Source organism: Eubalaena glacialis, chromosome 13, assembly GCF_028564815.1.
Source record: "Eubalaena glacialis isolate mEubGla1 chromosome 13, mEubGla1.1.hap2.+ XY, whole genome shotgun sequence".
In the NCBI taxonomy this organism is placed as follows: Eukaryota; Metazoa; Chordata; class Mammalia; order Artiodactyla; family Balaenidae; genus Eubalaena; species Eubalaena glacialis.
In genome coordinates this window covers 86,294,534-86,435,075 of record NC_083728.1, presented here as the reverse complement: position 1 = coordinate 86,435,075, position 140,542 = coordinate 86,294,534, and the positions used below count along the sequence as shown (strand labels likewise).

General features: G+C 50.6%; 5 protein-coding genes across 9 annotated transcripts; 2 read left to right on the top strand and 3 right to left on the bottom strand.

The window, feature by feature from the left end:
- Positions 1 to 5,456: 5,456 nt before the first annotated feature.
- Positions 5,457 to 9,138, bottom strand: UPK3B (uroplakin 3B). Its single transcript, XM_061208927.1, has 6 exons — positions 9,057 to 9,138; positions 8,757 to 8,906; positions 8,286 to 8,523; positions 6,990 to 7,069; positions 6,088 to 6,217; positions 5,457 to 5,616 (listed from the first exon to the last, which is right to left on the bottom strand). The coding sequence occupies exons 1-6, from the start codon at positions 9,136 to 9,138 to the stop codon at positions 5,457 to 5,459; spliced, it is 840 nt and encodes a 279-aa protein (XP_061064910.1).
- Positions 9,139 to 12,224: 3,086 nt separating this feature from the next.
- On the bottom strand, positions 12,225 to 45,574 carry DTX2 (deltex E3 ubiquitin ligase 2). 5 transcript variants are annotated; one of them, XM_061208924.1, is made up of 11 exons: positions 45,472 to 45,574; positions 44,107 to 44,193; positions 33,280 to 33,636; positions 30,735 to 31,371; positions 24,394 to 24,494; positions 19,348 to 19,488; positions 16,864 to 16,937; positions 15,570 to 15,728; positions 14,723 to 14,884; positions 13,408 to 13,497; positions 12,225 to 12,759 (listed from the first exon to the last, which is right to left on the bottom strand). In XM_061208924.1, exons 3-11 carry the CDS (start codon positions 33,545 to 33,547, stop codon positions 12,532 to 12,534), a joined length of 1,860 nt encoding a protein of 619 aa, XP_061064907.1. In that variant the 5' UTR covers positions 33,548 to 33,636; positions 44,107 to 44,193; positions 45,472 to 45,574; the 3' UTR covers positions 12,225 to 12,531. The 5 variants fall into 5 exon arrangements, with proteins under 5 accessions (XP_061064907.1, XP_061064906.1, XP_061064905.1 ...); XM_061208923.1 differs by lacking the exon at positions 44,107 to 44,193; XM_061208922.1 differs by lacking the exons at positions 44,107 to 44,193; positions 45,472 to 45,574 and adding an exon at positions 43,414 to 43,476.
- A 10,256-nt stretch (positions 45,575 to 55,830) lies between these two features.
- On the bottom strand, positions 55,831 to 63,252 carry ZP3 (zona pellucida glycoprotein 3). The gene is made up of 8 exons (XM_061209028.1): positions 62,944 to 63,252; positions 60,846 to 60,964; positions 60,032 to 60,135; positions 59,778 to 59,955; positions 59,565 to 59,682; positions 56,655 to 56,746; positions 56,391 to 56,518; positions 55,831 to 56,055 (listed from the first exon to the last, which is right to left on the bottom strand). The coding sequence occupies exons 1-8, from the start codon at positions 63,250 to 63,252 to the stop codon at positions 55,838 to 55,840; spliced, it is 1,266 nt and encodes a 421-aa protein (XP_061065011.1). The 3' UTR covers positions 55,831 to 55,837.
- An 18,726-nt stretch (positions 63,253 to 81,978) lies between these two features.
- SSC4D (scavenger receptor cysteine rich family member with 4 domains) lies at positions 81,979 to 91,040 on the top strand. Its single transcript, XM_061208945.1, has 10 exons — positions 81,979 to 82,144; positions 83,582 to 83,617; positions 83,891 to 84,196; positions 84,962 to 85,039; positions 85,825 to 86,139; positions 87,288 to 87,365; positions 87,937 to 88,011; positions 88,127 to 88,438; positions 89,320 to 89,388; positions 90,017 to 91,040. The coding sequence occupies exons 1-10, from the start codon at positions 81,979 to 81,981 to the stop codon at positions 90,331 to 90,333; spliced, it is 1,752 nt and encodes a 583-aa protein (XP_061064928.1). The 3' UTR covers positions 90,334 to 91,040.
- Positions 91,041 to 111,489: 20,449 nt separating this feature from the next.
- Positions 111,490 to 138,199, top strand: YWHAG (tyrosine 3-monooxygenase/tryptophan 5-monooxygenase activation protein gamma). The gene is made up of 2 exons (XM_061208329.1): positions 111,490 to 111,783; positions 134,810 to 138,199. The coding sequence occupies exons 1-2, from the start codon at positions 111,697 to 111,699 to the stop codon at positions 135,464 to 135,466; spliced, it is 744 nt and encodes a 247-aa protein (XP_061064312.1). The 5' UTR covers positions 111,490 to 111,696; the 3' UTR covers positions 135,467 to 138,199.
- Positions 138,200 to 140,542: the final 2,343 nt, after the last annotated feature.

Sequence of the window (140,542 nt, the reverse complement as noted above, 5' to 3'; positions counted from 1 at the left end):
CCCTCTACCACTGGCCTGGCGGCTTCCTAGGCTGGGCTGGCCAGGAGCTGGATGTGCCCTCTACGCCCTCCAGCTTCCTCCTGCGGACAGTAGGGAGAGGCCGAGCTCTGCAGAGGGTTCTTGAGTCGCCATCCTGAAGAGGCAGCAATGAACAGCCCCTAAGGCTGTGACACTGGCCCTGGGGCCCTTCCTGGAAGGCAGATCATCACAAACCCCAGCAAGGCTCTGAAAAACCGCCAGCATGAAATGAAATTGTGCTCCTCGTGCTTCCCCATAGATGAGTGCCATTCTGACTGCCCAGCTCCTGCAACACCCTTATTATGTCAGGGACATGGCTTTCTTGCTGCCATGTCCCCCGGCCAGCGCTAGCCATATGATGTCTTTGTAAGAATCCCAAAAAGGTGTCTCTTCTCTGCACGGACTCAGCCCCCTCACCCCACCCAGGAACCCCACCTGTGGCGAAGCCTGAGTCTGCACCTCCCACTGTAGCAGCCAGAGGGTGGGACGTGCCCGGCTCCGGGGCAGCCAGGGTACCCACTGGTCATGCACCCGCACCAGACAAAGAAGCAGATGCCCTGGCCAGCCGATTGCGGTCGGTGTGAAGACGCCTTTTATAAAGCATTCAGGCAACAAATATTTATTAAGCAACTACTGGGAGCCGGGCATTGTGCTAGCTGTAGGAGTGCCAGGGTGAGCAAAGCAGACGTGATCCCTGCCCTCCTGGAGTTTACAGTTTAGTGGAGGAGACGCAAAAGCTCACCGTTTTAAATGTCTAATTACAAAATGGAAAGAAAATGTGCTGAGAAAGAAAAGAACACGGCTCTAGGAGAGCTGAGAGAGTCAGGAAGGGCTTCTTTGAAGAAGCGACAGTGAAGCTGAGGAATGATCTAGAGGAAGGGGAGCGAAGTGGAGGAATGGCCTACATTGAGGGAAAAGCAAGTGCAAAGGCCCTGTGGCACGGGGGCTAACGGAGGGTGTGTGTGGCATGAATTCAGGCAGCAAGGGATGGATCATGGGGCCTCAGGACTGAGGTGATGAATCTGGATTCTGTTCTTGCAGCAGGAAATCTGAGAGTTGTGAGCAAGGGTGTGACACCATTAGGTGTATAATCTGGTCCCTCTGGATGCTGGGAGGAGAATGGGGGTGGGGATCACGAACGCTGGTATGGGGAGACCAGCAAAGGGGCAGCTGCTGACACCCCGGCAAGAGACCAGGGTGGCCGGCCTGGGGACTGAAGGGATGATGGAGTGAAACGGGTGGTTCAGAGATACAGAGGAATAAAGTGAACCCAGAGGGTGAGAGGGAGGGAGGGGTGCTGCCCTGTTGCCTGGTTTCCACCTGCTGTCATCCTGATTCCTTTGATTTCTGGCCTGATGAGTCATTTGCGAGTCATTGCCCCCACAACCATTGCTTTTTTTTCCTTTTTAACAATGAACTTGTTTTTAACCACTGAGCCATTATGTTATGGGCCAATGGATTTGGAGGCACTTCCCCAAATACAGCCCTGGAGAAAATTTAAAACATCATTTAATGAAAAATTCTCCACAAAGTAGTTCTCACTATGCGCCCTGCTCAAGGCTGTCACGAGCTGACCCTCGCCGGGCTGGCGTCTGGCTCATGACCCTCTCTGAGGCAGAGACCCTGCCTGGCACGGCTCCCCGGGGTCCAGCGTGACGGTGCCTGTGTTGGCGATGACCGGTCCCGCCAGCCACCCCTTCTCCGTGTGGACTCTGTGGCGCCTGGGCACGCCTGCCAGCACAGCCCTGGGGCAGCATGCCCACAGCTGGGCAGGCTCACAGGGTGGCCTCCCGCTGACCAGCGTTGGCTTCCATCTTTGTAAAATATTAACAATTTGTGGACTTCCCTGGTGGCGCAGTGGTTAAGAATCTGCCTGCCAATGCAGAGGACACGGGTTCAAGCCCTGGTCTGGGAAGATCCCACATGCCGCGGAGCAACTAAGCCCGTGAGCCACAACTACTGAGCCTGTGCGTGTAGAGCCTGTGCTCCACAACAAGAGAAGCCACGACAATGAGAAGCCCGCGCACTGCGATGAAGAGTAGCCCCCGCTCACTGCAACTAGAGAAAGCCTGCGCACAGAAACGAAGACCCAACACAGCCAAAAATAAATAAATTAATTAATTAATAAAAAAAGAAAAAAGAATCTGCCTGCCAGCGCAGGAACACGGGTTCGAGCCCTGGTCTGGGATGATCCCACATGCCGCGGAACAACAAACAAATAAACAAATAAAATTAATTAAAAAACAAACAAAAAACAACTTGTCAGTGTATTTGTGGATTCACCGACCTAAGATGACGTTCCCAGAACCCCCTTTTCTGGGGATCTGCTCTAAAGCTGGGGTGATAGAACCACTTTCAGAACATAAAGGGCCCCATTTTGCATTCATACCCATCCCCACATCAGAAACCCAAGCACAGGGACTTCCTTGGTGGCACAGTGGTTAAGAATCCACCTGCCAACACCAGGGACACGGGTTCGAGCCCTGGTCCGGGAAGATCCCACATGCCGCGGAGTGACTAAGCCCGCGCGCCACAACTACTGAGCCCGAGTGCCACAACTACTGAAGCCCGCACACCTAAAGCCCGTGCTCTGCAGCAAGAAAAGACACCGCAATGAGAAGCCTGCGCACCGCCACGAACAGTAGCCCCTGCTGGTCGCAACTAGAGAAAGCCTAGGTACAGCAACGAAGACCCAACGCAGCCAAAAATAAATAAATAAATAAATAATAAATTTATTTTAAAAAAACAAAAAACAAACCCGAGCACAGCCTCTCCTTTTGGCTTATCCCCCAAGTCTAAGAAGTGCCTGATTCCTCCAGCCACCTCCTGAATATTTCTAGAATCCAACTCTTCCCCTCCAACCTGCTTCGTCTGCCCCAGCTGGGTCAGGGCTGATTCCATCTGCCTGGAGGTCACCCTCCCTCTTACTGGCCTCCTGGCCCCCAGTCCCTGCTGCCACGGCCCCGGGCACCATCCGTGCCACCGCAGGGCAAGACCATTTACACCTGATCTCCCTGAGTCGAACCCTCTCTTCCTCTCTCCTTCTTTCCTCTGACTTGACTGACTTACATTTGCCTCCTGAGACTCATCTCAGCCCTAGGAAGTCCCCTTGACCATCAGGTGGGGTCAGTTGCCTCCCCTGGGCTCCCCTGCCCAGTCTTCACTCACCATGTTGCAACGTCTGTTCAGAGCCTGTCTCCACGGTTAAGCCCCAGTGGCCCCAATGGGGTGACAGCAGCTCCTCAGAGGGTTCGAAGATGCTGTTCAGAAGTGAGGGGCAGCCCCAGGCATGCACAGGACGTCGCAGCTCCTGGGACCCGCACAGATTCTGGCACTAAGAACAAGCCACAAAAGAACCCTGGGACATGAAAGAGCCTGGGGCAATTCCTGCTCCTGGCTGATCCTCCAGCTTTGGGCAGATTTGTTCATTTTTTTACTCAGCAAACACCAGTGGACCCCTCTTCCTCCCCACTATATCCCTCCTGGGCAGGCCCCAAGCTGGGCATCCTGGGCCTCAAAGGCCTCCCTGTCTGGTGTTGGAGCCAGGCCTGGGCAGGACAGTGTGAGACTGGCTCCTCTGGGGGTAGCTGGTGCGGGGGAGGGCACTTTTAACTGTCCTCCAATTCCAAGAATCCAAGAAGGTCCTGGGCTCTACAGTAGCAGAATTTCAAAAGTGGCTGCCTGAAGGGGCTGGTTCCCGTGGCCAGGTGTCACCCAGGACACCAGGGCCTGAGCTCCTGACTGCATCTGAATCTGCTTCTGTCTGCACCTAGAGCGGGTCTTGTGGCTGGTGGGGATGCAGGCAGGGTGGGAGAGAGACCACAAGGGACCAGGGGTGCATGGGTTTTCAAAGTAGACCCCCCTAAAGCGTTTGCCTGGGAGGGAGCACTGCTAAATCCACCTGCGTTAGTTAGTGGGAGGCTTTCTGGCCCTGCCCCCCACTGTGGGTGGGTTTCCCCGGGCCCGTCAGGAGATGGGGCACCCTCAATGTATAGTTAGGGCTGGCAATCAAGGGCATAGGCTCAGGGCAGCCCCGGGTCTGGTGTCGGGGCCAGGCTGGACAGAGCAAGGCCAGGCTGGGCCCCGCGTGTAAATTCTCCTCTTCCAGAACCAGCACAGGCACTGCTAGGATGGAGGAGCCAGACTGCATTTATTCATCTCCAAAAAGCAGGGACCCCCCCGCTGGCCACCCTCCTCGGGAGGCCTGCCTGCTGGGAGCCGCGGTCAGACTAGAGGGGCCGGGAGCGGGTCCAGGGACACGGGGTGCAGTGACAGTGGACAGGGTGCGGCGGGGAGGGTACTGAGCCTCAGTTTTTCCATCCAGAAAACGGTGGCGGCTGTGCGGACTGGACGACACATCGTAGATCCTCAAGCGAGAGCGTGACTGCTCATCCCTCTGGCTTGGCCGAGGTGGGAACCTGGAGCCCTGACCTCCAGAAACCCCCCTGAGTGGCGGTAGCTCTACGACATCGCGTCACGCGGCGTGACCCGCTGCAGTTCGTAAGAGTGCGCACGCGCAGGACCCTGCGGCTGCGGTGAACTGACGCCCCCTTGTGGCCATAGTGGGAACCACCGGCCTTGCGGGCGGGCGGACGGACGCTGCTGAGTTAAAAGTGTATCCTCCTGGGTGATGGGGGCTCGCGGACCCCAGAGAGTCCATTGGGGTGATCGTCTGAGGAGTGTGAGCCCGAGGGTATGTGACAATGTGAGGGAGTGATAGCCTCCCAATAGTGACAGGTCACATCAGGACACGTGGTCATCTGAGGCTCAGAGCAGTGAGTGAGCTCCCAAGAACAGCACCGGGCTCTGCGTGAGGGCCCATGTCTGACACTGTGCAGGGCATGCAGCAGGAGCTCAATAAATGTTTGTGGCGTGACAGTGAGTGGATAAGTGTGTGAGCCATCTGCGTGTGCAAGGGGGTTAGGAGTGGTGGCCGGAAAGTCATAACGTGTGTCTACACTGTCAGACCTTACAGCTGGTGAGTGCCACCCTCAGAAAAGGCCCCCGTCCAGGGACAATGGAAGAACCTCTAAAGGCTCCACTGCAGCCCCAGCCGCTGGTGGATGGGACAGAGGGACAGAGGGAGGCCTCATATACCCCAGGATGGGCCCAGCCCAGCTCCCTGCACAGGGCAGACAAGGCCCCCTGCAGGCCTCCTCCTGGGGCCTGGAAGCTTCCTGTCAGGGCGGTCTCTCCACGTCACCTTCCAGCCTCGCTCGAGGCAGGCAGAACAGAAGCAGATGGCGGCGGAGGCTGGATGCCCAGCCTGACCACAGCCCTCCCCTGAGTGCAACTTCACTGCCTGGAGCGGGGGAACTGGGAAAGCCCAAGGCAGGGCTGCTAGTGGTGGGATTTCAGGCAGGGTGGGGAGGTGCGATGGGGGAGGGGCACGCGGGTGCAGGTCCCCCACGGCCCCAGCCCTAGCCGTATGGGCCAGGCTAGGGGCTGAGGCTGGGGAGGGGTTCCAGGCCAGGCTCGCAGCCCACGGGCAGCGTGGCAGCCTCGCTGGGTGGGATGTGGTGGGTCATGTAGCGCGTCCCCATGAAGGAGCCGATTCGCAGCTGCTCTGGGGCCTCCTCCGGCCACCACAGGCTGGAGCTGGACGGGGAGAGGAAGAGGCGCAGCTGTCTCCCTGCTGGGTGGAGTGGGCTGCCGAGCTCCCCACTCCCAGAGCCCTCCCCCTGCAGCCTCTGATCTCCCTTTCCTCCCTTGTAGAGCCAGCTGGAGGTCTGACTCCTCCAGGTGGCCACCCTGACTACCTGGGTGTCAGTTCGCTGAAATGATAGAGGGCTCATTGGAGAGAAAACAAGGTCAGGGAGGAGAAGGGCCCGGGCAGAACGAGGTGGCCCCTTCTCTGACCCTGTTGTCAGAGGAGCTGCTGGACCACCTCCCTGACCTCCCAGGTGAGAGATATTTGGGGGGGGGGGTGGGGAATTCCCTGCACATCCCTGGAAGGGGCACTGCCCACCTCAGAACCACAGGGCTCATGGAGGGCTTCCAGGTGCTGGGACCAGTGAGAGGGAAGGGGTTCAGGGTGAGAGAGGGGCCCTCGAGGGTGTCACCACTCACAAGCGCACGCTGGAGGCTGCCAGGAAGGCCAGGAGCAGGAGGCCGGCCAGAGAGGAGAGGATGGAGGTGATGACGATCATGTCACCACTTCGCCGCCCTGGCCACATGTCAATGGAGCCTGGGGACTTCCCTGCACACACAGTGGCTCTCAGAGGCTGCCCCTGGACCCCAGGGCGGTCACCTCCCCACCATGCTCACACCCAAGGCTGACTGCCTTACATCCCCAGCCAGGCTCCTGAGCCCATCCATCTGTCCCTCTCAGCTGGGCATCTGTACTCTGCCAGCCTGGACTACCACCCATCGCTCCAGCCTCTGCCTTGGTCTCACCTTCTGGGCTGTTCCCACCAATGTGCCTGCCCACTGCCCTGCCTGTGGCAGGCAGAGTGGCAGCAGAGCTCAGGACTGCCCTGCTCCTGGAGCCTGGCATTCAAGACCCTCACATGACAAGACCCACCAACACCACCAGCCCGGCCTCTCAACCCATCTCCCGGGCGCCCACACGTGGGACACTCCAGCCTTTCACGTTTAGTTTCCTTAGGGCTCTGCTGAGGGAGGCCTCCCGGGACCCATGGCCCTGACCGACTCCAGCCTCCTTCTTGCCCTGGCCCTTCCCCTCCACCCGGCAGTGCTGGGCACAGGGTTGGCTCCCTGAAGGAGGGGAAGACTGCTTCTATGACGGGGCTGGGGCCCGGGGCACCCGAGGGTTGGCAAACATTTCGGGGTGGACAGAGCCGGTACCCCAGCCTTCAGCACGAGGTTCTGTATGGGGGTGGGTGGGCTGCCTCTGAGCCCCCAGTCCCACAGCAGCAGGGGGAGGGGCCGGCTGAGCATGACCATGGTGGAGAGGGCGGCCAGTCCACACGGGGCAGACTGGAGCCGGAGCGCCCCTCCCCCAGCGCTACCTTGGCGGAGAGTGATGGGGTCGGACCACCTCGTCTGGGCCTGGGGTGAGCCCTTGGAGTCCATCAGGAGGAACTTCACCCTGGGGAGAGGAGGAAGGGTGAGGCTCTGAGCCTCGACCGCCCTGGGCAAGGCACCCACCTTGGCCAGGCCCCAAGCAGCTGTTGCTGGCTGGCCAGGCTGTGGGCCTTTCCATGTGTAGGGAAAGGGTGGGGCCCATCAGCACCGGCCGAAGCCTGACCCTGCTCTAAGAACCCCCTGAGACCTCTCTGGCCACAGTGACCTCTGCCAGCAGCCCCAAACCATCTGAACCGTCGCTCTCCACACACCCTATCTGGTTTAGGTGGCCCCGATTACTAAGTGTCACATGCAGGGTGCCTCAGGGTGGCTCAGCGGGGCGCGTGGGGGGGCCTGGCCTCCCAGAGAACTGCTGGCTGTGAGGAGTCTGTGAGGCCTTGGAAGGCCCCCCTATAAGAGCAGGCACCCCAGGCAAAGGCCAGGGAGGGAGGGCTGTGATCAGGGCGCACTCGGAGCCCAGGATCACGGGAGGGGGCAGGCTGAGCTCGGGGGCACCGGGAGCCCTGCGAAGCCTCGGTTGTATCTTTGTCCGCGGTGGGGGGCGGAGCTCTGGAACGTTTTCGAGCCGCGAGGAATGGAGGCAGGCTGGCACTGACGGGAGGGCTCCGGTGGCCGTAGAGATGAGGCGGCAGGTGTAACTGGAAGCCGCGCCAGGGAGTGGCCACGGGGAGGGGGAGAGGGACCTGGCCGGGCTGGGTGAGAGGGCGAGGGAGGCGTGGGTGGAGCCTACGCCCCGCCCCACCTTCCCTGCGCCCCCTGCCGGTTCCCCCAGCCGCACTGGGTCTCCCTGAGGACCTTTGGCCTTGTCCCCTCGTCTGACACCTGCTCTCCCACCCCGGCTCCACCCTCAGCCCCAGGCTTAGTCTCCCGCCAGATCTACCTGTGGGAGGGACGGTGGGCCCTGCAGCATTCCCTTCCCCCATTGTGGGGCCTGCAGACTCCTCCCCACCCCCCCACCCCACCAGCTCTGCGATGCCCACCTCCTCCTCGTGGGCCTCCTGGAAGGGCCACATTCTTTCTGCCCCCCCCAACTGGTCGGACCCCACAGAGGAAGAAACCCAGGCTTGTGAAGGGGAGGGGCTTGCTCTGCCTGCAGCCAGGAAGGGGCAGGGCCAGGACAGAGGCCTGGGGAGAGGCTGGGGTGGGGGGGCAGCCCTGGTCCCCAAAACCCCTCCTCTCCCAGCACAGCCCTCTTCCAAGGTCCAGGTTGGGTGACCCACCTGTAAGGTCCAGGGCCAGGGAGGGGGGCGTTGCAGTAGCGTGGCTGCTGGAGATCAGCAAGGCAGCCGGCGTCATTGCCCACCCTAAGCACCAGGGCGCCCCCCCTGCCACCCACTGGGTCCTCACAGGGCAGCTGGTCCAGGGTCAGGGGCAGCGTCATGTAGTGGCCATCCGTCAGCAGCCTCGGGAAGGCTGGGATCTCAGCCAGTGTCTGGGGGTTCTGGAAGTCCCTGGAGGCTGCAGGAGTGAGGGACAGATTGGGGCTGGAGGGGAGGAGCAGACCGGACCTCGCCATAGCCCCTGGCTGGGTCCAAGGCCTCCAGCCCTGGCCCTCCATGCCTCACATGAGACTTTGTCACCCCTCAGAGCGCCCTCTGGATAAAGCCCAAACTCCCAATCCACACCCAGTTGTGAGGGGCTCCCAGGGCCCCTGCAGCTCTCCTCAGCCCCAGACCTGCACCAGGACATACCGTTGCTGAAGGCCACCACCAGCCAGACGGTGCTGGCAACACTGGCATGCCCTTCCAGGACACAGCGCGGCTGCTCCAGGGAAAACGTGGCGGCTGTGACCTTCCCTTCCAGGTCCCAGGCTGTTATCCGCGGCGTGTAGGGGACGAGCTCTGCAGCCGTGGAGATAGGGGTGAGGGTCCAGGGCCCACTGCCCCTGGGGCTGCCTCTCCCAATCGGAGAGGGCGGGCTCGCAGGGTCCCAGCAGGTGCCCCAGCCCCTTGGATCTGGCCAGGGGCACCCATCCCGGGACCCCCACTCACCCAGGCTCACGCAGGGCTGGGGCCACACCAGCACCACGAGGAGCAGCAGCCAAGGGTGCAGCTGCCTCCAGGGGAGCCCCATGATGGCCTGCAGAGCACCCACGCATCCACAGCCTGGGGCTCCGGCCTCGCCCCCTCCCCCAACAGCGTGGGCCTGGAGGAGCTGGTTAGTCAGGCTGCCCTGCTGGCCGAGGGCTTGAAAGACCTGAAAATGTAAGTGCACCCTCACTCCTCCTCCCAGCCCAGCCCACCACGGGGAGGGTGCTGGGCAGGGCTCCGGTGTGGGGCAGGCCAGGGCCAGTTAGGAGGGCAGGAGCAGGGCCGCTGGAGGTCAGGGAGAGAGGTCATTGGACCCCCAAGATGCAGGCCAGGTCACCCCAGAGGCCCATGTCTGAATTTGGGTCCCACCCAGCCTCCCAGCCCTGGGGAGGAGGGCTGGTCTCTGGAAACATGGGCTCAGGGCCACATGCCAGATAGTCCTGCACCCCAGGTGCCAGGAGCCTCCCTCTGGCCTTCCATCCCCACCCAGGGAAGGAAGTGGGCAGCCCCAACCTGTCTGGCTCCAGCCCCATCACCGCCCCTGGCCATGCCACCATCGCTGCACCCTGCCCTTCCTCCCCGAGGCCACATCCTCCCTCACTCCTCAGTTCCATTGTCCAAAGGAATCACATGGACTCAGAGAAAGGATTGTAGAGCCCTTGACAGCTGGCAAGTCCCCTACTTCAGCGGTCCCCAACCTTTTTGGCACCAGGGACCGGTTTCGTGGAAGACAATTTTTCCACAGACGGGTACCGGTCTGCGGCCTGGGGGTTGGGGACCCCTGCCCTACTTACATTACTCCCATGGGTTCTCACTATATATGTATGTTTTTAATTTTAATTATTTATTTTTTAAATATTTAAATTTTTTTTTTTTTGGCTGTGCCACACGGCCTGTGGGATCTTAGTTCCCCGCCCGAGCAGGGACTGAACCCAGGCCCTCGGCAGTGAAAGCGTGGAGTTCTAACCACTGGACTGCCAGGCAATTCCCTATATGTTTTAAAAATTGAGATATAATTCACATACCATAAGATGTTGTTTTAAAATGTACAGTTCAGTGGTTTTGGTTTTCTGGGGCTTTTGGTATTTTGGGGGGGGGGTTGTTTTTGTTTTGCTTAAACAAGGAGGGATTTATTTTTATTTACAAGAATCCTGGATAACAGCTGCTGGCATGGGCTTGATCAAATGACGATAGGGTCAATGTCTCTGAGATTCTCTTGGCCTTTTTCTCATTGTAGCAAGATGGCTGCTGTGGCTCCAGGCATCATATCCTCAATCAAAGTAGGAAGAAGGGAGGGGCAGGGAGGTGTTATCCAATCTATCTCTTTTATCAGAAAATCATAAGCTTTCCTAGAAGCCCCTGTAGACCTCCTCTTAAACTTCACTGGCCATAAATCACCAGATTCCAGAACCTTTTCACCACCCCAAAAGGAAACACTGTACCCATTAAAATAGTCACTCCCAATTCCCCCTCCCCCTGACAACCACTAAAGTACTTTCTGTCTCTCTGGATTTGCCTCTTCTGGATAGTTCATATAAAGTGAATCACACAGTGCATCCTTTTCTGTCTGGCTTCTTTCACTTGGCATAATGTTTTCAAGGCTCATCCATGTTGTATGTGTTAACAGTTCATTCTTTTTTCTGGCTGAATAGCATTCCGTTGCATGGATACATCACATTTTGTTTATCCGTGCATCAGCTGATGGACATTTGGGTTGCTCCCACTTTTTGGCTATTATGTTACTGTGGACATGTTTTCAGTTCTTAGATATTTACCTGGTAGTTTTAATTGCAGAGTCATATCGTTAACTGCTTTTTGAGGCACTGCCCAGCTGTTTTCCAAAGTGGCTACATTTTACATTCCCACCGGCTGTGGATGAGGGTTCCAATTTCTCCACATCCTCACCAATATTTATTCCCTGCTTTTTTTTTATAATAACCACCCTAATGGGTATGAAGTGGTATCATTTGCGTTTCCCTAATGACATTGAGCATTTTTCATGTGCTTGTCAGCCATCTGCATATCTTTTTCAGAGAAATGTCTATTCAAGTCCTTTGCCCATTTTTTAAAAATTGGGGATCTGTCTTTTTATTGTTGAGTTGTAAGAATTCTTGATATTTTTTGGATACGAGACCCCTATCAGGCGTAAGATTTGCGAACATTTTCTCCGATTCTGACTCTCACTGTGCTGTAATGGTGGGAGCGGAGCATGGGGGCGGCACTCAGGTGCCCACCCAACTCCTGTGCCCTGTGAGCAGTGGAGCGAGTCTCACCGTGGAACCAAACAGGATTGGGGTCCAGCTTCTCTATGGAGACCTCCCTGCCCTCCCCAGCCAACTTCTCCACGAGGCAGTGGGCACAGTGCCCAGGGCCCACGATACTGCTAGGGGTCCACAAAAATGCTTTAATTTCTTTTAAAATCAGAAAAAAAAAAAGGAACTTCTAGATGAAAGAAAATGCTCTAACATATATTCATCTTTGTACCAGCGCGTCCTAACGTAGAATTCCAGTCCTCTTCTTATGAAGAGAAGGGCTTGTGAAAGCAAACCGCCTCCCCCACATCCGTCACCGTCACTCGGGTGTGTGTCTCTTCAGCCCCAGGCCACACTCACCCCCGCCAGGCAGACAGCAAGCCTGCGAGTACTGGATCCTCCTTCTAAGAAGGCTGGGAAGGATGAGAGCTCTGAGGATGGGGTCAGAGCAATCCTGTCCGGGATTCCAGTCCCGGCTCTACCGCTAGTCACTGTACCCTTGAACCTCAGTTTCCTCACCTGTAAAATGAAGACAGCAGCACCTGCGCCATGTGAGCAGTGCTTAGAAAGCCAGAACCCTGGGGAAGGAAACGGGAGGGGCCCTGGCGGAGCTGCTGGACTGCGCACTGCAAGGAGAACGGGGGCGGGGCCCGGGGAGCAGCTCAGGGCAGTGCCCGGCTCCTGGCCTCACTGCAGCCTCGGTTTCTTCATTTAGGGGGTTGGATGGGCAGCCTGTAAGGCCCCTTCCTGTTCTGACGCAGCAGGACGTGTGTGCTGGCCTTCACACATCAGATCTTACACACACACACATACACACGTGCACACACACGCAGCCTCTCCACTGAGAAACCCACCAGGGCCCGCTGACTTTGGCTATAGGGCATTTATTGCAAACAGAACATCTGAGGTATGAGAAGCTGACCCAGACCCAGGCTCGCCCCTGGCTGGGGGTGCAGCAGGCAGTCTCTCCTCACCCCCTGCCAGGCCCCCGGCACCGAGGGCCCAACGCGGCCCACCGAGGACGGAGGGGCCCACGCACTGAGGTAGCTGCATCCGAAGCCCTCCCAAGTATGACTCCCAGGCTCGCCCAGTTCCCCCGCAGACCCGGGCCTGGTGGGGACGGGGCACGGGGCCAGGCAGGCAGGAGTGGCCTGGGCTCGGGGGGAGCACGCCTGCGCCCCCAGTCACTGCTGCCCCAGGCAGTCCTCAGTCACCCCCTGGGCGGCCAGCTCGGCCAGCACGTTCTCCAGGTAGTTGGGGTCGGGGTAGCCGTGGCCTGTCACGTTGCGGTCCATCTCTGTCTTGTGGTGAATCTCGTTCCACACCACCGTGTCGGTCTCCCCCGTGGTGCTGGACGTCCCTACTGTGAAGATAAGTCGCCTCTTCCAGGCCACCTTCAGCAGCTCCAGGACCTGCCCAAGGGGGAGGGGATGGTGGGGAGGCAGGAAGAGGGGGAAGGCGAGGGAATGGCGGGGAGGGGGGAAGAAGAAGGCCGTGAACAAGCGCTCAGAACAAACCCCAGCTCCCGGGGCTGGCCTGGAGAGCAGACACCCACCCGACACCCCCTCACCTCCCTAAGCCTCTTCGCACCCTCGGAGCTGTCCCCACCCCAAAGCCACCACACCGGCTGTTCTGTCTGCCTGGCACGCTCTTCCCCGGCCTTCGGAGAGCTGGGAAGTCCCAACTCAGGTCTCAGTGCAGAGGTGGCTCTGCAGGCCGCCCCCCCCACCCAGGGCAGAGCGGCCCCAGCGCCTCCCCATCCCGTCCTCCCACTGGAGCACCTGTGAGGTCAGCTCGTCTCTCCCTGGACCCCGGGCACCTGGGACGCCTAACCCACAGCAGGTCCCCGGGAAGGGGTGGCCCACACCCCAGCCGGCCCCCAGGCCTCGTCCCCCTCTCCCTGTCGCAGTAAGAAGGTGAGCAGAGACAGATCTGGTGTGGCCGCCGAGCTGGGCCCTCCCCACCCCACCGCCTCCCACTGCACACAGACAGCTGGGCCCAGAGCTGCCAGCCAGGGGGAAGGGGGGGGCCACTCCCAGGGGCGTCGGCCGGGCCTTCACCTTGCGGCCCTGGGCGTTGTCTGGAAGGTAGCACTGGCGGGGAAACCCTCTGGCGGTGAACGGCTTTCCAGGGTTGGGGTGTTCCGGGCCCTGCAGGAGGCACACAGACGCCGGGAGTGGGAGCCGAGGGGCCCTCTGGCTGCAGAGGGGCTCGGACACGGGAGCCCAGCCTCACCCCTTCGCCTTCCAGGTGGGGCTACTGCTGCGCTCAAGTGACCAAATCAACTGCCATCTCACATCTCGCTCTGAAGACCCGCCGTGAACACGGCACCCACCCACGACTGCTCTCCCTGATCCCGGGCCGCTCAGCCTGGCATCAGACACTCCGGCTAACTCCCTCCACTTCCCCGAAGAGCCCGGACCCCTTAGAGGCTGGGATGGAAGCGCCTGCTTCGCTGGTGGCCCTCTGGGCACTGGGCTCTCTGGACCGGAGGGCAGGGCCCGCCGCCTGACACCCTCACTCGGGCACACAGCCCCTCCACTCTCGCTCTAGAAGTGGCCGGAGCGGGGCCCGAGACAGTGGCGGCAGGCTGGACAGAGGCTGGGGGCTGGAACCGCACACAGCCCTTGCTCTGCCCTCGGCCACACGGTGACACGCCGTGTACAGCTCCCAAGTCCCCTCCCGCTCTGTGGCTCTACTGCTGTCTGGAGTGTTTCTAAATTTCACTTTGAGCCACGGAGAACTGTAGGGAAACCAGCGGAAGCACATAATTAGACAAAACCGAGTGACATCCCGTCAGACTCCTGGCCCCCACTAACCTGTATCTTCCCAACCTGCCCAGGCTCTGAGATCCCCCCCCTGCCGGTCCAAGGCAGAGACCTCAGGGGCCAGGGCTCCCGTCTGGGTCCCCACTGAGCTTGGGTTCCTGTCCCTGCACGCCCCACGCAGGCCTGGATCAGGCCACTGAGAGGGTCCCTCAAGAGCAGTCAGGCCAGCCAGCCCTCCCCACCCTGTGCTCTGCCCCTGTGGGCTCACCAGCCAGCCAGCCCAATAAAAGCGCTCTTCCTGCTTAGACGCTTGCTGGCCTTCCGCCCAGTACAAGTCCAGCGAAGATGCCTCTGCCTCCAGGAAACCCTCCCTGGCTCAGGAAAGGGCTAGGGCCACCTCTTTGCTTCCACAACCCTAGGAGCTGGCTCTAGCCCCCAGCACCACTGCCTCCTGGTCGCTGATAGCCTGACTTGGCAGCCTAGGCACCCTCACAGTGACCCGGGGTGCGCAGACTGCTAGGAGGGGGTGGGAGAGGAAGGACAGCACCCGAGAAGGGCTGATTCCAGAAAGATCCGAGGAGGCTCCTCTTGTGCCGGGGCCCCTTACCTGAATGCCATGGGGAATGTTGTAGACTATGAGGATTGTCCCACAGTCCTCGTGGCCGGGGAGGGACACCTGGAACGTGAACACCTCCATCTTCCCCCGGGGCTGGGTTCCAGTTTTCTCCCCATAGATGGTTTTGCAGGAAGGACACTGCAAGCTTCCATCCTGGGACAAGGCAGAATGCCGTGGACTGAGCCGGGGCCCCTGAGAGGGCACCCAGGCCAGCCACCCCGCTGGCTAGATGGGAAAGAGGCCCACAGGGACACGGGTTTGGCCCCGAGTCACACAGTGGGTCCCAGGCGCAGTGTCCAACTCCCAGGCAGCCTCCTCGCAAAGACTTGATTCCAGAAGCTTCCTTGGAAAGATAAGTTTTACCCCAGAAACTCATGCAATTTTCATTAAAGGGACAAGGTACCCAGAGACTGGCATCAGGTAAGAAAATGAGGTTTATGAGCAAAAGCTCGCACAGCCGAGTCATGTTTAAGATGAAAAGGAAAACCCTGTGAACGATGGACTGATGAGCTGGCACCTTGGCTGGTCCACGATGGCACGGGGACACTGCGCAAAGGCCAGGCCCCAAGGCCCACCACGGGCCTTCGTTCTCTCCGTCCCCCTGACCTGTCCACTCCGGCTAAACTACACCAAAGGCAGGGCAGCCAGGCATCACCTGCCACCCCCAGTCCCATCCTGCTGCAGGGCCAGGGCTGCAGACATCTCAAGGCTGCCTCCGAGCGGGCCCTGGGCCCCTCACACAGCAGCCCCAGGCACCTGCTTAAGTGCAACATGACGGGGACGGGCTGCGGGAAGGAGACCCCGACCCCCACTCCTGGCCCTGGCGGGCCATGGGTACCTTGTTCCCGTTGCAGTACATGGCCAGCAGGCAGAGCAGGTGGAAGGCGTGGCTGCACTTGGCCAAGCGGCCCACAGCCACCGGCCCGAAGGTCTTGCTGTCGGTCACGTCGCTGTAGCCGGACGCCATGGACAGCTTCTCCATACAGATGATGCAGTCCTGGAGGGAGACCCAACCCAGGGAACGCTCACCCACGGCCCCTGTGCAACAGGGGGCGAGTCCTGTAGGACCGGCCTTCATCTGCTGAAGTGCCTGACCCCAGTCTAACTCAATCCGACAGCTGTTTGTTCCGGAGACTGGGAGCACAGAGGGCTCACCGTCACCACAGCAGAGGGGACAGCAGGCAGCACCAAGCATGGGGGCGGGTGTAACAACTGAAGCACGGGCGGAGACGGCGGCCGGAGCAGCCAGGCAGAGAGGTAAGTACAGGCGGGGCCCTCAGCGCTGGGCTTTACAAGGGAAAGGGAACTTGTCAGACGCACAAGCATGGGAAAGGGCACTCGGGTAGAGAGAAGAGAACGTTCTGAAGCAGGAGCCAGCGTTTCCACTGGGAGGGGCGGTGCACCTGCAGGGCATGGGGCGACCAGGGTGCAGGAGACAAGAGGAGGTCGGAGGAGGACCAGATCCCGGGAGGCCCTGACGGTCACGTTCCGGGTTGGGGCTTCGTCTTACACGTTGCGGGCCCAGCTGAGGGGCTGTGAGCAGCGGGTACTAAATCATCGTGGCCACGTGTCGGCTATGTAGATGGCAGCTTGGAGGGGGGGTGGCGGGGGGGCAAAGCAGCCCAGCTGTGCTGGGTGAGCACAAGGGCAGAGACAGACAGACAGCTGTGAAGGGGGAGGGCAGAGCAGGCTGGAGGGAGGGGCCGACGTGAGGATGACTTTCAGGTTTCTGTCCAAACCTTTACCCACCAGATGCTTCCTATGCACTCAGTTTGCAGGCGAAAGAGACAAGAGAGTCCTCGGCTCTGGACTGGCACGAATGACCTTGACCCCACCCCTCCAGATTCTCCAGCACTCTCCATTCAAATCGGAGAAAAGTGATGCCATAGCCCCGAAGCGAGGCTCAGCAGAGAGAGGTCCAGGTGCAGCCGTGACGGGGGTCTGGCAGGCCGGGTTAACCACAGGAACCCTGACCGGCCCTCCCAACAGCCAGGGGGGCAGGACGGCTCTCTGGACGAGGCCAGAGGCTCCTCAGGAAGCACCTTCCATCAGGGGACAGGCTGGCGTCCTCGTCTAAGCCACCCCTCGTTTCCCAACAAAACCAAAAGCAGCGTGGTTCCCGTGACACACACCTCATCCAGGGCCGTCTTCAGCTCTTCTGTGTAGTTTTTTATCACCTGCTCTGGCTCTGGCTTTGGAGGCCCTCCTAGAAGAGAGAAGAACATAAGTGGTGTCCCGAGGAGAACGAACTGGAGATGCTGGAACGAGAGAGAAAGGACGACAGGGAGCGGTCCAAGTTGCTGGGAGGGATGTTAGGGCGGCTCAGATGGGAAGGTTAGCGTGCAGGAGAGGAGAGACCTGGGCCAGGCGCAGACCGCTCCAGAGCTCTCCAGAGCTCCCACCCGCTGGGGGCCCGGCCCCAGGAGCCCTCGAGGAGACGGAAGAGGGGCAGAGACAGCAGCTGGCCACAGCCCTCAGGAGCCACGACGGGGCCTCGGCCACGGCCCTGCACACCTTCACTCAGAAAACCTGTCCCAGGCCTCAGAGGACATGCGGAAGAGTCAAACAGCAGCTTCTAAAACAGACACTCTGGAGCACATTCTGGCCGTGTTATTTTACTCAGCTTTCATCATTCGTGTAAGAAAGTCTCGGTAAGAGAAGTAAGTTTTCTGAGTCAAGTGTGTAGTGCGTGCCTACCCCATGGGGGCATCTGTGCGCACACCAACTGCAGATGACGGCCACATGGCCACAGCAAACCACAGTCTTCTTGGGCTTGTCCCTGGACTGTGGGGTGTCAGCGACACGCCTCCTCGATTCCTAAGCTGCCCACAGTTCTGTCCCCGCCCCCTCCTCTCGAAACCTCCCACTCCTCTGTGTGCACCAGTGCAGGAAGCCCGGAGGGGAGGCCCTGCACCAAATAGGCCCCACCCCAAGGAGAAGAAACGCCCCCAGCTAGAGAGAGAATCAGCATGGCAGGGGTTCTCCAGGCAGAGGCAGCCGCAGCATCACAGAGGGACAGCAAAGCGGAGCAGAGGGGCGGGACCAGGGAGACCAGCGCAGCCTGGGGAGAGTGATCCCGGCAGGGCTTGTCATCCTGTCTCAAGGTCGGGGGAGCTCCTGGTCCTAGACCCTGAGACCAGAGGGGCTCTGGTGTGAACCCAAGCTCACGGCCATCAGCCTGTGGCTGCAAAGACTTACAAGCCTGAGCTCCCTCTAGACCAGAGAAGGCCAGGTGACAGTTATGAGGGGAGGAGAGCGGCAGGGACCTGGTGATGTCAGCTTGGATTCTGGCTCTTGGGCTGGGACCAAATCAGGTCACCTCTGAGTCTCGGTTCTCTCATCTAAAAAGTGGACCTAATACCAACCAAAGCCGTGATCACTGTAAAGGCATTAGCTGCTATGACCTGGAAAACAGCTAGAGGCAGAGGAAGACCACGCACCCCATACACACGCACACACACCCCCATACACACAGACTTCTAGGACCCTGACTCTGGTCACTGGGGAGAAAGCCAGGCAAAAGCACAATCCCCACCGGCACCGGGTGGCCATCCTGCTGGCTGGGACTCTATTCAGACTGAGGGGGGAGGCCTTCTAGAAAAGCCTGGTCTAGAAGGCCACGTCGACTAGGGACAGGCCAGTCTCCAGCTGGACCCTGGGATCCCTCCGGTGAGGCCTGGTTCAGCACCCCTTCCTCTCCTGCCTGCCCGTGCCCAGGCAGCCTTTCAGAACTGGAGGTAACTCTCCAGGAGCCACTTCTCTCAAAGAGGGCCAGCCAGGTGACCGCCTACCCCACGAAAGGGACATCCGAGCCCAGGAAGGCCAGAGCGTGTGCTGAGAGCCTTGTTTTCCCTGGGCAAACCCGAGTGCCTCAGGACGCTGCCGCCCTCTGAGGCAGAGTAAGAAGGGGGAGCAGGGCAGGAGCGACTGCTGGGGGTGGGGTGGGGCTGGGTAGGGTTAGCCCCGCCCCTACCTGGCCTCCCTCCTCCCCTGTTGGGCGGGGGTTAGACAGGCAGTGAACAGGATCAGAGCAACCACTGTACTACTACTACTACTACTACTACTACTACTACTACTACTACTACTACGACGTGCCAGGCGCTTCCCGAGCGTATTTACTTCCTATTCCTCCTACAACCAACCTGCCGTGTAGGAGGCGCTCCGCTCATGAACGGGACGCTTGTGTGAGCTCACAAAGCCCGTGAGCGCTGGAAACCCAGGACTGGCGGAGCCAGAGCCATGCTCCCTCTCACACCATCCAGAAGGTCACCGGAGCGGTCACACTTCTCTGGCCCAACGATGAAAGCAGAGCCACCATCGGCTTTAGAAATGGCAGGTTTAGAACTTACTACCCACAGGCCCCTCCACTTGAGTTTTGTTAAAACTCACAGCACCTTCCAACGGTTCTGAAACCCCTTCCTCCCTGGCCGTCACACGGCCAGGGCAGTGGTCATCGGGGGACCCCTCTGAAGTAGCCCCACATGGGCTGGCCCTTCGAAGGAAGCGGCGGAGGGCCGTGGTGGTCAGAGAAGAGCGATCGGTGCAGAAGAGTCAGAGGCAGCAAGACTCGGAGGAGGCTTAGCAGAGGCCAGAGAGTATTTGTGAGCAGGAACTACCTTTCATGGACATTTTCCTCAATCTCTTAACTGAGCTGTGACTTTTAGAGGCCAGACAGGAGGCGGGAGGGCTGGCGGGCTGGGGTGCGCGGCTAAGACACACAGGGAGTCCAATGGCTGACATCAGAATACTCGTCATGCCTACACGGGGTGCGAGATCAGACATGCAGAGAGGGGAGAAACGTTAGAAGGGGTCGCTCAGCACGTGACCTCCACAAACCCCAGCTGTGTCCAGCTGGCACTGTCAACGGCCATCAGGACCTGCCGATCTCCCCGGGGAATCCGGCTGCTCGAGGCTGCCAGGGCCTACCGGGGCTGACAGGGCTAAGCTCTGGGTCAGGAACCAGTGACATGCCTGGCTGGTGGGAGCCCTGGCCCCAAGCTCCAAAGGGGTCTGTACAAGCAACCCATCAGCCCGTGCCTGGAGCATGCAGGGGGCGAGTCTGTTGCATCGGGAGGGCAGAGGGCAGAACGCCACCCCAGGAAGCCTCCTGAGCAGTTCTGGTGGGCGCCTCTCTGTGCCAGGCATGAGGAAGGAGAGCAGAGGGGCGACACAGAAGGGCGCAGCCAAGCTATGGAAACGCAGACGGGCTCTGCGCTCTGAGCTCACGGTCCTCCCTCTGTGCTCCCTCGGCCGCGCCCCCTCGGCTCCTGGTCACCTTGCCCCCAGTGGGGCGCTGCGTGTTTTGCACGCCACACCTGGCCCGTCTAGGTGCCTTCAGCGCCATCGCTGGGGCAGGCAAGCGGGAATGCTGCCCCGGGCCTGCTCCCCCACCGAGGCGTCCCCATGGCCCCTGTGACCGCTCCCCTGGAGCAGTTAAGGTCCCAGGCCGTGGCTTCCTTCTCTGGTCCCCTTTGCCCTGGGTGGGAGCACAGGGGCAGCCCACAGCAGGAGGGAGCCGCAGCAGGCAGCCGCGCTGAGTGGACTGTCCAATCTTGTCACTCCTTCCTGATGCCTGCAGGAGGGATGCCTCACTCCTCAGCCTGGCGCTCCACAGGCATCCTAGCCGGACCCTCACCCGCGCTCCCCAAGGACCTGGAACACAGCACGTCCTCCTGCTGGAGTCCCCGTTCCTGCCACACTCTCAGCCACCCTGCTGTCCACAGCACCCTCTACCCAATCCTCCCCATCCCTAGTCAGGCTCAAAAGCACCTCCTCCCCCAGGGAAGGGAGCTCTGGGCTTCCCCTCGGGCACCTCCCTTAGGGGAGCTTTCTAGGCGCTCAGAATCTGGCAAGCGGTCTGGGCACAGCGGACAAGCCAGGTGGACCTGCTGCCCACTCCAGAGGCGATCCAGAGCGGTGAGGAGAGATCTGGCCTCGGGATCCACTGGGCCCCACTGTGGCCTCCACCAGAGAACGAAGGCTCTCAATGGGGCAAATGCGCCCAGTTAGGGACAGAAGCAGAGGCCGGCAGCCTGGGCAGCACAGGGTGCGTTGTGGTGGTCACCCCGCAGGAGACACCAAAGTGCACATCAGAAGACCAAGGCTGGCCACTGGGTGCCCGCTCATCAGGTAATTCGATGCCACCAGCATCCCAAGGTTGTTCCTGGGCTCAAATTGTGGGTTCCCTTGGAACTAAACATCGGGTGGGCCAAATGACAAGCAGGCACAGGGGGCAGATAGATGGGAAAAAAGAGAACAATTCCTTAGGAGAACCCTGGAGCTTTGTACTTGCCCCAACATGCACCAGTTCCCGCCCATCAAGCAGACCCCTCTTCACTGGCTGCCCCTCCCTGACTGGCAGCCCCTCCCTGACTGCCCATCTAAAACAGCCACGTCCCCCTCCTACTCCGTCTCCTTCACTCTGCTCCAAGAGGTGCCTGGTCCCTGCCTGCTGGGGAGCAGACATCCCTGAGGCCAGCATGTCAGCCCCGCAAGAGGCCAGCGTGAACAACGCTCCTGCCCTTTTCAACGCAGGACCTGCTCCTCCGAATTCAAGCCACAGACAGCGAAGACTTAACTTAGACGCCCACAGACCAGCAGCCCATGCCCTGCAGGTCTGCCTTCTTGTGAAAAAGTGTGAAAATCACCCCAGAGCTAACACTTCACAAAAGCGGCGTCCAGTGGACAGGATTGGGCGGTGGGGAGGGGGGGGGGACCAAGAGTGGCCATCACATCTTCCCCAATAGCAAGGGCTCAGGGACAGCCCCCCCAAATTCCCCAAATCACCGTAACAGCTCGGATAGCCATGGCTTTTCCTGCTCTCATCTTGATCTGCCGGCGCCCCTGGCAGGTCCTGCACATGGGCAGGTGTGCAGACACCCCCTTTCTGATGTCCAGCGTTGGCCTTTCGTCTAGTGACCAGGGCTCAGGTCCAAGCCTACCCTCCGCTGGCCCTGGCCTTACCAAGCTGGGCTCAAGGCCAGTACCACTCCCCACTGGCTGACCAGTCTTGGGCAGGTCTTGGTAGCGTAAAATGCAGACACTCCTCCTCCCTCGCAGGGTGGGAGCCTGGCCCCAGCCTCGGGGGCCCACTCCTCCCCACCCCCCCTGAAGGAGAGGCCCTGGCCGGGCCGCAGGCAGCAAAGCCATTACCTGAGGCACCTGGCCGACACGGAGGTGGATCCTCCACCAGCGAGAGGGGCGCACAGCCCTTCAGCAGTACATCTGCGGGCTGGAGACCTACCTGCAGACCCCTGTGCCCAGGTGCTCACCTCAATGTGGCGAGCGTATTCCCAAATCCATAATCGAATCCGTAACTGCAGCCCAGCTGACAGGTCTCTCCAGACCCTGCTTCTCGGGGGTGGGCGCAGGATCCCTGGTTCCCTGGTGCCCCACACAGCGGCCCCAGCTTCAGGTATGAGCCAGAGCCACGTGTTCAGGCGGGGCGGCGTCTGGCCACCGGCTCATCTACTCTTTCCTCACTGGGATCCAGTTCCTGAACCTTTGGGGTCTGTTTCCCTGACAAGTAAGTGGAGATTAAAATACCTGCCTGCCTCCAGGATCGCTGTGAGAGCCCAGGCGGCAGGGGACACAGAGGATGTGGCCTGCAGAGGGTCCAGCCTCGAGAGCTCCTCAGCACCCAGACCACTTCTGAGCTGTGTGCAGAGGTGATCACGGCACTGGTATTAAAGCCTCAGTGACCGCAGAGCTGAACGGAGCTGGGCGCGGGCAGGTTGGGCCCATTCCCCCACAACCTCTCCCCAACAAGACCAGCACCACACACACGCACGCACACACACACACACAGGCCTGAATCACCTGTGGCATCGGATGCCACGAGAAGACCTAAACTGGGCAGGGACTTTCTAGTCACCACATTTTTGCTCACTGTTCTCTCTGCCCCAGCAAAGGGCTGATGGCTGAGCAGGTGAGAGACTGAAAGCCTCCCCTCCTGGGGCTTTCCCGGCCCCACTCTCCTGTCTTCACCGCCTCTCTGACTGGTCCTTCCATGTCCTTCAAGGGCTCTTCTTCCAGGCATCCCGCCAGGTCTCCGTAAGCTCACTCCCGGGGGGGCACAGGCCGCCCCACTCCACCCCACGCTGCTCTTCTGAACTGCTCGTCCAAACCTCCCTGCCTCTGGGACAGCTCCGCCTGTCGACAGCCACAGCCATCGCCCCACCCGTCGCCCCACCCGTCGCCCCACCCATCGCCCCATCGCCTCACAGCGAAGAGCCCAGACTCTGAGGCCAAGAATGCCTGGGGCTGAATCCCAGCTCTGCCAAGGGCTGGCTGGCTGGCCCTGGGAGGTTTTCGGAGTTCTCTGAGCCTCAGTTTCCTTAAACGTAAAATGGGAATCAAAGTTCCTCCCCCACAGAGTTGCTATTGGGATGAAATGAGTTACCACACATGCAAAACCCCTAGTCCTTCCTCCTTAATTATGATGATTTATTATCTCTGTCAGCAGCTGTACACCAGGCCTCATTCTATTCCTTCCCTCTCATAACCAATCCAACCACCAAGTCAGAAGCCCTTACCTCCATCTACTGCCACGGCCCTAGTGAGTGGCTGGCCCGCCTGAGGCATGAAGTCCAGGACCACAGGGTCTCCCTGCCTCTAGGCCTGGTCTCCTCCAATCCCCCCTGTGCTACCACAGTGACTCACCCAACACACAGTCTGGTTAGCTCACTCCTCTGCCTCCATCTTTAAATGATGGAGGTTCACCAGACTCCTCAGTGTATCTTCATGTACGATTTTACATTTCCCATAAGTTAAAAAAAACTTTCAGTGGCTTCCTAATACCCGCAAGAGGAATTTTAAAAACAGTTTGGGGCTTCCCGGGTGGCACAGTGGTTAAGAATCTGCCTGCCAATGCAGGGGACACGGGTTCGAGCCCTGGCCCGGGAAGATCCCACATGCCGCGGAGCAACTAAGCCCGTGCACCACAACTACTGAGCCTGTGCTCCAGAGCCCGCGAACCACAACTACTGAGCCCATGTGCCACAACTACTGAAGCCCGCACCTAGAGCCCGTGCTCCGCAACAAGAGAAGCCACCGCAGTGAGAAGCCCACGCACCGCAACGAAGAGTAGCCCCCGCTCACCACATCTAGAGAAAGCCCGCGCGCGGCAACAAAGACCCAACGCAGCCAAAATAAATAAATTAATTAATTAAAAAAAAAAAACAGTTCAAAGGTGTAAGGTTAACAAAAGATCTAGTCAGAAACAAAAGCACTTACTCAAAATGTTAACTCCAGCCAAAATAGTTCTATGAGTTCCGCAGGGGGCCCCTTTAGGGAAATGCCTAAAGCATTTCGGGACAGAAAAGTAACTCCTGAACCATAATTCAAGGTGATGTGAAAACGTAAAAGATGGGGAAAGGTCACAGCAGGGCACCCACCGTCAGCAGGCATGACACCCCCGCCCGCCCCAACACCGAGACAAACGAACAGGCACCCAGGCTCACCCGCTGGGGGATACACCATCACTGAAAAAAGGCACCGCCCCCCAAGGAGCCTCTCTGGGTTTCCATGAGAACACACAGGGTAACAAGACCCCTGCCCCCCAATCTCCTCCCCCTACCCCATGCATTCTCCCCTGCCCCCAAGTCCTGGCCCTGCCAGACACAGTCTGTTCTGGAACCTGGACCAGGGAGCAGCCTGCCTACCTGCGAGAGCTTGCTGGACCCTGCTGGGCTTCGGCACCTGCACGGGCACCGTGGCGGGGATGCTCCTGGGGCTGCTCACTGGACCGCCGGGCAGGGAGGCACTTGGGGAGAAGAGAGGGCAGAGCTTAATGTGCGGAGCCGACTTAGCAGAAACAGGAGCCGGAGAAACACCGAGTGAGGAAGACACGGGTGCTGCCAAGGCCCCTTTGTGGTTTCACTTCCCGCAGCTGCCTCTGTGCAGTGAGGGCTTCTGGTGTTTTCTTTTTTTTAAAGAAAAGATCCCGATGAAGAGTATCTGGAAGGAGGAACAAAGAGATCTGACGTTCACTACTCTCAGACCCAAACTAACCAAGAAAGAGAATCTGAATACTTAAGATATTAAGCCAGAGGCCGGCCCGCCATCCTTCCCCTGTGAAAATCAAGCGACAAAAGTCAAACTCCAAGTTGGGCCTTGGGGAGGGGAAGGAACGCTAGGCAGGGACGGGGCAGCGACACGAAAGAACACTGCTGGGGATGAGGCTTATCTTTTTACAAGGTATTGAGAATGAAGCTTTGGCTGTCAAGAAACGTTCTCCTGGACAATCAGAGACTCTGAAGACAAACCTAAAAGAATTATGAACTCACCAGCTTCATCAAAAGGAGGGCTCTGTGGTTCCCCGCAGAGCGGAAGTCCAGCAGAAACCACTCTGAGTGGTCGAGACCAATACCACCAGTAATAGGACCAACCAACGTCAGGAACCCCAAGAGAAGATGCTCCGAGAAGGAAATAACACCCCTTTTGGGGTTCCTGCCAAAATGGCATAACCTCAGTCCAATCATGAGAAAACATCTGACGAACCCAAATTAAGGGCCATTTGACAAAAGTAACTCTTCCAAAGTGTCAAGGTTATGGAAGATGAAGAAAGACTGAGGAACTGTTTTACCCACAAGAGGAGGAACAGGTGGAGGAGGAGGAGAAATGACAACTGGATGCAAAGTGGGATCGTGGGACAGAAAGAGAACAGCAGAGGAAAAACTGATGAAAGTGGGAAAGTCTTTAGCTAACAGTCCTGCACCAGTGGTGAGCCTCTGGTTCTGACAACCGCACCATGTTTACGAAAGACGTTAACGCAAGAAGTCAAGGAAGGGGGATGGGGAAACTCTGTACTATTTCTGTGACTTTTCTGTAAATCCAAAATTAGTTCAAAATAAAGGGAATTATTTTTTCAATGAAGGTCTTGCTTCCCACAGTGACTAATTCCAGGTCTCTCACTTGGTTTTAAGCCGTTATATTTTTAAATGGTAATAAATCCACGCCATTATGGTTTCAGGGAGCCCTGCCCTGGGGACAGTTGGCGTAGATGGCCCGACATGCCTGCTACCTCCTCCCCCTCCCGGTGACTGCGTCCTCCAATCCAGCACTGCTCGTGTTCAAGGTGATGCAGTGGGAAGGGTTATGAAACCCTTCCACGCAGTCCCTCCAGTGGAGCTCCCCAAGGACAGGCCCTGGGCATGTTCCTCTCTGTTCCACTGGGCCCAGCCTGGATCCAGGATCTGGGAAGGTGCTCAGGAAACGATGGACGCCTCCAGTCTGCTGTGCTGCTACCCTTACAACGGTCGGCAAACTAGCAACCACCTGGTTACGGCAAATGCTTCTGGAAGCTGCCCAGATCCTTCCCTACTGCCGGCCTTGGGTCACGGGTCCCACTGGTGGACACAATAGGGAGCTGCTGGTTCTGATCCAAATCAGAAAATTTCACACTGGCTGGTACTGGTTTTCATTTCTGGACTATTCTCCCCAAACAGAATAACCTGTGCGGCCACGCTTCCTGCCACCCTTATCTACCCTCAGCCCCAAGAGGACAATGGAACTGGATCAGGGCGCTCTGATAATGCGGGGGGGCGGGGGGGGGGGGGGCGGGGAGGGGCTAGGCGTGCAGGACACTAGGGCTAAGGTTTTAGCCCCGCTAAACTCTGTTTAATTTGAAGCCACGCCCCACCCCCTTCCTGAGCCTGTTTCTTCAATTCTCAGGTTCTAGAAGCGAAGAATTTGAGAAGATACAGCCCTTGGAGGCATCTTCATCTCCCAAGCCAACCCGACAGGGAGCACTAAGCTTGAGCCCATAACCGGGAAGCTGGAAAGCCAAAGCCTGGCTCTGCCACTGCACTGGGCTACTCAGTGGGCTGGGCATCACTGGCCCAGCGGGGGTCCGAGAAGCGGGCTCCTCCCTTGCTGGGGAGAGGCACGTATCTGAGGGGGAAGGCCTAGGTTCTAGAGCAGAAAGCAGACAGGCGCTAAGGCTTCCAATGAGCAGCTCACCCTGGAACTGGGACCAGGAACCACGACTAAGTTCAATCTGCCTAGGGGTCTCACGATGTTGTCACTTCCCCCGTGACTTTCCCCAGCTCCTCCCCCATACATTTCTCTGCTGTGATCAGAAGGGACAGAGCAGTAAAAGGATCCAGTGGGTCCCAAGATGGGGACTCTCAGGGGTGGACAGAACCTCAGAGGTCGCTGATCTCCCTGCACCGTCCTCTAAAGGGCTCAGACTGGCAGAATGTTCCCCGATGTGGGGGCACCATATGCCCAAGAAGTGCCCTTCCGAGAGTTCCCTCCCACCTGCCTCATGCACCCCTCCTGCCTGCTGGGTTCCTGGCTCTACCTACTAGGCCCTCCCTGCCTTGCCTGTCTGGGACCATCTCCAGGAGCTTCCAAGTGAAGCTGGGAACACGAGACAGGAAGATTTCTAGTCTTCTCCGCAGACAGGACTGGACAGTCCCAAACAGGGGGCAGAGCGAGAAGGCCGGACAGTGAGGCACACAGAGCCTTCCTCCAGCTCCCCACGGGCTGCCACCCAGCGGGGAACCTCTGAGCATGCGCAGTACAAGCAGCACACGGTGTGGAGCCTGGCGACCCCCTTCCAGCCCCCGCAGCGCTTAAAAGCTGGGTGCCTTGGTGCATGTCGAGTCCCCTTTCTGAGCTTTACTTTCTCTCCCTGTAAGATGCGAATAATTCCCAAAGACCCCCAGGGTGTCTGCGAGGCTCGATCTGCAGCACGATCCAAATGCCCACTGTTTCCCAGGTCTCAGCAGAGCAAGGCAGCTCTGGGAGAGCTGCAGGGCCCTCACCAAATCCTGAAAACCACAGCCCTATCAGAGCAAAAGGAAACTTCAGAAACTGACCCGGCCAATTCCGTAACCTTCAGAGAGGAAAAGAGAGACGCAGAAAGAGAACAAAGTGGAGCCGAGGGCCTACAGCGAGTCAGGGGCAAGGACCCACTGGAACCCAGGACCCCAATCCCACAAGTCTGAAGAGCCTGGCCGATACTGGGAGGGAGCGGGGTGCTTTCAGAGGCTGGGAGAACAGCAGCAGCAAGAACAGAGCTGACGAAAGCAAACTTTCTGCTTAGGGGTCTCACGATGAGAGCCGTTTTCCTAGGCCGGGTTAGTGCAGGGACAAAGCACCCCGAGGCCTAGCCACACCAAAGCTGCAATAGAGGGCTGGTCCTAATCACCACCCCGAGTCATCAGAATGCTAAACCAGCCGGCACACCCTCTATTAAAGAATGTGTGTGTGACACATTTTGGAAAGTTTTCCATCCAACATCACTGAAACACAAGTTTTGGTGCTTAAAGGGATAAACTTCAGCTACTAGGAAATTTACCTAAACCCAGCGGCTCAGTGACAAATCATGTATCTTCTAGATGGATTACTGCCTACTCGGAAAGGCTCCTGGGGCACCAGGCAAATCAGTCAGCCAAGGTTTTACCCAGATTGAGCAAGAAGTGATTTGAAACTATGTGGGTTACAAAAAAAAAAACACCCACAAGGGTTCCACAAATTTTGATTTCACTCACTCACATGTCCTTCCCAGCAGCTACCAGTAAACACTTTCTCCTCCACACACGCGGTAACCTTCACCTGATGCTGCGGACATTCACTTGGCTTTGAGAACTATACCACAGCCGCTAGAAGACTAAGGTGCCAGGTGTTTTCAAATCCTTCCGGCCCTGCTGGGTTAAGAGGTCAGGGATTTATTAAACCCCCTCTGGCTCTACAACAGCCATTAGAGAAGGGTTAACTGCAGAGGACCACACTACAAATTAGACAGGAAAACACTGGCCCCTGCGAGTGAATGTCACCCCTCCCAGCTCCTGAGGAGCTGCAGGAGGTCCAGGTGAACACCCCCTTCAGGCGGCAGGCCCCCCTTTGAGGCTGTTTCACCTGCCAGAGCCTGCCGGCCCGGCTCCCTCCTGGTTTACTACGCAGGGCAGCAGGGTAAGCAGCAACATGCACGACCCAGCAGCAAAGGTAAGGCCATCTGGCCCGGCAGCCTTCCATTCTGTAATTGGCCTGGACAGTACTGGCGGGACCCACCTCAGCAGCCTCTTGGGCCCTCAGGCTGGGGAGGGGAGACCCCAGAGAAATATCAGGGGAGACTGATGGGTGCCCCATACCAGAAGAAAGCAACAAAGCCCATGAAGTCGCCTGGCTCAATCCCAGAATCCCAGCTCTAGAACCATCTAGAAACTTGCTGCAGTTAATTTGTAAGAACATAAGCCCCAGGAGGCTAGGCAAAGCCGACCTAGTCATAAAAGCAGTTCCAGCCTTGCTGATAACCCTTCTGGGCTGGCAAACGTGACATGTTTTTCTCTAAAACAGACTGACTCACATACTGGAAGGGGCCTCACAGAGCACTGGGAGGGACTGGGTTGGCACGGAGCCCAGCTTGCTTATGTCTCTGTGCAAAAGCCCACAGAGAAGGCCCAGGCCATACCTCCCTGTGCTCCCAATTCCCAGAGAGATCTCAGATCCACGTGCCCCAACTCCTGGAGGACACGCAGGAAGACACCCGGACCCAAGGGGCCCATCCCCTCCTCTGTGTACTGGCGGCTTCTGCACGCACCCCTCAGGACGCCCTCTGCCTTCCTCTCACTCTGCCTTTCAGACAGCTTCAAGAACTCCACGTGGGGAGTTCCCTGGTGGCCTAGTGGTCAGGATTTAGAGCTTTCACTGTAGAGGCCCGGGTTTGATCCCTGGTCGGGGAACCATCCCACATGCCACGCGGCGTGGCCAAAATACAAAAAAATAATAATTAAAAAAAATTTTTTTTCAAAAAAAAAAAAACTCCACATGCCCCACAAGGGGCCTGGGTTTGATCCCAGCTCTGCCACTTCCTGGCTGTGCTGCCAACCTCGTCAGCCTCAATGTTCTCCCCTGTAAGCTGGGGACACCCCCTACCATATGGCCATTGGGAGGATTCACGAAATCACCCACACAGCCTGCTGAACAGGGCCCGGCTGTAACATGTGCTTGGTGAGTGACAGCTGTCACTGTCTTATCGAAGCTGGAAGGGTCCTCTGAAACCTAACTAGAAAAAATACTAGAGGCCTGAGAAGCTGCCAAGGAGGTCTCGGCCACACTGGGACGCTTCGGCCCTCCCCGTGGTCAGGGGGTCCGGTGGGTGGGCTTGGGTGAGTGAGGTGGCACCAAGATGCTGACTCCCAGGGAAACAGGGCGGCCACAGGCCCACACATCCAGTCACCACCCGCCCAGGTCACCCTCCCTCAGAAATCAGCCCCCATCCCGGCTAACACTCTGAGTACTCAAAATGTTCTCCAGGCCCCAGACCCTCAATAATAATCAATGATGAGGCCCCTGGTCAGTGACAGGTCTCTGAGCATCCCAGATGCACCCACCACTGGCCACTCAGGGGTTTCCCCACTTTAAAGTGCCACCTGGTCTGGACGGGGCCCATTTCATCACCTTTCTCAGGGTGCCCTATGAGGCATGGACTGTACCAGCACAGCAGCTGCCCTATGTCACCTGCTGCCACCCCCAACACGCTCAGCACTTTGCTCTCTCCTCAACCAACTTTTAAGCACCAAAACTGGGCTCACAGCCTTCCCTGGATGAGACCGTGGGCTTAGGGAGAGGGCTGAACCTTCCATGTCTGTGACTTCAGGGCCGGGCACACAGACGGAGTCAGAGAAATGTCCTCAGGTACCCGGCCCCAGCTACGTGGCACACAGGCACAGCCAAAAAAATCTTTAACTGCTCAGAGAGCTCGATTCTCCTGAGTCAATGAAAGGATCACTGGTTTTAACCCATGTGGCAACTACCAGCACTCAAGTGCCAGAAGTCACGTAGGCTCCCCGGGACACAAGGCTGTGGACAGCGTGGCACCTCGGCACCACGTGACACATGCAAAGGAGATGACGTAGCAGGGACAGCCGAGGAGGCAGGTGCCGAGTCTGCAGGCATTTGGGGGGAGTCTTCCCAGCTAAAGAAGAGCAGAAACCCAAGCCCGCTGACAAGGCACGCGGGTGGACAAAACGACCGTCCGCGTAACACAAGATACCTGGCTGCGCCGGCAGCGGACGGTCCTGGGGGCTGGTGCTGAGGTCCCAGGTGGGAGAGGCTGGAGCGGTAGAGGGGCTGGTTCCCCAGGGAGGGCAGCGCCCCAGCCCAGAGGTTGGCGGTGCTCAGCCTGGGCGCAGACCTGGCCCCAGAGAGTGAGGGCTTGTTGTACGGAGCAAAGGCCTGGTGGGCCCCCAAAACAACGGCGGTCCTGTGGGGTGGCTGGGGGACTGGGTAGGCGGGAAGGCTGGTCATGGAGTGGCGGTAGCGGCCTGACACGGGGCCGGCTGCACCGCCGCCGAGGCACTGATGGCAAGAGCAGGCCACTCCCGTGTGGCCCGGTGGAGCGATGACAGTGGTCACTGGGTACGGGGGCCCTGCCTGGCGCCGCACGCTCCGGCAGAAGCTGGAAGTCTTGTTGGTCTGCGTGTGGGTGGCGTAGTTGACGGTGTAGTTGTACCCCAGGGGAGCCAAGTCCACGAGCTGGTTGCCCCTGGCCACCTGCTGCTCCAGGTGGTCGCAGACGCTGGCTTCATACGCCGTCCAGGAGCCGTCGTCACTCAGCCACTCCCAGACGATGCCCCGGCCCGGGGCCGAGTGCTGGGGAAATAGGTGCCTCCGCACAGCCCGCATGGTGCCTGTTTTAAAAGGAGCATTGCACATATAAAGTTCATCTGCTAGCCACTCACCACCTCCCAAAAAAAGGGAGTTTAAAAATTCTTTTTTTCCTACAACCAAAATAAAACATGATCACGGTGTATATATGGGTCATGTTGCTGTCTGACCTAAAGGCTGGCATTGATTATTCTCTCCAAATTTGGGGTGAAGGGTAGAGAGCTCTCTCTATGCAAAGAAACTGTGGATCAAAGGGATCAAGTGGCAGAGAGGGACCAGCGCTTCTCAGCAGGAGTGAGGGATGCTGGACGCTTAGGTCAAAGACCAGCTGTGGCTCAAAATATTCCTAAGGATGAAACCTATGTAGCCTGACTTAAAAAACTGAAAACAAAATGTCTGAAGAAAATTAAATCATCCATAATCCAACCACCAAGAGGAAAGCACACGACGTATATTGTATATTGTAACATATTCCTTCCGGTCTAGTCTCCTAGGCATGTATATTTAGGTGTAGCTGACAATCATACTGAAAAATTTTCCTGTTTTCATGTATTATGCCATAAGTATTTCTTATGTCTCTAAAACTTTGTAAAACTCTTTATTAACTGTTACACGGTTCTCTTACATGGATGTACACAGATTCCCTTGGACTTCCCAGGTAGCAACTATTAGGAAACACCTGTGGTTAGCTTATATTAATAAACCAAACCTGACGATTCAGGAGAGAAAGAAAAAAATCAATTTGGGCCATGCTTCCAACAGTACTTTTCAAAAGGTGATCACTGCGATTACCTTCTACCTGGTCTCCCGACCTCAGCAGCCAGTGGGATACTCTTAACCCCCAAATCAGATTACGTCACTCCTCTGCCCAAATCTTCCCAGGGTTCCTCCTTTCAGAAGAAAAGTTGAAGCTCCTCAAGGGATGGAAAAGCCCTGCACGACCTGCCCCTCCCTCCTGACCTGTCTGCAGCACTTCCTGGTGACCAGGCCACCTAAGCTCAAACTTCAAAACGGCCTCTCCCTGCGCTTTACACATCCATTCCCTGATAAACACTCATTGCTACCTAACTCATACACAGTTCACGAATCATTTATCTTGTGCGCTGCCTTTCTCAGTGACTGCAAACATCATGAAGGCAGGGACTTTTATCTGCATCCACTGCCTGGAAGCCTGAGTCCTCACACCCTCGAGGAGGCTGCTACAGGGATTAGAGCAGGAGTCTTCAGGCTCGGCACTAGTGACATTCTGGGCTAATAATTCTTTGATGTGGGGCTGTCCTGTACATTGTAGGATGTTTAGCAGCATCCCTGGCCTCTACCCACTAGATGCTGGTAGCATCCCGCCCCATAGTCCTGACCATCAAAAATGTCTCCAAACGTTGCCCCCAGCTGAGAACCACTGATTTACAGGGATAGTGCACAGCTCTGGGAAGAAGTTGGTGGCCCCCTTCTCAGTAATACTGAGCAAAAGACACACACACACACACACACACACACACACACACACGAAAGAAACATGAGTGCACAGGAGAGTGAAGTAACTTGCCCATGTGACACAGCTATCATACAGGAGCTGGAACCCATCACCAGGCCCTCTTAACTAGCATGGTGTGCCACCCCCATGCCGGCCGGCCTGCTTGCCTGCCTGCTGCCAGCGAGACCCTCGAATCTCTGCGGGCGGAAGCAGGCATTTCTGGTTTGGGAGACAAGGGGGAAAGGGGCTGGAACGGCCTCTGCACTGTGTTCCCAAGGCACCCTGTACCACTAAGGAACATCTCACACTGCTATCACTCCCAGCACCCGCCTTCTGACTGTGTGCATTTCAGGGGCAGAATAACGTTGAGAGTCAATTCTGTGACCCCCAACACCTAGCACGACGCCCAGCCCGAAACAGGCACTTGGACACATACTCGAGGCAGGACGTGCCTTACCAGTGTCCTGGCGGAACTGTGTCCAGCTGGGGAGGTCGATGATATAAGGAGCCAGTGAGGGGTCAGCTTGGCCTAAGGGGATGCTGTGGGCCAGGCTCCCCAGCCCAAAGCGCTGGCCCTTCTGCTGGACAAACTGCTGCTCGATGTAGTTGCAAACAGTGGCGCTGTAGGGGTGCCAGGTGCCCAGCCCGTCCTGCCATTCCCACACGGCCACTGCCACCGGGCTGGTGTACCCCTGAGCCAGGGAAGGGCTTGGGGCCATGGCCATCTTCCCCAGGACTCCCTCTGTTTTCCCCAACGGCTTCAGACCACTCTGGGCTCGAGTCTCAGGTTCATTGCCCAGCGCTTCCAGGAGACCTGAAACAAGACAGACACGCAGTTACCGACGAACACGGTGGCCCTGCCAGAGTCAGTCTCAGTGCGGGGAAAAAAAATCATGCTTTTCCACAGTCACTTTTTTCCCTAATACCTTAAGGGCATCGTGAACCAAGTACCTAATCCTGTCTCTTTGCTCAGGCAGCCAGGAAGAATTCGGAGTCAATCAAGCAGCCTCCTTACCTCTGCAAATGTCCAGGAAGACACAGTGGGTGAATTCTGGGTGCTCATCATCAGCCCTGCTTCTGTCCTTTTACCAATAATTTCCCTCTGGCCCAACTACTAAGTGTATCCTTTTATACTATATGTATTTTCATGAGTCACCCCAATCCTTTATGGACTGAGGCCATCATGACCCCTTATACCTTTGTGAGGACGCCACACAGGTTTCCAAAGCAGGTTTGTTTGTGAGACACATATTAACACCTGCTATGCTACAGATGAAAAAAAAACTATGCCTCAGAAAGGACCAGGGGCTCAAGGACAGCCAGAGAGGTGACTCTAAGCATGGGTGGGTCCTAGCTCTGCCCAGGGCTCCAGGCTGCCCTGGTTTCCCGCACCATTAACCACAGAGGGCAGACCCTAGATAGACATTAAAATCCTATGGATGCTGAAGCCCTCCCTCTCTGGCCTCTCTGCACCCCACTCCCTGGGCCTGGGCCTTGCTGACCAGCGGTCAGGTCCAAAGACTTTACACCCATCTCCCAAGACAGTCTTCTCCCAGTCACTCCCGCCCAGTTGCATCACTCAGGGTTTTCCCAGGCCATCCGTCACATGAACTTCTCCTCCACGGCACCGACCAGAACCCTAACGCCCACATACACATATGGCGGTCCCTGTCTTTCTGCCCCCTCAGAAGGCAGACACCCAGCGAGTCGGCCTTGTCCACAGCCACCTCGCCAGCCCCAGCACAGGCCATGTCATGTAGCATGTGTTATACACGGATTAGCTCAAAGCACGACTGAATGGAGGCAGATGAAGATTCTATGTGCCTGCAGCTGTTTGAAGAAGAAAGGGGGTCTGTGGAAGCTCCTAGGGTGAGAGAGGAATGGGGCCAAACACACTGACAAGGCGGTATTTCTCCCACTTTATGGACAGGAAAACAAAGAAGTCAAGGTCTTATTGAAGGTCACACATACACTGCTAAGTGGTAGCACAGAGTGCAAACCCAGATCAACTGGCTCTAATGCCCATTTTCTTAGCGAGGAAAGCTCAGCATGAGCTCTACCTTGGGCTCCGCCCTAGATAAACATTAAAATCCTATGGATGCTTAAGCCCTCTCTAGCCTCTCAGCCTCTCTGCACCCCACCTGCTTAGAGAGGGGGGAGGGAGAAAAGGGAAAGCGGTGGTGGGGAGGAGAGGAAGGGAGAGAGGAGCCAGCGTCTCAAGCTGTGAGCACCCTCGGCTGTTACGTCCACATAGGGCCCTGGTGCCAACAGGGTTCCCAGTCACATCATCTGCTCCGATACCCACACAATCCCCTTAAGTACAGACATCGAATTTTGTCCCTATTTTGCAGACGAGAAAACCGAGGCCCCGGTGGTTTTGGTGACTCGCTTACATGGCCACTAATGAGGCTGGGACCCTGGGCTTTCGCTGCTGTCCCCGAGATTGCACTCCAGCAGGGTTTCAGTGAGAAGGCCGAGACCACCTGCCCCACAAGCAAGGCAGAGCTGGAGCAGCACGTGACAGCGAAGAGGCACGGGCTCTGGCGTCCACACGCCGCGTACTCACTGCACTCTACTCACTGTGTCACCTGGTGAAGGTACCTAAGCCCTCCAAGCCCGATTTCGCTTGGAAGTGGACATATCAACCTCTATTCTAAGTGCTTTTCTAGGGGATTCAGATGGATAGGTGTGTATAAAGCACCCAGAACAGCGCCAGGCACACAGCCGATATCAGCAAATCTTGGCCTCCCTCCCCTTCCCCACCCCCCACCACCCCAGCACCTCCCACCCCTCAAGTCTGGGGGAGGAGTGGCGGCCCAGGGCGGCACTGAGCTACACGGCCTGAGAACACGGGCGATGAGTCAGGCCTGCAATAACTCTGAGCACACATAGGCGGCCAGGGCCGCCCCTGAGCTGCCAACCGCTCCAACAGAAGCACACATCCCGCCCTGGAGGATTAGACCCGGGATGCCCTCGAGATGGCTGGCAAGCTTATTAGCTCAGCGTCTGTAATTAGAGGCCTCTGGACCCACATCCAGGTACAAATCACAGGACTGGCTTCAGGGCCAATTACTCCTGAGCCCAGACTTTCCCCCGGCACCTCCTGGCAGCCGTCACTCATCTCTCGGGCAGCAGGGGCCTCCCATGTACCAGCACACGTGGTATGTTCCAGCGTGTCCACACATCCCCAGATGAACCAACTCGGAGAACTCTGCCAAGCAGCCTGAGAACTACACTCGAGAATTTCAGCTAAGCTTTTCATGACCGTGTTCGGCCTACAGACCACAGGCACACGACGGTCCAGGCTCTGTCAGGGTACTAGAGACCCAGAGATGAGAAAGACACAGCTCACGGCCCCTCCATGACCGGCCACTGTCCCCACTAATACCAAGGCCTCCACCTTTTGTCCACCTGCATCAAATTCTAGCAAGTGCCAGAATATTCGGAGCCATTTCCCACCTCCCAGACATTGATCCTGCTGGTGCCCAAGTCCAGACTTCCATCCTCTCTGCGCCTAAGCCCCCAGCAAACATGCCCATCTTTCCAGACTCAGCCACAGCACCCCGCTCTGAGCCACACCTTCAACAGAAAGTGCTGACCCCATCCTCCTGTGCGTCCTCACTGCATTCTCCATTTATCCAAACACACTGCATTTATTGGTTTCAGTATCTGTCCCCCCTCTCACCACCCCCCAGAACAGGAACTCCCTGAGGGCAGAGCTGGGGTTGACCCAAAGCTGGGAATGCAGCTCTTCAAATGCCCAGTATCCCAGAGGGTCTAAAACACACACGCCAAAAGAGAGGCGCACCTTCTGCTCCAGGGGCCTGGGGCACATTTGGGGCGATGCCCAGAACGCCCACTGATGTTCCCCTCGAACGCAGCAATCATGCACACGCAGCGGCCGTGTCAATGCACCCATTCTCTGTTACAGGCTCAGCCATCCCCAAGCTTCAGTTCAAAAACCTAATTTGGGCTTCCCTGGTGGAGCAGTGGTTGAGAATCTGCCTGCCAATGCAGGGGACACGGGTTCGAGCCCTGGTCTGGGAAGATCCCACATGCCGCGGAGCAACTGGGCCCGTGAGCCACAACTACTGAGCCTGCGCGTCTGGAGCCTGTGCTCCGCAACAAGACAGGCCGCGATAGTGAGACGCCCCCACTCGCCGCAACTAGAGAAAGCCCTCGCACAGAAACGAAGACCCAACACAGCCATAAATAAATAAATAAATAAATAAATTTATTAAAAAAAAAAAAAATCTGATGCTTGAATCCCATCCCTAAATATACTTATTTAAAAAAAACAAAACAAAACCAAAAAAACCTAATTTGTTTCGGCTCCTAATGATGGGGCTATTTAGGGTGTTCTTAATTATGAAAATTGTTATTATTCTAATTGGCCATGGGAAAACAGCCTTAGTCTGGGGGCAACCTAAACACTTCATGATAATGGAATAAGGGAATTCTTAAATAAATTATGGTACACCCCAATGATGGAATACGAGTCTTGAAAAATGTTTTTAAAAGGCTTTCAGACCTAGAATAATGCTGCTGACAAATTAAAAATACCGGATATGTAACCATATACACTATATGCTCTCAAGCGGGTGGGTGTGCCATTTACTGAGCACCTACTATGTGGCACGCACTCTGTCTGGTGCTCTCGCCATCCAGCTCTCTCAACCCTCAACTGCCCTTGAAGGTAGAGATTATCCCCATTTTACAGACGTGAGAACCGAGGCCAAAAGCAATTAAGAATTTACTCAAGGTCAGATGGCCAGTCTGTGACACCAGGTTCTTATATAAGCTAATTTTTAAAAGGCGGGAAGGAACAACTCTGACATTTTACTAGGAGTGATGGAGTTATGGGATATTTATTCTTTACCTCTTTCTGTACTGGCAAATGTTCTACAATGATCATATTACTTATTATGATCGGACCGAAGTTATCTTTAAAAAAATGTATCAACAACTTTGACCACGAGAAAAACCATCCTGCCTTCTCTTGCATTCTCTTGTCAGATTTAGCCACAAACGCCTGTGCACAGCCCCACGGCTCCAAGGCACAGAGGGACGCTGCTGTCCTACCAGAGAGGGGTTTCACACAAAGGAGAAAAGGTGCATGTGGCCAAGAGTCTTTCTATTCCCAGCGGATTTACAAAAGCTTTAGAACAAGACCTGAGCTGATGCAGGAATCTGAGTGAAACTCATCCTGCCTGATTGTGGGCCTCTGGGTAGGGGAAACCACACAAATGGATCCCCTTACAGTTGCGGCCTCCGGGAAGAAGGCCCCGAGCGTGGTTTTTAAACTGCTGCCCAGACTGGGCGACTGTCAATTTGCCAACATGTGAGGACCCGTTTCCTCCCCCCAAAGCCCACCGAAATACAGAGTGGCCTGGCCCAAGCCTGAGCTGGGCAGTTCACTCTTGGCTCCACGCTCGGTGACCTTGGGACAGTCACCTCCCCTTTCCTGGGCTCCACTGCTCAGGCGGTTGGATGGGTTTTCCAGCCTCTTATAAGCAGCAGAACCCTTTTCCAAATGTGACCGTACGCTGCCCATCGATATGTAAAACGCAGAAAAGTGGGGTGCTCTTATTGACACAGGGGCTGCCCTCCATTCCTACTTCCTGAGAGGTCCAGGAAGCTGTTGTGCGGGACAGAGGCGTTCTGAGGGGCACGGAGTGGAGACCAGTGAGACCAGGTGGACTTCAAACCCTATTTCCATGCTGTGTCTCTTTCGGGTGCTTTCCAAGAAGCATGGGCCTGCAACTCCACACCCCACCAGCTGACATGGTGCGCATGACCTGTAAGCAGAGCGTGACCTTCAAAGACTTGTTACGGAGCAGCCGGCCACCCGGGCACTGTCAGAAAGCCTTCCCACGGAGATGGGAAAGTCGAATACTGCACACAAACACACCAAAGAAATGTTCTGCTTTGCTAGACATGTTGTTTTTAATACAAATTTAAAACAATGACCTATTATTTTTTTGCCTGTCAAAGCAATAAAAATAATTTCAATACTCAGTGCTGGCGAGAGTACACTGAGATGTCATACTACTGGGACGGATAAACCCTTTCCAGAAAACAGTTTGGTAATATGTATCAAGAGGTTTAAAAATGTTCACTTGCTTTGACCCAATCATTAAAAAATCTATCAAAGGAGATGAGAGAACAACTTCAACATAAAGATATTCCCCACAGCACTATTTTCACTCGGTAAAAGAGAAGCAGAGAGAAAACTCAGTAGAAACGTACCAAAATGCTAACAACGGCTGCCTTTGAGTGCAGAAACTATTAGAGACCTTTTGTTCAACTTCCTTATATATCTGAACTTTTCACATTTTCTAAAGTGGGAAACTATTACTTTTGTTTTCAGAAACAAATCTCTACAATGTCCACCACTTTCAAAAGATCGTAAATATGAAACAAACCCCACCACTGTCACTTACCATCATTACTTCAGATGGCTGCTCCCGTCCCAGTGGAGTTTCACTAACAGGCCTGTCAAAGTACCACGGCACCTCCTTGCCAAGAGACACATGTCCCACCCCTGAGTTCCAAGAAAGTGCAAAAAACACACCATCCAGGTGCCCAAACTATTACAACAGGGGAGCGCTGCAAGGTAGGGCTTTTGTCTAGAAAAGAGATGGCTTAAGCCGGTGCCACCCAGACCTGACTAGGCTTCTGAGAGATGGAAGGAACTACACATGATTCGTTCCTTGCACGTGGGGCCTCTAGAAGGGAAATGACAACTCCTCTCCTGGCTGGTGCCTGCCTAGGGCCCTCCAGGGGCAGGTCAGAGCAGAACGTCCCAAATGGGGTTCAGAAAGCCACACAGTGGCCAGGGGGCAGGCCCCGGCGACCAACAATTCCCCAGTGGGCAACCTCCTCCACCAGCACCAAGAACCTGCTGCTCCTTCTTTGCCAGGAGCAACCTGACCACCCACAGGTCGTCAGAGCCTACCCTGGGGCCAGAATGGGGAAGCAGCGGAAGCAGTGGCAGGCACAGTGGCCATAATCACACCAGTGGCCACCAACCAAGAGCTTACTATGGACCAGGCACCGTGCTAAGTATCTTATGTGTTCTCATTTAATCCTCACATTCCGGAGCAAAGGGTATCATCTCCATTTTATAGATGAGAAAAGTGAGGCAAAAGATAAACAACTTGCCTGAGAAGCCAGAGGTATAAGCAAACCCAGATCAGTTTGCAGAGGGATATATTGATATGGACAAATCGGCCTGCCAGATGTGTCTGCTTGACCTACTACACAGTTTTTAGTTTTACAAATTGAGCCAATGTTTAAAAACTGGAATATCCACCATTAAAAAAAAATAAAAAATCCAGATTTCCAGCTTCTCTTGAAAACCAGAAAACCTGGCAACATTTGCAGGCCTGACCCAGATTCACTGTGCAGCCAGCAACAATGAGCTGCACCACCGCGGTGGCTGGTACTACTCTCCAGGTTACCACAGTTACCGCAACTCCCCAGGGCAGAGCCGGCAAACTTTTCCTATAAAGGGCCGGAAGGTACATATTTTAGGCTTTGTAGGACACTGGGTGTCTGTTGCAACTACACAACTCCACCACTGTAGTGTGAAAACAGCCATAGGCCACACATAAACTAACCGGCGTGGTTGTGTCCCAATAAAACTTTATTAACAAAAAGAGGCTGTGGGCTGGATTTGGCCCACGAGCCACGGTTTGCTGACCTCACTGTGGTCCCACTGACCTATAGGTGAGAAATACTTCTTTGAACCCGTTTCTCTATTGAAAAGCGGGAGAGTGCTTATGCCTCTGGCCAGCCTCCCCTATGACATGCCTGCCCTCCGTAGACATGTCAGTCTCTGCCCAGCACCTGAGGGTGAAATACAGCATCCAACAGCATGGCAGCCAGCATGTGGTGAGGGCCACCCCCAGGGAACCCCAAACTGCTTCCCAGAGCCACACCTTTCCTTGCATCAGGCAGCTGGGCCCTGGCCTACCTCTCTTCTCTCCACCCTCCCCCGTGACCCTCTCATCTGCTCCCATGGCTTCAATAATCCCATGCACGCAGAGCATCCAGATCTTTCTTCAGATGTCCTGCCTGAGTCCCTTAAGCCCTCTGCTCCAGCCATCAGCAACTCCAGTGAGAGCCCAGAACCGGCCAGGCTGTTTCATGCCCCTCACCCCCCACCAAGAGCACCCATCCCACATGTCCACTTACTCAATTCTTAATTCCCAGCCTGAGACTCTCTGCCCGGTGGAATCTGTCCTACATCCACTCCTGCCCTGCACGGAGAAGTGGCCTCTTCTAACCACCAATGTCCGTGTGACATCTGAGTGCAATTATCTACTTGTCCCCTCCACTAGGGCACGGACTCCTAAAAGGCAAGGATTATGGTCAGGAAAAGATTTTTCCAATGAGGCACAGAACGCTGACTATACATGAAAAGATACATTTCACTGTGTTAAAATTAAGAATGGTTGTTCAACAAAACATGCCTCAAAGAAAGCAGAAAGTTACAAGCTGGAAAAAGATATTCACAATAAGCTCGAAGGATTAAAATCAAGGATATATAAAGAACTCCTACAAGTCAATTTTCTTTTTAAAGCGCCAGGAACCCCACAGAAAAATTACAAAAGAGTGAACATATAATTTACAGGAAACGCACATGCCAATAAACTTATGAAGAGATGTTCGACATCAGGGCTCAGGGACACAGAAATCAAGATCCCAAAGATCCCATTTTATACCCATTCCATTGGCAGAAATAAAAAAAAGTCAGCCTATATCAAGTGTTGGCAAGAGTGTGGAGCAAGCGGAAGGCCTACATTCTGCTGCTGGTGGAGTGAAAACTCGTACAACCACTTCAGAAAAAGTCTAGTAACAACTACGAAAGTTGGACGTTTATTCACCCTATGACCCAGCAAAATACCACCCCTCAGCTCATACCCAAGAAAATCTCTTGCATATGTGCAACAGGAAACATGTACGGAAATGTTCAGAGCAGTCCGCTCGTGACAGCAAAACTGGAAACGAGCAGGTACCCATCAACGGAAGATCAGACCCATAAACTGTGATTTGTCCACACCATGGAATATTATTCAAGACAAATGAACCACATGACATGCAATACTATGGACAAACTGCAGCGATATTTTTTTAAGTGCCTTAGGAATACACAGGTACCATGAAACTACATAAAAATGAAAGTGAGGGGATAATGGTTATCTCAGGATGGGAATGGGAAGAAAGATCAAATGATTGGATGTGTATTTTGTTTCAAGATCCTGGCTTTTGTTGTGGATGGCTGAAATGCAGGAACTTACGACACATTAAAAATAACTTTGGAAACAAGTGAAAGCAAGCCAGGCGTGAACGGTGATCAGTGTGTATTAATCTAGTTCTCTGTTTACCTGAGGTGAAAATTAAAACAAACACACAGAAGGGACTGTTTAATTCTCTGTACTCCAAGTGCCAAGCACAAGCCCGGGCACACAACTTCCTAAGCGTGTGTGAAATGAATGAGGGACGCTCCTCCCTCGCCCGTGGCCCCATTCCTGCCGGCCTCTTCGGTACCTTCAACGTGTCTGAAGCCAAACTCACCTTCCTTGCTAACGCCCCTCTCCTCCTGGATTCCCTGGCTCTGCGCTGGCCCTCCTCCGCCTTCTCCCCCACAGCCCAGCGGCTGCCCTGGCTTGCCCTCTCCTCGCCTCCTCAGACCCCACTGCTAGCATCTGGTTGGCACCTTTCTGCCTCTCACCTTGACAAGCACTCTCTGCCAACTGGCTTCTCCAACTCCTGTCTCTCCTCGTCCACCCAGAGACAGGTGCGAGGTTGAGCTTCCCGATACAGTTCTGACCCTCTCTCTTCCGCACCTCCCCTAGAGCTCTAGAAATAATGTTCACGTTCCCTGGGCTGACGCTGAACGTCCATCACAGTCTGGTCCCTTCCTATCAACAGTAGCTGCCAGCGCATCTCTCTTCAATACCCTCCTCCATCTACACCTTCCCCTCCCCATCCCTCCTAAAGAGCATAAGTGATGAACTGCTACCCCATATACCGCCAGTTTCCCCAACTCTGTGCCTCGACTTTACCCGGAATCCCACCCACTTGGCCACCCATCCTCAGCTGACCCACACTTTCAAGGCCCCATTTAAACACCTCCAGGATGCTGGGATGTGCCCACTTGAAAGAAAAATCCCCTCTTACCAACTTCCACGGCATTCTGTCTGTCCTCTACAGTTCTCTCTCTTCCACAAGACCAGGAGCAGCCAGAGGGCAAACTCCCCTGTCTACCTCCCCCTACCAGAAGCTGGCAGTGGTGTACGGAAACAGTCACAAAGAGAATAATCTAATCCATTCCACGCTTTCTAGCCAGGGTGCTCATTTAAAATGCCCATCCTCGGACTTCCCTGGTGGTCCAGTGGTTAAGACTCCGAGCTTCCAATGCAGGGGGCTCAGGTTCGATCCCTGTTTGGGGACCTAAGATCCCACATGCCGCGCGGCACGGCAAAAAAAAAAAAAATGCCCTTCCTGGAATTCTACTAAAATCCTTCTGTTCCCCTGAACCCTGGCATGACCCACAAAAGCCCCCGCTCAGCCCCCTGCCTACCTTTCCAGGCTTCTCGGCCCCGCATCCACACGCTGTCGCTTCAGCCACATTGAGCTGCTTACGGTGACCGAGACATGCCAGGTTTCTTCACGACTTTGCGTATACTGACTCCTCTGCCAGGCTCCGCCCCCTACTTCCTGGGTCCTACTCCTTCACAACCTTAGCTATCATCTTCTGGAGGCTTCTGGACCTTCCCTCCTGGGCAAGGGTGGGGTGGGCTCCGCCCTGTGATTATCTACTCCTCAACATGTATCACACTGACAACACCTTGTCACTGTCTATGGTTTGTTTATCTTTGCCACCAAACAATGAGCTCCTGGAAGACAGAGTTTTTGTGCCTGGTCACCGTACCCCCAGCACTGAGCATGGGGCTTGACAAAAAGGAGGCATCCAGTAAAGGTTCAAGTAACAAAAGAAACTAAAATTTCCAGTTCAAATGCAGAAACCGTGACTCGTGTCCTTCATCCCATAAAGCACGTCTGAAGGTGGAAAGCATCTTCTAAGACTGGTTAAACAGGAGAAGCTGCTGGCAGGAAGCCACCTGAATTTATCTGAGACAGCTGGCAATCAACAATCAACTCCCAGGGCTCACTTTCATCCTGGGGACCTCAAATTCCACCCTCCCCAGTGCCCACTTTCTCTACTGAAAACCAGATTGGGAAGGCAGCAGTGTAAAGTCCCCATGGCTCTCACCTTTTCTCTCTGGAGAGCTGGCACAAACTGTGCCTTCTTGATGGAGATACCAGATCCTTAGGAGGAATGACTTGTTTGAGTTCCCATCTTGATATAAAATGCAAACAACAAAAACCGGGCAAATCTGAAAGGCTTGCTGACTCAGCAACACAAATTCCAAGGCACCTTTGCCAACAAGGAAGAAGATGATCAGGTTTTAAATTGAGAAACAGCAGTTAGTGAAAACGAATGCACAGATGTCCGGTCTGTGTGCTGTGGCTGGGGACTGGAAACCACCAGATTTATTTTCCAACAGCCTGGGCAGAGCAGAAGGTACAGTAGTCTCCCTCTGCCCACTCAATAACCAAGGGGATGGCTAAAAACAACAACAACAACAACAAAAAAAAAAACCACAAACAAACAAACACACCCTAAGCCCTTCCACAGAAAGGCCTGAAAGGACTTCGTAAGCCAGTCTGCAGTGTAGGTATCCAGGAAATCAACACACCAGAGAGGGAAAAAGTTTGGCCAAGGTCACATGGCAAATGAACAAGAAGCCTAGCTATAGTCATACTGATGGTTTAAGCAAAGCCTGATTTTGGCTACCAGAAAGACCACCTTCTACAACTCTAGAGGAGCTAGGATAGCATGCAGAAATATTTTGAGTTTCTTAAGGGTCCAAGCGTCTCTGCACGAACTATTTCCACTGCTACTGGCACTTAGGGAAGAGGAACCAGTGTGGGGGACAGCAGCTGGCTGAGAAAGGGTAGTTTCAGGGGGAAAAAAAAGCCTCCTAAATCCTCTTCACAGCATATACATTATGCCCTCCTCACGAAAGTGACCCAGGGTCCCAGGAAATAGGCACTTCCTGGAAGGGAGACCCTACATGAGGCGAGTTAGGAGTTAGACTAAGGAGGCAAACTCCCCTAAAGTACAGCCCCTGGCTCCAGTGAGCCGTCCACCGGGAGGCAGACCCCAGCAGAACCCAAGCGCTAACTAGGGCAGCCGGTGGCATTATCACCACCGTCTCCTCCAAGTCCTGTGGGAAAGGGTACACTCCCACAGACGGACCAAACTCTGCGTCTGCGCCCCTCCCCCTGCTAGCCCTTCGGCTTCCACCCCGGCGTTCACCCTCCCACCAGCTCCGGTCCTAAGCTCCCAGCGTCTCCCAATTCCCCCAACTCCCTCCTCTGGGACATCTACCCGAAGGCCGGTCCCCACAATCCCCACCCCCCGCCCCGTCACCCCGTGGCTCTTCTCCGGCCCGGCCCAACCTTCCCTCGCGCCCACGCCCGCCCCCTTCCGGTCCCAGATCGGCTTGGTCTCCCCCGCGTCCCCGGGACCCCAGCCCTGGCGACGAGCAGGTGGCCTGTCCGCCCCTCTCACCGAGGCTGAGGAGGGCGAGGGGGCAGGCGGAGGACACCGCCGGGCTCAGGCTGCAGACCCCGCTGGGCCCGGGCACGGCTACGGCTCTGCCTCCCAGTCTAACGAAGAGGCAGCCAGAGTGAAACAGCGTCGCTTCCTTGCGTCCCAGTGCGCATGCCCAGGACGCTGGGCCGTCTGGGAAACGTAGTTCCAGCGGAACAGCGGGGGGCGGGGCCGAACTCGACGTGCACCTGTTTAGAGGTATGTATCCCGAGAGAGCTTCGTGTCTAGTTGGGGAGACAGACACTTAAACACACAACTACAGGACTCCCCTGATGGCGCAGTGGTTAAGAATCCGCCTGCCAATGCAGGGGACACGGGTACGAGCCCTGGTGCAGGAAGATCCCACATGCCACGGAGCAACTAAGCCGTCGCTACAACTCCTAAGCCTGTGATCCAGAGGCCGGGAGCCACAGCTACTGAGCCTGCGTGCCACAACTACTGAAGCCCGCACGCCTAGAGCCCATGCTCCACAGCAAGAGAAGCCACCGCAATGAAAAGCCCGCGCACCACAATGAAGAGTAGACCCCGCTCGCCGCAACTAGAGAAAGACCGCGCACAGCAACGAAGACCCAACGCAGCCATAGATAGATAGATAGATAATAAAAAATTAAATTAAAAAAACACACACCTACAATCTAGTAGGATAAATGTGATAAAGGAGTGAGAGCATAGAAGGGGGTGCCTAATGCGGTGGGGGGGAGGTCAGGAAGACATCGCAAAGGAGGTGACATCTGAATTGGATTTTGAAGCCTGTATAGGGGTTTGCCAGACGGAATACAGGGAATCCCTTGCAAAGGATGAGAGATGTGAAAGTGCCTGACGCATTCAGGAAGCAGGGAAATGTTCTGTGTGGCCAAGGCAGAGGGTACATGGATGGGGTGAGGACAGAGAAAATGGATTAGGGTGTGGCAGGATATGGGGAAATGTCTGGGTAAGATTATGATGGACTCTATACGTCATGCAAGAAATTTAGGCCCCTGGAGTAGGCATTGCATTTTAGAAGGATACCCTTGTGGTGGGTGGAGGATAGAGAAAGGAGTGGGGAGACCAGTCTGGAGATTGTTGTCCAGCTCGAAGGTGATGAGGCCTAAACCAGACTGGTGACTAATCTTTTGGGATCATAGACCTCCTGTAGAAAGCTAAAGAAAGCTATTCCCAGAAAAATGCTCAGATGTGTTCACACATGTGTATACACACACATTTTGCATACAGTTCCAGGGGATTCAGAGTCCTCTGAATCTTGGACTCTAGTTGAACATCCTTACGTAATCTAATGTCACTCATACTTTATCAGGGATTTGAGGAAGATTCAGATCGCTGGAGATGGGGAAAGAGCCCTCCCCCAACATTCAGTTCAAACACTTCATTTTATAGAGGAGGAGAGAGGGGGAGTAACCCACCAAAAGCTAGTGAAGGAAGAGAAGGAACAACTGCAGCAGGCCCAGTTTCTTGTACCCTAGGCTGGGACCCCTTACCACCCGGAGCTGACTTAGAGGACATAGGCTTTGAGTCTGGGGAGGCATCAAAGTCAGGTTCTTCTAATTATGCCCAGAGCCAGCTCTCCATTGAGAAACGAAGGGTAGCGTTTTACCTGTGAATTATACTAGATGCCCGCCGTGGCTACAGATTAGGATGGGATCACTTCGCTTCCCCTCTCAGAGCCTCAGTTTTCTCAGCCATAATCATTAACAACATGTCTAAATCACCTAGTAGGTGCTTCCCTCATTACGCCCATTTTAAAGATGAGGACACTGAGGACTTCCCTGGAAGTCCAGTAGTTAAGACTCCGAGCTTTCACTGCAGGGGGCCTGGGTTCGATCCCTGATCCGGGAACTAAGATCCCACATGCCATGCAGCACAGCCAAAAAAATAAATAAATAACATAAAAATAAAAAGATGAGGACACTGAGGCACAGAGCTTAAGCAATGTGTCCAAGGTCACATAGTTGACAGCTGAGAGCTGGTCTTTTTTTTTTAATAAATTTATTTATTTATTTATTTATTTATTTATTTTTGGCTGCATTGGGTCTTCGTTGATGCGCGCGGGCTTTCTCTAGTTGCGGCGAGCGGGGGCTACTCTTCATTGTGGTGCGCAGGCTTCTCATTGTGGTGGCTTCTCTTGTTGCAGAGCACAGGCTCTAGGCGCGCAGGCTTCAGTAGTTGTGGCACGAGGGCTCAGTAGTTGTGGCTCATGGACTCTAGAGCGCAGGCTCAGTAGTTGTGGTGCACGGGCTTAGTTGCTCTGCAGCATGTGGGATCTTCCTGGACCAGGGCTCAAACCCGTGTCCCCTGCATTGGCAGGCAGATTCTTAACCACTGAACCACCAGGGAAGCCCTGAGAGCTGGTCTTTAAATCGAGGCAGTGTCTGACTCCAGACTTGAGCACCCCCATATGGCTGGCCTCACTGCAGGAAAGGTGGGGATGCAGATGAAATGGTCTGAAGCGTTCGAAAAGCCGTTCAACACCCAAAAGATATTTTCTTAAGTGTTTCCTTTTTCCTCAGTGAAACACTGGAGTGTTTGTCCAAAACCCCACTGCACACACACGTAGACACCCAAACAGATAGAACGATGGTGAGAGGCTGGCTGGGAAGGTTTTGGAACCTAGGCTCTAGAGAGGGGAGGACCTCTAAACCCAGACTGTTGGAGCTCTGGGGAATTCTCAGGGGCTCAAGGTTGAGAACCAGTGTGGGAGGCCAGGGGGAAGGCTGAGGCGGAGAAGTTCCACAGGGGCAGGAAGTAGGACACGGTCTGGAAGACTGGGTGCATGGGGGTGTCCTCCCATGAGGTAGAGCATGCTAGAAAAGTGGGGAGGTCAGTCAGTCAACCTCACACATTGAGTGTGTGCGGTAGGGGGAAGGGTCAAACAGCCAGGTACGAGGCTCTGGAGAGATCTGGGCTAGAGATGGGGATTTTGGAGTCACAGGCGATGAAATTGAGATCACCTGGGAAGACCGCAGAAGAGGCGCAAAGGTCAGTCCAGGGCTGAGGAATGCTGACTTTTGAAGGACAGATGAGAAGCAGAAGTGTCTGGGGAACAGGCTGGACCGGGGGACACCAGGTGAGCATGATGGCAGAGAACCAAGGGGAGGGTTCCACGAAGGGGGAGCTCAGTGGTGACAGACACTCTGAGAGGCCCAACCAGCTGGTCCCCTGGTGGGGAGCCCATCCCAGAACCCAGGGCTCCTGCCTCCCAGTCTTGGGCTCCCTCATTTTTCAGTCAACCGGCTGACGTCCAGAAAGGTCCCAAACTTCTGACTTAGGGACAGGAAGGCCATTGGTGACCGCACAGTGGCTTCCATTGAGAGGCAGGAGCTGAGGTCATGGAGGTTAGGAATGCAGTCTGGAAGCATAGGCAGCTGTTTCAAGAGCAATCTTTGTGTTCCACGTATGGGAGGAGGACATTGAAGGGGGTGGCAGAGGATAAATCCACACGTGTGGAATGATGCCACTTACGTAAGGATGCCCGTGGCCATGTGCCCTTGGGAAGACGCTAACCAACACGGTGACACCCAAAGGGCGGGAGTAACAGGTGATAGTCACTTTCTTTGTACTTTTCCTGTAGCATTTCACTGTGTCCCAATGAATAGTTTCCATTTTTATAACCTGAAAAGAAAGACTATTTTTATTTGGGGGAAAGTAAAGAGTTCCGGTCGTGAAAAGAAGCTAAATAGGACAACAGCAAGAGGGAGAACGGGGGACAGGGACTTTGAAGTTTTAGGCAGGAGAGAGTGAGTGTGCTGTGTTCTGAGGCTGCAGCAGGATGTCCCTCAGGAAGCTGGAAATGAGGGAAACTGGATTGGCCACTTGCAAACTGAACTTTAAGCCAATACACATAGCAGAACGGAGCTGGTTAAATAACCCTGGAACGCTGGGTAGAAAGAATGAGGAAGACTCACAGGTGCTGATGGAACTGGTAGCCAAGATCTATTGTTAAGTAAAAAAGGAACTTTCAGAACAGAGGGTTAGAGTAGAATGGGCACTTTTGTGTGTGTGTGTGTGCATTTTAATTTTTGTTGGACTATAGTTGATTTACAATGTTGTGTTAGTTTCAGGTGTACAGCAAAGTGAATCAGTTATATATATACATATATACACTTTTTTTAGATTCTTTTCCCATGTAGATCATTACCGAGTATTGAGTAGAGTTCCCTGTGCTATACAGTAGGTCCTTATTAGTTATCTATTTTATATATGGTAGTGTATATATCCCACTCTCCCAATCCCAATCTCCCAGTTTATCCCTCCCCCCACTTCCCCCTTGGTAACCATAAGTTTGTTTTCTACATCTGTGACTCTGTGTTTTGTAAATAAGTCCATTTGTACCATATTTTTAGCTTCCACGTATAAGAGATATCGTATGATATTTGTCTTTCTCTGTCTGACTTACTTCACTCAGTATGACAATCTCTAGGTCCATCCATGTTGCTGCAAATGGCATTATTTCATTCTTTTTTATGGCTCAGTAATATTCCATTGTGTATATGTACCACATCTTTTTTTTTATATATAATTTAATTAATTAATTTTTAAATTTATTTTTGGCTGCGTTGGGTCTTCATTGCTGCGCGCGGGCCCTCTCCAGTTGCGGCGAGCGGGGGCTACTCTTCGTTGCGGTGCGCGGGCCTCCCATTGTGGTGGTTTCTCTCGTTGCAGAGCATGGGCTCTAGGCGAGCGCGGGCCTCAGTAGTTGTGGCACGTGGGCTCAGTAGTTGTGGTTTGCGGGCTCTAGAGCGCAGGCTCAGTAGTTGGGGCGCACAGGCTTAGTTGCTCTGTGGCATGTGGGATCCTCCCAGACCAGGGCTCGAACCCGTGTCCCCCGCATTGGCAGGCAGATTCCCAACCACTGCGCCACCAGGGAAGTCCCCACATCTTCTTTATCCATTCCTCAGTCAATGGACATTTAGGTTGTGTCCATGTCCTGGCTATTGTAAATAGTGCTACAGTGAACATGGGTACGTGTGTGTGTTTTAAATGCACACACAGGCTTGGAGGCATAGACATTTTCTGAGAGGAAACCTAAGATGCTCCAAGAAGGTAAGGGATGAGCTGAGGATTTTTATTTTATTTAGTATGCATTCATGCTAATTTTTTCTATCACAAAAATATGAGAATGCCCCCCAACACATACACACAGTAGAGTAGGTTAGGTATGCCTTGTGGGAGCTGAAACATTCCAGGCAGAGGCTCTGTCCTAAATCGTCTGCCCAGAAGGGAAGACTTTTTTTTTTTTTAATTTTTCTTGTGCTGAGAACTCTTTTTTTTTTTTAATATTTATTTATTTGATTGCACTGGGTCTTAGTTGCAGCAGGCAGGTTCCTTAGTTGTGGCATGTGAACTCTTAGTTGTGGCATGCATGTGGGATCTAGTTCCCTGACCAGGGATTGAACCCGGGCCCCCTGTATTGGGAGCACAGAGTCCTAGCCACTGTGCCACCAGGAAAGTCCCAGGAAGACTTTTTTTTTTTAAGGTCTCACAGGCTAGCATTTGTGCCACCCACGGGCCTTGAGGGCTCCCAAGCAACTGAGAATGAATGATGTGGCCCAGGAAAGAAGTGGCCATAGAAGGCAGAGTGGTGGTGGCCAAAGGAACTTAGATTAAAAAATAAAGTTCTTCAACTCCAGGTGTCAGGGTTTACTGCTTCCAAGGGTTCCAGTCTTGGAACCAGCCCCTGGCTCACGCTGGAGCAAGAAAAGATCAACTTAAACCTGGGAAAAGGCGAGACACTGGAGCCCAGCAACACCACTGAGGGGCTCGAGCACTTTCTGATGTTTTGCTTGGAAAGGCAGAATTTTGCTGCTTGGTGCCTCAGCTAATGGGCCTCCATCTGACACTCTGGAGGGCTCCTCTGATTAGGAGCCACAGCTGCCTTGCTCATTATTTCTGATTAATTGACAGCACCTGCCATCTCTGGGCGATGGCCTCGCTCAGGACCCAGGTGTGACCTACACAGCCAATAAAAGCGCAGTGGTTTTGCAGCCCTGAGGAGGGAAGCAGTCTCACCTGAACGCACCATCGTATGTAATTCCCAGTCCCTGGGAGCACAATTTGATGAACTGGTTTGTCCTTCTTCCTAGTTCCCTTGCTGCCAGTCTGAAATAACTGATGTAAACTCACAGTTAATTCATTGGAGAAGTTTGTTTTAAATCTAAGCAATCCCACTTGACCTGTAGCCTCCACCCCACAATTATTGTTCTTATTGTAAATTAATGCTCCGGCACTCTGGTGTTAAAAAAAAAAAAAGACAACAAGCCTGAGGCGGGAGATAGATGGGCCCCAAGCTGAACAGTTTCTCCCCTGTGGACAGAAACTCCATAAAAGCAGGATGATGGAGGAGGCTGGGCCCTGCCCAGATAAGAGATAATAGACCACATATTCCTTATTCTTGAAGTCAAGGAGACCTCCCCGACTACACATGCACAGAAAGGCTCCTTGGAGGTCAAAAAGGGAGGGGGCGCCACCTCATAGTAAGTGATGTCAACTACCCATAGGCCTCTTTGCTGGAATCCATCTTGGCTAAGAGATACGCACGCACACAGGGGAGGACCCTGAGATATACCAAATATGGACTCAGAACCAGGTAAAGCAACATGATTGGTCAAAGGAAACCTAGAAGAAATGCCCCATAAGAGTGATTCAAACTGCCACGAGTGTGTGACTCTCTCTCTGAGCCCACCCGTGTGTCTATCCACGTGTACGCTTTTTTCTCCTAATAAACACTTTACTTGCTTCACTACTTTCTGTCTCTATGTGGAAATTCATTTCTACACAGCTGACGGGCCAGGGCCTTGTCACTGACCACTGGTCTAGTGGCTAGGATTTGGTGCTCTCACTGCCGTGACCCGACCTCAATCACTGGCCAGGAACTGAAACCCTGCTTCAAGCCGCTGCAAGGCCGAGGCCACCGGAGATCAGGCCCAAAATGGAGTCAGTTGTGCTAAGCCGCATGTCAGCAAACCAAGACTTATTACCTAATTGCAGTTTCAGCCTCTCCCAGGAAAGTAACCTTTAACCAGTCAATCTGGAATTACCTGGCCAGCACTAGTGAAGGAATTTGCCCCATAGACCCTTTCTGTCCCCCATAGGAAGGTGACTTTGCCTGAAACAATAATCCACTCTTTGCTAGAAACTTCCTTTTCCCACCCCCTTCTGCCTATAAAAGCCTTTCACTTTGTACAGCTCTTTGGAGCTCCTTTCTATTTGCTAGATGGAATGCTGCCGAACTCATGAATCGTGGAATGAAGCCAATAAGATCTTTAAATTTACTCAGTTGAACTTTATTTTTAATACTCATTTGGAATCTTGAGTTGCTCAAGAGAAGGGATCAGTTGGGGTGTGTGGACAAGCAAGGTGTCCTAACCTGAAGTCTGAGGGCAGGTGGTCCCTTGGGAGACAGAGTGTTATCTTTCTGGTGATATCCAACCTCCTCCTGGAAACTTCCATTAGCCCCTAGGAGCTGCTCAGAATCCATTGATAAAAATACCTGATAAGTCTCACACCTGTCAGGAAAAATTGTAAAAGACCTTGAAATGGGCAAAAAGTTAATATGGAAGGGTGTTAGAGAACACCTAGGTATCTGATTCTATAAGAGTCTGTGCCTTTCCTAGTCTTTGACTAAGGTATTTTACAAAACCAATAGTAATGCAAATAACTCTTACCCATAGAGATGCAATTGATTTCTGTCTTTGAAAGCCATTTTTGCCTCTATCAGCAAATTCATGTCTGCATTCCTGATCGCCTTTGTAAATCTGTTTTTTGGATTCTCCTTTGAACCAGTTTTTTCCATCTTGCAGTTTCCCTCAATGAATGAGTTCAAACAAGATCTCTGACACATTTTAATTTTATATTTGTAGGATCATGATTTTTTTTTTTTCATTGTTCTTTAACATAGCTCATATCTCCCTTTTTACCCCTGGCTATCAGGAAGGCAAAATTTTAAGATTAAGTTGTCTTATTTTTTAAACTTTTTACCGTGGGGGCCCACCCATAGGCTGGAGCTGCAACCTGTTCCAGGTGGGTCGAGTGTGGGGTTGCCCAAGAGAGCGAGCAGGTGCACTTGGAGCCCACAGGATGTGCTATGTGACTCTGGGTGCAGTTTTAAACACTCAAAGTGTTGATTCACCGAGAGTGTCCCAGGATATAATAGGGACTTTCCCCAAATGCCCGGGAAGGAGGCGGCCTGAGCAATGGGGCTGCCATCTTCCTCCCTTTCCCACGGAAGCTCCACCTTGAGGCGGGAAGGCAGGGTCCTCTGACATTACTGCTGGAGGTGGCCTCTCCGCCCGAGCTGAGGGCACCCACCTCCCGGAACTAGCTGGGGCTGACACTTGAGGTTATGTCCTCGGCACACTTCCTCCCCACACCAGACGCAGCCACTTCCTCTGAGGACAGAAGTTGAATGAGAAATGAGTTCCCAAGATGTTGCAACACCCAGGACCATGAGGGCAAGTAACGGGTGGGTGGTCGCAGCGAGGACCGTCTCCCAGGGGGTCCTGGGAGTAGCCTTTGCTTGGAGACCAGCTCTGAACACATGCTGCATTCCAAGTGTCACATGAATCCTCACAATAATCCTGAAGTCGAGAACTCCCCCATCTGAAACAGGACGATTCTTAGCAGGAGGAAACGGGCTCAGGCAGGGGTGGAGCTGGGTGGGATGTGAGACAGGCCGTCTGGCCCAGGGGTCCTGCTGCGTGACCCAGGATTCCACCAAGTGCTCTGTTACTCAGTCTTCAGACAGTCCCATCTTACAGATGAAGTGACCTGCCAGCCTGGCCGTGGCAGGGAGCCAGGCTGGCTTTCTGTCAGCCTCCAGGTTTTACTCTGCTGCTCGGTCGATCTCCCTGACAGGGACGGCCCATCCGTGGCACTCAGCCCTTCAGTGGCTCTTTTTCATGTTATCAGCCCTACGTGGCCAGCCTCTCCACTCTCCCCCTTACTGGACATCCAGGCCCTCCATTCCTACAGCCACAGGTTCTCGCCATCCTCTCCTCCCTCCACACCCACCTCCCCCATTTTGCCCAGCTAGGACCTGCTTGTTCTTTGAGGATTTGCTCCAGGATCACCACCTCCAGGAAGCCCACCCCTTCTACCCCCAAGTCTTTTACTCCCGTACAGCACACCCGATGGGGCGGGGGACAGGATTCCTTCTTGATGGAACTCCCCTGGCCCAGAGTACTTCACACACCTGAATCAGTTGGGGATTTTGTTGAGATGCAGATTCTTAGGTCTGGGATGGGGCCCCAAACTCTGCCTTTCCCACAAATCCCCAGGTGATGCCCAACGGTGTTCACAAAACCATGTTTGGAGGGGCAAGGACCTAGGCCTTCCTGTACTTCTGAGGCCCAGAATCACACAGATCTTGCTCTGAATGTATTTAAGTGCCATTTGACTCCAATCAGTTTATGCCTAACAGCCCTGCCCAGCAGGTACCAGCCCCATTTTGCCCCCAAAGATGCCCAGGCTCACAGCAGGTGACTAGCAAAGCTGGGATTCCACGGTGAAGGAGATCTTCACCCAGTGAGAATGAGTCGCAGCTGGTGGTGAGGTTGGGCAGCTAAGGGCCAGCCGATGGTGGGGACGTCACAGCCCTCTACAGGGGGAGCACGGCCACTCCCCTGGAGAGGGGCCACAAGCTTCCTGGGCACCACCGGGGCACCATTCCCTTGCTGAGCACTCCCAGAGGCTGTGGCCAGGGCCTGGGGGAGCACAGCAGCTTCTGGTGCGGGGTGGGGGGGGGAGTGATGAAAGTGGGAGAGGCCGAGAGGCAGCTCCCCGCGGTCACAGGAAGCCCTGAAGCACCCACAGCTGGTGACTTGGCCATGACACTCACCCCCCAGAAGGGCTCCTCTACAGCCACTTCAGGTCCCACGTGACCACTGCCCTAGACCATCACCTCTGGCCTTTGGGCTTCTAGCACGTGGACACGTGGCTTCGTGCCTGCTGCCGTTAGGGAAGGCGACTAGAAGTCCTTTCCTCCCTGCCCCCAGCCCTGGCATCAGATCCATAGGGCCCAGAGCCAGGACCCTCTGCCCCCCTAGAAGCGGGGCTGGCAGGGCCCACCCTACTTTAGCCCCCAACACCTCTCATCTTGGCCTCCTTGGAGATGTGGGATTATACTTGCCCTGGGAAGACAAGCCCTGGCCTGAGGAAGGCCTGAGGAAGCCCTACCCTCTCTATACACAGGCTTGCTAAAGACACAACAGTACTTCGATTTCGCTGCTTGAACCCGTGACCCTGTTACAGTTGACCCTCCGCCCCTACACAGCCCCTCCCAATTCACCCCCATCTAGTTACTGTGCCACGCCCCAGAGGCCACTTTCTTCTTTTATTGGGAAGCAGATGCAGGGCACACAGGGTGGGAAGCAGCCCGACGCCTCCCCGTGAAACCCAGGACGATTGTGGCCAGAGTCAGGGACACCACAGTGGCCAGGCCTAAGCCCAGCATCACTGAGGGGGGAGAGGAGGTGGACCCTTCCACACCGTGGTCTCTAGTCTTCCCCAGGAAGATCAGTGGCCCCACTGTGACATCTGCTTCTTCTGTCACTGAAAGACAAGACATACAAGGGTCACCCTAGTCCCTACACAGGAGTCAGGTTAGGGGTTTGGGGTTGCTCAGTGGGTTCTAGACCAGTAGGTTTAGTTCTAACAGCTGCATTATTCTCCCACACCCCTGATTATGTGTCATGACTCCAGGATGACTGCAGAATAGCCCCGGACGACAGCAGGGTGAGGGCTTGGGGCCTCTCCCACTTAGCCCCGAAATGGCATCCCCCTAGGGGTAAGCAGCCTTAAATGGGGAACAAGTGTCACCCTAGAGTGACATCCGGTACCCTAGACCGAGGGGAGGGCAACAGACCTGGGGCCCTCTGGAGACCTACCATGCCTGCGACTGCGGGGAACAGACTGTCCCTCCAGGTGGGTCAGCCTCCTGGAACGGCCTGATACGCCACAGCGCCCCTTATTACAGCATCGACAGATATCAACAGGGCCTTCAACCGGGGACCATCTGAGAGGGAAAGACACAAGGGTCAGACGGCTGTGCAGTCTGCAGGAAGCAGTTTGCTGACAGTAGGCACCTTGGGGGAATCAACAGGAGCGTGGCCAGTTTGCTACCCCAGTCACGTCCAATCTGGTCTCCTCACCTATTGGAGGACTTGCTGAAGGAACAGGCCTTGCTTATTTGGTCCGGGACTCGGTCAACCGGAGTGACCTTCAGGTGGCAGGTGATATATATCTGGAAATAAGAGCAGCTGTTACGAGGTGGAGTTCTAGGCAGTGCAATGACTAGTAAGCCAGTTCTTCTATAATCCTTAACCCTTGAGGGGGAGGGGAAGCCCACTTTAGAGATGGGATAGTGCAGGCTCAGAGGTTAACTTGCCTCAAACTTCAGAGCAAGTCGCAAATTGGATTCTAAATCGGAACCATCATCTTTATTCCTCTGGTCTTTCCCATACTTTTCCAATCACTTAGCATGCCTAAGCCCCTGGGCCCATTAAGTCAGAACCTCAGGGACAGGAAATCAAATCCAAAGGGGCCAAAATCCCACCCGACCAGCTGGAGTGGGGGGAATTTTGACAAAACCAGAGCTCAGGTCAGCCTGCATCCTTTTGGAAGAGGTCCCCACAGTCAGAGGTCCCCCTTCATACTTCAGGGTCTCAACACACACATGCACACACAACCCAAGTCCTGCAAAGAAACCGAGGTGCCACCGCCTTTCCTAAAGCCTTCTGCAGAACCACAAACCTTGGCCACCACCTAGTGGCCAAGTGTGCCTGCAGGGTAACCGTTTCGGAAACGAATCATCCAGGTTGCACTTCTGGCTGCCTGCCTTCCATCTGCACACACACCCCAGCCCCCTCACCAAAGAAGGGCTTCCGGGTCCCTAAGTGTTCTTATTCCAGGAAGGGAACTGCTTCGACCCTCAGCTTCTTCCCAGAACATATTGCTGATGCTAACTGGGGCCTCGGATCCCAGGGTGGTTCCTCGTTAGCTTTCTCCCTTGTGCCATAGCCGCCATCAGCCAAGCCACCTGCCCACCTTTGAGGGAGAGCCCTCCGAGAGCTCAAGGCTGCCTTCCATTGATAGGATCGTCCTGTCCTCTGATCTTAGTCACCCCCCCCCATCCCTGGAGAGGCAGATGCCGGCTCAAGAATCACCCATGCTGATGGCCACCACCTGTGTGAAGCCTCATCCCCTCCTTGCTCACCCCTGGACCACCTCTGAGGTCGACTCCCTACCCCAACCAGGATCTTCTACCTTAGGACCCACAGGGTCACCGATCTGGGCACCGGGACCCTTCCCGAGTCTATCTTCTTTTATCCCCAGCCCCATTCAACCCAGGACCTGCCAGCAGAAAGCTCCAGGACATCTCCCAGTAGCTTCAGTAGTGCCCTTCCTTCTATCTGTCTACCATCTGTAGCAGATGACTTCTGTTCTCTGAACATAACTTCTGGGTGAGGTGAGGTAGCATCAGCGAAGTCTAAAAATTCACACCGCTCGTCCCTCAATGCCAGCCAGCCACGTAAGCCTCTGGTTTGGCGGTTTGTAAACCTAGCTGCTTATTAGATGCGCCAGGGAGCTTAAATGGCTTTTGATGCATTTCTAAATAAAGAGACTAGTGGCTAGGTATGGTGAGATACTAATGGTAGAACCTAGATGGTAGGTACATAGCTGTTTGCTGTGAAATTCTTTTGGCTTCACTTTTGAAGATTTTAAGAAACTGGAGAAGTTGATGCCAGGCCCCACCCCAGTTAAATGAAAATATATGGGATGTATCAGTATTTTGATGATCCTTAGGTGGTGAGTACAGAGCCAGAGCTGAAAATCTCTGCTTTAGTCACTAATCCTTCCTGACCAGCTATTCCAAATTTCACATCCTCCCAATCCTATTCTCAGGAAACTTGTTTAAAAACTTGATTTTCGGGCTTCCCTGGTGGCGCAGTGGTTGAGAATCTGCCTGCCAATGCAGGGGACACGGGTTCGAGCCCTGGTCTGGGAAGATCCCACATGCCGCGGAGAAACTGGGCCCATGAGCCACAACTACTGAGCCTGCGCATCTGGAGCCTGTGCTCCGCAACAAGAGGCCGCGACAGTGAGAGGCCCGCGCACCGCGATGAAGAGTGGCCCCCGCTTGCCGCAACTAGAGAAAGCCCTCGCACGGAAACGAAGACCCAACACAGCCAAAAATAAATAAATAATTTAAAAAAAAAACACAAAAAAAACACTTGATTTTCGTTTGTAAGATTCTACCAGCACTTTCTGGCTAGAGGCCAGTCCTACCCGTGCTTCCTGCCCAGCCATCACGAGTGGTCCACATTTTAGCTCCCTCCCCCCTCTGCCACCCTTAGTGTCAAGTTGAGCTTCCTAGCTTAGTGGTTCTCAAAGGGTGGACCCCAGAGCAGCAGCATCTCCAGAACCTGGAAACTTATTAGGAATGCAGATTTCAGGCTCCACTCCAAACCTTCTGAACCAAACCCTGGGTGGGGGGCCCAGTGGTCTCTTTCAACAAGCCCTCCAGGTGATGCTGATGCACTCAGGTTTCAAAAAGTCACAGGTCTAGCCTATGATCAGGTTCGAGAGGCTACCTAGCATGAAACGTTCATACCTGCTTCCCTTGCCCTTCTAGAAAGCCTCCAGGAAGGCTGACACCTGCTCTTCTTAAGTCCTTTACTCAACCCATCTGGGTTCTGGCCCTGCTGACCTTGGTGAGCACAAGGTCAGTGACTTGGTCACCAGACGCTGCATTGTTGGTGCTTGTCCGTTGTGAGCTGTCAGCTAGGTCTCCTGCGTTCCTATTCTCCTAGTTTGTTCTGTTTCCAGGATCCCTGAATTTCTCCATCCTTCATGGATTTTCTACCGGTCTCTTAGGGCCTGTGCCTTCCCAAAGATCTCACTAGAGCCCATGGCTTTATCTACTTGATAAGTTACTAGGATAGGGCAGAACTATCAAATCACTGCTTAAGGGGACAGCTAGTGAGTGACCACACCGGCTAGTAAGCCTGGTCAGCCTGACCCTATGAGTTCAGCCTTACTCCAGGCTCTTAAGCCATTACCGTGTTTCTGGAGTCATTAGCAAAATGGAACACATCCACTGTGAACTGGAGGGTCTCTGGTCTGGGTCTGGGTGCTTTGAAAGCAGATGAGGCATCGGTGAGACCGTCCACGAGACAACTTTAAAGAGAACAAGTGAAACACAGTTAAAGATCAAGGAGGGTGACACAGGTCGTGTTGCACAAGGGTTCCCCAGAGAGGTAGCCCAGCCTTACCCATGGAAGTCCACGATGGTGTGATAAGGGGAGGTGCTCCAGTCCGGTGTCAGCGTGGCCACACAGTGGTCCACAAACACTCGCAGGGGCACGTGGCTGCCGGTGTGGACTTGGGCCTGGAGGTGGGCTCTGTCTCCCAGCTGGAAGGTGGGCGTCGTCTTCTCGGCGCTCCAGTTCTCTGCAAGGCACGGCCAGGGTGAGGGCCTGCCAGAGCGCCCCCTGCTGGCTTCCCCCTCCCAGCACTCCTTGCTCACCCTCCATCAGGCGCAGAGAGAAAACCAACTTCTCCTCCGAGAACATCGTGGTCCTGAAGGGCACCCAGGTGGGCAGGATGGCCCAGCTGCTCACGTTGCCCTGCCTGGGAAGAGAACAGCAGCTGTCCACCCCTGGCCCGGGGCTCCAGGTCCCTGGGCTGCAGCCCCTACTAGTGACACACTGCCCTCCTCTGGGGTGTGTACGGCTCTGCCCAGATGTGTCTGCCCACTGTCCGAGGTCCCCCTCTCCAGGATCTTGTTCTGGGAAGCCCTTCCACACATGCCTCATCCCTTGTTTCCTCGTGGTATTAACACCACCTCCCCTCCCCCCCCCCAGATGGGCGGGCAGGGTTCAAGGCCTTCGCACTCCGCCCAGCACAGGGCCAGGTGTTGTAGTTATAAACCAGTCGCCCTGTCCTCCCACCTCGATGCCCCAGTTCACAGGCACATGCTTCATGCTGGGGCCTCCCCACCCTCACTCAGCCACTGCGGGAAAGCCAGAGGGAGAGAGCAGGTTGTGATGGCCAAGGTCAGCGCCTGGAACCCACCCCTGTGCTACTGAAAGACCACTTCTGAACTCTGAGGGGGCCAGGGGCCGGGCAGCCTCCCAGCTTCCACCAAGAGGCAGCTGTGGCCCGGACCAATTTCAGAGGCTCAGAGCAGAGGCAGCAGGCCCTCCATTCCCACCGGGACCGAGGCAGCGACCACAGCCCGAGCACCTCCCCCTCCTCGCAGCTAGATGCTGCTGGGAGGCTGACGTGCTTGCCGAGGGACCTCTGCGCCAGGGGCAGCGACAGGCCCATCCCACACGGACCTGGGGTAGCGGCACTCGATGGGGACCTCCGCGCGGTTAGTCCTCAGGATGGACAGGTTTCCCACAGGGCGGGGGTTATGGAACAGGAAGGTGCTGTACACCAGGGCGTCGTCGGTCACCTGAGGGAAAGGGGAGGGGTTAACCCTCCCAGCATCACTTGCCCTGATGCGCCCGCCCGGCCAGGGGCAGGAGGGCTGGCCGCTGGAGGTGGAGAGAACACAGGCCCTGGGCTCAAAGCCTGCTCCGCCGCTGACCCGTGGGAGAGCCTGGACAGGCACCCCCTTCGCACCTCTTTTCACCCCAAAATGGTGACACCACCGCAGGGAGTCTGGATCAGCTCCATGTCATCACCAAGCAGCGCCCAATGACCAGAGACATGGGGTGTGTGCTCCCTTCTCAGACCGCTGCCCTCACCCCACCCTAACACACACACACACACACACACACACACACACCCCACTTCCTTTTCCAGGAGAGGCCTGAGGCCAAGAGAGCCTCCAGGAAGAGACGAGAAACTTCCAGGAATTTTAACTCACTGCCACAGCAGTTACTACCTAACTCGCCCTCCCTCTTCTGACTTATCCTCAAGCCCATTTCACAGAAGGGGAAGCTGGTTTTTAGTGGTTGCCTGAGGCCGGAAGAGCACAAGCAGGTGCTGCTGGGGCAGTTTGCAGCACCTGCCCCCCGACCCCAGCCCCCTAGTGAACGGCTGCCTGGCCCTGCCCTCGGCCCGCTCAAACTTCAGGGGAGAATCCTAACCGTCTATCAGCGAGGGCCCCAGGTGGAGCGGCTGCATATTCGTGGGGCCCAGTGCAACGTGAAAACGTGGGGCTCCTTGTTCACAAGGAAAGAATTTCAGGACAGCAGAGCATCACTAAGCCGAGTGTGGGCCCCGAGAACCGGCACAGGTGGCGTTCCCGGGAAGCCGCCCCGGCCCCGCGGGATTCTCATCTGGCGAGACTGGGCAACATTGTCCTGGGGAGAGGTGTCATCAGGCTGTGCTCCGCGGTGGAGTCAGCTGGGGATCTTAAAGCTACTGACGTCTGTCTCCACTTCCATTCCGATTTAAGGTGGGCTGTGGGAATCAGGAGTTTTAACCACTCCCCAGGTGATTCTAATGCCCCAAGGTTGGGAGTTACTAAATTAGGATCATTCCTTAACTCCTGCAGCTCAGGCCTCCCCACGCTCTCCCCAGGGAAACAAGGCCCAGGAGGCTTCAAGGACAGCCCCGGGCACCACACTGAGACCAGAGCCCCAGAGGAGAACTCCGGGGGCTGATGGTGCTCCAAGGCCAGGTGGGCAGAGGGGCACGACAGAGGGGAGGACAGGCTCTCTGAGCGGGAGAAGTCGGTCCAGGGAATCGTGCGCCAGCTGGGCCCGGTCCGGCCCTGCCTTGCTGCAAGGCCCCTCCTCGGAGTCTGAGGCTCTGCCCCTCCCCCCTCTCCTTGGGAGGCGTCTGGCCCGAATATTACTCAGCTGTCTTCCCGTACACGCCCCCTACTTGAGACCGCTTATGGGACCCACTTTGAGCCTCTTCAACACAGATGAACACGATGCCCTTTGCCCCCTCCCTCAACATCACTTTTAGTTCAAGGCTTCAAAGCCATTAAACACGAATGAGGGATGCCAAAATTCTGGTGTTTTTTTTCTGTGATGACTTCTGAGCTTTCTGAGGTGTCAAAGTTCATCTCTTCCATACAAATTTCTAGGGCCCCTCGCAAGTGCTGGGCTACCCGCAGGGGATCCTATCACACCCTCCTCCCCTACATCGGATACATCTCTCCTGGATGCCCTCCAGGGGTTCATAAGTCCTCAGGAATCGGAGCGGGGGTGCCCAGTCTGGCCCAAAGTGCACTGCCACCTCTGGACTCCACCCCACCTCCCCAGCTTAGGCAACTAGAGGCAGGAACTCCCCCGCATCCCCATGCCACTGAAGCCCAGCTTCAGGACTCAACTGCTCCACCCACCCTACCCCACAAATGAAAGGAATTCACCCCAGCCCCACCTCATACCGGCTCTGCATCCACACTCCCCATCACCGGCCCCCTCCCATATCATCCCACCGAAGCCGGGGCCGCCGAGGGGGCCCAAGCCTCACCTGCACACTGTTGCCACACGCATGCAGCCCAACCTCAAACCTGACCACGGTATCCGTGTCCATAGAGACCAGCGGCTCACAGTTGTCAGGGCCCAGGGTAAGGTCTGCAGGCCTGATGAGCTTCCCGGTGCCAAAAAGGTCTTTGCTGACAGTAACCACCAGCTGGTCCTCCTGACACTCCACCATCACGGCGGGTGGCTTCGATGGCATGAGATGTTGGGATTCATCATGCCAGATGGGCTGAGGGTTGCACAGCTCCAGGCTTCCCCAGAGCAGAAAGCAGACAAAGAGCCTGTAGCTCGGCCCCATGGTGCCTACGAAGCCACTCCCACTAGTAACCCCTGGGCAGGCACCACCCTGCCGTCTTATACCCCGGATGATGGTTACTCACACCTGGGCTCCCAGTTGCCTCCCTTCCCCAGCCAATCTAGGGGGCTAGGCCTCTGCTGCTCAAAGTGGCTCCCGGTCCTGCAGCATCAGCATCACCTGGGAGTTTGTTAGAAATGCAGACTCTGGGACTTCCCTGGCTGTCCAGTGGTTAGGACCCCACGCTTCCACTGCAGGGGGGCCAGGTTCGATCCCTAGCTGGGGAACTAAGATGCTGCAAGTCACGTGGCACGGTCCCCCCAAAAAAAGAAATGCAGACTCTCAGCCACAGCCCAGGATGACTGAGTCAGGATCTGATTGTTTGCTATCTCCCCAAGTGATTTGTATTCACATTAAGGTTTGAGAAGCTGGGCTGGCAGCCTGGTCAGTCATAACTTCTCACCCCTTCCCTATTCCCACCCCTATGGGTCCACCCTTTGCAAGGCCTTGCCCTCATTGCCTAGAGAGGGAGCTAAGACCTATCCTGGATTGCTGGGGGGACCAGGAGAAAGGCCTTGATTGAAGGATGAGGAGAATTTTATCAGAGACGCGAGCTCTTTCAGAGGAGAGAAATGGAGGCATCATTAGACCAGGGTATGTTGTGAGCCGCTGCTTAACTTTATGGGAGGTAGGAGGGAAGGGCGGTTCAGGCAGAGGCAGCTGTGTGAACAAAGGTGTAGACGGGGCACTGGGTGGGCTTGGGGGAAAACCCCAGGAACTCAGAGATGCTGGAGCCTCAGGTCCCCAGGGGGCAAGAGTGGCAGTTTAGGGGGCTGGGGAGGTGGGTGGGGCAGGATCGTGAAGGTGCTGGGCTGAGATGCTGGACTTTGTTCTGGGGGGCGGGGCGGGGAAGGCCACAGAAGGGTACTGAAGCAGATGCGCGATCTGGCGAGCTCTGGCTGGGGAGGGGTAGGACTGGAGACAAGGGTCAGGGGGCTACTGCACCAGTCCTGGCGGACGAGGTGGAGAAGGACTGACAGACAGGGTCAGCCCCTACTCATGGCCTACTCTGTGCCAGGCCTGGGTGAGACTCCTTCAGGAGGGGAGAAAGAATACAAAAATATTCATGGCATTGAATTCCCAGGGGCAGAAGTGTGTACTCTTTAGCAAATGCTTGCTTCTAACGTGATTGAACCATACATCTAAGTTGCTTAACTATACTTCCTTGGTGTTTTTTTTTTAATACGCTACTTGTGGGAAAATAAATAAAGGCAGGGGAGAGATTGCCCGCACAACTTCCTTTGACCTGATCGACACGGGTGGGGGGAGGGGGGAGGGGGAGGAAGCCAGCAGAGAGAAGCAAGTGAGAGGTCAGGCTCCAAGCTCGCCTGGGTGGCCTACCGCAGCAGAAACCCTCCCACCTGGGTTTCCTGCCCAGCAGGCCCAGAGGGAGGGAGCCAGCTGTGGCCTGAGGCCCCTGAGGGACAGCCAGCCGGAGAGAGCGGAAGGGGCCCCTCGGAACTTGTTACCCACAGCCGTGGGTTGGCTGTGGTGGGCTGGGGATGAGCCTCCCTGAAGCCTCACATCCATCAGCCCCTCTCCCTCTCTGCCTTGGAGTTAACCCCCCTTAGAGGGCTTCAGGGAAAAAAAGACAGGAAGAAATTTGTGGTGGGGGGCGGGGGTGAGGCATGTACTGCTGGGGGGAGTCTGGGTGAGGATGGGGGAGAGTCTGGACGCACACGGGGTGGTGGTGAGCATGTGTGTTCCCCTTGTCCAGAAGGAGGACTAGAGACACCTCCATCAGGGAGCATGGCCAGTCCAGCCCGCAGGAACCCAACCCAGAACGGATTCTGAGTCTTTTACATTTTTCTGAGAAGTGCTGCCCCCTGGTGGCCAGAATGCACCAAAGCAGGGCCACCAGCTCAGAGCATTTTCCTGAAAATTCTTGAAAGCCCAGATAGTGGTTTCTAAATACTATTCCTCTTTAAAAGCAGGACCCAGCTCTCCTTGGAGAAATGGCTGATTCCAGGGCTAGGGCCAGGAAAGACAGGATGAATCTGGAACATCTTGTCATGCCAGAAAATGCCCACAAAGTGGTTAAGGATCTGCCTGCCAATGCAGGGGACACGGGTTCGATTCCTGGTCTGGGAAGATCCCACATGCCTCGTAGCAACTAAGTCACCCCCGCGAGCCACAGCTACTGAGCCTGTGCGCCACAACTACTGAAGCCCGCATGCCTAGAGCCCGTGCTCCGCAGCAAGAGAAGCCACCGCAATGAGAAGCCCTCGCACCGCAACGAAGGGTAGCCCCCGCTCGCCGCAACTAGAGAAAGTCCGCGCGCAGCAACGAAGACCCAACACAGCCAAAAATAAAATAAATAAATAAATAAAAATTTAAAAATGCTCGCAAAATGATGAGAACGTGTCAAAAGAACACAGGAGTCAAATTAATGGGGTGGGGGGGGCCACTGGCCAAATTGGGGACAACTGTACATCAGAATAAATGCGGACAATAAGGACTACACATTGAATAAAATAAGAATTCGTGAGTGTCCATGCTGATGCTAAACACATACATAAAAACCCACGAATGAGAGAACTTTTCCCATAAAAGGGAAACTTCCTTACAATACAATGCCAACAAATGATCGTAGAAGGAAGATAGATTCAGAAAATAACAATTTGCAATCATCACAGTACTAATAGATTCAGGCAAGAAGCATTAGTGCCTGTTAAAAATCAGCTGATAGTGGGTAGGGGAAGGATGGATTGGGAGTTTGGGATTAGCAGATGCAAACTATTATATACCCGTCAGGACTAAGATGCCGCAAGGCGCACAGTGCGACCAAAAAAAAAAAAAAAAAAGGGTAAACAACAAGGGCCTACTGTGTAGCACAGGGAACTATATTCAATATCCTATGATAAGGAATTCCCTGGTGGCCTAGTGGTTAGGACTCCGCCCTTTCACTTCTGAAGGCCCGGGTTCAATCCCTGGTTGGGGAACTAAAATCCTGCAAGCCACACGGCGCAGCCAAAGTTAACTCTTCTAAAACGTTCTCTATCACCTATTAAAATTTTAAAATATATATATATATATCCCATGATAAACCAACAAAATTATCTGATGCTGTGATGAAGATGTTAGCTAACTCTATAATCATTTTGCAGTATAAAGTCAAATCAACATGCTGTACACCTTAAACTTATACAATGTTATATGTCAATTATATATTGATAAAGCTGGGGGGGAAGCTCTGGAGATGTATGGTGGTGATGGTTACACAACTATACTGAATGCTATTGAACTGTACACTTAAAAATGGTTAAAATGGTCAATTTTATGTTATGGATATTTTACCACAATAACAATAAAAACAAAACAAAACTAGTTGATGGAAGTTAGAATACATAGTCTCGCCGTTTCTCCTTAAGGATTCTTTATTAATTACAAAGGAATAAGGGCTTCCCTGGTGGCGCAGTGGTTGGGAATCTGCCTGTCAATGCAGGGGACACAGGTTCGAGCCCTGGTCCGGGAAGATCCCACATGCTGCGAAGCAACTAAGCCCGTGCGCCACAACTACCGAGCTTGCACTCTAGAGCCCGCAAGCCACAACTACTGAACCCGCGTGCCACAACTACTGAAGCCCGCACACCTACAGCCCGTGTTCCACAACAAGAAGCCCGCGCACCGCAACGAGGAGTAGCCCCCGCTCACCGCAACTAGAGAAAGCCCGCGCACAGCAACGAAGACCCAACGCAGCCAAAAATAAATAAATAAAATAAATAAATTTTTTTAAAAATTACAAAGGAATAAGTGGCTACTTTACAGTGGATAAATCTGGCAAATAGCACTTTAGCCACATTGTCAAAGTTAACTATTAGTTGAATAAACATTATTATTTATTTGGTGGGATAAAAGGACATCACATGCCTCCTGATGTGAGGAGATGATACCCAGGGTTTAGAAAAAAGTTATGTATGTGTAAATGTGTGTGTGTGTAAACACACATGTATGTGTGTATATGTGTATGGGTATATATGTACATATACACAAAATTACATGTATATACATATTACATACATACAGAGATAGAAAAAGCATATGTAGCAAAATGTTCATATTCGCTATATATGGGTAAAGGGTAAAGAGGATTTCAAAATGAAAGGTTAAAAATAAACCCTTTCTAGGTCAGATTCAAGTGAAAGAGAGGACAAAGGGATTCGTTTTCAGAAGGCTGTTAACCAGTTTCCAAAAGCAATGGCTGAAACAAAGTATGAGGTTACTAGGTAGAAAACAAAAAGATGTGTAAGACCTTTGAGAGATAATTTATGAAACTTTACTGAAAGTCATCAGAGAATACCTAAACAGAGAGAGATTCCATATTCATGGATGGGAAATGCAACCTCAAAGATATCAATTCTCCCAAAATTAATTTATAAGTTCTATCAAAATCTCAACAGGTTTTGTGTGTGTGTGTGTGTGTGTGAGTGTGTGCGTGTGTGTGTGTGTGTGTGGAACTTGACAAAACGATTCTAAAATTTATATGGAAGGGCTAAGGGCCAAGGAAACCAAGACTTTTGAAGAAAAAGAACAATGTGAGAGACACACCCTAACAGATACTAAGACATATTATAGAGCCATGGTAGTGAAAGCAGGGTGCTGGTAGGACAAGAAAAAAATACAGTGGAATAGACGAGAGAGCCCCAAAACAGCCACTTGCACAAGTGGAAATCTGATACATGACAGAAGGAACAGATGGAAAACTCAGTAAGAGAAGCTGTGACAAGTGTTATCCATATGGGAAGAAAACCTGGATTTCTACTTCATACATAAAAATGAATTCTAGAGAGATTAAAGAGCTGAATGTGAAAGAACAAAACTTTAAAACTTTTAGAAGGAAATACAACCTCCCAGGGCAGAGTGAGATGAAGGGTATTTGCTAAATATGACCCCCATGCCCTCCCCCCACAAAAAAGCACAAATCGTAAAAGAAAGGTGACTTTTTAGGGCACTTTCATAAATAATGATAAAATAGCTATAATAATAATAATCACGATTCATCATTTCCTCACAATACACAGGGACTAGGTTCAGTACCCTAATCCTTATACCCACCTAGGGAAGTGTCATTGAGCGCATTTTACAGATGTGCAAACTAGGACTCAGAGAAGTTGTACCCAAGGTCACGATGTACCAGTGAACACCCAAACCAAGTTCAATCCCAGATCTATCAGACTCTAGCTCCTGGTCTTTTGTCTCTAACCCTTACTGTCTCTCTGACACTTTATAGTAAAGTTAATAATACCAATTGGGTGTGTTGGCGGCGAGATATACCCATCTAAATAACTCTAATACAAACAAGTGTTAGGATTTACATGCCTCTCCCCCAGCTATTCATACCAGGTATTCAATAGGTGCTTTAAAAATAGGACTTTCTTCCTATCACCCTGGGAAGACAAAATAGCTGGTGTGTGATTAAGAATAAGAAACCAAAATTGTGGGACAGGTGGAATTTGCCAGACGTACCCACACACAAGCCACTGACACTACAGCCATGGCATTAATTCTGTAGCCAGACTTTAGCTGGAGGGACCACAATGGGGTGAGATTTGGCACGTTTTTTGTGCAGTGAAAGAGATGAAAAGAGGTTTAGGGGTATAAAAGGAAAACAGCTCTGGGAAACTTTTCACTATTTCATTATTAAATGTCAAATGGTATACAAAATTTACAGCCCACTTGACTTAGTACATGACTTTGATTACAGCTAAGGAAAATGAATATTCTGTACAATGTTTCTGGCTTTTACTTACAGAGTGTTAAAAATTACCTTAAAAAATAAAGTGTCGGGAATTCGCTGGCAGTCCAGTGGTTAGGACTCCGCGCTCTCACTGCCAGGGCCCAGGCTCGATCCCTGGTTGGGGAACTAAGACCGCACAAGCTGCGTGGCACAGCCAAAAAAAAAAAAAAAAAAGGTGTCTAAAGGGAAAATGAAATCCACTCCCTCCCACCCCCAACTATTGTTAACAGTTTGTGGTGAATCCTTCCAGACAATTTTTATATGCATATAAAATCACTTAAAAATACACTTACTAAATGCAATGTGGTATCCTGGATTGGATCCTGGAACAGAAAAAAAGACATTAGTGGGAAAACTGGTAGTATCCAAATAAAGTCTGGAGTTTGGTTAATATTAAGGTATCAATGTTAATTTCTCAGTTTTGACAAATGTATTGTGGTTGTATAAGATTCTTGTTAATGTTAGGGGAAAGCTAGGTGAAGAATTTATAGGAACTCTGTGTACTATTTGGGCAATTTTTCTGTAAACCTAAAATTATTCCAAAAGAAAAAGGTTATTTTAAAAATGCGCTTAAAATGGGGATCATATTCTACACTGTTCTGCAACCTGCTTTTTCTCATAAGAAGCAGAGGACATCTTTAATGCTGAAAATCACTTCATTCTTTCTGATGGCTGAATAGAACCATATATGGAGGTACCACAATTTATCCAACTAAAGTTCTCGTGCTGAACATGTAGATGATTGCAATTTTTTTTTTCACTGCTACAAACTAGAACTTCCTTGTCCATCTATCTTTCCATGCCTGCTTCGATATTTCTGTAGGATTAATTCTTAGAAGTGGATTTGTGGATCAAAAAGTATCTGTGTTGGGACTTCCCTGGCAGTCCAGTGGTTAAGACTCCTCGTTTCCAATGCAGGGGGCGCAGGTTCGATCCCTGGTCAGGGAACTAAGATCCCATATGCCACGTGGTGTGGCAAAAAAAAAAAAAAAAAGGTATGTGTGTTGACACTTTTCATAGCTACTGCCATCGAACCCAGCAACCTTATGTGGATATGCCTGTCTCCTCCACACCTGGCCTTTAGACTTCTTACCCCTGATGTCCACACTAAACCAGCAAGTGGGGGGGGGGACTATAATCCATGTTCTATTCCTTATCCAGCAGGTCCTGTGTGGGGCACATTCTCTGCCAGCTCTGGGTATGGCTGCGTTGCCGACACTGAGATCTTAGGTCAAAGGCTTTATACTGTCTGCCTTTCTCAGTGGTCATGTTACCCAGACTATGTTCCTTGAACCAGAAGCAAAAGACTGAACACTTTCCAAGAGGCTGTGTGTGCTTGACTGACTGGTGTTTAGACCACCTACTCACCTTCTACAATCGGGGGGTGGTACTGGAGTTACAGGACCATCAGACTTTTCAAACAGGATCATGAGGGTGGAGAGTGATGGGAGGACTACTGATTTGGAGAGGATGATCAGGAAAGGACATTCCCAAGGGAGGTACATTTGAGCAGAGGCTTGAATGAGGTGAGGGAGTGAGTCGTGCAGATATCTGGGGGAGACAGCTCCAGGCCAAGGGCAAGTGCAAAGGCCCTGAGGCAGGAGCAGGTTTGGTATGTTCCAGGAATGGCAAGGAGACTGGAGGGGCTGAAGCCTAATGAATGAAGGAGGAAGTGGTAGGAGGTGAGCTCAGAAAGACCAATTCATGAAGGACCTTGTGAGATTTTAGATCATATTCTAATGGGAAGTCATTCAAGCAGGAGAATACTGGATGTGATTTACCTTTCAAAAGGATACCTAGTCACTATGCGGATAATACATTTAGAGGGGCAAGCATGGAAGCAATTAGGCTACTGCAGTGGTCCAGGCAAGATATGATGGTGGCATGTATCAGAGCAGAGTTACCCAACCCCAGAACTATTGACATTTGAGGCCAAATAATCCCTCGTTGTGGAGGCCTGTCCTTTGCCTTATAGGATGTTTAGCAGCATCTACACAGTTGTGACAACCAAAAACATGTGTAGAAGTTGTCACATGCCCCCTAGGGGGCGAAATCATTCTGGTTGAGACTTGTATTCATATTGTGTTAGAGTGACTTGGAGAAGGTAAGAACAGGTTGAGCTCCAGATATATTTTGAAGGTAGGGCTGGACAGATTTGCTGATGGAATGGATGCTGATGGTAGGATGCAAGAAAAAAAAGAATCAAGAATGACTTCAATGGATAAATAAAACGTGGCCCATCCATACAATGGAATGATTCAGCTTTAAAAAGAAGGAAATTCTGGACTTCCCTGGTGGTCCAGTGGTTAAGAATCCGCGCTTCCACTGCAGGGGGCACGGGTTCGATCCCTGGTCAGGGAACTAAGATCCCGCATGCCTCATGGTGCGGCCAAAAAAAAAAAAGCATGAAAAAGGAAGACAGTTCTGTCGCATGCTACAACATGCATGAACCTTGAGGACATTATGCTGAGTGAAATAATCCAGTCACAAAAAGACAAATACTGTATGATTCCACTTATACGAGGCACCTAGAGTAGTCACATTCACAGGCCCTAAAAAAGTAAAATGGTGGGTACCAGGGGCTGGGGGAGGGGGAATGGGGAGTTATTATTTAATGGGGACAGAGTTTTACTTTGGGGAGATAAAAAGTTCTGGAGATCTGTTTCACAATAATGTTAATATACTTAACACTGCTGAACAGTACACTTAAGAACTAGTTAAGGTGGTCAATTTTCTGTTAAATGTATTTTGCCACTTAAAAATAAAATAAGATAATTTTAAAAAATATTTATTTATGTATTTGGCTGTGCCAAATACATAAATTAGTTTTATGTCTTAGTTGCGGCATGTGGGATCTCTAGTTGCGGCATGTGGGATCTTAGTTGCAGCATGTGGGATCTCTAGTTGCGGCATGTGGGATCTAGTTCCCTGACCAGGGATCGAAACCGGGCCCCCTTCATTGGGAACACGCTACTGGACCACCAGGGAAGTCACAATAAAATAATTTTAAATATTGCATAAAAAAAAGAATGCAGTTTTTGTCCAAGAGGGTCTGCTTGATTCTCAGAATGTGGCAGCTGCTGCCAGAAGTTTCCTCTGGGCCACCGGTTTCCCAATACAAGGCACATCCCTTGGGAGGCTTCTGCCTTGGCAGCCCTTAGGCCTTAGGCTGCTTCTGAAAGAAAGTGCTGGACAAACATAATGGTCCCCAGTTCTGGTCATACCAAACTCTCCCTCAACACCGGTGCTTCCCCAAACATGCTCCCTGCCGTTGTCTACGGGAAGCTCAAAGAATGAAGTTTCAGTGACTCTAGGGGGAAATATTGGGCACTTCTCTTCTACACTCTAATTTCACTTTTGCATGGTCTGTGGGAACTGCATTTTGTCACAGCGCAAATGTATCTCACAATGAGACCTTCATTTCCCAACAATGGGTTGCAATGGATTCCCACTTCAGCCGTCTTGCCTAGATAAACACACCAAAAGCAACCTAAATGTCCATCAACAGAGGAATGGATAAAGAAGATGTGGTACATGTATAATGGAATATTACTCAGCCATAAAAAAGAACGAAATAATGCCATTAGCAGCAACATGGATGGACCTAGAGATTGGCATACTGAGTGAAGTAAATCAGACAGAGAGACAAATATCATATGATATTGCTTATATGTGGAATCTAAAAAAAGGGTACAAACGAACCTATTTACAAAACAGAGGTAGAGTCACAGATGTAGAAAACAAATTTATGGTTACCAGGGGGTAAGAGGGGGAAGGGATAAACTGGGAGATTGGGATTGGGAGAGTGGGATATATACATTACCATACATAAAATAGATAACTAATAAGGACCTACTGTATAGTACAGGGAACTCTACTCAATACTCTGTAACGGCCTATATGGGAAAAGAATCTAAAAAAGAGTGGATACATGTATATGTATAACTGATTCACTTTGCTGTACACCTGAAACTAATACAACATTGTAAATCAACTATACTCCAATAAAAACTTTTAAAAAAGAAAAGAAAGAAAAAGAACCCAAAAACAAAACACACACACCAAGAAAGACTAGTGATGTGGGCACTAGTCAGATTTAGTGTAACAGATTTCCTGCGAATAGGTGGGACTGTTAGAAATGCATTAGGGGAATTCCCTGACAGTCCAGTGGCTAAGACTCTGCTTTCACTGCAGAGGGCCTGGGTTCAATTCCTGGTCAAGAAACTAAGATCCCACAAGCTGCACAGCACAGCCAAAAAAAAAAAAAAAAAAAGTGCATTAGGATATCTTTTCATAACTAACCTAAATGGAGTCGTCAGAACTTTTGGGTGTCACCATCCTCCTAGGGGGCTGAAGAGCAGAAAAGGTACTCCACTCGGGAAAGACATTCCAGAATGTGGGGACCCAGTGGGATTACACTCACACACCGAACACCAGATTTTCCTACTATCCAGCCAAGCCCGGCTGCTTCCAAAGGATCTTTGAGAAGACAAAACAGTGAATCAACCCCTGGGCACCTGCAGTTTCTCACACCAGGGAAAACCACTTGTCAGAATCCATTTTCATACCTCAAGCTGATGATTTCAAGAAATACTAAAATTTTTTTGCTTTTATTTTGCAATGTTAGTCTGTTTTGCTTTTGTAAGTCAGCTAAGACTTTTTAAAAAATGTTTTATTTTGAAATACTAATAATAGATTCACAGGAAGTTGCAAAGAAATGTATAAGGAGGTCCCGCGTACCCTTAGCTCAGTTTCCCCTGATGATTACATCTTACATAACTGTAGTACAATATCAAAGCCATGAATGTGACATTTATACGATGTGTGTGTCTAGTTCTGTCATTTTATCATATGTGTAGACGTCTGTTACCATCGTGGCCATCAAGATACAGAACAATTCTGTCATCACAAAGATCTCTCTCGAGCTGTTCCTTCACACCCACTCCTCTCCCCTACACAATCCCTAAACTCTGGGCATCACTAATCTGTTTTCCACCTCTATAATTTTGTCATTTCAAGGATATTATATAAATGGAGTCATAGGGTGTGTGACCTTTTGAGATCAGCTTTTTTTTTCACACAGCATAATGCCCTTGAAATTCACTGAAGTTCTTGCATGTATCAATAGTTTGTTCCTTTTTAGTGCTGAGAAGTTTCCATGGAGTGACTATACTATGGTTTGTTTAACCCTTTACCTAATGTAGGACATTCTGATTGTTTCCAATTTCAGGCTATTACAAATAAAGCTGCTGTGAACATTCTTGTGTAGGTTTTTGTGCAGACATAGGTTTTCATTTCTCTGGAATAAATGCCCAGGAATATAATTGCTGGGTTGTATGGTAAGTGTATGTTTAGGGTTTTTTTGTGTGTTTGTTTGTTGTCTTTGTTTTTGTTTTTTTGCCGCACCACACAGCTTGCAGGATCTTAGTTCCCAGACCAAGGATCGAACCCGCGCCCTCAGCAGTAAAAGTGTGGAGTCCTAACCCCTGAACCTCCAGGGAATTCCCTGTTTAGTTTTGTTTGTTTGTTTGTTTGTTTTGGCTGCCTTGGGTCTTCATTGCTGCACATGGGCTTTCTCTAGTTGCGGCCAGTGGGGGCTACTCTTCATTGTGGTCTGCGGGCTCTAGGCGTGCGGACTTCAGTAGTTGGGGCGCGAGGGCTCAGTAGTCGTGGCACATGGGCTTAGTTGTTCCATGGCACGTGGGATCTTCCTGGACCAGGGCTCAAACCCATGTCCCCTGCCTTGGCAGGCAGATTCCTAACCACTGTGCCACCAGGGAAGTCTACCTGTTTAGTTTTTAAAGAAACTGTTAAAACTATTTTCCAGAGTGGCTGGATCATTTTGTATTCCCACCAGCAATGTATGAGGGATCCAGTTTCTCCACATCCTTGTTAGCATTTGGTACTGTCACTATTTTTATTTTAGCCATTCTGATAGTTGTGTGGTGATAGCTTATCCTGGGCTTAATTTTCATCTCCCTAATGGCTAGTGATGTTGAACATTTTTTCACGTGCTCATTGCCATCCGTATATCCTCTCTGGTGAAATGTCTCTTCATGGCTTGCCCATTGTCTAGTTGGAGTGTTTGGTGCTTTTTTTTTTTTTGGTTTTTTTAATCTTGAGTTTTGAGAGTTCTTTATATATTCTAGACAGGAATATATCAATATCTATTCATATAGGTGGTATATCCATATGGTGGAATATTACTGAGCTATAAAAAGGAATAAAGTACAGATACGTGCTACAATGGATGAACTCTGAAAACTATTCTAAGTGAAAGGAGCAAGACACAAAAGGCCACATATTGTAGGATTCCACTTATAGGAAATGTCCAGAATGGGCAAATCCATAGGGACAGAAAGTAGATTAGTGGTTGCCAAGGGCTGGAGGGAGGGGGAAAAGGAATTGACTGCTAATGGGTACAGGTTTCGTTGGGTATAGTGAATATGTTCTGGAATTAGGTAATGGTGATGGATGTATAACTCTGTGAATATACTCAAAACCAACAAATTGTATACTTGGAGCTTGTTCAAAGTCTCCTAGAGAGGTAGAATGGATGGAGAAAAAGGCTAGGACTGAGCCTAGGGCTCCGGTCCACTTGCCAGTCATGCTTTGCAATGGGCAAGTCACTGGATCTGGCCACTGAGACTTGAGGGGATTTCTCTTCTGGGTTTTCTGGGAAAGTCTTCTTAGCTTTTAAAATAGGACACAAGGTGGGGATGTTTCCTCTTTTCTGGCTCTGAACATTGTCATATGCATGAGCTACTCAGAATTGAGGCCACCATGTTGAGTCATGAGGGAAACCAGCCAAAAGAAGGGGCCAACTTGCTGAAGATAGCAGAGTAGACCTGGGTCCCTGATGATGTCACTCCACTGAATTAACCAATCCTGAAATGGCTTTACCTCTGGACTTCTTTTTTTTTTTTTTAATATTTATTTATTTGGCTGCCCTGGGTCTCAGTTGTGGCACGTGGGATCTTCATTGTGGTGTGCAGGATCTTTTAGTTGTGGCATGCAAACTCTTAGTTGTGACACGTGGGATATAGTTCCCTGGCCAGGGATCGAACCCGGGCCCGCTGCATTGGGAAAGCGGAGTCCTAGCCACTGGACCACCAGGGAAGTCCCTGGACTTATTAAGTGAGATAAAAACTCCTCTTTATGAGTGACTTTCATTTGCATTTTCCGTTAATTGCAGCCAAAAACACTGTAACTGATAGAGTATCAAACACTTTTGAGGGAACTCTACTCAATATTTTGTAATAACCTATATGGGAAAAGAATCTGAAAAATATATATATATATTCATATATATATCTGAATCACTTTTCTGTACACCTGAAACTAACACAGCATTGTAAATCAACTATACTTCAATTAAAAAAAAACCAACATTTCTGATATATCAAGTAACACAAGGACTACGGCAAAAACTGTAATTGTTCCCTGGTACTTTCTGTCCCTTCTTACATAGTAATAGAATTCTTAGCTGGGCTATGGCCGTGAGAAGATGTTCCAGCCATAAGAGAGCAGAAGGGATGTGGTTGTGCCCCTTAAGGGAAGGAACATGCCTTCCATGTGTCTTTTCTTTCTCTTTTCATTGGCTATTATGGACTGAATGTGTCCCTCCAAAATTCATGTTAGAGCCCTAACCCCCAATGTGAGTATATATGAAAACAGGGCCTTTAGGAGTTAAGATTAAATGAGGTCATAAGAGTGGGGCCCTGATCTGATAGGATTAGTGTCCTTATAAGAAGAGATACCAGAGAGCTCTCTGAGATCCATGTGAGGACACAGTGAGAAGGCAGCTGTCTGTAAGCCAGAAAGAGGGCTCTCACCAGGAAACAAAACTTGCCAGAACCTTGATTTTGGACTTTCCAGCCTACAGAACTGTGAGAAAATACATTTCTATTGTTTGAGCCACACAGTCTGTGGTATTTTGTTACGGCAGCCAAGCTGGCTGATACATTGGCTGAAATAAAATCATGATGGCGAAGGATGGAGCAACCATCTTGGACCATGAGAAGGAAGCCCTGTTGAGGGTGGCAGAGGAAGAAGAAAGAAGAAATCTGGATCCTTCACAATCGTGAGCTCTAGATCTCCTGCCAGCACTTATAGGTGAGAGATAAAAATAAATTTGGATATTGTTTAAGCCTTTGTTATTTTCTGGTAGGTTATACTACTGTTCAGCGTACGTTCACTCTCTCCTGCTCCCCATTTTTGGGAGAGGCATACTTCCCCTGCCTTATTGATAGATAACAGGCTTGGCCATATGACTTGCTGTAGACAATGGAACATGCATGAGCAGATGGGATGTGTGTCGTGACCCAGCACAAGCTTTAAATGTGCTTGCTTGGTCTTTGGGGTTTCTGCCTTCATCTCCAGGAGGAGCATGCCCCAGGTAACCACTGCTCCTTTAGCTTGGGTCCTGGAATGAGGCACTCACAGTGCAGACCTGAACCCAACCCACAGCCTGAAATAGAGACTTCAGAGCCAATGTGCAGAATCATGGGAGAAAAGTAAATGTTTGTTGTAAGCCATTGCAATTGGGGGGTTGTTTGTTACGCACTCTATCACAGCAAAAACTGATGAATACAGTTTCAGAGCTCATATTATAACTAGAACAAGGAATGAAAAAATTGTCCCTTGAATCTCATGATGTGCAGGTCACCACTGACCTGAGGAAGGGTTGTCTCAGTGACATGCTGAGGACCAAAAGCAGATTGGAGCCATTTGAGTAGTGAGAGAGAGGAAAGGAAATAAAAGTAGGTGAGCAGACAGCTCTTTGGGGAAGTTTGGCTGTGATGGGGAGGAGAGGGGTAGGGCAGCAGCCGGAGTGGGCCATGGAGGCCAGTGGCAGCCATGCAGATGGTCTGCTCAGATCTCCCTCCGAGAAAGGAGCTGATGAGTTGTGAGGAATGTAGTCAGCTGACAGCCTCCATTTGTAGCAGCTTCGGGATCTACTGCAGCCTTTGAGCCAAGGGCACACTCTTCCAGGGCATCCCCAGCCAGTGACAAAGCATGGTAGGGAGGGACTTCCCTGATGGCCCAGCGGTTAAGACTCCCCACTTCCACTGCAGGCGGTGTGGGTTCGATCCCTAGTCAGGAAACTAAGATCCCACATGCTGTGCAGCGCGGCCAAAAAAAAAAAAAAGCATGGTAGGGATACTAGGGCTGGGCCATTTCTACCCTGAAGACCCAACCGACATAGGTTGAAAGGGTTTTCTGTTGTTTGCTTTAAATGACAGAAACCAGTTTGCTTAGAAGCCCCATGGGAAGAATCCAGTTGGGAAAGAGCAGCTGAACACGGGAGAGAGAAGACCCACAGATGGAGAGAGGGAGGTCCCGAGAAGGCAGAAGGAGATGGGGTCTGGAATGCGGGGCAGCAGTTCCTCAGGCCCGGGGAGGAGAGGAGGGCTGAGCACGGACATGTGAGGGGGTGTAGGTTTGGGAGCGAGGTGATGGCAGACTTCCCATCAGAGAATTTTCTTTTTCTGAGAAGTGGGAAGCAAGATCAGGCTCCAGAGTCAGGGAACTAAGTCCTTCGAGGTTGTACAGGCTGTGTCTCCATTTTCCTCTCTTGGCCTCAGTTTTCCCATCTGCATGATAAGCAGTTTGGGTTAGACCCCTGATCCCCAAACTTGTTTGAGCCTCAGTAGATTTTCAAAAACACACTTTTGGGGGGAACCCATCCCTCAACTGCTGGATCGGAATCTCTGGGGCAAAAAGTGGTAGGGGCAGGAATCTGTTTATATTTTTAAGTGCACCCAGGGGTGATGTGAATGCACATCCAGGTTTGGGAACCACCCTGTGGAGGCTCTAAGGACCCCTTCAGCTCTGAGAGTTTGTGGTTCCAGCCAGAAGGTGCAGAATTCCAGCACAGCATTTGACTGAAGCTATAAACTACAGAGTAAACCACACGCCATTACCTGTCACCTATAACTACAAAAGCGCCTAAGTCCCAAAGGTACCGGAACTCAAGAGGAACCACAATAAGGCAAAAGATCAGCAGCAAAATCAGAGGCCCTGCCTACATTGGAAGCCTACCTCATGCACTCTGGTTCCTGCTACCAGGTTTCCAAACCCCCAGGTGGGATGGGTTTGGACATGGTCAAGGGGAGTCCCAGGCAACGGAACTAAGGGTTGAATCAGGGCTGTGGCAGGAGAGAGAGGGATGCTTTTGGCTGCCCTGCCAAGGGGTGGAGGCCTATCCAGGCCTTTCTGAAACCTGAACCCTGGGGTGGGGGAAGGGGGAGGAGGGGCTGCCTGGCCCTGAGAGTCCACGCCTGCCCCCCAACCCCAGAGCTCCTCCTCTGCCCGGTGCCCCTTCAGGGGGCTGCTCCAGACACTGCAGGCCACCTTCACTCTCCCTTTGCCTCCCTCTGCCCCTAAGGTCAGGTGGGGACAGGCTGGGACCACCAGCCAGCTCCATGGATGGGGGACTTTGCCTCTGCTCACTTCCCAGCTTTGGAAAGAAAAGAAGAAAGGTCTGTGTTGATTTGCATCTGGGAGATCCTTCCCAATCCTAAACTTCTGGAGGCAGAAAAAGTGATTTGACCTCGGACTGACTATAGAAGAAGGAACAGAAAGAGCCTAGAACCTTCCCCCAGGTATGAATTCTTCCCTTTTGCTGGCGTGTGTGAGTGTGAGTGTGTGTGACTAGTTTTCCACTGGACAGATGTGGAGTTGTCCTTAATGATCTCCGGGGCCCCTTCTGACTGCTTCAGTGCTGTGATTCTGCAGCCCTAACCTTCATTCAGTCTCCTTAGTACCCGCCCTGTGCCAGGTGCTACCGCTGGGTAAGCCCTGGTCCCTGCTCTCGAGGGTCCCCAGTCTAAACGGGGAGACAGTAATCATAATAACAGCTACCACACTTACGGTGGGTCAGGCTCTGGGCTAAACTTTTTACAAACTTTAGCTCATGTATCCTAGCAAGAACTGTAAGAGGTAAGTGTATTACTTAGCCCCATTTTACAGATGAGGACAGCGAGGTGTGGCAAGATGAGCTCACACAGCTAGTAAGTAGATGGTGGAGCGGAATATTGTAACCACTGTGTATGCTGCCTGCCCTGAACAGCGAAGAAACAGTTCAGGGAAACAGGTGCACTGCTACAGGGTAGGGAGGGAGCCACAATCCACGAGGGCAGGGAATGGTTAAGCTCATTTTGACCAAGGTTCCCAGGGTGTAAGGCAGGAGCAGTTTTGGGGACCAAGCTAGGAGCTAGAGATAAGGCAGGCTCCACAAGGCCCACTAAGAGCTCTTGGGTCAGCCAGGACTTGAGGTCAGTGGCGGTCAGGATCAGGGGTCCTCCTCCCTCACTCCTGGGCCAGGGTGGCACGGGATAGAGCGGGGGGACTTCAGGATTCCCAGCCAGGTTCCCTGGGGGCTGTGTGTCCCCATACTCACAGAGCAGGGGCTTCCCTGACCTGGGGGGCCAGTGTTCCAGCAGCCTGAGAGGTGGGTGGCCCCAAGGCCTGGGAGGCAGGGGAAGGCCCAGGTCACAGTGGATTCCCCTCAGCAAAGACTGGACCATGGGTCCCCCCTCCTCACAGCTCTTGACTCCCATCTCCCAGCTGTCCCCAAGAGGACAAAAGCTGATTATTCCACTGGGGGCTGTACTGGGCCCCATGAATGGAGTATTGAAAACCCTGTGTCCACATCCAGATAGGTTTTCATCCTCTTCCCAACCAGACTGTTTGTATGCCAGGATGGAAGCAAAGCCAGGGAAAGATGGTGGGGGGGGTGGGGGGGGTGGGGGGGTGGGGGGGTGCGTTCCGGCTGAGAAGGGCACCCATGTCCCCCGGGAACCTGGGTCTCAGTATACCCCAAACAGAACCATCTTCTAAACCAGCCCCCAACCATCCAATCATAGCCCACACACTGGGATGCTGGTTACATGGTGTGAATGTTTACTGAGCTCTGCCCTTATGATTTATGCACTTTTTGGTTTGTAAACCTCAATCCAAAATTAAAAAAAAAAATCCCAAATGGCATTTACTCTCCCAGCCCTCCCTATACCATTTTTGCATATTTGTGACTCGTGGGAACCATATTTCCTTGATGCTTTTTCTTTTTTTTTTTTAATTTTTATTTATTTTAGCTCTGCGGGGTCTTAGTTGCGGCACGCGGGATCTTCGTTGTGGCATGCATGCGGGATCTAGTTCCTCAACCAGGGATCGAACCCGGGTCCCCTGCATTGGGAGCGCAGAGTCTTACCCACTGGACCACCAGGAAAGTCCCTGATGTTTTTTCTTTAACTTTTTTTTTTTTTTTTTTCTGATTTCAATTAACTTTAGGGAATTCCCTGGCGGTCCAGTGGTTAGGACTCAGCGCTTTCACTGTCATGGGCCTGGGTTCAATCCATGGTCGGGGAACTAAGATCCCGCAAGCTGCGGTGCAGCCAAAAAAATAAAATTAAATAAATTAAATTAACTTTAAAGGGAAACTTTATGTTGTTCCAGATAAATGAAGAGCCAGAATCCTTTGCCATAAATAGAAGGCAGTGTAAAAGAAAAAATAAATGAAAATGAAACAGTAAATGTCATCTATCTCCCCCCAAAATGATGTGGGTTGCCCCCAGTGGCACAAACACCCTGCTTTGGGATGTGCTGCCCTGGAGGAAAAACTCTGAGCCTTTGGCACAGCCAGGCAGACCTGCCTCGGTTTGGGATCAGACAACCCTCCAACCTCACCTCCCACGCCTTGCTTTCATACACCCTCTGCCCCAGCCGGACCTAACTCCTCATGAGGAGTTTCCATCTGTGTTTCTGTCCTTATCCTCCAGCTGCTGCCTCCACTCAGAATACAAGACCCAAGTGGAAATGTCACGCCCCCACCCCTCACCGAAGCTCTACCTGGGCCCTTCCAGCTGGGAGAAGTGAAGGGGAACCTTTAATTCCAGAAGTTCCAGCTGTGACTTCTCCACCACCCCTTAATGGGACCCTTGGAAAGGCCATCCACTGGCTGGACGCATAAGGACACAGAGATGCAAGTTGGTCCCCAGCCTGATGAGAAGAGCAGGGGATGGAGGCCCGGAGACAGGAACGCTGCCCCTTCCCCCCTCACCCCTGTCCTGTCCTTCCTTCTCCTCTTGCCACTGGGTGAGTGCTCCCCTCCCCCCACTTCCCCTTTCTGGCTCTGAGTTTTCCCAGTTGTAAAATTACGGTGGGAGGTGGCCTCTAAAGGAGGTGGTTTCCAACATTCTCTCCAGCTCTGACATTTGCCCAGGTTTGATGAAAGCTAAGGTCTGAGTTGGGGGAGTGGAAGGCTCAGTGCTAAAGGTGAGGGCTCAATGTACACAGAACATGGGCAGTTAGGATATTGGAAACAGGCAAGGAGGGAAAGGGCACAGGCTCACCAATGGCTGTTGGAAAGCCAACTGGTGGAACAGATGCAATCAAACAGCCTAGGGACTATCCTAACTTAGGAAAGAAGAAACTGACTCTTAGTTTCTTCATCTGTAAAATGGGTACACTAGTACATGCCTCAGAGGTTGTAAGGATTCTTTCTCTGAGCTAAGGTATGTGGATGTGTCTGAGAACTCTGTGCACAAATGAGGGGCTATTATGGGTATTCAATTTCCCATGCTAGGCCAGTTTCCCTCTCAGTTCACGTGCACAGAATTGTATGGTGAAGAAGAGTGTGGCTGTCCAGGTTAGAATTCCAGCTCTACCTTTTATTTGCGGAGTGGCCTTGAGCAAGTTACCTAACTTCACTAAACCTGAAGTTTCCCCTTCTGCAAAATCCAAGCTGCCTCATAAGTTGTCCTAATGAGTAAGTGAGTCAGGCCACATAAAGCAGTGAGCACAGTGCCTGACCTACACATATGTGAGAGCCGAAGCAGAAGGACTTATAAAGGTAAATCTTTGGGGGGAAATCAGACTGAATCCCAAAGGTAATTTACACACTTAAGGCAGAGCTACTGAGCATCTGGGGAGTAACAGGCTCTGGGCAGGGGGCTCTGGAGGAGACCGAGATGAGACAGACATGGCCACATCGCCGGGCAGAAGGCCTGGAAAAGGGTATGTATATGGTGCCCAGGTATTCAGAGGAAAAGGAGAGCACTTCTAGCTGAGAGCTCCAGGAAGGCTTCCCATAGGAGGGGGCTCGATCTGCAGGGCTGTAATGAGCAGGGCTAGCAGAGGAGACTGCAGGGTGAAAGACCTGGAGACAAGACTGATGGGGGACTAAGAAGTAAGGAGAAGCTGATCAGAAGATCCTAGAAGACTTTGTAGAGAAAGCTTAGGTTCTGGGACTCCTGCAGGAAAAGGGGAGTCTTTGGGGAATTCAGCAGTGGAGTGGGATAAGCTGATATGTGTCTCAGGCAGATCTCTCTGGGGCAGCCCATGGACCAATGGGCGAGGGATGAAGCAAGGAAACCAACTGGGGCAGTCAGGGGCTTTGGAAAAGCAGGGGTAGTGAAGAGTAGGGGGATGATGGTGAGGACCATGGGGGGAGGAGGGGAGGCTGTGTTCCCAGGGCCAGGCAGCCAAGGGAGGGGGCTGAGGGGGCCAATGCTCTTCCTCACTCTGTTCCAGCCAGCGCCCTACAGCCTACCTCACTGCCCTTTCCAGGTAGGTGCCCCTGCCCCTCCCCCCCCGCCCCTCCCCCTGCTCGCGAGGTACTCAGATGCTCAGACAGAAGACCTCAGGGAATGATGACTAACCGGCCCTCCATTATTCTAGAGGCCCCCAAAGGGATTGCTCTAGTCTCCCCATTTTACAGAAAGGGAGAAATAAGTCCCAGGAGGGCCTGATCCCAAGGCCCCCACAGCTTCAGGGCAAGGCGGAGGCATCCTCTAGGTTGGGCCCACTGATCCCCCCGTGCCAGCTTAACCCTCTCCACAGAGCTGAGGCTGGTGGGGGGCCCGAGCCGCTGCCGGGGACGCCTGGAGGTCCTGCATGGCGGCTCCTGGGGCAGCGTCTGCGACGACGACTGGGACGTGGTGGACGCCAATGTGGTGTGTCGTCAGCTGGGCTGCGGCCTGGCTCTGCCCGTGCCGCGGCCCCTCGCCTTCGGCCAGGGCCGAGGCCCCATCCTGCTGGACAACGTGGAGTGCCGTGGGCAGGAAGCTGCGCTGAGCGAGTGTGGCAGCCGAGGCTGGGGCGTCCACAACTGCTTTCACTACGAGGACGTGGCTGTCCTGTGTGACGGTGAGCAGGACGTGGCTGTCCTGTGTGACGGTGAGCAGGACAGTCTGCGATCCGGAAGGGCAGACAGGCTGGCAGGCAGCAGGGCTTCCCAGCGGTAAGAATGTTCCAATGAAGAAGACCAAGCCAGCAGCTGTAGTGCATGGTGCTGGGGAAGCGCCCCAGCCTGGCTGTCAGGAGCCTGGGCCCCAGCAGTGCTCTGGCTCGTTGTATGACCTCTGCTGAAAACCAGTATTACTGCTTCCATGGAGGGCCTTGATTATCCCAGCAGAGCCCCCTTCCCATTTTTAAAACCAGACAATTGGGGTCAACACTGGCAGTAAGGCCCGCTTGGTGTAGAGCTGCAACAAATCTCTGAGAGGCTTTGACCTTGAGAGCAGTAGTTCTGGTTTTCAAGAAGATCAGCTGGAGGGCTCATTAAAACACAGATGGTGGCCCCATCCCAGAGTTTCTGATTCTGCAGGTCTGGGGTGGAGCCTGAGAATTTGCATTTCTAACAAGTTCTCAAGTGATGTGATGCTGCTTTAAGAACTAAAAGAACTGAGAACTAAACGAAATCCTCTAAAGCTACTGCTTTCAGGACTCAGGTGGCCCTTTCTCCTCTCATACCCCAGATTTCCTAGTTTTGACCCTTTGTGTGGCCAGAGGCCCTGAGGGCAGGTACAGTACCTTAGGGGTCCATGCCCTGCCCCTCACATACCTGTGTTTGTGAGGATGGAGAACAGAAAACTCCATATTCTCCTCCCTTCCACCCTGCTTCTTTCCCAGAATTCTTGCCCACGCAGCCCCCAACAAGGAAAGTGTTAACCAGTAGGGCACCCCCTACAACTCCCCAGAATGGAAAAGGTAAGTAAAGGCAATGTGGGGGACCACCTGGGTCTTAGGAGAGGGATCCAGGGAGGAATATCCCAAACCCTACCCTAGGCAGTGGGAAGTGAGGGATTACTGATGGGTGACTTTGGTCATTCCTTCATCCCGCCCTGCCCCTGCACCCGCTCAGGCCACTCACCGTCTGGATAGGGAAAGAAGATTCATTCTAGTGGGATGATAAAAATAGTCAGCACAAGGTTGGAGAAAATAAGAGAGGTGGGGGCTGAAGCTTAATCTAATGGGAGAGTCCGATATACACAGAAATGCTGATAATGATGTAGAACAACAAAATGAAAAGTTCCCTTAAAGAATGACAGATAAAAAGGCAAGAAAATCCGGAGGAGGAAGAGGATCCCATTCATCAGAAATCAGGGAGGGTTTCCTGGAGGAAGAGTTGTTGGTGCTGTAGCTGGAAAGATGAGAAGGCTTTCACTGCTGTAGTGTTATAAATGAGGAATCAGCACATCCTAGATGGTTAGCAGAGCATGGATTGACAAGGGCAGGGAGGGTTGCTTTTAGGCAGGAAATGACGCAGTCAGAGGGCTCTGTCCTCAGATCCCACAAAGCACCCCCAATCTAGACTCTGAGGAAGCAGTGCCTTGGGGGTAAGTGGGTGAGCAGCTCCTCCTAGGTTTTAGGTCCTGGGACACCATGCACTGTGGGTATGCGGAGGGCCTGGGGCAATAAGGAAGAACTTTGGGTTGGAATGGGCAGCAAAGCCACGTGGGAGATGCTCCTTGTCCCTCCACCCCCATTACCAGGTGAGGGCAGCGTGCGCCTGGTGGGGGGCGCGGGCCCGTGTCAGGGCCGAGTGGAGATCCTGCACGGTGGCCTGTGGGGCACCGTGTGTGACGATGACTGGGGGCTGCCGGACGCCACCGTGGTCTGCCGCCAGCTAGGCTGCGGGGCGGCCCTGGCAGCCACCACCAACGCCTTCTTCGGCTACGGCACGGGGCACATCCTGCTGGACAACGTGCACTGTGAAGGAGGCGAGACCCGTCTGGCAGCCTGCCTGAGCCTAGGCTGGGGGGTGCACAACTGCGGCCACCACGAGGACGCCGGCGCGCTCTGCGCAGGTGCGGACTTCGGGGGCGGGGCCGGTGGGCGGGGCGGGGCCGGTGGGCGGGGCGGGGCCGGTGGGCGGGGCGGGGCGGGGCGGGGCGGGGCGGGGCGGGGCGGGGCGGGGCCGAGTCCTGAAGCAGGAGGAGGTGGAATGGGGCCCGGGAGGGGACCGGGATGTTAACTGTCTTGGTGCTAACCTGAGCTCTTTCAAGAAGGCCCCCAAATTAGTTTTAATTTCTCAGTACTGCTCTAGAAGTGCCTCCGAAAATCCTAGTAGACTCCACAGGTATGTAATACTGCAGTATTACCCCACCAATACTCCAGAATTGTCTAACAGTACTCCAAAAATGCCTTCGGAATTTTCCACCACTTTCTAAGTACTCTTTATGGAATACTTCAGAGTAAAGTAATAGTCCTCTAGGATCGCTCCAGAGATACTCCAGAATTCTCTCATTGAAACCCAGGTATGTCCCCAGACTTCCCTAGCCATCTGTAATCCTGATTCTCTTATAATAGTAGTTCCTCTCACCTGGTCCCTCTCCCATACTGAGAGGTTTTCTGAACAACTAGGAATAATAGGGCTGTTAATGGCATTTCACAAATGGACTCCATTCTACCAGATATAAAGTGCTTGCCCATGCCTCACAGCAAACCAGGGGGCATCATTCCCAATTTACAGATGGGAAAGCTGAGGCCCAATAAGGCAGAGTGAGCCCTGGCAAAGCCTCAGCTAACCTTGCTGCATGATCTTGGGTATGCCCCTTGCCCTTTCTAGTCTTATTATCTGTAAATGGGGATAGTGAGTTTTGTTCTGCAAGCCCCTCAGGACTGTGCATGGCCCTCCCTGGTGGGCAAGGCCTTCTTTATCTCCCCATCTTGGACACACATTGGGCTTCTGGGAACACTGGAGAGAAACGAAAACACATCTGTGAAAGTCTGTATAAACCGTGAAGTGTACACCTAGGCAGCACAAATAAATTACAAGAACTGGCAAAGTGTGGCAGACTTCCTTGGACCCCAGTTGGGACTGACCCCCGGCTCTGAAAGTAAAATCTGTTGTCTTCTCCAGGGAGACCCTCCCATCCTCTCCGAGAGCCCAAGGCTGACCAGGAACCAGAACCTTGGCCTCTGACCCTACTCCCTTCTCTGACTCCTACTCTAGTCCTGGGGCACCTGACTCTCACAGCACTGCCACCGTCGGGCACAAGAGCGGACTGGGCCTGGCACACAGAGCCAGAGGGTAAGGAGCCCAGCCCACCAGGCTGGAATGGTAGGGGCAATGGTAGGTGGGTAGGGCTGGGAATTGGGAACTGTTCTGGACCCAGGGGGAGGGGGCCCGGGCTAGCAGGCCAGGGCTTTTGGCCAGATGGTAAAGAGGTGGGTGAGAGAACAGATTAGCAGATGAAGCAAGGGTGAAATCCAGAGCTCTGAAAAGTTCAGCAGGGTGGGAGGAGGCACTTCTTCAAAGCTCTGAAATAAAATTTGGGTTGGGGCTGAGGTTGGAAATTGAGAGGCCTTTCGAGAAGTGAGGTATAACTTGAATGAAGGGTAGAAGTAGATTTGCAATTAGGGCTGGACCTATCATTGGGATTGAAATTAGGATAATGCCTGGAAGTAGGATTTGGTTCATTCCCTTCAAGCTTCCTGAGGACCCCACCACAGCATACAACATGGTGACTCTAGGATTGGGGCTGAGTGGGGTGCAGGTGTGGTAAGAGTTGGGGCATCTCAGTAGACGCGCCCTGTGCCCTGCTGCAGGCCAGAAGCCCTCTTTGTCCCCTTCAAATGCTCTAGATACCCTGTCTCTGCAGCTACAGGAGTTGGTGCCCTGCCTTCCAGGGAGCCGGCACTGTTCACCACAGCGGCCTGGGCGGCGGGGAAGAAAAGTAAGTGGCAGGGCCGGGGTTCCGTTGTGGGTGGAAGAGGGTGGGGCCGGGGCTCTGCCCGGGAGCCGGTGGCCCCAGCCCAGCCCCTCTGGCCGCGGGCCTGTGCGCCCCGCAGGCGGGCGGCTGCGGCTGGTGGGCGGCCCGAGCACGTGCCGCGGCCGCGTGGAGGTGCTATACGCCGGGGGCTGGGGCACCGTGTGCGACGATGACTGGGACTTCGCGGACGCGCGCGTGGCCTGCCGCGAGGCGGGCTGCGGGCCGGCGCTGGGCGCCACGGGCCTCGGCCACTTCGGCTACGGCCGCGGCCCCGTGCTGCTGGACAACGTGGGTTGCGCCGGCACGGAGGCCCGCCTGAGCGACTGCTTCCACCTGGGCTGGGGCCAGCACAACTGCGGCCACCACGAGGATGCGGGCGCGCTCTGCTCAGGTGAGGCCGCTGCAGGACCACGTATGCACGGCGACACGGACGGGGCAGAGCGCCATCTGAGGAATGTGGTGGTGGGGGGATGCCGCGCGCAGGCGCTTACTGCGGCATGGGCGGGGCCCACTGTGAGATGGGCGGGACCGGCGCAGGCGCGTACTGCGGCGCGGGCGGGATGAGGCAGGCTCTGGGGAATGGGCGGGGCCTCGCGCAGGCACGCTCTGCAGCGCAGGAGGGGCGGGGTCTGTTGGGAAATGGGCGGGGCCTCGCGTCAGAGCTCGCCGAGGCACTGCGGCGTGAGCGCAGCGGGAGAGGGCTCCCGCTCCGCAGACAGAGGCGGAGCCCACCATCGGCGCGCTCTGCGGCTGCGCGGCATGAGCGGGGTCGAAAAGGGAGCACCCTCTGCGGCAGTGAGGGGCGGGGCCCGAGCTGAGAGGCGGAAGTCAGGGGGTAGAGTGTGGAAGAACCTGTAACAGACGTGGCCGGGGAGGTTTTGTTCTGCTGCGTAAAGGACCCGAAAAACTCTAGTTAGCAGGGAGAGTTGATCAGCTTTCGGGAAGCAAGCGTTTGACCCTTGGGAGGAGTCAATGGAAAAGGGGTGTTTGCAGAGTCTGACACATTTAAAAATGCGTCTCTTTATTGATTGCTTTGGGAATCGGTATTTTCGCCCTTGTTTGGTGCCTTGGTAGCCTTGGCCACAAAGGGTTCTGCTTTGGGCCCCAGGGTGAAAGAAACACAACCCACGTTTCTGTACCAAGGAGCGGGGACCTATGAAGTCCTTTCCTACCCTAAATCAGTCCTCCCTTGGAGGGTAAGAGGTGACCTGGCCCCAAGGGACTTGTTCCCCAATGTGACAGCCACCTGTTTCTTTGTCCTTGCTGAGCCAGGCCCAGAGGAGCTAGTCCAGCAGGATGGTGCTGAGACCACCCAGGTGCCCACTCCTCGGCCCAGGGACGGTAGGTGTCCACCGTCCCTAAGAGTGAAGTGGAGGCATCAGGATACGAAGGACCAGATTTGGAAGGAAGTCACAGCCCGGGGTTACACAGCAGATTTGCACCAGGTCCTGGAGCCTTTGTCCTTCTGCGAGTCTCAGGCCTCATTAATAGAGGCATGATGTCCAGAAAGAGGGAGGTGTGTTTTAAGCTAGAGTCATCTAGAGATTTCTAGAGTTGGGACCAAAATAAAGGGATGGGCTCCTGTCCTCAGGAGAGCAATGAAAGAATTAAGGCTTTAGTCTGGGGAGTCCAGGGAGGAGGGGAGATGATGATGATAGAGAGCAGCCCTGGGTCTGAGGTATTGGGATTGTGAACAGAGAACTAAGGAGAGAGCAGACATGAAGCTCCCAGCATGCAAAGAGCGCCCCACAAAGGCTTGTACACATTCTTCTGATCTTGAGATGCAGTCTGGACCGATGCCCATCTTATTTTAATCTCATTTGTCTGCCTTCGTCCAGTGGTTCCCAGGGCAGTGCTGTGTCCCAAACCACCACCCTTTGCCTCTTCTAACTACCCCTTACCTGGCCTAGCTTGGGAGTGGCCTGGCCTGGGCCAGCCCCTTCCAGCCCCAGACCTTGTCTCCCCACAGGGCACTTACGTCTGGCCAACGGAGCCCACCGATGCGAGGGCCGTGTAGAGCTCTTCCTAGGGCAGCAGTGGGGCACTGTTTGCGATGATGCTTGGGACCTGCGGGCAGCCGGCGTCCTGTGTCGCCAGCTGGGCTGTGGCCAGGCCCTGGCAGCCCCTGGTGAGGCCCACTTTGGCCCAGGCCGAGGCCCTATCCTCCTGGACAATGTCAAGTGCCGTGGGGACGAGAGTGCCCTGCTGCTCTGCTCTCACATCCGCTGGGATGCCCACAACTGTGACCACAGTGAGGATGCCAGTGTCCTGTGCCAGCCATCGTGACCCAGCCCACTCTGTAGACCACCTCTTCTGGGAGCCTACTGTGGCCTGCCCCTCTTCCTCCAGGAAGTCCTCCTCCTGTGACAACTGCAGTTCACTCTGCCCTTCCCTCCCCTTTCCTGGGAGAGAGCCTGCCCAGATGGTGTGGTCCTGCCTGAGGGAGCCTGGCTCTATTCCATCAACTTAGTGTGTGACCTCACCTGTCATCACCTACTGTGGGCCCAGTTCAATGAAAACTCCTACTTTCTGCTCAGCTAAAACAGAAAACGGTGGGAAGGGGAGAACTCCTAACTTTCCTCTTTGGTGGGACTCCTGTTACAGTACCCATAACCCAACCTTCCTTAGCCCTGGTCCAGGAGGTTCAGGTGCTCTCTGTAAATGGGGTGTCTCCCTTCCCCCCACCCATCTTGGGATCCTCAAGAAGAGGGGAAGGCAGGAGAGGCCTACAGCTCTTACCTTAGACTGGCCTGGGGCTGCAGAAGAACCTGGGTCGTTGCCCTGGCCTGCTCTGTGAGGACCTGGACTCAGATGGTGCTTGGCTGCACAAGGGGACTGGAGGGGCCAAAGCAGGGACAGTGGCCCCTCCCTGCAGCTGGAACCAGCAACTCGATTTATGCTGCTCCCACCACAGAGCCTCCACTTTGCAGAAGCAAAGAACCCTGGGGGCCTGTAGCCACCCATTCATAGGTGCCAAGTCAATAAAGCATCGTCCCCCCTGTCTTTTAACCAAGGTCAATGTTTGGGCATAAGTGCGTTGTTTGTGGCAGCAGGGAAGACTCTGGTTAGGACTCTCTGGAGGAAACCTGCCTGGGGGTGGAGGGCAGTGCGAGAGCATCATCAGAGAGCTTTCAGCAGGACCATCACATCCTGGAGATGCTGACTCACAGTGTCAGGCCAGGAAGGCCCCTAGAGGGTCCCCTAGCCCATCCCCATTTTCCTTTTACATACACAGAATCCTAAAGGAGGGGGTCTGCTCAAAGGCACATAGCAAGAGTCACTAGAAGAGAAAAAATTGAGAGGAGGCAGAAAGGATGATGGAGGAGAGTAAAGCAGCATTGGGGCTTCCCCAGGGGCTGCTCTTGAGGTACCTCACCTGGCGCCCCAGGGCCAGAGAGAAGTGAGGGATCCTGCCAGAGCCTCTCTCAGCCCCACGGTGGCTGACTTGCCAGTAGCAACTGTCTGACGTCAAACCCCCGCCCTCCACATCAGCCTGCAGGCTCTGTATGAGTTTCCTATCCCTGCCGTAACAAATTACGATAAATTTAGTGGCTTAAAACAACAAATTTATTATCTTACAGTTCACGAGGTCATGAGTCTGAAATGGGTTTCCCTGGGCTCAATTCAAGGTGTTGGCAGGGCAATATTCTTTCTAGAGGATCCAGTGGGGAATCCTTTTCCTTACCTTTTCCAGCTTCTAGAGGCTGCCTGCATTCCATGCCTGCTCACAACCTCGTTCCAGCCAGCACTGCATCACTCTGACCGCAGCGTCCATCATCTCATCTCTTTTTCTGATTCTTCCCCCTCCCTCTTCCATCCTCGAAGGCCCTTTGTTATTATATTAGGCCCACCTGGATAATCCAGGATAATCTCCCCATCTCAAGGTCCTTAATTTAACCGTGTCTGCAAAATCTTTTTAGCTACGTAAAGGAGCATTTTCACCAGCTCCAGGGATTAGGACTTGGACCTCTTGGGGGGGGGGGGCGGGGGCGGGAATTATTCTGCCTCCCACAGGCTCCAAACCCAAGTCCTGGCTGCCAGCCAAGGAGTGAGGCAGACACTTAAGCTCCAAACTCCATCAGCTCTTGGCAGTATTGGTTTTGTCTCCATTTGTCAGGGAGCTCTCTGTGACCCACTGTGTCATTGGAGGGATGAGGGCTGGAGGAGTGAAAGGAATGAAAATGCTTAAGAATTCAGGGAGTCGGGGCAGAGGGACAGGATCTGTAGCTGCCCTCAAACCCTAGACCTCAGTGCAGCACACTCAGATTCTGCTTGGCCTGTGGTCATTGCCACTCCAGCCACACGCACACTCGAGTGTGCCTCTCCATTGTCTTGAGATGTGTCACGGCTTCCCACCCCTGGACTCCCCTTCCCCATCCAAACAAAGTGCTTTCATCAGTGCTCAACTAAAGGGAAGTATTAGCATCCCTTTCTACAGACAGGGACAACTGAGGCTCAGAGCGGGGAAATGACTTGTACAAGTTTGCAGAGGAGACCCAGGACCAGAAGTTAAGATTCTTGATGCCCATTACTGGGCACCAACATGTGCAGTTCTTCCCCTTCCTGGCATGTGGTAGATTTGTACTTCCCTGTTCTCTTGAAGTGAGGCATGGCATGTTGACACGCTTTGGCTGATGAAATGTGAGTGGAAGTATCTCCCCCAGGCAGAAGCCTTCAAGGACCCAAGCACTATCTGCCAAGTTCCCTTCCTTCAAGGTGACCAGTGACATTCCAGGTGGTGGAGGCTCCATCAGTCTGGGTCCCCACCTGGAGAAAAGCTTCCACTGACTCAAGATGGGCAGGTAGAGTGAGTGAGAAATCTGAGTTTGGGGGTGGTTTATCATAGCAGCGTAACCTAGCCCATCCTGAGGGAGACACTGAACCTCCTAAATTTTTCTCTGTCCTGTGGGGTCTACCTGAAACCTGTTTTCCAGGCAGTTATCAAAGCTGTTCTGCTGTCTGTTTTCTGTGGTTCTGTGTACACTTTTTGGTGTTCTGCGGGCCAGAGCCTACTGGGTTTGGGAACACGCAGATAAATAAGGGCTTTTGCCCTTGAGAAACTCACAGAATAATCCAAATGCTGACTTGAGCGCCCTGTGCTCTCCTGAAACTCAACCTGTGCCACTTAGAACTTCGTCACCTACACCTCAACCTGGGTTTCCCTGTTTAGGAAGTAACAGTACCAAGCACTAGCTTAAGCTGGAAATCTGGGTGTTATCCCCAACAGTCCCCACCCTTGAAAAACTAATTAAAGTCTACTGATTCTACCTCCCAAACACTGCTGGAATATGTTCGTTTCTCTTACCGTTTCTTCTCTTACATTTCTTTCATGGCCTCTTCACTGTCTCACTGTCTCCAATCCACTCCCCATACCACAAGAGCAGTGAACTGTCTAATGTTGACAAATCTGATTGCGCCACTCCCCTGCTTAAACCCCTTCCATGGCTCCCCAGTGTTTTCCTTAGCAACCTAGCTCAGTCTACAAGGTCCTGCAACAACCTGGTTCTACTTGTGTTCAACATCATCCCTTACCACTTGCTGCCAGGATCTTGCCAGGCTGAACTACTTTCAATTCCTCTAATGTCTGGGCTTTCTTCCCATCGGGCCTCTGCACATGCTGTTCTCTCTGCCTGGAATACACGTCACCCTCTCCCCTCCTTCCCCTTGGTCAACTCTTATTTAGCCTCATGTCTCAGCTTTCATTTTCTCCAGAGGCCTTCACGGATACCCCCTCCCCCACCCACGGTCTGGACTAGGAGCCCCCATCACACCCTGTACCTCCCCAACGACAGCACTCACCCCTACATCACAGCAGACTGCTGGCTTAGCTGTGTCTTCCACCAGCCCAGGGGAGCTGGGAGGGCTGGGGCTGGGTCTGTTGTGCTTGACTTTGCACGTAGGACCTTATACATGGCAGGTGCTCAAATAATATTTGTCCAGTGAACGGAGGACATGAACAAGTATTTCTGGAGCACCTGTGCGCTAGTCTGAGCACCGTGCTGGACTCTGGGGCTGCAGAACAGGAAGCGATCTAGACCAGTTACAGTTTGCATGGCCCAGAGATTACCTTCAAAAGAAGACCCATGATAAGCCATTGAACAAATCAATAGCCAAGAGAGTTTGAGCTAGTGATTAGTGCTACAAAGAACATGAAGCAGGGTGTTATGGGGAGGGATCGGGTGGTCAGGGAAGGCCACTGAGGTGGTGAGCCTTGAGCTGGGCCTGAGTAGTGAGGGGGAACCAGCCATGAGCCTTTTGTTGATCATGAAAATGTTTGGGGTGGACCATTCCGGGTCCTTCACTGGGGATTTAGCCTGGCCTGCAGAAGGACCAGCAAGAAGGGCATTGTGACTGGAGCAAAGAGAAACGTGCTAAGAGATGAGTCAGGAAAGCTGGTAAGCGCCAGACCACTCAGGATTTTCTAGGCCACCGGGAGGAGTTTTATTCGAAGAGCAATGAGAATCCATTGGAAAATGAAGAATGTAGGCGGCCCAGATGTCAGCCTCTTGAGCACTTCCCACCTCTTTTAACTTGCTGAGTGCATCTTGCCTCTTAAGATCTAATCAAAAGGACCCATTAAAGTAGGATACCAGGATCCCTACCAAAAGCCTCAGGAATTCTTAGGGAGCTTAGATCCTGCTAAGTACCCCTGACTTTTGCTGATTTCTAAATCTTCCGTCTGCTTTTGCCTCCTTTGTGACTCTCCTTTTACCTGTTCACTGACCAAGCCCTTCACTCCCAAAGTTCCACCAATTCCAGGCTGTGCATGGTACACACTTGGCTGATGATTTGGAGCAAGCATTCAACAAACAGCCAGAAATTAGATACCCTGTTTTTAAAAATCCCTTGTATATTCACATACACACACTGCCACCATTACCACCACCGCACACACAGGCACATTCCCACATAATTGTTACTGATTTTCTCTACTCTAGCCTTAATGGCCTACTCCAAATGCTGAGACCCTCCGTCTCCTACCATGTCTCCTTCCGCATTTGCAAGCCCTCTTGACTCCCACATTTTTGCTCATTGCTTTTTCTTAAATAACAGCTTTATTGCGATATAATTCACATACCATCAAATTCTCCCTGTACACTCAAGTGTACAATTCAGTGGTTGTTAGCTATTTGCAGGGTTGTGCAACCATCACCACTATCTAATTCCACAACATTCCAGAACATTTCATCACCCCACCAAAAAAACCTCATACCCATTAGCAGTTACTCCCCATTTTCCCCACCCCGGGGCCCCTGGCAACCCCTAATTTACTTTCTGTCTGTATGGGTTCTAGACATTTCCTAGACATAGAATCAGGCAACATGTAGCCATTTGTGACTGGCTTCTCTCACTTGGCATAGTGTTTTCAAGGTTCATTTGCATTGTAGCATGTATCAGTACCTCATCCTTTTTTTAAAAAATTTTATTATTTTATTTTATTTTTTTATTGTTTCTGGATTCATTGGGTCTTCGTTGCTGCGCGCGGTCTTTTCTCTGGTTGCGGCGAGCGGGGGCTACTCTTCGTTGCGGTTCGCGGGCTTCTCATCATGGTGCCTTCTCTTGTTGCGGAGCACGGGCTCTAGGCGCGCGGGCTTCAGTAGTTGTGGCACGTGGCTCTAGAGCGCAGGCTCAGTAGTTGTGGCACACACGCCCAGTTGCTCCGCGGCATGCGGGATCTTCCCGGACCAGGGATCGAACCCGTGTCCCCTGCACTGGCAGGTGGATTCACAACCGTTGCACCACCAGGGAAGCCCTCATCCTTTTTTAAGGTGAAATAATATCCCTTTGAATGGACTTATCAGATTGTGTTTATCCATTCATCTGTTGACCGACACGGACTATTTTTACCTTTTGGCTATTGTGAATAATGCTGCTTTGAACAGTCCTGTACAAGTATCTGTTTGGGAACCTGTTTCCAGTTCTCTTGGGTATATACACAGGAGTGGAATTGCTAGGCCCTATGGTAATTCTATGTTTAACATTTTGAGGGACTAGCAAACGGTTTTCCACAGTGGTTGGGCCATTTTACATTCCCACTTGCACTGCACAGGGGTTCCAATTCTCCACATCTTTGCTAACTCTTGTTACCCCCTTAAAAAAAATTCTAGCCATCCTACTGGCTGTGAAGTGTTATCTCCTGGTTTTGGTTTTTATTTCCTTAATGACTAATTATGTCAAGTGTCTTTTTTTGTTGTTCTTATTGCCTATATGTGTATCTTCTTTGGAGAAATGTCTATCAAGTCCTTTGCCTATTTTTCACATGTGTTCTTGCTCATTTCTTATGCAGAATTATCTCGTCTACTGCCTAGCCTCCAGGACTAGCTTTCCAAAATTGCCCTTTTTGTTTTGCTAATCAAAGCTGGTTCTCCTAATTGGAATTCTGCAGCCACCTATTAAGTGGTTTTGTCCCCTCCCCGCCTCCCCGCCTCCCCGCCTCCCCGCCTCCCCGCCTCCCCGCCTCCCCGCCTCCCCGCCTCCCCGCCTCCCCGCCTCCCCGCCTCCCCGCCTCCCCGCCTCCCCGCCTCCCCGCCTCCCCGCCTCCCCGCATTTGTATACGTTGTCTCATTTCACAGTCGCAACCTGAGAGATGGAGGTAAAATCCTTCTCTGATTTGACATTTGAGGATTTAGGGATTGGCCAGGATCTTACAGCTAGCTTATTAGGGGGTGGGATTCACACCCTGAGCTGTCAAACTCCAAAAAGCCCCATGCTCTTCCTACTAACTAGTACTATCTTGTCTCATGACTACCCCTGGACATGTTTATCTTTATTTCTACTGTACAGAAGGGAAACTCAGGGCCGGAGAAGGCTCAGAAGTTTTCCTGGGTCACGAAAAAAGATCAGAGACCAGGTCTAGGGTCTCCCACCTCCGCCCCAAAATCCTCCTCCCAGCCCCACCAGCCCAGTGGCGCGGACCTGGAAGGGGTGGCTCGGCTCGGCCCTTCCGGCCCAGTCCGGTCGCGCTTTCCTGCTGAGTCACTGCCGAGGGGCAGGGCGGGCGCAGCGAGCACGCGCGAGGAGAGCGAGTAGGAGCCCGCCCCGCGTGGGAACCGAAGCCCCACCTCTGACTCCGCGGTAGCCTCCTGATTGGAGAGCATTGGACTGATACAGCCAATCACAGCAAGCTGCGGCGTGCGGGTGGGGCGGAGCCGAAGACAAGGGAGACACCTCCCCCCTGTCTCCTAGAATCTGCCTCTTCCGGGCGCACCCCTCGGGGCTTTGGGGAGCGTTCTGGGCTCGGCAGCTGGAGGGACGGGGGTAGCCGGAGCTTGCGGTGATGCCGGGTGCTACCTACGCGGGGTCGGGAAGAAAGGGTCCGGAAGAGTCCCCAAGAACCTGGGGTGAAGGCGACCTTTTCTAGTCTGTGCGGCCGTTCTCAGTTTACAAAGAGAATTTGACACCCCACCCGCCGCCAGTCGGGCAGGGCTGGGATCTTTATTCTTGTTTGTGGGGAAGATTAACCAACAGAGGCCTGTTAAAATTATAAGGCCAGTTTTCGTTAAAACTGGCATTGGAAAGGGGCGGGCCCAGGCACTTGCAGACGTGCGCACCAGGCTGGGAGTTTACCAGCAGCTTAGAGGCGCCCCAGCAAAGGCCTGTGTGTGCAGGGTCACCCTGAGGATGTGGCCCGCGTGGTCTCCAGAGTTGGCCCTGAGGGCCTTTGAGATGCAGCCAAGGCAGGGAGGGTGGTCTCTGGAACTCAGCAGTTTGCTATTCAAACTCATAGTCTAGGCCTAACTCCCTGTCTCCCCTGCCGACCGTGCACCCCTCCACCCACCTCCCTGGCCTCTGCCCTTGAGGTGTCTTGGTGGGCTTGAGTTTATCTTACTCTCAAAGACTGCTAGCAGTCTTTCTTCCTCTCCACCTCACTCAGCTACTCAGCAAATATTTGAGCCCTTCCTTGTGTCAGGCTAGGGCAAACGGCCCATCACAGAGCCAACCAGGTCTCTGCTCCTGTAGAGTTTACAGTCTAGGCAGGAGATAGACCAATGGTTACATCAAAGCCTGGTGAGAGTTGGATGGGGGAAGAACAGAGTGCCAAGTCAGGGGCAGTTTGCAGGGGTCCCTAACTTAGTCTAGGGGGAAGGAGCAGGGAAAGCTTTAGGAAGAAAATAGCTTTTATTTTTTTAAATTTATTTTATTTATTTTGGCTCCTACTTGGCAGATGGAGAAACTGATGCTCAGAGAAGAGACTGATCTGCCCAAGGTCACCACCCTGAGCTAGAGGCAGACTTGGAACCTGGACATGCGGGCTCCCACTGGCTTCACTTCCCACTGCCCACATTTGGGTTGTTTTAGGTCTTCATTGCTGCGCACGGGCTTTCTCTAGTTGTGGCCAGTGGGGGCTGCTCTTCGTTGCGGTGCGCGGGCTTCTCATTGCAGTGGCTTCTCTCGTTGCGGAGCACGGGCTCTAGGTACGCAGGCTTCAGTAGTTGCGGTGCGCGGGCTCTAGAGCGCAGGCTCAGTAGTTGTGGCGCATGGGCTTAGTTGCTCCGCGGCATGTGGGATCTTCCCGGACGAGGGCTTGAACCCATGTCCCCTGCATTGGCAGGCAGATTCTTAACCACTGTGCCACCAGGGAAGTCCAGCAGGAGGATGCTTAACCACTGCGCCGCCAGGGAAGCCCGAAAATAGCTTTTAACCAGAGGAAAGGGAGCCTGGCCTTCTTGGAGGAATGGAAGGAGAAGCAGATGGCTGGAACAGAGGTTCAAGGGAGAAGGTGGATTGAGATGGGAGGAGAGCCTTGTGGGCTCATTAAAGATTAGGGAGATTATCCTGAGGGTACTCAGAAGCTAACTAGAGGGTTTTAAGCAGAGGAGAGACATAGTAAGATTTGAATTTTAAAAAGATCATTCTGGGCATATTGTGGAGAAGGGGTAAACAGTAGGGGAATAAGATGGAAGCAGGGAAACCAGCTGCATTAATGCAGGGGAGACATCATGATGATGGTTCAGACTCTGGTGGAAGCGGTACAGACCATGAGCAGAGGATGAATTGTTGACCTGTAAGGGGGGCTGTAATGCTTCAGGAGACTTAGAGTGGCACTCCCTCTGTGGGGCCTCCTTTATTTATTCGTTCATTTATTCTCTTATTCAACAAATATTTGAGCACCACTTTGGCCAGAAATTATGCCCAGTTTCCCAGGGAGCGAGGCTGCTGTCTGACCCAGTCGGGGTGGAAGGGAAGGGGTGATGTCTGCAGAGGGGTTGGTGCAGACCTCACTGAGACCCCACAACTGTACAGTATTTGGACACTGGTGTGGGGTTCCTATGCATTTCAGCTCCCACCAGAACCTCCCTCTGCTGACAGACAGAGATTTCAGTTCCTACTTGGCATATGGAGAAACTGATGCTCAGAGAAGGGACTGACCTGCCCAAGGTTACCACCCTGAGCTAGAGGCAGACTTGGAACCTGGGTATACGGGCTCCCACTGGCTTCTCTTCCCACTGCAGTCTGGCTGCCCACATTTGGGTTGTTTTAGGCTCAGAGAGCCTCTCCACCACTGTCAGGCAGGAGGAGAAGCTGCAGACAGAGGGGCGCCTGCTCCTTGTCTCTCTGCGTCCAGCTCCAGCCCTGAGATTGCTATATTATTAGCAACAACCCACGATTGCGCAGAGCTGTACAGCCTCCTGCTTGCCAAGGGACTTACATGCAATATCTCATTTGATCCATCTGGCCTCGCCAGGAAGTGAAAATTATTATCCCTACTTAACAAGTGAAGAGACTAAGTCTTAAAGACACAAGCTATCAGTGCATCTGATGAACTCCATTGGGGTTCAATAACATACAACTAATATGTATCCATTGAACTCTGATCCCCTGCAACTGTGCTGGGTTCCATAGAATGCAAAGGTGAACAGGATCTGGGCTCTGCCCCCAAAGAGGAGATAATCTATAGGGATATAGTGCATATACATTCCTAGCCTTTGTGTAAGACCCCGGTGTGTGGGGCTTTGGAGAAATGGTGTGGGCTCAGAAGCAGAAGTCACTCCTAGCAGAAGTTCTGGGAAGCCTTCTGGAAGAGGAAGCATTTAAGCTGGAGTTGGAGGCCATGGGTTTGGATAGGTGGTCCTAGGGTCCCCTCTATGTCCTCTCCCAGCATCTGGGCTCACCCGCTCATCACATGTCATTACTTGTCTCCCCTACCAGATACTATGCACCTAATAAGTACTCAACATTTGAATCAATGGAGGAGCAAGTAAACGGTGGAGAGGCAGAATGAGGCCAGTTTGCAGGTGACCTTGATGATCAGCAGGGTCTCTTCCAGTCGTAGAGGGCTACCATCTGGGGCAGAGCTCTTGGGCGGGTGGGATAGAGCGATGAAACATGTCCTTTCTTCCCTCTTTTTGGTGGGACTTGGCACCCAGCATAAGTGCTGGGGTTTGGGGGTGAGGGGAGGTGGGTAGGAGCCTTTAATTGGTGGGATCTTTATCAATGGTGCAGCCCTGGGAACTGGGGTCACAACCTACTCTCCTGACTCCCCACCTTTGGCCCAAACTGCTTGGCCAGATTTTTGGAACTCTCCCCAAAGGGTGCCAGGAACAGAAGGTATCTGTTGCCTCCAAGTTCCTGTTGGACCTGAAGGACACCCTTGACACCCCAGGTTACTCAGGTCCTCTGTGGGGTAAGTGAAGACATGTCACAATCACTGAGGATTGGGTGGTGGTTTCCATTTTACAGATGGGGATGAAGACTGCAGAGAGCTCAGTGGCTGCCAGACCTCACAGTTAGTGAGAGGCAGAACAGGGTCCCTGCCTCCAAAGCAGCCCCCTTCTCCGACCTCCTGCTGCTCTTGAGGAAGCCCTCAGCAGGGGCACTCCTCAGTCTGCAACACAGGGTCACCTGGCTGGGCTTTCTGCAGCGGGTGGTGCAGATGGAAGGGATGATCTGGCTGCCTGCCCCGGTGGCCTCTGCCTTCCCAGAGCAGCAATCCATCTTGCGCTGATTGGGTCCAGCCCAGCAGCTTCCGGGATGAGCTGTGGGCACCCGGCCAGCGAGCTCAGCACCTTCCCTCTGTCGGATCCTTTCTGTCTTTCTGTCTCTGTTTATTCTCTTTTCTCTGCTTTTATTTTATTTATTTATTTATTTATTTTGCCAGCCTCAGGGCCTCCTCCCCAGCCTTTCCCTGCCCCAGGAGTAACCCCAGGACATCCAGTGCCTCAGAAATCACGGCTGCCCCTACTCTGCCTGTGCCTCTTCTCAGCCACCTGCATGACCCAGTGGATAAAAAAAGTACAAAGCAAGGGAATACGGTAGTCACGCTCCCCTTTGTTCAAGCCCTTGGCTTCCTCTTCCCTGGTTGTGAAGCTCAGGAGGCCCAAATCGGCCCCATCTTTCCGAGGTAGAAGTGCTGGCCCAGAGATCAGAGTTATGGGAGCAAGATGCGAGGGTGGCAGGGCCCTTTGCCAGGCAGAACGGAAAGGTGTGGAGGTTCAAGCCGCCAGCTGCCCTGCCTGCCGCGCTGCTTCTTCCAAACCCTTTGAGCAGACCCCCTTCCTTGGGGCTCAGAGCTCGCAGCTCTGTGAACCATCCCTGCGCCCTCACAGCCTGGTCCTGGGTGGCCTTCCTGAGGCCTTTGGCCCCTGGTTGTCGTCTTCCTCCTTCCCCAAGCCCTGCCTCATCCTGGGGACTTCCAGCATCCACAGGACACAGCGTCTGCCACCAGAGCCTCTCAAGGGAACCAACTCAAACCTAAGCCTCAGCACTAGCCCCTGTCCACTCCCCAGAATTACCTGCTGCTCTTGGAATTCCCACTCTCCTGATGCTCTGGCACCCCACTTCACCACTCCCCTCTACTTGTTCTTCCATGTCCCTGAGCCCTCCGGCCTCTGACCCCCTCCTGCCTTTATTTTCCCCACCTTGCCCGGTCCTCGGCCAGTCCTGGCATTCACTCCTTTGATATATTGAGCCCCCTGGCCCCCAGTCCGTTGGCCACAGCTGACCACTGCCTGCCCTGGGTGGTCTGACCTCGACCTTCTCAGCTCCTGGCCCACACTGCTGAGAGCTGCTGGAGAAAACCACAGGGCTGGGCAGATGGGGGCCCTGTGCACGAGGCCTCCAGGCCCAGCTGGTCCTTTTCCCAGCTCACTCCCCCACCCTCCCCAGAGGCTCCCTCAAACCTTCAGCCTGTTCACCAGCCTCCTCCCCTCCTCCTCCCATGACTCAGCAGATGACTTCAGCTTCTCCTTTTCAGAGAAGCAGGTTCCCAGGAATCTCCCTGCCCTCTGCTCAGAAGTGCACCCCACCTGCCTTCCATCCCGGCGGACCCCTCTTCCAGGGCTCCTGACCTCCCCCACGTCAACATATCCACCTGTTCCTTCCACACCGCCCCCATCCTTCCAGCCTCTCACTCTCCAGACTCTTTCCCCTGAGCATTTAAACAATCCCAGCCTCTTGCAGACAAAGGAAACCCTCCCTCTGCCATGAGCCACCAGCAATATCAGCGTCTCTCTCCTTCATCTGACCACTAAATTACTGATGAAAATAGTCATTTGCCTAACACAACACTATAAATCAACTATACTCTAATATAAAATAAAAAATAAATTAAAAAAAAGAAAATACTCATTTCCAAATCCTAATTCACAACTTCTCTACCAACTGCCATCCTGAACCACTGTAGTTCGGCTCCACTAAAATTGCACTTGCCGAGGTTGACAGAGACGCCCTAACTCATGGAAAGGCCTGCTTTTCCGTCCTTACAGTTTTCTGGAGGCACCTGGCACCTTGGAGCACCATGAGGAATGGATGGTCACATCCTGTGCTTCCTGGTGATCCTTCCAGGTCTCCTTCTGAGCCCATCTTTTCTGGCCCAGCCCATACCTCACCCCCTGCTCATTTATACTCCTTGAAGGCCCACGGGTCCACCTCCCACTGCAAACTCAAATTTCTGTGTCCAGACCCAACCTGGGCATCTCACCTCCCAAACTGAACCCATCATCTTTCCCTTAACCCTGCTCTATCTAGGAGGATGGGACTGTCCCCATCCACCCACTTTTCTAGGAGTCCTGCTGGGCATCTCCCTCCTCCCACAGCCATCACTGCTCCCTAACCCCTCCTCCCCCACCTCTCACAGGGGCTATTATAGGAACCACCCCCCCAAAGGGTCTCCCCACCTCTGGCCTCCCCATCCAATCCACTCCCTACTCTAGCTGCCAGAATGACCATTCTAATATGCAAATCTGGGAATTCCATGGCAGTCCAGTGGTTAGGACTCCATGCTCTCACTGCCGAGGGCCCAGGTTCCATCCCTGGTTGGGAAACCAAAATCCCACAAACCTTGTGGGTGGGCCAAAAAAAAAAAAAGACCTTAATAAAATGCAAATCTGACTCCGTCTCTCCCTTGCTTGATATCTTCCCTGGCTGAAGAATCCAAAGGGCAGAAGCTGGTCCATTCTGAGATTCCCAGCCTTAGGGCTTCTCAGGACTGGTTTTATTTATCCTCCCCTCCCCCACTCCCAGAACCCAGGAAATCCCCATGGTTTCATTGAGCGCTGCTGATTTGTGCAGGATAACTGGAGTTCAGATCATTTCAGCGAAGGCCGGAAAATATGAAGATTTTAGTATTAACCTAAGTGACTTGTTCTGAGCAAAGGAGAGTCAGAGATCCAGAGAAGAGAAGTGATTTGTTTAAGGTTATTCAGCACATCATTGGTGCAGCCAGGTCTCCAGTGTTCTGTTTGCTGCCCCAGCCCCCTGAATCCAGCGTGGACAGCCCCAGCCTTGGGGAGTATGCCTGGAAACTGCTGTCCCTCCAACTTCTCCAGGACGGCCTTGACTTTGACTCATCTTCCTGGAGGACACACTCCTTCCCACTCCCGTGAATGAGCAGGTCATTCACCTCGGCTCTCAGGCCCCTCCTACTACCCAGCTTTGTCTGTATCCTCCCACGGGAGAGGTGAGAAGTAAACCCAGGGCTTCCCTGGTGGCGCAGTGGTTAAGAAGCCGCCTGCCAATGCGGGGGACACGGGTTCGAGCCCTGGTCCGGGAAGATCCCACATGCCGCGAAGCAACTAAGCCCGTGCGCCACAACTACTGAGCCTGCGCGCCTAGACCCCGTGCTCCACAACAGGAGAAGCCACGGCAATGAGAAGCCCGCGCACCCAACGAAGAGTAGCCTCCGCTCGCCGCAACTAGAGGAAAGCCCGGGTGCAGCAACGAAGACCCAATGCAGACAAAAATAAAATAAATTAATGAAAAAAAACCCCACCATTCACTAAAAAAAAAAAAAAAAAAAAGAATCTGCCTGCCAACGCAGGGGACACGGGTTCAAGCCCTGGTCCTGGAAGATCCCACATGCCGCGGAGCAACTAAGCCTGTGTGCCACAACTACCGAGCCTGTGCTCTAGAGCCCATGAGCCACAACTACTGAGCACACGGGCCACAACTACTGAAGCCCGCGCGCCTAGAGCCCGTGCTCCGCAACAAGAGAAGCCACCACAATGAGAAGCCTGCGCACCACAATGAAGGAGTAGCCCCTGCTTGCGGCAACTAGAGAAAGCCTGCACGCAGCAATGAAGACCCAACGCAGCCAAAAATAAATAAATATATAAAAGAAGTAAATCCAGCTGTGTGTAGGGAGTCAGGCCTGCCTTCACTGGCTCTGAAAAGAGGCCAACAAAGAATTCCCTCCAATGAGGAACAGGAGACACATGAATCTCCTTCATGACCCAGCCCCTCCATTTACTACCTATGTGGCCTAGACAGGTTACTTAACCCCTCCGTGCCTTGGACTCCTCATCTATAGTGTGGCTTCTCTCCTGTCTATGGGGGAATGGGGGCAAACACATATGCTCTCCTGTTTTTTCTCACTTATTGGCCTTTCCTTGCCCCCTGAGTATTATTAAAGAAACAAGGTGAGGACTTAGGGGGAGGATCACAGAGCACTGATTATAGACCTCGAGGCAGCCTCTGATGGAGGCACCTGGCTCAGCCTAGGTTGGGGTGGCTGCCCTGGGGTTGGAAGGCCAACGTCCACTTGTCGTGAAGTGCTCTTAGGCCTTGTATAACCCTCTGGGCACACAACTCTCAAGTTGGGGGGTCAGGAGCTCAGTACCACATGTCCTGGTCATCCATCTCTTTGGCCATCTCTCCATTCCCATCATGCACCAGGCATTATAGATGGAGAAGAAGAAAGAACGTGCTAAAATGTACTCTTTGTTCCTGGGGAAGCTTGTACAATATGGAGACAAAAGGGCTTCACATGTCCTGGCCTGAAACGTATAAGGCCTTTGGGGAGAAGGGTTCTCCTTTTTCTTGGAACACCATAAAGTAGAATGAGGAACAATGGGAAAAAGATCTGGGAACCTAAGTGCTGTCCCACAAAGGAAGGGGGACTTCAGGAAATAGTAAACTGCCTGTGGCCAGAGGTGTGCTCGCAAGGGCTGACACCCAGGAGATGGGGTGCTACGTGTGGGATTTCTCTATTGGATGAACAAGGGTCCTTCTGCTGTCCCTTCTGGTTTACCAACTCCAACTCCAGCAAGACAGGGAGGAAATCTGGCTGGCTCTGAAGCCTAGAAGACAGTGCAGGCCCCACGTTCCTGAGTCATCTCAATTTGCTCAAGGGTTGATGTGGAGGGAGTACTTTTTGCCCCTGTCTGTCCCCAGGCTCAGAGCAAGGAGTTGGTGCTCTCTGTGCCTACCTCCTGTCCCCTGGTGCAGCCTGGGCTCCTGTCTGCCTGCTGTGTCAACACCAGCGTTCCTATTACATGATCAAGTGGGATTTGCACTCTGGAAGCATTAGTGCTGGGCTGACTTGGCAGAATGGCCAACACAAGAAAATGCCAGTTCCCTACCTCTTCCAGCCAGCTCTCAGAAGGCCTCATGGCCACTCTACTTCCTCTTTGAGCAACCCAGCCTGGCCTTCTTCAGGGTTTCCAGGGTCTTTTGAGGTCACTCTGGCAGACCACTAATGGTGGAAGAATCCCCCAGAGAGCTTTAAAAACGTACAGATTCCCAGACCCTACTGTTGGAGATTCTGATCCAGTCTGTTGGACCTAGGACTCTGGATTCTAGACAAGTTCCCCTCAGGTATTTGGGGGACTGCAATGCACAGCCAGGTTGAGAACCACTGGTCAGCGTCACCTCTGAGTGGCCGGTCTTCTGGCCCTGCTTATCTGCTGGTCCCTCAACTCTGACTCCTGTCCCACCCTATCCAGACTCAGCCCATGCCATCACTGGACAGCTCTAGCTGATGGAGAAATTGCCTCCTAGAAATGAACTGAAACTGATGGGCTCTCTGCAGCTTGGAGTCTTCTAAAAACAAAAAGCACCTGCCTCATTCCCTGTGGTAGGCAGGCTGCCACCATCCCCATCACTGTGGCTCTCCCATGAGTCATTTTCCCTCTGTTGGAGTCAAGCATCAAAATTCTCACTCAGACCCTTCTACCGAGTCAAGAACGCATTCATTTCATAGTCCAATTCAGAGGGCATGGTGGAGAGTTCTCTTTAAGATTCAGTGGGGAACCTGAGGTCCAGATTGATGAAGCACTTGGCCCAAGTTCACACAGCTGAGTTTCAGGAGAAGATTCTATCCTGGGCTCCTCTGCCCTGGAATGTCCATCTCTTGAGAATGGGGACAGTTTACCTCTTTGTTTGGGACAATGGCCTATTTTTTGTGGCGATGGACATTCCCTTGGTGTGGTAAAGTTTGAAGTGGGCTCTTTTTAGGGGAATGCAAAACTTAAAACGTAAAGAAGTTTTAGACTTTTCAATCTCTCCCTCCTTCCAGGCCAATCAGTTTTAGGGGATCTGAGAGGCCCTAGATTTAGGGAAGCTGGCTTGGTGAGGAGCGGTCAGACACTCAGAACGGAAAATTTCTGTGGGTTGTCAGACCCAGGTCAACAGGCTTTCTTTGAAATCTTCTGTCTGGCTCTTCTTCAAGACCATTCTTTCTGGCTGTGGCCCTATTTGCTCTTGGGATTGTCTACAGTTCTGCCCTCCTGAGTTTTGGCCGCAATTTGACCACGGCCATTTGTTTTGGGGCAAAATCTTTCAAGTCCTCCTCAAGAGGTAAGACCATCACCAGGCGATTCATTCTTGAAGCAGAGTCTTTTTCATTGAACAAAACTTCCCTGAGCACCTGCTCCATGCCGGGCTCGGAGCTCAGAGGTGACTCCGATGGATCTCTGTCTTTGAGAAATCCATTTGTAAGACCACAGGGGAAGACAAAGTCACACACATACAAGTGCAGTGATGAGGTCTAGAACCTGTGCTGGGAGCTGGTAGGAGCACCGAGGGGGAGTGGTCAGTTCAACACGCTGTGTCTGAGTCTAAAAGACGAAGAGGTAGGATTGAATGGGGGGTAGGAGTAGAAGGAGTTCCCAGCAAAAGGAACAGCTTTTGAAAAGGCCCAGAGTGGGAAGAGGGCACTGCATGGTCAGGAAATGCCAGTCAAGTGTCCTATGTGAGATGCAGGTAGAGAGGTAGGCTGGAGCCTCGGGAAAAGCCCTTGAATTCCAGGCTAAGAAGCAGGGACTTTGGCCCATATGCAATGGGAGTGGCATTCATGGCAGAGCCAAGGCGAGGGAAGGAGAAGATGGGATGCACATATAGAAAGATCTTTCAGATCTTGTACTGTAGAGGCTAGGAAGACACTATGGTAAGGCAGTTGGCAGGCTATTGCTACAGGCTGAAAGACCTTAAGAAGCATCCGTGCAATTCTGTTATATTACAGATGTACAGTCTGAGGCCCAGAGAGGTACAGCGACTTATTCAAGGTCACCCAGCAAGATCAATAGCAAAGTCAAGGCTTCAACCTGTGGGTCCTGCTTCCCAGCACATCCTTCCTCCACTGCTTCAGTATCCTCAGGAGGAGAGGCAACCCACTGAGATCTCCATGTTGTCCTTTGCCTCTGAATCTGTCATGTGCTCTGCCCCTACTGCAGACCAGCCTGTTAGGGCAGTGACTGGGAAGTGTTCCTAGAGGACAGGGTGGGGAGCATTGCCGGTCTGTTTCGGAAGATGCTGCTGCTGCTGCTGCCTCCACACCAATCAGGGAGCTTTCTAGCCGCAGGAGGAAGCCAGGAGCCAGGGGATGGGGCTGCAGTGATTTATGACTGCACAGAAACAGCAGGACAGTAATATCTCTGGCTGGCCTGTGTGTCCGCCAACTCAGCCCAGAGAGGATGCATCTAAAGGTCATGTCCTCCAGCACTGGAGATGGGGCAAAGGGTTAGCCATACAGGGTGCCTGCCCAGTGCCCATGTGTCAGGCCAGTCACCAAAGGGCAAGGCCCCTCCTTTCCTGAGCAGATACCAAGGGGTAGATTCTCATAGCCTGGGCAGGAAAGGGTGCCCTTGTTACTGGGAGTCCAGAAGATCTGCCTGGGTTTGAATTCAGGTTCTGTTGGTCATTGCTGTTTGAGCTTTGACTGGTTACACAGCCAAGATCTCTGTGTCTCAGCCTCCAAGTCTAAAACACAGAGATGACTGAGCCTTTCAACTCCGGGACTGAACCATCTCCCAGGTCTGCAGGTACAGATTCCCTGTTTCCACAGCTAAAGAATGTCAGTAGCCTTCCATTTCAGAAGAGGAACAGGCTGACTCTAAACTATGACTCGTCACACCTGGGCGGAGCACTTAGCGCTCATTGAATTTAATTTCTCACTTCAAAGGTGGGGAAATTAAGACCCAGAGAGGGCACAGGCCTTGCATATACACCTGGGGGCCAGGCAGAAGCCAGAATGCTAGTTCTCCACCTCCCTGCTCCAGGTTTCTCTTAGCAGTACCACGGCGTGGAGGAGGAAGCCAGAATATTAAGCCATTTGGTCTATGTCATGTTGCCATGCCTCTGAAGCAGCCCTCTAAACAGCCAGGGGCCGCTGGGCAGCTGCAGCTTTAAGCCTAGAGTCTTAAAAAGAATCAAAAGGGAAAGGAGGGCAGGGCCAGCTCTCCCCTGCACCATCGGAGAGATGCCTGGATGTGGAGACTACAGATGTTATTCCTGTTTGATTTTAGAACATCCTTTTCTTTGCATCTGCTTTGCTTTTTCCCCAAACAGATTTGGCCTGGAATTTTTTTACTTTATTTTATTCTTTAATTCACATTGGACTGGTGGGGGAAGGAGAGGTCAGAGAGGCAGCCTGAAATGTGCCAGGAAGTTCCTGAGATTTAGCTTCTGGGGCCTGAATCATTGACACATTTAATCCACATGTGGACAACCAGGGTTGGCTGTAATGGTTCCTTCCCATGCACCTGGGATGCCCAGGCCGGAATGGTTGAGGCCTGGCCTGCAGGGAGGAAGAGAAAGGAAGAGGAAGGACTTGTCGAACTCTCCTGTAAGAGACAGAAGGAAGTGGGAGGGTTTATTCACCAGCAGGATTGCATTTTGCTGGGTGGTGTAGTAAGAGAAGAGGGACCAGATCCCATGTTGGAGGAGGGGAGAAGAGAGCTATTTCTAGACTCCTCTCCTCACTCAGGCCATCTCCTTCACTCCTGCCACAGCACTCTCCCTAAGCGCATGCATGCGTTCATTCATTTCTTCATTTCACATGTTCTGCATACGTATGGTGTGCCAGGCACTGTGCTCAGCACTGAGGAAGCAACGATGATGAAGATCAAATGCAAATCTCATCCTTTTCTGCCCTGGTTAAAATCTCTCACAGGCTTTCTATTTATTTTGGAAGAAAGACTTCACTCCCTTGCCTGCCATTCAGGGCTCCTCATGTTCTGGCTCCTGACTCCATCCCCAGCCCCACTACCTGTAACTTCAGGCAACAAACATACAGAATTCTTTGCCTATCAATAAGTATGTCAGGGAGGAACCTGCTTCTGAGACCCCTGCCTGTGCCCTCTTCTGCTCTCAAATCCTACGCATCTTTTTTTTTCTTCTTTTTTTGTTTTGTTTTTCTTTCTTAAAAATTTTTTTGTTTTTCATTTTAGTTTATTTATTATTATTATTATTTGTTAATCAAATCCTACACATCTTTAAGGGCTGGGTTGGAAGTGTTATCAGCTTTTCCGAAACTCTTCCTGGGGAATTCCCTGGTGGTTCAGTGGTTAGGACTCCCGCCTTCTCACTGCAGAGGGCCCAGGTTCAATTCCTGGTTGGGAAGTTGCCAACGCCGCCAAAAAAAAAGAAACTCTTCCTATCTAGCCTGAATTCCTTGAGGGCAGGGTTCCATGCCCTCTTCCTCCAGTGCCTCGCATAGAGCCTGGAATATTCCTTCACAGAAACTCCCTCATTCTCTATTCTCATAAACAACGCTTCATGTCCACTATCTTTTTTTTTTTTTACTAGTTATAATTTTCTAACGCACTCTACGTGTTATCTTTATTTTGCCTATTTTCTTGGGCAGGGGTTTTGTTTTGTTTTGTTCACTGCTGCACCCCATTACTTAGAACAGTGCTTGGAACATAGTAGATGCTCAGTAGATAAGGGCCGAATAAATGAAATAAATAAAATGTGCAGTCAAAACTATGGGGTGTGTGAGCTACATGGAATGTCAAAAAGGGAAGCATATGAGCGAGAATTAGTCAGCCTGACCTCAGCGTGTATATCCTAGGCGGGGAGAGAAGGGTTGGTCAACCCCGAGACACAACCCAGTGGTAAGCATCCATTGGCTCTGGTAACTGAATTGAATCTTTAACGCTCCACCCCGGAGAGGAAGAAGGGGCTCCCCAGGGGTCAGCCTGCAAACAGCTGCATCCTTTCTGTATATTAACCAGAATGCCCGGCTGGTATTTGTCTTTCCATATTTCCACCTGTCAGGTCCAAGAACCTCAAGGTGCGGATGGGGAGCTGGAACCTTGTGGGGGGTGGGGGAGGGTGACAGTCCCCCAAGGTTTGGCTCTTTAATTCAGCCATCCCTGAGGTGGGTACCACCCTGACAGTTTGAATCAATAGTGGACGCGCCCCATCTCCCCAATCCCCCTATGGCGTGCTATTTTATCTCGGAAATACGGTCCAGGGCTGAGGCCCTGGCCCCCTCCCCCAGTAATTTCCCGAAGAATATGGGGCGGGGCCGTGAATCAGCACTCGCTCGGACACAGGCAGCCTTCGTCCCCGCCAGGGGTCCCCAGCGGCCGCGGAATTAGACCCCCCCACCCCGAATCCTCCTCCATCTGCGCGCTATGATCACTGGGAGATGTAGTCTTGACCGCGCCTTTGTCCTTGATCTCCCCAACGTAGCACCCCACCAGAGGATGAACTACAACTCCCAGGGGCCCACGCGCCGGGGGCCTGGCAGGGCGGGGGCCTGCATGGCGAGGGGTGGAGGTCGTCTGGAAAAGCTAGGGCGCAGTAACCGGGGTGAAAGGAAAAACGGGGCTTGTTGAGGGGCAGCGGGAAAGAAGAGGACACCCAGAAGGCGGTGGCGAGCTGAGTTGGGGAGGGGCAACCCGAGAAGCGGAGGGGCTGGGGCGGGGCCGGGGCGGGGTGCGCGGGGTGGTGGGCGGGGCCGTTTGCGTCACGCGGCGTGGGCGGAGCCGCAGGGGGTTGTCCGCCCGCGGCACGCACAGCAGCCGCAGCCACCTCGCGCCCGGTCCCGCGGTCGCAACTGGAGCCGCAGCTTTCGCGCCGTCGCCTCAGCCGCTCGCTTCGTGGGTCGGTCCTTCCGGCACACGGGCTCCAGCCGCGCCTGCAGCCGCCCTCCGAGCCCTTCAGGCCGCCCCGGTCTCCTCGCCCGGCCCGACCCAGCCCGTGAAGATGGTGGACCGCGAGCAACTGGTGCAGAAAGCCCGGCTGGCGGAGCAGGCGGAGCGCTACGACGACATGGCCGCGGCCATGAAGAACGTGAGTTTCTCCTCCCCCCCCGCCGCCTCGCCCCAGCCCCTTCGCAGACGCGGGCTTTCGCGGGGTCGACTTGGGGACTAGTCGCCTGTCGCTCCTGCAGGTTGGCCGCCCCAGAGGGGGCTGGGGAGGGTCCTGAGAGCGCTGAGGACCGGGTGTGACGCGGCCTCTCCCCGAGCGTTCCCCAGGGCCGGCGGCGCTGCCGCCTCGGCCCTCCCCACGCGCCCGCGCTGGGGCGGGGTCTTGCAGGGCTGGTCTCGGGAGCGGGGTCTCTGGCCGCTGCGCCTTCGGGTGTGCTGGGGACCTGAGCAGGGGCTGTGCGCATCCTTTGTGCCCCACTTCCCCTCCTCCCAGCCTGGCCTTGTGGGGGCGGGGGACCGCATGGATGCGGTTCCTCTTTTCTCCCTGATGTCTGGGCGGCGCCTTTCCCATTCACTGAGCAGGTCTCCCGGTTTTCTAATACTCCCCCCCTCCCCAAATCTTCCCACTGCCTCTCCAGACAGATCCTTTAGGACCTCCCCGGGAAAAATGTAGGCTGTCCTGAAAACCTGGGCTCAATGGTGCAAAATCGAAACCTCCTTGCTCACGTTTTTCTTAACAAAAGGCTCCTGTTTCTGCATGCCCCAAAGCAAGCCCTCTTCCTCTTAGGAAGGGGGAACGTTTGTCTCGCTAGCGTTTTCACTGATTGTTCTCAATATGTCATCTCCATGTTTTCCTACGGCTTTCGTATTGCAAAGTGTTGGTATTGTCTTTAAAACAAAGGTGGTGAATTTAGCTGACTGGTTCAATTTGTGACATATGCTGTTTCTTTTTTAAATATAGGCACACATCTGTCGAAATTCCTATAAGTTGAAAAAATATTCTCTGATCTGATATTGCAAACAAAGCGGTGGTGGGAGGCAGTATCAAGTCATTCCAGAAGATTCTGCATTTGTCGTATTGCAGAGAGCCTAGACTGGGTGGAGGCTGGGAGGAGTTATTTTAAAGGGGAAAAAGTCTTTTTCTTTTTTTTTTTAATTTGTTTTGTTAGATGCATCTGAAGCTTTAAAAAAAAACAACAAAAACTAGCGCATCCTCAATGCTGATGAAAAGAGAATACTGATCTCCAGTTGTCGCATTTTGCAGATTCCTGCTTGTATTGCACCATTTTGTCAGTAACACTATATTCATCTAATGGGTGGTCAACCAGTTTGATATTAGAGGATGGGGGAAGTATTGAGCATTATTAAATGAAATGTAAAATTATTTAATGATTTCGGTCTCCCACTATTTTCATATCTAACTTCCTGCCTTATGTAACAAAGGTTTTAAAACGCATCTCCAGTGTGCAGCGGATGGATGAGTGTACCTTGCCTGTTAAACCTTTTTAATGAAGCAGTATAGGTATTACAGATTAATTCTTGAATAACTTTACTGGTTCACAGAAGATGACAATGCTGATGCCTGTGTATTTAAGCCAGCTACATTAACAAAGAAGATTTTTATCTCATTAAGGAAGAGAATTGATTCTGAAATTTGGAGCACTGCTGTATTAGTATTATTGCCACAGTTGCTGTCTTTAAAGCTCAAATGATATAAGTTGCACTTTAGCAGATATCAGTATCTTTAGTTCACATTACTTAGACTCTTCTAATTTTTCCATATTTCTAGTTTCACCGGAAAGCGAGTGACCTCGCTCCTATATCCATAGCAACCCAGTGATGTCACACACAATGACACAGAGGCTGCAGTGCACCTAATGGGTTGGTAGGGAGTATGCAAATGGCATTTGTCCAAGGTAATGCAGAAATTAACAGATAAGCCAGGTGGAATTGAGCATTTTATCTTCCACTGGATGAGAATTGGTCCCCCAGATAAGAATTTCATTTATCCTTAGACGTGCAAATCAGGGACGTCTAGCTATGCCTGTTCACCTTCCTATTTGTAGTTTTCTCAAAAGTTTATAAGATACAGTCGTGTTTTTAAACAATTGTCTGACTATTAAAATTGGGCAATGAAGGAATAAAGATAGAAATTTTAAACAAGAATATGTTTTATGCTCATAGTGCAGGGGTGAGCTGTATACATGGGTTTATTGCAAATTATTAACTTGGCAGGTTTTAATAAAAACCTTAAAAAAAATTATGACTTCCTACTGGGGCATTTTCAGTAAATGTTAGGGAATGAGAATCTATTACCGAACAATTTAGCTTGGGATTTGGAAAAGTTCTCTTTTGCTGTGTTTATGTTTCTGCTCCTTAACTGAGTGTGGAGGAAAAAACAGTTTATAAAATACAGCAGACCTTTTCCAAATCTGTTTACCGTGATTTTGAGGAATTAGGCTTACCTCTGACCTGCGTTTTCCTCATCTGTAAAATGGGTCAACACCTGCTTGAAAAAGTTGTGGGGATTAAATAAAAAATATAGTAGGTGCTTTAGAAAAGATAACTATTTATAAAACTTTGTTTCTTTCTTTGTTTATAAAAATCATCTCATCAGAGAATTTGGAAAATACAGGAAGATACAAAGAAAATACTCAGTCCTACCACTTGAGTTCTCTTCTAAGGCTGAAGTCATCCAGATGCTAGCGTGATTAAAGTTGTTTGCATCTGATGAAGTAACACTAGTAGTAAAGAGTTAGGACCTATGATAGTTGTAGGTGGGTGACCAGGATAGGGATAAAATGGTGTATTCTGGAAAGGAGGAAAGAAGGAAGTTTAGTCTTTTAAGACACATGTGTAGGCTTGTATCTAAAAAGAGCAAACACCTAGATGTTTCCTACTTGTTAGACAATACTGACTTGTCCTTTGGATTTTAATAGCCTCTTGAGAAGTTAATATTCTAAGTAGGCTACTGGTACTTGCCTGGGGGTGGGGGTGGGGCAGAAAAGGTTCTGGGCTACTAACTTTGTTGAAGTTACTGGGTTAAGCAGTTTAACTCAGGTGTGTTGGGAGGCATTAGTGGCAAAAGGCTATCTTAATTATGTTAAAAAGTCTTCATAGTGAAATCGATACACTTAAAAAGTTTTTACCATGTTAAATATTCTGTTTTTCCTACTAGCTCTTCCAGGAGGCTAGATCAATAGCCATTATCACTAATGGAGTAATGACACCTCTGTAGACTCTTCAGAGGTGGAGTTCTGCCAGCCATTATTATAATCAGAGTCATGTGGTTTCAGTTGTTCTCTTTAGGGTGGAAAGAATACAGATTACAGTTTGCTTTTTATGTTAACCTTCACAGTAACTGAAATGACTCTTAAGTGCCTTTTCTAATTATTTGAAGAATTTCATATGTATCTTTTGGATTATATTGAGATAAAAGATGTTGCTGAATGTGCATCCTCATTACAGTTCTTTGGATTAACTGCAGACCCTGGGGAGGATTTCATCCCCTAGTACTTGGAGGAAGCCTTATTTATTTATTAAACCAAACTCTAAATTATTAAAAAGTGGAGGAAATGATTTTTTATTGAGGTAAAAGCCACAACATAAACTAACCATTTTCAAGTGTACAGTTCAGTAGCATTCAGTACATTCACAATGACGTGCAGCCATCACCTCTAGGAAAAATAGGAAAATGATATTTTAAAAAAGTGATGATGGTCTGGCTATAGCTGGCTGGATTTCAGCACATTACTGATTCAGGAATGTGTCAATAATGAAGGGCTCACAGCCAATGGTAATCAGTACCCCTTTCTGTTTGTTTTCTAACATCTGGACCTTTCAGCATAAATTGAAAAGGGGACTTATTTTGGCTAGATTTGTATTTCCATTCCATTTCCATTAATTTCCATTAACTCTTTCCAAAAGTTACAGAGCTTAAAAACTATACGTTGCTCACACAAATTAATAAGAACAATTTACCTGAAATCGGAGCCAACTATTAACTATTTGGAGATTATAGGAATTTTGCTGGTGTTCTTATTATCACCCATTTTCCACCCCAAGACTGACTTTGTTAGACACACTTGCCCTGCTGTGTGCCACCGGTTCCTGCAGTGCTGAACTATTCAAGCATGGGCTTCTCCTAAATAAGATGTTAAATACATTGTTTTGGTGTTTCTGAGGCTGCCAGGAACAACTTCTTGTCTCCAATATCACCAGCCCTAACAGTTTTATCTGGCAGGGCATCTGATTCTTTGTGTATTCCTACCAGATTCCATGAGATGTGGAAAAAAAGAAGCAAAGACCACTTTATATGTTTAAGAGTCAAAGGGAAAAAAATCACATATAAACCATTGTCTTTTGTCTTATTTTCTAAGCTCTGTTTGTTAGAGCTTGACCAGGTATTCGAGACTATAATTATAGGGAACCTATATTTGTTGTCTTTCTAGGCTATAAAGGCTACCAACATGAGCTGCCTTATGGCCTTTCCTCTCATAATCATTTTTCTGCTGTCTTCCCCAAATTCCATTTTAGGTATTATCTATCATTTTGGTTTAGTACCAGACCATATTATCTTGCTTTAGATTGGCACTTGAAATTTTGATTTTACTAATTTATGAATTTGAGTCGTAAGAAAACAGTTACATGAAAAGTGATCAACAAAAATTCCCAAAAGAAAGCTTTAATTTTAAAATATATGGTTAAATTTATTTGGTTCCATGATTTTGCAGAAACAATAAAAATTTGTAAATCTTGTAAGACTTTGCATGAGTCTTTCTTTTTTCTTCCTTTTAAAAGAACTCGTGAAGTCTAAACCAAATTTTCATCAGCATATCACGTGTAAGAGTGTCCCACAGAGGTAGATTTTTCTTTACCTAAGTTGAATACTGTTAATGTGGTGCATAGCATTAGTTGCATTGTGAATAAGTAGATAGAAATGAGTGTTCTTACATATATAGATTTTTAATATGACATTTTAAAAAAATTCCAAATAAACTCATTGGTCTCATCCTTTTAATCTTTGAAGCGATACCTTATTTTTGGAGAGGTATAAAGCCAAACTTGGTGAGTAGGACCCAGGTGTAGTGTCAGCTTTTCCCTCTTAATAATTCTGTTGCTAGAACAGGGGTGCCAGAGCTGGGGATATGACAGTGACAGCAGTGGGCAGCTGAACATGTAATGACGGTAGTGCGAGAGGAATCCCTCATCCACCCTCCCCCACCGCTGAGTATGAAGAGCAGCTGTGGTGGTGTGAGAAGTGAGAGAAGGCTAAGAGGTAACAAGAGGAAGGCTTTGAAAAATGAAGGTTTGTTTTGAAGAGAGAGATCATTTAAAACTTCTTTAGCTTTCTGAGAGGAGTTACTAATATGGCACTTAAGCTACCATATTCAAATAACCAAGATCTAGGAAACAAAGTTGCCTATGGTGCCAGTACTTTAAGGATGTAGAAATAAGCTTAAAATATTTTTGACTGAATTGTTTCAATTCAGTACCATTCAGTTCAACACAGTGCTCCTTTTGTATGGGTCTAACATGAAATAGTGAATGAGTATGTCTTTGCAGCAGAAGCCCAGCATGGATAGTCACCATGCAAACAATCCCATATTCCCACCAGGACATGCTTACATGAGGGCCTGCCTGGCATGGCTAGACCCGGTGGATAGATGTTATTTTCAAATCATACTCCACTCTTCACATATGACTCACCTCTGGTCTTTCTAGCTACATCTGTGTAGTAAAAATAGAGACTTAAAGTTTAGACACTAGATTTTTTGTCTAGTAGTTTGAAAATGACCCAATGCGTGAGGATAAGGAGAAATAACAAGATAGGATAAGAACAGCAGAATAGCCTTCTGCAGACAAGGAAAGCTGGTGGGGACAAGTGAGTAGGGAAGAAAAATTTTAGAATATCTTGATTTTGGGATGCTCTGATCTTCTAAGGGACTCTGGTTTTTGGAAGGCTGTCATCAGTGGGACAGACCACTGATGACAAAAATGTCTGGCCTTTAGGACGCTAGACAGATGACACGTATCACCATAATAGTTCCCTATGCAGGGATATTTCCATCATGTCTTTCTACAGGGTTTTGTACCTTGCTTTTTCAACTTGATATTTCAAGGATATTTTCTTCTGTTATTAGTATTTTCAGTGGCTGAACAATCCTGTGGGTGTGTCATAATTTAATTTTTATTTAGCATTTAGGCTGTTTCCAAATTTATAAATAATATTGCCATGAATATCTTTGTGGCTAAAGCTTTCAACACAGATTGTATATTAGGACAGAGACCCAAAAGTGGAATTTTTGAAAGAGTTGCTAAGAATTTTTAAGGAACTTGAAACCATCACTAGTACTGGTGTGTATCTCAAAAGTTTTGGAAGATGTAATTGTTTGGATAGATACTACATACACATGGTTCAAAGTTCAAGGATACCCTATTGCCCTTTCTGCTCCAGAAAGAGAAAATGAGGTTGAAACAGGGGAAAGTTTAACTGCAAGCTTATTTGTGGCAAGCCTCTCTTCTGTTTTCTTGTGGTTGGAATGAGTACCTTTTTAAAAAATAAAAAAAAAAAAACTAATATGGTAACTTTCAAGTATATGCAAATATGGTAACTTTCTAGTATATGCAAAATAAAGATAATAGTATGATATAACCCCATAATAACCAGTTTCACCATTTGTCAGCATATTGGCCAATCTTGTATCTATATACTTTACTACTGTTCTGGTCCCCTTGGTATTTACCATCTTGCAAGATGGCTTTTTATTGACCTAAAATTACGCCTTATTTCCCACAAATGTTCCAATTACCAGCAAGATCTCTTTATATTCAGATTTGGCAACCTCAAAGTGTAGTTTCTTGCTTAAAGCATTTAATCCAGGTGGCAGATAATTTAATTTTTTCCTTGATTTTAAGAGAAGTGTTTCTCTTCAGTTGACATCCAAGTGCTGCTTCCCATCAGCCTTTGCTCATGAGGAGGAGGAAAGGCTGGATCGGTCATGAGTGGGGAGAGGAAAGATGGTGCTGTGTCAGGTAGGTTTAGAGAAGAGTTTTATCATTACAGGACTGTTCGTTTTTACTGCCTTTTTTGGGAAGGGGACAACAAAGGCTGATATCTTTTGTCAGTTCTGGCTTTTATCACCAATCCGATAGAAGTGCTAAAACCCAATTGATTTGTTGAGGGAGATGTGGATAAACAAGTTTTGCTTTTGTTCGGTTTTGTTGCTTGCCAAGCATTTTTAAAAAATCATTTTTGCCTTGAAGTCATCATGGTACTGGTTGTAGGTATGAGTAGGTAGGTAGGTAGGTAGGTAGATAGATAAGTACATACACTAGCTGTCTGGGCCCAGACACCTTGGGTTTGAAGTCCATGCTCAGAAGTATGGAGTTGACTAGTTTAATGATATCAATAATTTAGGTGAGTATACTGCCGTTTTATTTTTTTACCATTCGAATGTCCTGCAGAAAAAGGCTAGATTTTTGGAACCGTTTATTGAGGAAGAGAAAACAACATGGTAAACTTCAGACAGCTATAGTAATGAATTGAACTTTAAAATTGCATAAAATATATTTCTATTAACATTACTTATTTAGAACTTTGTCTAGCATATAGAGTCTCAAAAACACTGAGTGAATTATAGCTAGTTCTTATTTTGGATTTATGGTACTCTTGCATTTTGATCATGTTTTTCTCTTCGTAATCTGGCCGGCTGTATAAATACATATATATTTTTTAATGAAGGATGATTAAAACTAGCTTTTTAGCAAGTGTTTACATCTGTTGTGAAAACGTCAGTACTATAATTTACTAAGCTGTTATGGCACAGCATTACCCTGAAATGTTGATGAGTTAAACTACGCATCTGGACCACAGAGGAAAACCTAGTGTACTTTTTGGGTATGACTTTTTTCACATCTGTTCTATAGATTTCTGCACTGACTATAATATTTTTGGGAAGACAAGATTTTAAGTTACACACTCTCAGATTAAAATATTGCAATATAGTTGGACATTTACTGTCACTTGGGAAGCATCTTTCTATACTTTTCCCATTTAATTTCACAACAGTTTTATAAAGTGATGGTCCCATTTTACAGGTGGAAATGTTTAAGTAATTTGCTTAATAAGGCTTGAGTTAAAAGTTTTTTTTTTCCCCCTAAATCTCGGCCTCTTTTAAAAGGTTTTTTAGTTTTCAAAAAGGAGTCATAGGGCTTCCCTGGTGGCACAGGGGTAAAGAATCTGCCTGCCAATGTAGGGGACACGGGTTCGAGCCCTGGTCCGGGAAGATGCCACATGCCGCGGAGCAACTAAGCCCACGAGCCACAACTACTGAAGCCCGTGTGACTAGAGCCCATGCTCCGCGACAAGAGAAGCCACCTCAATGAGAAGCCTGCGCACTGCAATGAAGAGTAGCCCCCACTCGCTGCAACTAGAGAAAGCCCGTGCGCAGCAATGAAGACCCAGTGCAGCCAAAAATAAACAAACAAATAAATAAAATATTAAAAAAAAAAAGTCATAGGTGAAGTGTATACATGGATACTGGTAATCTTTTAGCTCTTGTCTCAATGATCTGTTTTCATTAATCTTAGTCAATGTTCCATTGTTTGCAGAAGCTTTGAAATTCCTTCAAACTGCTGTATATTTAATATTTTTCCATTTGGTTGTCCTTGAGAGGGTTGTTATGTAATCCAGGTTTTTAATACAGAACAAACTTCTTTAGGGCAGCCCTAAGATGAAATACTCAATATGAGTGTAATCTTTCTTTTAGAAAATATTTGGTCCCATGATTGTGGTGTGTTTTAAATACCATTTAACAAAGGAAAACTGGCAATTTTTAGTATAAGGAGGTAAGTACCATGGTTTTGCCACTGGAGTCTTACAGGAATTGCCAAGAAGTGAAAGGATGCCACTCAAACTGAATGGAAGAGTATACCTCACTTGAAAGAAATGGGAGGAAGCTGTGACTTTTTTGTTCATCAAAGATAATATGGTCTTGTGTGGAATTCACAAACTGGAATGTGGAAACATGTTTTGAGGGGATTTAAGTGAAGATCAAAGGAAGAAAAGAATGTTAACTTGAATATTTTGTAGATGTTCTAGGCAGTGGAAGAAGTGAATGGTACTGATCCAGAATTCACACAGGGAAGGTAGAGTTGTGAGGGGATTATTGAACGTCTGTGGGAACATTCCACACACAGAAGGTGAAAGTCAGCCCAGTGCTGTGGTAGCAGAGGACACTTAAGTCACCCTGAGCATCAGGGGAGATTTCCTAGAGAAATGATAGCAGAGCAGTGTGGTGGGGGTGGGGGTGGGGTGTTGAGGGGAGGGGAAAGGCTGGAGGAAGGAATGTCCAGGCAGAGGGAATAGCATTGTTTAGTTGCAGAATGTACAGGGAGCAGAATCTGTTGCATGACTGATTCAGTCACTATTGGTTGCACTGAGAGAATGTTAGGAAATGAGTCCAGAGAGGTAAATAGGGGCAGGGGCCAGTTCATGAAGGGCCTTGTGGAGTTTGGGTTTTTTTCTTAGGCTTTGGAGAGTCATTGAAGGATTTCAGGCAGAAGAGGATCATTATCCGATTTTTGGTTTGGAGAGAACCTTGGCAGCAGGGTGGAAGTTGAAGAGGAGGACAGTGTGGCAGAGGGACAAGACTGATTAGTATTGCAGGGTCTGCTCTGAAGGTATGAGGACCAGGACATGGGCAGTGAGGGCAGATTTGAGAGAGAGAATTTGATGGCTGGAGATAGGAGGAGGAAGGAGAAATGATGGAGAAGATCAAGTCAGTTGCCGTCATGCTGTGTTTGAGGAAACATTTAAGTGGCGGTAAATGGAAGCAGCATGGCTACAAGTTAATTCATGAAAAGCTCTTAAAAAACAGGGCCTGGCACAGGTTAAGCACTCAGTGTTACTTATTATTCATTAAGTAAACAAATATTTATTTAGGAACCACTAATGGCAAGGTTCTAGTCTCAGACCTGGAGGATATAATATCCCCTGCCCTCACAGAACTAACATTCTAGTGGGAGTCTCCTACCAGGCATAATAAGGTCACCTAGGCAAAATTGAGAGTTGAAGTCAAAATGAACCCTGGGGAATCCCACTTCAGTAGTGACTGGAATGAGGAAGAAAAGACTAAGTAGATGGTGATAGAAAACCAAGAAAGCTAACAAAGTGGACAAGAGTGTCAAGAAAGGGGGATTAGTCCGCAGTGTTAGATTCCTTACGAATTAAGACGTAAGGGACTTCCCTGGTGGCGCAGTGGTTAAGCATCCGCCTGTCAGTGCAGGGGACACGGGTTCGAGCCCTGGTCCGGGAAGATCCCACATGCCGCGGAGCAACTAAGCCCGTGCGCCACACCTACTGAGCCTGCGCTCTAGAGCCCGCGAGCCACAACTACTGATGGCCGCGTGCCTAGAGCCTGTGCTCCACAACAAGAGAAGCCACCACAATGAGAAGCCCGTGCACCACAACAGAGAGTAGCCCCCGCTCGCCGCAACTAGAGAAAAGCCCAAGTGCAGCAATGAAGACTCAATGCAGCCAAAAATAAAATAAAAATTTTAAAAATAATTTAAAAAAAGAATAAGACGTAAGAGAACATGGGATATGTGAGGTAGGAAGACAGTTGATGACAGTGGTAATGGGGTGAGGAGTGAGTGAAAGGTGAAGAAATGGTAACAAGTATAGGCTAATTTTCAGAAACTTGATTTTGAAGGAAATGTGATTAAAAGGCATCGTTTATTTTAAACCTCAACTTGGACTACATGTTAATGGGAAAGTACAGGAAAGAGAGTGACTGATGGGAATATCTTGAGAGGGAAGAAGCATCTTGTTTGCATACAGGGAGGAGGTGGCAGTGGTAGGGGCAGTTGCTTGTCAAGTATAGGCCTGTGGTCACTTTCCTTTGAAGAGGCAGTAGTGAGCAAGGGTTGCCAGGCAGTGAGTGCTAAGGGCCCGACTGAGGTTAAAAAGCCTTAATTTGTAGTGACTACAATCTAGTGTTTTTTGGTCTCTCTCTCCCTCTCCCCTACCCCGCCCCATATTTTGGGTATAAGAGTAGAAAGCAGGCTGGGTGGTTCTATTGATTGAGCATTTGGGTGTTTTAGAGATGGTATAGCAGAAGGACAAGGCATAGGAATGTTGATATTAATGCAAAAATAATTGAATTTGATGGATCTTGATGAACCTTACAAGGAGGAAATAAAACCTAAAGGAAAGGGGCTGAGAAAAAAGGAGAGGGTTCAAGAGCAAGTCTAGTAGGTGGAAGTGAGGACTGGTAACATTGAAGGATAGGTAGGAGTTTGGTTTTATTATTTTTTACTTGTTTTGGCTGTGCCGCACAGCTTGCAGGATCTCAGTTCCCCAACCAGGGATTGAACCCAGGCCACGGCAGTGAAAGCTCCAAGTCCTAACCACTAGACCACCAGGGAACTCCCCTTTTAAAAAAAATTTTTATTTTTAAATTTTGCTTTATTTTTTAAAAAAATTTATTTATTTATTTATCTTGGCCGCACCTTTTAGTTCCCTGACCAGTGAAATCGCAGAGTCCTAACCAGTGGACTGCCCAGGGACTCCCAGGAGTTTGATTTTAAAAGTGAATGGTTGGGGGTGGGGCGGGAGGATAAATTAGGAGTTTGGGATTAACGTATGCACACTACATAAAATAATCAACAAGGACCTTCTCAATATCCTGTAATAACCTGTATGGGAAGAGACTGCAGAGAATGGATATATGTGTATGTCTAACTGAGTCACTTTGCTGTACACCTGGAACTAACACAGCATTGTAAATCAACTATACTCCAATATAAAATAAAAATTTAAGAAACGAATGGTTGTGAGTGAGGTCAAAGATGTGGTTTGGGGATAAGTTGTCAGAATCGATGAGATAACTGTTGTTTAGAATTAATTTGAGGGAGTAGCCTTGGATAAGGAAGTAGGGCCAGAGGTCTGGATACAGGTAAACAATCCCAAAGAAAGTGAACATGACATTGATTGCAGGAGAAATTTTAGAAGCAGAGAAAAGGCATGAAAGAGAAGATGATTGTGAGGGAGTCAGTATGGGCTTGTATAAGAACCTGCATAACTAATTTTGATTTAACTAATTTTTATTTTTAAAAAATATTTATTTATTTGGTTGCACCGGGTCTTAGTTGCGGCAGGCGGGCTCCTTAGTTGAGGCTCCAGTTAACTAATTTTTAGAATAGGGTTATTTGACTGCTAGCCAAGGGAGTGCTAGAGGATAGTATATCTATTTCCTGATTTGTGAGGTTAAATGGTGAGCTGCAGAGCTTTGGCATTTGTCCCGGTTGTTGAAAAGTGAGATCAGACTGGAGCAATGGGTGGAATCTCGGCTAATGATGTGGCCTTGTTTTTGCTTCAAGTCCTGTACCTTGACCCTAAAATTCAACTGTTCGTTACATTTGGTGCAGGTGGCACTTAACAATAGCCATCTTAATATTCATTAAGTTTTTGTTTGTATCAAACTACCTAAAGCAAATATTTCTTGTTTATCACAGTTCTTTATACTGGCCAGGTAGTTTGGGTCTAGACTTGCTCCTGTGGGGCCGGAAGAACTATGAAGAGGCCAAGGCCTCTTCACATAGCCTCTCATCTCCAGGTTAACCCAGGCTTCTTTGCCTGGGGAAGGTTCCCAGCAGTGAGCCCTGATTCACAAGCACTTTTCAGGCCTTTGCTTACCTCATACTTGCTAATGCTCTGCTAGCCAAAGCAAGTCTCATGATCAAGTTCAGATTATAGAGTTGGAGAAATATATTCCAGTTCATGATGGAAGGAGCTGCGAAATCATTTAAAAGGAAGGAGAGAGACACAGGGTTGGAAGGAGTTATTAGGGCCATTTATGCAAACAGTCTGGGCTGGATACAGCCTATGTAGATTCATGTCACTTAAACATTCCGAAGTGACGGTTTAGGTACTGTGGTGTGATTCACTGATGAGTGAAGTGTGCTACCTGCCCTTAAGGACTTGAGTCCTTTTAGGAAAAAGAAAGGTATACAGTTATACTACAAGGCATTAGATATAAGCAGTATAATAAGTGCAAGGTGAAAGTTACACACAGAGTAAGCAGTAGTTCTGCCTGAGGAATTTTCAGGCTTCAGGAAGTAAGTGTAGTATTTGAATTAGGGCTTAAAAGATGACATAGAGAATTCTTCTTCATAGTTCTGGAAGTGCGTTTTAGGTGGTTGGAAAAGCATGATAGCAGAGGAGTGTGTGATATGAGGAAGACTGCGAGACCTGGGTCTGGGTATTGATGACTTGCAGCAGGGTTTTTCTACCTTGGCCCTATTGACATTGGGGCCAAATTATTCTTTGCTCTTGTATGTGGCTGACCTGTGCGTTGTAGGATGTTCACCAGCATGCCTGGCCTCTGCCTGGTAGATAATATCTAAATAGAGCTGCTTTTAAAATGCACTGTATCATAGGTTATACAGCACTTTCAAATACAACAGCTTGTTTACCTTCTGCTCCCTGCCCCCCCCCAAAAAAAGCAGATTTATGGTAAAACTAGCAGTTATAAATGTTAGTTCATTTGTGGTGAATTCAGAAAATAGCCCGGCTAAAGTGTGAAGTGTTGTATTCTAAGTAGCAGACTGAAGAGTACTGACAAAAGAGTACTGGCAAATTTGGGGGGAAAGAGTCAGGATGATGAGGGGAGTTGTATCCAGGTCATAGAAACAGTTAAGTAGAGAAGACCTAGGGGTATGAGGACTAGCTGAAGAAGTGATTCTGGCCCCAAGAAATAAAATTCTTACGGCTAGCGACTGGCAGTTTTAGGAGAGAGAAACTTAGCTTTATCTTGAAATCAGGTACTTCTGATCTTACTCTCTAAAGGTGGATTTAGGCTGAATTCTCACAGATGTCCAAGTACAGGGTTGGAAGACCACCCAGCAGGGTCTGTAAGAGGGAGGGGAGCACTGCCTTGGAATGTGTTTGTGTGTGGATTGTCTGTAATTTGAGAAGTTGTTATTTTAGTATATTTCTCTCCTGCCTTTTTTCCCCATAGTGGCAGAATTGAATTGCTTCATAATGAAGAATACCCATGGTAGGGAATGTAAAATTCTTATCCCTTTTCAAGATTGCTTAACTATATCTGAGCAATAAAGATAACGCTTTCGTTCTCATTTTTGGCGAGGCTATTGAGAAATATTAAGCTACGTCAAACTACATAGTTTATTTGAAGGCACAAGAGGAGGATTAAATAAGAGGTAGAGGTTCATGCTCTATTATAGTGGGTTTTCTTTGTAAGAGCCCACATGTTATGAAGCATGAAGTATTTGGAATTCTGAACTTGTCAAACAAATAAGCTAATTAATTATTGACATGTGTGAAAGTGCTATATAGACTATGGCATAGTGCAGCAGTTTTATCTTTATAGCTTTATTGAGATATAGTTCACATACCATACAATTCACCCATTTGAAGTGTACAGTTCACTGGTTTTTAGTGTGTTCAGAGTTGAGTAACCATCACTAGTATCTAAATACAGGACATTGTCACCTCCCCAGAAGAAACCCTGTACCCATTAGCAAGCAGTCACTGCCCTCTGCCCTGCCTCCCCTCCCCCCCCCCCCCACACACAAAAAGAGCTCTAAGCAACCACTAATCTATTTTCTGTTTTTATAGATTTGCCTCCTTGGGACATTTCATGTAACTGGAATCATAATATATGGTCATTGGTGATAGGCTTCTTTCACTAGCCTAATATTTTCATTATCATCCATGTGGTACCATGTATCAGTACTTCATTCCTTTTTATGCCTGAATAATATTCCATTGTATGGATGATGCTACATTTAATTTATCTTTTCATCTGTTGACATTTGGATTGTTTCCACTTTTTGGCTGTTTTAACTAATGCTGCTGGGAACATTTGTGTGCAAGTTTTTGTGTGGATCTTATGTTTTCATTTCTTTTGTATATACCTAGGAGTGGAATTGCTGAGTCATGTGGTAACTCAACATTTTGAGGAACATTGTCCTGCAGTTCTTAACCTGGAGAAATAGACGTGTGGATCCCATGCAATACTGAATCTTTGAGGGTTAGGGCTGCTAAGGAGAGTGTTTTACAAAAAGCTCCTCCTTGGTTAAGAACCAGTCATAATAGTGGAAAGCATATGGGATTTTGAGCCATGAGATTTGCATTCCATTCTTTGGCTCTGAGCCTTAATTTTCTAAACTTTAAAATGGAAATAACAATACTGAATCATAAAGGGTTATATGGAGGGCCAAGGAGAAATTATAATTTTAGTGAATAACTCATTTTTGATACTACAAAAGTTATTTAGAAAAATACGGAATAGATGAATACTTCTTAACATGATAGAAGTATCTTTTAAACAAAGAGTTGGTATTTAAGAATGAAACACTGGACGTATTCCATTAAATTCAAAATGAAACAACGATGCACGTTATAAGCATTACTAATATTGTCCTTGTCCTTGCAGTAGATGTGATACAGTATAAGAAATCTAACCACGGGAAAGGACAAGTAATATTTGGAAGCCATAAAATAAGGTAGGGAATGAACTGGAAAAATATTAGAATTAGTAATTAGTTCAATGAAACAGGGCTGAAATCTATAGTATGTATTTTATATATCAGCCCTGATCTGTATAAAAATATAATGAAAGATTTTTATGCAACTAAGTTTTGTTTTTTAAGGTATTCTTGGTAGAAGTGAGGTGGTGAGTACAAAGCAGCAGATGTGGGTTTGAGTTATTTACATCAGTAAACTTGTTTACATAAAACTGCTGGCTTTGAGCTTTTTTTTGAAAACTTGGTTTTCATAATTGACTTTAAACTTTAATTGTGGATGTGATTAACTGGGTAAATTATGGAGAGGGTTTGTTTGAATAGGTACTGCTGGTAACAGGTCAAACTTCAACCTCCTCAACCTTGACTGCCTCCCAGCCACTCTGTTTTCAGACCCTTCTAGAAATACAGTGAGAGCATAGAAATTCCTTTTTAATGGCTACCTAGAATTCTGTTGTATGGATGTATCATAATATAGCCAGACTTCCATCGAGGACCATTTAGGTGGTTCCAGACTTTAACTGTTACAAATGATGGCGGTGAATCAGTTTCTAGAAGTGGAATGGCAGAGGCAGAAGTTTTCTTAGAATTTGTCATTTTGATAGCTGTTCCCAATTGCCCTCCATAAAGTTTGTACTAATTTACGGTTTCCAACAATGGATGAGAGTGCCTGTTTATCCACAGTATCAGCCTTCACAGTGAGTCATCAAAGTTTAAGTTTTGCCAGTCTGATTGGAGAAAAATTAGCATTTATAAAATGAATGAATTTGAGTACTCTACTTATATTTTCCTTTTTTTTTTTTTCAATTGTCCATTCCTTTTGCTCACTTTTCTATTACTGATTGGTCTTAAATTCCTTTTAGGAAGGTGTTTTTTGTTTTTGTTTTTTGTTTTTTTTTGGCTGCGCCGCTGTGAGGCTTGTGGGATCTTAGTTCCCCAACCAGGGATCAAACCTGGACCCTTGGCAGTGAAAGCACGGAGTTCTGACCAGTGGACCGCCAGGGAATTCCCTGCAATAGCATGTCTTAAAGTACATCTATTTTTATTGGAGTTTAGGTAATTTACAATGTTGTGTTAGTTTCAAGTGTACAGCAAAGTGATTGAATTACACATATATATATATTTTCAGATTCTTTTCCATTATAGGTTATTACAAGATATTGAGTATAGTTCCCTGTGCTATACAGTACGTCCTTGTAGAAAAGTACATATCTTAATTAAAAAGTACCTCATTGCTAAAAATTGCTAGTCTGACAACACAGGGTTGCCACACACCTTCAGTTTGTAAAAAACTGCAGTATCTGTGAAGCGCAGTAAAACAAGGTACAGCCTCTATTAGAAACTAGCCCTTTCTCTGTGACATGTTGCAAGGTTTACATCATCAGAGACTCAGGATGGGAGAAAGAGCACAGGATTTGAAACCAGAGCACCCGAGTTTGTGTCCCTGTCCTGCTGTGTGATTTTTGGGAAAAAGTCGATTTCTCTGCATCACACCTGTAAAGTATAATGTCCACCTTGTTAGGGTAGTTGTGAAAAGAACATAGGATTTGGTGGCTGTCAGAAAAGCCCAGGTTCTCAGGAAGCTCTCCTCTCATCGATGAGACCTTGAGCTTGGCCCTTGAGCTTGGCCCTGAATATGCCATGGAAGTTTCATGATTCTTCTTGGATGTTCCTCTTCCTGGAATGTTTCCCTTCAGCACAGTTTTTATCCAGGGTCATTGCTGCTGGCTTTTATTTATTTTAAGTTGGTGAATTTTTGTGTAGCCTTTTTTTTTTTCTTTTTTTAAAATTTATTTATTTTTGGCTTCATTGGTTCTTCGTTGCTGTGCGTGGGCTTTCTCTAGTTGTGGAGAGCGGGGGCTGTCCTTCGTTGCAGTGCGCGGGCTTCTCATTGCCGTGGCTTCTCTTGTTGCAGAGCACGGGCTCTAGGTGTGCGGGCTTCAGTAGTTGTGGCACGAGGGCTCAGTAGTTGTGGTTCGCGGGCTCTAGAGCGCAGGCTCAGTAGTTGTGGCACACGGGCTTAGTTGCTCTGTGGCATGTGGGATCTTCCCGGACCAGGGCTTAAACCCATGTCCCCTGTATTGGCAGGCGGATTCTTAACCACTGCGCCACCAGGGAAGTCCCGCTGGTGTCTTTTAAAAGCCCAGCTGATGAGCTTTCCAGGCAGAGTTTGAATATGTGTTGAGGGTCCCCAAGACTTAGCCCCATGTTCAGTGATCTGCCAGGACTCAGCATATAGCTGTACTCTTGGCTATGATTTATTACAGTGAAAGGATGCAAAGCTAAATCAGCAGAGGGAAAAGGTGCTTGGGGCGAAGATCAGAGTAAACCAGGTGCAAGTTTTCCAGAGTCTTCTCTCAGGGGACTCACACAGATTGTGTGTGTGAAATGTCTGCTGGGAATCTCATTAGAGACTCAGTACCCAAGGGTTGTTTTGTTTTGTTTTGTTTTTTTGATGTTTAGAATGTTTTTTGGTATTTTTTTAAATAGATCTTTATTGGAGTATAATTGCTTCACACTACTGTGTTAGTTTCTGTTGTACAACAAAGTGAGTCAGCCATATGCATACATGTATCCCCATACCCCTTCCCTCTTGAGCCTCCCTCCCACCCTCCCTATCCCACCGCCATCCATTGAGGGATGCTCACAAAGGCACTTTCTGCCTAGCACATACCAAATTCAAGACTCCTAGAAGGAAAACAGGTGTTTAGCATAAACCACATTGTTTGGACAAACATTTTAGGGACAGTGAGCCATTCTTAATTGGGGATGGTGGGAACCCTTCCAAAATCTTAGTTCTCAGATGGTAGCCAAGGGTCAACTTTGCAAGCAGACCTTTCTAAAGATAGCAGTCTCAAGGCTGTTGTGTTAACTCTTTTTTTGTACAGACTGTACTTCAAGTTTAAGGCATTTTGCCCACATATGCAAGACATGACTTCAGATTATTTTCAAAAATTTTGATTTGAGATTTAGCAGGTCATCTCTAGAATACATGACTAATTATATGCAAGCAGAACAGTGTCACATTTACTTGCAGTGGGTTATTCTGCTGCCTGCACAGTATATAGATAACTGTCCATTACATGGACACTGATACTCATTTTGCACCTTGTCATGTTTTTCTTTTTGGTGTAGGGTGTTCATATATAGCAGTCACTGCATTTACCCTTTTTATGGCCTCTTGGCCCTTTCAGGTGATAGCACTCCTAGGACCAAAAATGCTTGATGGGACCGAATGTTATACCTGGTGTCTGCTAACTCATTTTTTTAATAAACTATTTTTTAGAGCAGTTTTAGGTTCACGGAGGAAAGCACAGAGGTCCCGCATGCTCCCTGCCCCTCCCCCCACGCACAGCCTCCACACTGTCAGCATCCCAGCGTAGTATGCTTGTTACCATCAATGGACCTACACTGACTCACCATTAGTATTCAAGTCTGTAGTTTACATTGGGGTTTAGTCTTGGTATTGTACATTCTGTGCATTTTTACAAGTGTGTAATGACATGTATCCACCATTAGAGTATTGTACAGAATAGTTTCACTGCCCTAAGAATCCTTTTTTCTGCCTGTTCATCCCTCCTCTCTTATTTTTTGGATGTGAACAGAATGTAAGTTTGTTCTTTGTGGAGATTTTCAGCTTTCCTTAAGTCAAGGCGTCTTACCATCATAAGTTATTGTACAAGATTCTGCTTGATAGAAATACATTTTAAGTAAAGTAAGCTTAATTCAAGTTTCATTTAAGGAGTTTAAACATTTGAAGTTGCATTCATTACAATTTAAGGTTCTCGATAGGTAAGTTGAAGAATTGTGAATGACTTGGTGCTCCAAGACCACACAGGGTCAGAAAGTCATCTTAAATAGCTTTCCAAGAACCTCAAGGGTTGCTCATCTTAGGTAGAGAAGATTTCTCTCCTCATCAACCCTTAGGGGAGGACAGTTGATAACTAATTAATATCTGATGCCTTAGCAGCTGGGATTTGGGGAGTTTTATTTCTTAAACTGTTGGTGAGAATAACAGATTTTTCTAACCTTTTTGCTAACAGCTCTCTCTAACTCACTGAAAGAAATTTGAACTTGAGCTAGTATCATAGGAGTTGAGAAGAGAAACCTTAATTTTATTTTTAACCAGAACATAAAACTGGAGAATTTGCAAACTGTCCACATTTTCCAGTAGCCATGACAGTAAATTTTGGGGACCATATATACAAGTATTGCATTCTTAGAAACAGTTCAGTGACTGTTTTGAAAGACATTACCTTGCTTCCCAAATGATACATATCTCACATCTTCCTACACCGAATAGGCATTCTATCTTGGTTAAACCTTTTTTGAACGCTATGTGGATACTTTTTTTTACCTTTTAAAAAAATTATCTTGACTTTTGAAACTAGTATGGTTGGGATCTCTATTTTATTTTAATGTAAAAATCACAGATTATCTCTCATACAAGTCATTTTGATCTTAAGAATTTTTTTAAAAATTCTGATTTAAGGTTTTTAGAGAAATCTTAGTTCCTTTGAGCAGACTTTTTTTTTTTTTTAGAGTTAAAGGTTTTCCCCTCTAACATAGTTTTTCAGTGGCAGAGAACATCTGGGTATGTCCCAAATGTGGTTGAGTTACTGTATCTAAAGGTGATGTTGGCATTTCATAATCTCCATGTTCCAGTTTGTCTGAGGCAAATGGCTACCTTTGGGCTCTTTAGCCCAACTTTTGCAGCAGGAGGAGACCTAACGGTATAGAGTACTGGTGAGGTAACTTGAGCTTTAAATAGTTGCTGGCTCTTGAAATAAGGATAGCATGATTTAGGGGAAAGGCCAGAACCCGATCTCAGTGGCCTTAGGCACCGCGGCTTCTTGCATTGGCGACAGTTATCAGGTTACTCTAGAGGCGGCTAGTCTTCAGTATCTGCACATTCAGTGAATATGGGCTGGTGTCCTATGGTATGCGGCCCTCAGGCCTACAGAGGCCTCTCAGCCTGTTTGAAAGCCAGTCTGGGGAGTCATTCCAGGCTATATGATATTAAAGTTTATGGAAAGGAAGTGATGTAAGGGAGCTAAGGACTAGAGAACAGCATGAAATGGAGAAGAGATACTTGATACAGTATCTCTTATACATTAGTAGCATTGAGCAGAAGATAAACTAGATGATGTGAGAAATACAGAGGCCTCCTATGGCGAGAATTAAAGTGAAGGGACGTTATTCAAGGTGTTCTCAAAAGTAATTGCTCAAGGGAATTTCCTGGCGGTCCAGTGGTTAGGACTCTGGGCTTTCACTGCCGAGGGCGCGGGTTCAGTCCCTGGTCAGGGAACTAAGATCCCGCAGGCACATGACTTGGCCAAATAAAAAAAGTAAATGCTCACATCTCTATAGCTCACATCTCTATAGCACTTTACTGTGTTGGGAGCACTTTATCGTTCATCTGATACACTCTTATAATCTTATGAAGGAGGTAGAAATCTGTATGCAAACTGAGGCCCAGATAGATGAAATGGCTTGTCCCCAAGGTCACTTAGTAAATGGTGGGACTGGAAAGCCCTAGTCTTCTGGGTTATTTGCATATACGTCAGAAATTGACAGGAGTGACAGTGGCTGAGGGCTGGGAATAGTTTCTCCAAAGTCCAGAATATATGGAAAATTGGATGTGAGATGATAAGCCTCCTATTCAGGGGAAGCAGTGTTTCCACGGTGGGGGGGTGGGGAGGGGCGCTCAGAGAGTAGAAAGCACCTCTGTGCTGGTTTCCTTCTTCTCTGAAGTCCAGTAGAACCAAAGCCCTCTTCCCCCACTCTGCATCTGTTTCCCCTAGGCCACCTCTGGCAGAGCTACTGTTGCTGTCTAGTGTTAGAGTGGAGAATCAATAATGCATAGTAAAAGGTTAGCATAAGAAAAACCACTCAAAAACTTAGGAATTTGAGTGTGTGTTATTTGCTGGATGTTGTGAGAATTAGTAAGCAAAGCATATGAACTAATAAGTATGGTTTACATTCTGATTTGATTGTATCTGAGAGAAACTATTTTAATTACACAACCAGTTTCCTTAAGTATAATCGTCTCCCACCCCGACCTCTTCCTTGATAAAAGAGGAATACATACCAAATGTAAATGATCCATACACAGGTAAGTCTCTTGGAATCCCAGCCCTTCCTCCCCCAGATACTTTAGCTTATCTTTTTGGATTATATCCCAGTACCTTGCACATCTCTGAGTAATACAATGTTACATGGATGCTGTGGTTGATCTACACAGGGAACAGAGAGTAGCCAGTTTAACTGGGGGTGGGAGGAGTAGAGCTGGGCAAGATTGCATAGAAGCCATGAGTATAACTTGGTTCTTGACAGTTGTCTAAGTATTTTCCAGGCAGGAGCACTGGTAATTGTTCTAGGCAGAGGCAGAAGAACAAAGGGCAGAAGTATGAAGGTTTTTGCAGTTAACATGTTACCGCTGGAGCGCAGGTACATGAGAGAATGAGGCGAGAAAAGCATCTAGTATGTTGTAAGTCATAGGAAAGCGCTCATGATCTGGGGTTTCTGATAATGCCGTTGGCTTAGTATGTACCAGTTGAGATATGATAGTTAACCAGACAAATAAAAATGTGACCTCAGAATAGGAAAAAAAGTAAGAGCTCAATCACTCCTTCTTGTAAAATTTTGTTTCGTATGGTTGTCAGACACTTAGAGGTGTATGGCTCTGACATCACAGAAATCAGGTAATATAAATTAAATAGTTTAGTCACTTGATTTAATTTCTTTATTATATGCAGTTGTTTGGTAGTCATAAAAATACACAACACTGGTGTGCCGTTGCTTTAGTAGTGTCCTCAAGGCTCTTAGTGTTTCGGACGATGAAAACCTAGCACAATTGAAAGAAGCATTAATTCCTGTTGACCACCTCAGCTCAGAAGTGCTTTGCTCACCTCTCCATCTTATTGCTGTTGTATTCAGACACTACAAACACACGTTCCCCAAGTTGCTAATATGTCAGTGATCAGAGTCAATCCCGTGCCCCCAATTTTGACTTCCTTTCTGGCGTTCGTAATTTATGTTATTTTAACATAAGAAAAGCTTCTTTGTTTCTCAAAAGTCAACTTGAAGTTGACTGACTATGTTCTCACCCGGTAGGCAAGATACTCTCACCCAAAATGGATGGGACTGACGTTTGGTAGACAGGGCAAGGTTAGGAAGAAGCTGTCATTCTTTTTTCTTAAAAAAAACTGATGAGATATATAAGCCATCTATACTTAAAATCCTTAGGATTGTTATGTACGTAATGTTGCATGAGAGACCTGTTGACCTTTTGTAATTTAGATCAAATTTCGACTTTACATCTAAGAGTTAGACTTGACAGTTCTTTCCTGGAACAGCTGTGTGATAATAAGCCTATGTGTCCTTCTCTAGGGAGAAAGCAGGGGTTCAGGCACCATTGAGCCAGTTGCAGTTTTTTCCCATCTTTGTTGCTCCTTTCTTCTCCATCCCTCTTCATATACCCACACAGCCTAACTTGTTTGTTGATTACTTTAATCAACTGGTAGATCTCTTTGTGTTTTAGTGGCATAAAGATATGATTAACCCAACTGACATCATCTGTACCATAACAGCTCTTTATCTTTCCTCCTTAATAGGTGACAGAGCTGAATGAGCCACTGTCCAATGAAGAAAGAAACCTTCTCTCTGTGGCCTACAAGAATGTAGTTGGGGCACGCCGTTCTTCCTGGAGGGTCATTAGTAGCATTGAGCAGAAGACATCTGCAGATGGTAATGAGAAGAAGATAGAGATGGTCCGTGCTTACCGTGAAAAAATAGAGAAGGAGTTGGAGGCCGTATGTCAGGATGTGCTGAGCCTGCTGGATAACTACCTGATCAAGAATTGCAGTGAGACCCAGTATGAGAGCAAAGTGTTTTACCTGAAGATGAAAGGGGACTATTACCGCTACCTGGCCGAAGTCGCCACTGGAGAGAAGAGGGCGACCGTTGTGGAGTCATCTGAGAAGGCCTACAGCGAAGCCCATGAGATTAGCAAGGAGCACATGCAGCCCACTCACCCCATTAGATTAGGCCTGGCCCTTAACTACTCCGTTTTCTACTATGAGATCCAGAACGCCCCAGAGCAAGCCTGCCACTTGGCCAAGACCGCTTTTGATGACGCCATTGCCGAGCTCGACACACTCAACGAGGACTCCTACAAGGACTCCACGCTCATCATGCAGCTCCTCCGCGACAACCTCACGCTCTGGACAAGCGATCAGCAAGACGACGACGGTGGAGAAGGCAACAATTAAGGCCCCCAGCTGGACTGGCAGCGCACGCTGATGCTACTACCGCAGTCTTTATTTTTCCCATGAGTTGGGGTCGGGTGGGGGAGGGAAAGGGAGCGATGACCTTCCTAGGGAGAAACCCACGACCTGTCCTGTCTTTGATCGCCTCTTTGACATTTTTGCCAAAATACCACTAGTGGAAAGTCAGGCTAGCTGTGCTGGTATTGGAATAGCAGCCTCACGCTGGCATATGGACTGTTCTGTAGATTAATGCAAGTGGAGCTGTCCTTAATTTAACTTATTGCTAGAAAATAGGGTTTTAAGATGAAAAGAAAACTTAAACGGAATAGCCCTCATTCAGTAAGTTCTGTGGTTCCAGTAAGGATTTTTATGTACATATGCTCTTGTCTTTTAAGTTCTGGGTACTTTCTAGCTCATCTGTTTCAGCTGTGCATTTTGTTTTTCAGGGTGTACTCTACCAGACATGGAATAGTTAAAATCCCAAGCTGATAGACTTAGAACATAAGGTATATTTATCCTTGTGGTTTAGGCCTTGCCAGTTTTCAGAAGTTTCTGATTAGTTGACAGTATTAACACTAAATTGCAGTTTACAGTATTTCTACATTACAGCCATATGTGACATCAAGCCATTGATTGTGTGTTTTTCTTATTTTGGCTTTTACATCTTTATTCAGCCTCATCCAGGTTGGTTTTGCTGTTATCTATCTCCTAGGCCAAAAGGCTTGCCTGAGGAGAATCAAAGCTACTTTAGGTTTTGTTTAATAGGTGCTTGGCAGATGGCTGTGGGATTTTTGTCCTTCTTTCTTCTTAACTTAAATCCACCACAAAAATGATTAATCACTTTAATAGAAACGTTAAACACCACAAAAATAGAGAAAATTCAGGTCTGTATGTCATTTATTGTGCTGATATTTCCAGAGAAATCCTGATTTTTTTCAGCTGCCATAGCTCCTTCCTCAGGGACTGCACTGCTGTCTCACTCCTCACTTGAGTCTTCCCTACTGTACCTTGTGCCCAGGGCATGCACTCGTGTGGGTTGAAAAGCTGTTGGGTTGTAGAAGTTGGCGGTCGTTTTGAGGAAGTTTGTGGTGCAGTGTGTGAAAATTCAGGTGCTAGGAGCTTACTGGTAGAAAAATCCTAAAGGAAGAGCTCTATTCATAAACATTCTGTCCAATTTCGGGAGCCTCGTGTGTCAGTTTTTCCTCCCTAAAAACAATCCTTCCCCAAATAATCGTTGTAGGAAAATAAACTAAAATAATTATCAGATAATAAATACTTAACTCCTATTTGACCAAAACTTTTTTATGTATTTTTTTTCTTTTTAATGAAAGCATAGAAGTTGGAAATTGATTTGTGCCATCTGTACACGTTTTAGAATTGAAGGAAACCACGATGCTATTTCCACAAGTTTGTTTCAGTTAGCCTTAGGTCCTTGGTTCTCATTTTGGATAAGTCTTAACACACGACCTGTTGCATGTGCATTCAGCCTTTTTTATAAGGTCAGTAACAGCGTGAACTGCTGAGATAGGTAATGACACCAGACTTGTTTGTTTCTTTGTTTTATTTAGGCAGGGAGAGGAATGAGTAGTAATTGAGGAAAACCTGGCAGTTGCTTTTGCTAAAACCAAAATGGAGCTTCCAGTTGTGAAATGCACGTGTTGACCAGGATCCAGGTGACAGTGAAGATAGAAGCGTGTGACGATGCTCTGTAATGTGGCACAGTTACCCAGCATGACTTTCCTTAGAAGGCTCCCTCCATATGCTAGAGCAGAAGTCCCAACTAACTAAACCTACCAGAAGAACTAACAGAAGAGAGCTTTATAGCTTCTGTGCCCTAACAGGGGCCTAAGGTCAATGCCACGGATGGGAACAGATTTGCGGGGGGCGGGGGGGGGGGTAGGTGGGGTTTTCCTTAATTTATCTTCATGTCCAGTGAGCAGTGTTGTGTCCTTCCTTGTAGCATTTGGAAATGATTTACTGGAATTACAAAACCTATTTTTCTTTTAAATTTCAGCTTTGGCTCTGGCTGCTTTTTAGAATAATGCAAGATAAAACCGTATCTGAGGGCTAAAAATGAAGGAGGGAATGGGAGACTTGATATTTAAGCAGCTTGAATGGTTTATTTTCTTTTATTTTTAAAGAAATGCACTTGCCTATGATGCTGTCTCTCCAGTGAAATGATTACTCCTCCATTACTCTATTGATACAATATTGTGCATGCTAGTGTTGTATTTCTATACAGTAGCTTGAAATTTATTAACTTATACTGTAGGTGTTATGTATTCCTATGACAAAAAAAAATTAAGTCTTCAAATTTTTTAAAGTTTTTTTAATTTAATTTTTCCTTTTGGGGGTAAAGTTTGCTCTACCAAATAGTGATCGTAACAAATTGATCTGTTTTGGATGTTGCTATAGTGACATGCAGTTATATATTTTGTTTTTAAGGGTGGGGGGGGAAGCAAAAGAAACACCAGTGTTAGCTTAATCTTAATGTCTGGTGTTTGTCATGGTGAAATTATAATTATTACAGTGTAGGAGAACAACGAATATGTTCTCTGAATGAGCCTTTGTGCTTTTTGTCATGTTATGCAGTGAACTATTTTTAAGGTCTAATCAGTGATTATTTTTCCAACTCCGTGTTTCTCTAAGGAATTATTTCACACACGGACCATTCTTAGCAGTTTTCCTCAGTGATGGAATATCATGAATGTGAGTCATTATGTAGCTGTCGTACATTGAGCAAATAAACTTACAGATCTGATGTCAGTGCTAGTTTTATTTAATGAGTTGAAATTTTTCTTTGCTTTTGAAGGTTGGATTGGACATGGGTGTTCTCCCCCACTCAAAGAACAAGGTTGGACTTCGGGGGGAAAGGGGCAAAACGGTGTATATTGGAAAGTGCCTATCTCGGGGAATCAGACCTGGGTTTACTGACCTTAAAAAATGATCGCACCTTTTGGGTCTCCATTGTTTCTCTTGTGAAACGAACCTTAAGTTTGAATCATGACTCCTTTTGATTCTCGGGCAAATGACTAAACTTCTGAGCCCTGGGGGTGGGGGATATGGGTCTAAATGAAAACTGGGTCACGTGCCTGGTTTGGTATTTCTCAGGTGCCCATTGGAGATCTCATTATGTTTTAGGTGAGGTGGGTTTTTGCATTTTAAGATGTTCATTCATAACTATATTGTCTTGGGTTTTTAAGTCTTTCTGAGGTGGTCACCAGCCTTAGTTGACGTGGGCTGCGCTCTCAGCAGCCTGCTGTTTCTGATGGCAGCTGTCAGGATGTGCCCGCGGCTCAGATCACATCCCTGGACGTGTGGGGTGTTCTGCCCTGACCAGCCGTGAGGAGGGGTTTGTCTACAGGAAGGAACACCAGGGCAAAGGCATTCCTCCTCCACCGGCTTGGGTGTGCTCCAGCAAGGCAGGGAGGGGCTGCACTGGTTCATGCAGTGGAAGAGGACGGCTTTTCAATTTTTTGAGAAATTTTAATTCACATTTTAGGAATAACACTGTGTGACTAGGCTTTTGCCATGTTAATGAATTCACCTATTTTGGCTCGTTGTCCCTCAGAACCACCTTGAGAGTGCCACCTCTGTGGACACAGAAGTGACCCACGTGCCTGAGGTCCCACAACTCACTGACCCATGTTGGAGGCCACATCTTCAGCCCTCCTGAGCTTCGCCTCCTAACACCAGGCTGCTTCTCCTCTAGGAGATAACGCGGAGCAGCAGCCAACAGCCAGCGCACTGACGGAGCAAGAGCTCAGTGTGGGAGTTCCTAGGATAGAGGCAAGTCATACACGTCTTGCCAGCCAGGGGAGTTGAGAGATGGGCAAGATCAGCACAGGCTCACCAAGGCTCTTCAGAAAGAAGGGTAGCTCCTGGAAGGTGTTACTGTTACACCCTTGTTCCTTTGGTGTAACATCCCATTATGAGTGCCTGGAATTTGACATACGACTGGAATTTGCCCAGAGGATTTTCCACAGACGGACTTCTCTTGAGATGAAATGCTGTCTGTTGCTGCATTTCCACCCAGTTTTAAGTTCCTTGATGCAGTGTTTCTGAAACTTTTTCATCTCAGGACCTCTTTACATAACTCTTATGTAGACTGTATCAAAAACTAGAAACTGAAAATACTCATTTGTTTAAAAATAATGGAAACCTATTACATGTTGAGATACATAACAATTTCATGAAAAGTAATTGTTCTCTAAAACAAAAAATAGAAGAGTAGCGTTATTTTACAATTTCGCAGATCTCTTAGTAGAAGTCATCTGGACTCTCCTAGCTCCTTCTGCATTCAATCTCCTGTGACATATTTCCAATGTGAGGTATTTGCGGGGGGTGGGGGGGGAGCTTGCATAACAGTGATAAGCAGTTGGAAAAGAATGGCCCTGAAGAGTTGAGGTTAAGAAAGCTCTAATTCAGGAATTGAATGATACCCCGGGTTAGGCACTAAAGATAGAGGTCCTCTTCCTCAGCGCACTCTAGAACTTAAAAAATAACTGATAGTGGGAAGGAATTAAAGGTGATGGGCAGGAGGGTAATTGTAAAGGAGTGAATGATATACTTGGCTTCGGGCATCCACAGAGCAGGGTTCTGCATTCCTAGAACTTTGCAGGTGGAGTGGAGGGGCTATCAAACGGGACTTAGAGGCAGGGAACCTTTCAGTGGAGCAAATAAGTTGCCTGGTGAAGCGAGTGCAGTTTCCCTCCACTCTGTTGTAACGACCGCACGCACTGGCCTCTGCGCTGGTGAGCGGAACCTGCCTGTTGACTCTCACTGGTTGATCTGAGTGGCTAAGAATGGCAGCTACCTCTTCCTGTGCAGTTTCCAAAGCAAACTTGGAGAATCAAGCCGGGTAACTGTTCTCTATTTCTAGGAGCTGACATTAAGTGGTCTCCAGCCTAATCAACATTAAAATGTGGTGTACCAGCTTACTAATTTAATTGGCCTGCTAGTTTGAACTTTCCAGTTCTGGTATGGGCAAATGTGGTTGGATCTGAATGGCCACAAACCCTACCTCTGATAAACCAGATACCTGTGGTCAGTGAAGAGTTTGGGGCGAGTGGCTGGATC

Bases quoted from the DNA above. Each gene is read 5' to 3' on its own strand.
- DTX2 (XM_061208922.1), bottom strand. From the start codon at position 43,438: ATGCGGGGCCGAGAAGCCTGGAAAG. The intron at 24,495-30,734 runs GTATCTTGTGTT...CTTCTCCCCAAG, and splicing joins TCCGCTGCCGGCGCAGCCAG to TGCCTCCCTGCCCGGCGGTC. The intron at 15,729-16,863 runs GTGTGTGTCACG...GTCTCCCTCCAG, and splicing joins TGAAGACGGCCCTGGATGAG to GACTGCATCATCTGTATGGA.
- SSC4D (XM_061208945.1), top strand. From the start codon at position 81,979: ATGGGACCCTTGGAAAGGCCATCCACTGGCTGGACGCATAAGGACACA. The intron at 86,140-87,287 runs GTGCGGACTTCG...CTCCTACTCTAG, and splicing joins CGCCGGCGCGCTCTGCGCAG to TCCTGGGGCACCTGACTCTC. The intron at 88,439-89,319 runs GTGAGGCCGCTG...TTGCTGAGCCAG, and splicing joins TGCGGGCGCGCTCTGCTCAG to GCCCAGAGGAGCTAGTCCAG.
- UPK3B (XM_061208927.1), bottom strand. From the start codon at position 9,138: ATGGGGCTCCCCTGGAGGCAGCTGCACCCTTGGCTGCTGCTCCTCGTG. The intron at 8,524-8,756 runs GTATGTCCTGGT...TCACTCCTGCAG, and splicing joins GGTGGTGGCCTTCAGCAACG to CCTCCAGGGACTTCCAGAAC. The intron at 5,617-6,087 runs GTGAGTGGTGAC...CTCCCCGTCCAG, and splicing joins GCAGCCTCCAGCGTGCGCTT to CTCCAGCCTGTGGTGGCCGG.
- YWHAG (XM_061208329.1), top strand. From the start codon at position 111,697: ATGGTGGACCGCGAGCAACTGGTGCAGAAAGCCCGGCTGGCGGAGCAG. The intron at 111,784-134,809 runs GTGAGTTTCTCC...CCTCCTTAATAG, and splicing joins TGGCCGCGGCCATGAAGAAC to GTGACAGAGCTGAATGAGCC.
- ZP3 (XM_061209028.1), bottom strand. From the start codon at position 63,252: ATGGGGCCGAGCTACAGGCTCTTTGTCTGCTTTCTGCTCTGGGGAAGC. The intron at 59,956-60,031 runs GTGAGCAAGGAG...CGTGCCTTGCAG, and splicing joins CTCTCTGCGCCTGATGGAGG to AGAACTGGAGCGCCGAGAAG. The intron at 56,747-59,564 runs GTAATGGCTTAA...TCTTATTTCCAG, and splicing joins CTAATGACTCCAGAAACACG to ATATATATCACCTGCCACCT.